The 109,455-nt window shown below is 46.3% G+C and overlaps 2 protein-coding genes across 2 annotated transcripts; one reads left to right on the top strand and one right to left on the bottom strand.

The window, feature by feature from the left end:
- Positions 1–1,626: 1,626 nt before the first annotated feature.
- On the top strand, positions 1,627–42,126 carry LOC135921323 (phospholipid-transporting ATPase ABCA3-like). The gene is made up of 10 exons (XM_065455659.1): positions 1,627–1,781; positions 4,262–4,506; positions 8,091–8,554; positions 23,466–24,013; positions 25,033–27,330; positions 31,501–31,629; positions 34,025–34,367; positions 37,693–38,301; positions 40,533–40,830; positions 41,613–42,126. The coding sequence occupies exons 2-10, from the start codon at positions 4,267–4,269 to the stop codon at positions 41,901–41,903; spliced, it is 5,220 nt and encodes a 1,739-aa protein (XP_065311731.1). The 5' UTR covers positions 1,627–1,781; positions 4,262–4,266; the 3' UTR covers positions 41,904–42,126.
- A 7,278-nt stretch (positions 42,127–49,404) lies between these two features.
- LOC135921290 (cathepsin B-like) lies at positions 49,405–57,526 on the bottom strand. Its single transcript, XM_065455611.2, has 8 exons — positions 57,398–57,526; positions 55,413–55,546; positions 54,272–54,481; positions 53,673–53,788; positions 52,417–52,646; positions 51,066–51,182; positions 50,136–50,264; positions 49,405–49,541 (listed from the first exon to the last, which is right to left on the bottom strand). The coding sequence occupies exons 2-8, from the start codon at positions 55,539–55,541 to the stop codon at positions 49,456–49,458; spliced, it is 1,017 nt and encodes a 338-aa protein (XP_065311683.1). The 5' UTR covers positions 55,542–55,546; positions 57,398–57,526; the 3' UTR covers positions 49,405–49,455.
- Positions 57,527–109,455: the final 51,929 nt, after the last annotated feature.

Here is a 109,455-nt window from a genome sequence, read left to right on the forward strand (position 1 = left end):
ATACGTGAGACGTAGAATACTACGTGTGACAGAAGCTATAGCGTCGCCGACCTTCTTGAAGCGCTCACACCACGGGTGATTGAATCGGGGGGCAAACAGAACAAGATAAGGTATTCCCGGAGAAGCAGCGGCAAAACTGTGGATTATGCTCGGCAAAGGTGACGCGTTATAACGTGATATAGCGGTCGGCGGGTTCCCACTGCCAACGTCCCTGACACTGATTTTAACTTTGCTCTCAAGAAAACCAGGGACCACACGCCTATACAACAGCGGTCAGTCCCTGGACTGGGCCTACATCACCAGCGAAGGCCACCTAAACGGCAAAGAACGCTCACGAACTAAAAGCTTTACGAACTTGTGCCTAGTTTCTTATGTCCGATGAGTCGTTTTCGTGAGGTGCGGTAAGACAAACGTTTAGAGGGAACACCTAAATTCATGCTTGTAAAGATCATGTAAATGAGCACCTTAACAAAGTTGTCGAAAAAAAAAGGTGTTTTATAACGTATCAGGCACATATCTGTCGCTTACAGGCCTGGTGAGCAGGGTTCTACGTCGTATCTTTATTGCATATATAGTCATGCGCAAAGTGCTGAGCGACTGTTTTCGACCATTTACTCTACTCACAGTTCCAGATTTTCGCACAAGGCATTCAATGTGATGTGTTTATTTTTATCTAAGAAACTGCCAAAATAACTTCTGCTGCCTCGTCTTCAAAGCAATGCCTTTGGAGTAACTATGATGATGAGCATGACCCCCCTAAATACGGTGGCCCCTAGCGACGTTAAGAGATTAGCCCAAAGTGGGGCGCTTTCATCTCAAGAGGGAATAACTTAAATATTAGTAACGTATCACATATGTAAACAAACTAAACCTACCCGAGTGGAGATGTTCTTCGCATTACCAGTCAGCTTGAATAAACAAATATAGTAAATATTCTCTAAAGAAAGAAAATGAGCCAATATAGGATTACCAATCAGATTAACTATGAAGTCGGTAAGATTAGCAAGTGGATTTGTTCAGATTATTCGTGCTTCCACACCATCATTAGAATAATGTGCTGCAAGCAAAAATATACTACACTTACTGCTAACGAAGAGAAGCCTCTTGGTCGTGCATTCCTAATTACTAAATGCATTACAAAGTAAAAAAAAAATAATTTTCTTGGTCTAGCATTCTTCTGTATTGCACCACTATATACTGCTCTCCCGCTCTTGTAGCTCTACAGCCAGATTCTCGCGCAACTTTAGGCTGTGGGCATGTGCCTGTGCCCGGAATCGTCGTAATCGGCAGCCGAAATGGTGGTGCGGTAACAATAACTGCATGCTGTGCTTCGCTGTCCGAACATTCCTTATGGCATCTAAACGAATGCCCTGCTAAATTCCTTTATTTTTGTTTTTACTCTTAACTTATTTATTACTCATGCAATATGACCTTCCTGATCTTATTTACGAGGTAATTCTGTGCTATTCAATGCTATTTCAATAGCTATTAGAAGATTTATGCTCCATAATAATTTCGAATAATCCACCCATTTCTAGGCCAATCCCCCATCGTGGGTAGGAGCCACACGCATCACAGGCTACAACAACAACAACAACAACAACAACAACAACAACAACAATAGCTGCGTGCTGTGAGATTCTCGCGCTGCCCGGGGAAGCGCGTTGCCCGTGCGAACGTGGTCAGGTTCCACGGACGGGCCTCGGCTCGCGCTGAACGACCCCGGGCAGCGCCGGCTCCACCTTCGCTGCGTTCTGACGTCCGGCCCCCAAACCTAGAAGGTACTCTTGCTGTGTCTTTGTAGTTGAGTTGAAGTTTGCCATCCTGCAGCTCTGTTTCGAAATTTTCCTTCTTCGTGACTTAAGCGGCGTTACGCGATCTCTCTTCTTCAGTGCGTTACTGAAGCCGCCATGGTTGATGTTAGGCTTCAAGCTACGTGCTGCTTTGTTCGCCTGTACGGGTATGCGAGTGACCCTTATCGGTCTCCGCCATTGTGCAGTCGCGATCGATTTGAAGGTGATCGCTCGAGCGGCGACCAAAACTAGGAGCAGCGCCACGTTACGTCATCACCATCGGTCGAGAGGGAAACATCAGATAGCTCCCCTCTCTTTCTTTTGGTGTTCCCTGGAAAGCTGTAACTCCCGTCACCGTTCATGGCATAACCTGCGAATTGATTTCGATTGTGTTATGAGCTTTTGCACAGAGGCGTCATTGTTAGCCAAGATATGCATGAGGAAGCGACGCACACAGATCATTGCCATGAAAGGGGAACAAACACAAAAAATGTGGCGAGTTGGTCTTGGGGGTGATGGTTGCAGCCTGGAAGAGCATAATAGGGGAAGAAGGCAGCGCAATTTTTATCTTCGCAGTTCCGAAATCGGCCGCTATGCTGCTTGGAAGGCCCGCCAGCCGCTGCTCGCGCGATCACCTTCAAATTGATCGCGACTGTGTTTATCCAAGCGAGGGCGTGTGGGAATTTGCGCTTGGTCTGGGCACAGCGTAAATGATATGGAGTTCCCCTATTTATTTATGTTGTAGATATGCAGCGGGGTTAGCCCTACAGCATACTTGCCGGCCATTCCTTGATGCGTGTTTGGCTTCCACGCCTTATCATTTCTACATAAGCGTAATACGGTCACTGACACGACTGTTTCGAGTCTCTCCGATTTTCTCAGTGTGCTTTATAGCCTGCCATGGTGAGCTTTATTACCCAGTCTTACCGATATTTCATTTCGTGTTTCAGTTTTCGGCAGCATAAATGAATGCGAGTTTGCTTATTCGGTACATTTGCAACATCGTATGGGCTAGGGAATGCGAAATCTGGTACTCTACTGGTAATGCTTACACTCGTAACGCTAATGCATGGAGCGACAAAGCACATCCTCACTGGCATTCCCACATTAGCTATTTAATGCATGTTCAGTATTACAGATTAACGTTCATTGACGACCCCCCCCCCCCTCTCACACACACTTGTTCGGCGTTCGCGACAGTTAATTTCCACGAAAGACGTGTGTTCAGTGACAGGACTGTTGTAGCTTCGACGGGGCGGCCGGACGGAAGGGTTACGGCATGAGGCCTAAACGGCCGGGGCGCGCAGCGCCGCAAGAAAGGAGCCGGACTGCTCCAGTTGGGGAGCAGACAAAGAATGGAACCTTTATTTCTGAGGAGGCAACTTACAGGAAGCACTTATAGCGTTTGGCGCTGAGTGGCGCCCTGATGAGAAAACCCAAAACCGAAACCAGAAGTTACGGATACCACAAGGACCAACTTTATTCCTTTGCCAAAGGGGGGTGGGGGGGGGGGGGTGGAGATCAGTAATCTTCGGATTTGTGTTAGTACCAAGAAGGTCGGACATGTCTATTCGTGCTTCATTCCAGCGTAGCATTAACTTAAGCTAATTCGTTTATTCAGTGCACTTAGACATCGAAGAGTTGAATGAAGGCGAAATTTGCATGTTGTAAGTGGTATTGTTTGTGATTATAACAACGCACACAGTGGCAACGTGCGTTTCTTTCATTTGCATTACCTATAGTAAGTGTGGCTGGCAGAATAACGGGAAATCCCCAAGTAACATTGGACTGCATTTCTTTCTCGGAGAACGTTCTCGTGAGCAGCGCTTCATGATGAAAAGTTATCCTTTAATTTATAATCACTCCATCCCACTGCTTAGCGCTCGCGCTCGGCACTCTACCCTTGGTTACCATCTATCGATCTCGCCCCTGACGGCAGTGAACGGTGATACGCAGGGACTGCGAGATCGAGTTTACAAGCGTGTCTATCGTCAATATTCGGAACTGTTCTCTTTCATTTCTTTTGGTGCAGCTCAACCTTTGTCTGTGATCACAGGTAGTACTACAAGCTCCTTTTAGAGGAGCAAGTGCTTTTACAGAGTTGAAAATTCCAATTTTTCGAAAGAACAGTCTGGCGCACGAAGGGGCGAAAGTTCAATCAGATTGAGCATAAGCGGGCAAGACACACTCCAACGCGAAGTACCAGAACTGTCCAATACTAGCACTATCAAGTTAAAAAAGGGGCAAGCATACAGTTATTCCCACCGAAGTAGGCGACCGGCAGTACACTACGAATGACCAGTGCAATGATAACTGCTACAGAAGAAACCAGAATAAACACAAGTAAACAAGAGATCTTGACACCTATTCGTATGCGGTGAATCCCCACGAAAGCAGACGCCGCAGGCACGGAAGGCAAATAAGAAGAGAGAGAGAGTGTCGTAATCGCGTTTCTATATCTCTCGCAGGCACCATGGGCGTGTTAGCCCAGATCTCCGCCATCATCTGGAAGGACGTGTACGTGCAGCTCATCAAGCGGCACTACTTCATCGCGCTGGCAGAGATCTTCCTCGTGGTGCTCTCGTTCACGAGCATCGAGAACGACCGGCCCATCCTGCTGCCGGCCAAGTGCCCCAAGCTGCCCTGCCTCCGCTTGACCGAGCCCACCGTGTACGAGGAACGCAACCTGAGTGGATTCCGCGCGCCGCAGCTGGTGAGCGCGCCATTGGAACGTGAGCGAGGTTATAGCTAAGCAAGGGACGGAAGGCTTGCTTTGAAGCAGGCCTTACGGCTAACTAATAGAGCTTGAGCAGGAATGTAAAAACTGTCGGTGTGTTTCTTTTAAATGCAAAGCTTCCTTTGAATACGGCTTCGACTTTCCCGGCATATACTGACGCTGTCCTGCACGCCGCGTCGGGGAGGTGGTTGAGAGCGCGTAGAATCTATATGCCAGTAGCGCGGGAGAAGGGATTGGGGGCGTCAGAAGGCGGGCCGCGGTTTGGGTCTCTTCAACAAGCTATGGAAAGAAGAATGATGGGTGTAACGTTAAGGGGGGATAAGAAGAGAGCAGGTCGGGTGAGGGAACAAACGCGAGTTAGTGACATCTTAGTTGAAATCAAGAAAAAGAAACGGACATGAGCAGAGCATGTAATGAGGAGGGAAGATAACCGATGGTCATTAAGAGTTACAGACTGGATTCCAAAAGAAGGGAAGCGTAGCAGGGGGAGACAGAAAGTTAGGAGGGTGGAGGAGATTAAGAAGTTTGCAGGCACAACATGGCCACAATTAGCACATGACCGGGGTAGTTGGAGAAGTATGGGAGAGGCCTTTGCCCTGCAGTGGGCGTAGCCAGGATGATGATGATGATGAATAAAAAGAACATAAATAAGAATGAATAATGTGAAAATCAGTTCTGGTTTATCACGCGGGGCCGAAATTTGCCCTTTTGAAAGAAAAAAAGTGGCTTTCGTGCAAAATTTCGAAGCAATGTTTCCAACGAAGTAGCCATACAATCTTCACACCAGGCCGCCGATACCGTCACCAGACTAGTGACTTAGCAGCCTCCAACCCCATTAACACTATTAAAACCTATCAACACACAACAGAATTAACAAGCTGAACGTACTAACGCGTCAAATCAAGCCGTGCCACACAGCGAAAATTTTAATCACTGACATTTAGAGGACTGCCCGCTGTACATACTTTGGCTACTACTGAATATCGCCACAATTGCAGACCCATTGAAAAAAATGTCGCAGTTTCGCCCGAAAGGCGAATCAACCACTTCGATAGAAAATTAGTAGACAGCTATAAGAAGTAATGATAGTAGGTTTATTGGCCCTATAAACTTGTAAACATTCGCTTACTAACTAAACAAACAAGCATGGTGTCACGCGTGCACAAGCAATTGGGACGATGTTTCAAAATTACTAGGCGGTCTTTTCTAACCGGGAAAAGTGTCGCCGCAGATCTCGGAAACAGTAAAAAAAGAAATGAGGTAATGCTCAGAAACGTAGCACTACCTTGTGAATCATTAAAAGAAAGAAAAAAAAGGACAGAATCAAAACAAGAGCATATGCATCCGCTTTCTTTGTAGCACGACTAGTTGTTATTCCCCGTAAAGCGGTAAATTGAATCGCAGCGTTAGTAAACACACATTTGTGGGGAAAAAAACCGCCGCCTGTATGAAGAAGAGTATATCACCTAGTAGGTCTATCACCAGTCCACTCCTCCTGTCGAAGCCATTGGGCCTTCCAGGCCGGATTGCTGCGCTGTTGCCATGGCGACTCTCTGCCTTTCTCCCTCCTTCTATCTCCGTCACTCCCATATCCTTCCCCCCTGCTGGCGCTTAGCCGTGGTCCCGCAAGGGTTGCAGAAGATAGTGCCAGCCTTTCCTCCTTTCCCTACAAGAACCACTTCTCTCTCTTAGTTACCCAGAGAGAACTACTAAGCCTCCCAAACCACGAAACAATTTCTCGTATACCAGCCATTAAAACAACATAAAACATGGTTCAAGATGACGATCTTCAAGGACGTGATGTCGTATAGCACAGTGGCTAAGCACGCTCAGGAAGTATTCAGGTATCAAACAGCACACAGGGTACCCAGGCAGAACAATCGTTGGCATTCTGCAAAATTATGACAAACACGAAGAACATAACACATGAAGAATACATGAAACACCAGAGACGCAGGTTTTCTCATGCGAAAGGTTAACCCAGGAGAAAGAAAAAACTGATAAAAAAATTTTCAGTCTGGTTTAGGGCACCGATCCCGCGAGAAGTCATACTTCGAATGGAAAAGACAATGGAAAGTACTCTCTACGAAAGAGAAGCTCCGTAGAGAGAAGTTCCGTATTTCATCAAACAAAAAATGCCCGAACTGCCCCCCAAAAGAAACAACTAGTCATGCACTGTTAAAGTGCAGTTCAGCCCGTCCAGTATGGAAGATGGCGCAATGAACATTTAAACTCGAAGATTAAATACTTAAGTAAGCTTCGCATACTTAATCACAAAGGAGCAACGTTCTCCGCCACGAAAAAAAATTTTGGGAAAGAGAATATTAGAAATGGACGGCGAAGTGTCCTTTTTAAAGCGCTGGTAGACAGGATTTTTTCAAAGTAAAGGAAGGTAACCTAGAAATGCCGGTGACACCATACTGAGCAAAACAGAAATCACACAGAATAAATAGGAAAAAGAAGAATAGATAAACTTGCTATTTAAACACGGCGATACAGATCTTGAATATACTTGTGTAATGTTGTAGACGAGTGCATGTGATTAAATATATATTGGCAATACAGATACGGCGATACATATATTGAATATAGTTGTATAATGTTGTAGACAAATGCATGTGGTTAAAATATATCGGCAAAAATAACCAATTTGTAATGTGTCGGCAACATAGTTATTATCTAGCAGATTGGGTTATTATGTGTAACGGTCGGAAAGAATTTAAGAAATATCTAGGTTGACGACATGAGACAACGTTCATTAAACTTCCAAATGGAACGCAGTCTGGTTGAACGCAGCCTGCATTGGGAGCCGTCACTAAAACCAGACAGCCATGGCCACGCTTGTATGTAAAGAGCACCAAGTGCTGCTCCTTTCGAGCGGTGCCGTGAGCCAACAGACAGACTTCTAAGGGTGTCGGAACTTGTGTACAACTTCGCTATCTTAGATGTATAAGTTGTCAGATTCGCATACATCTGTGAAGTATTTTTCTTCTTTGTTACCTTGATACACCAGCTTGTATGCATGCGACGCATTACATAGCCGTACAACTTAAACATGTTGATTTCGGTTGGAATGGCATTTCCCTGCGTTTTCTCTCCGCCCCTATGGTCTTGTGCATAACACGCTTAAGTTGCGCATCGGGACAATGCTTCCTTTGGAAGGGAGGCAAATGCGGTTTTTGTCGTGTGGCAAGGACGATGACAATAAAAAAGGAATAAGTTTGTATGTAAAAAAAAAAACATAATGAAGAAGAGGAAGTCAATAGCGCGCGGTATTAAAAGACCGTCCTGGTTATTCTTGTTTATCAGTGTTTTCGATCCCCGAGCTTTCGACGTCGCGACAATGCATTCACATCACGCGTGCAGCTTTTCAACCCTTCAGTCGGTGCGCGGAGCTCAGTTTTATTTAAGGGCTTTTTGTTGTTCTTTCGGCCCCAGTACATAGGTTGGTATACGGGCGAAACAAAGTTGCCAATAAAACGGCCAGATACACTGCCAAGCCCTGGGGTGCTTGCATCATTTCATTTTGCCGAACTCGCGCGCTTGTTGCGCCTTCGCAGATTATCTACCAGCCGAACACATCTCACGCGAGAGAGCTTATGGCGGAGGCGTTTCCCTCCGAGCCTCCTAAGGTCGTCGGCTACCCAGACGACGAGTCCTTGTTACGCGTCTTCAAGCGCGTCACGCCCGTGCCCAAGCGGGGGCCCGAGCAGCGCGTCGTGGCTATCCAGCTGCTGTCGTTCGACGAGAATAAGCGCTTGCTACCCAGCGGCTACCCTCAGGACCTGACGTTCATCCAGAGCATGTACGACAACCAAAACTACCTGTCGCAACGCTTCAAGGGAATCTCTTCGTTCGAGCCGCTGCCGACACCAGTCACGCAGCGAGAGTCTCTGGCCTTCTGCCAAATGTCCCTGGCAAAGGGACACCTTTCTGTGCTACGGAAGCAGCTCAACTCGCCTCAACCGGAGTACACCTTCTCGACAAGCAGACTCCCCGACGGTCCTCTCCCCATGGACGCAAAGTGAGCGTCCCGATACGCTGCTATGCATGGCCGCTGCGCTTTGAAGAAAATAGAGACGTTTAGCTTGTACGCTAATCCGGTAAACGGGAGCGGTTTGGGCGGGTTACCGGATGGTCGGGGCGTAAACGTGAGCGGTGAAGCCGCCTGGTGTTGTAGAGCTCAACCAGACAAACGCATAGCTAAAACTGCAGTAACTCACCATATCCTGCTTCGCCACTCGCGCAAATTTTTGGCAGCGGCGTAATGGTGAACACAATTACGCCACTGTCGAATATTTACCCCAGCAGCTAAGCAGAATACAGTAATTAGCTCTGTGGTTGTGTGGTTGAGCTTTCCGCCACCAGCTGGCGCCACCGATCTGGCCGCTCACCTTTACGCCCCCGCTAAACCGGAAAACCGCCCGCGCTTTCGCGGATACCGGACACGCTAAAAGTCCCCAATATCTATATTTTTAAATATCGTCTACAAGCGTTTAGCGTATGCTAGCCGGCGACTGTCGTGGGAGCTCAGTGATGTGGCCTCTGAGGTCGTCCTTCGTTGCTATCTCGGAGGCTACGCTTATTGCCGATGACTTCCAGCGGCTGAGCATGAGGTGGCGGGCTTTATTTCCGATCGCTATTGGGGGCGAGTTTCAACACTGGAAAAGCTGACGCCACCGTCGGCATGACGTGGCATGAGGGATCACGTGGGCACAGCGGCCGCGTCGGCTGCTTCGGAAGCGCCGAAGCGAGCTGAGAGCGAAAGTTTTTTTAAGTTCCACCTGCGCTGCGGTTCGGATTAAGTGGTGAGGCTTTCCCCCCCTTTGGTGTCTGCTTGACAATATTTGAAAGCACTATAATAGGGAGTGGCTGCCTTTGGAGGCGTGCAGCATGGTAGGCTACTGCTCGGTGCCGCAGGCCCGGACCTATACGCCACGGAGCCCAGTGTCAGCCATATATTCGCACGTAGCCGCATGACAAGAAGCTGCGTGAAGCTTGGTTCGCGAAGCTTAGAACCGGCAAACAGCCATCGGCTACAACTCTGGTATGCAGCAGGCAAAGACGCGAGGAAGTTTCTTCTACGGCACTGGGACTGCGATGTACAGTGATTAGCAGAAAACGCGCCCTGACACGCTCGCCCCCGCCCGCTGCCCGGCTAAAGTCACCATGGTTTGGTCTAGGAACTTGTTGATGATAGGTACTGGCAAGTCCACAGGAATGAAAATGGAGCGGTAAGAAGCACATTAAAAACAGGTACGGCACATGGTCATGTTTGTGTTATGAATTAACGCATTGAATTACGAAAAAAAAAAGCAGCGGGAAATAGCACACTGAAAATACCGATAGACATACAGTGCGAAGCATCTTGAGAAATAATATTGTAATTTAGAAAAGAAATATTGAATCGTCGTGACGGCACATCGCAGTCGCCATAGGAGTCGAAGTCTCTAACGAAATTATTTTTGAACAGCTCTGACAGCGTCCACGCCACAAGGGTTGCTTGTGTACTGTAAAATGCTCATATTTTGCGCCCCAAAGCTCACGGCACGGTGCGAAAACGCACTCGCAGCGAAAGCGAAACATTGTACGCGGACATGCACGCAGACGCGCAGTCGGTCGCTGCGAAACCGTGCGATCGCTGCATTGAGGCTTCATTCTGTTATGCTCCATTTGGTTATACAGACAGCCCACTATAAGAACATATTTTACATAGTTTTCTCTCAGCGTTTGCTTATACCATTCATGCAAGGAGCCGGTTCGGGAGACTACATCGCCGCGACCACGCGCAGTGGTGTTCACTGTACGTATCGGTAAAGATATAGCGCCTGTAAACGATTCTGTGCTTTCAGTTTTTCCAACATTATTTCGACAGTAAAAAAACTTTCCTCGTTTTGAAAGTACGTAGAGAAATGTCCAGGAGGGCTGGGACGTGGTGTTTTTATTGAGCCTCGTAAGCCAAACCTATGAGGAGCGCGCCACGTGATCCTTCACACTACGCATGGGAGGCGCTTCCGACAGATGGCGACTCCTTAAGTCCTCGCCCCACGCTTAGAGTGCGCTAGAAATAGAGTATGGCCAACGCGGCAGGTCCGCGTGCGGCCTTTGCGGCGAGCAGCCGAACCGCTGCGCTGCGGTGGCGTAACCGAGGTGCTGCCCAGCGTTTTGGTGCTGCCTGCGCTCGGGTTATTGCGCGGGAAGCAGCGGCCGTCGGCTACGCGCTGTAATCTTCTTCGCTTTCAGTTGGTACGCGTGCCACTTGCAGGCTATTTATTTTTGGTGGTGCAGCGCCACATGGTGCTTAAACATTCGTTACACGTTGTGTTAGTGCTCTGACAGCGAGATAGTGCAAGAACGATGTGCCAGACGGCAGCATGCGAGGGACCGGTTACGTACGACCTGACCACGCAGAGGAACTTGAAGAGGCTCTGAACCACTTTTTATCGAAGTGGAGAAGTACATTTAAAGTGAAAATAGGCAATTTGAGAACCACTTTACCGCAAAAAGTACTTCAATGCGTTCAGCAGGAGCGGAGTTATCGGCATTCAAACACCGCCTCTGCTGCGCTCCCCTTCCTCCTCCAATGCCTTGCACCGCGAAGGCTACGGCGGAGACGTCACCGTGGCGCGCAGTTCAAATTTCCGATTTGGTGCCTATGCCGCGCTAAACGTAAGCCAAACGCGGCGGTCCTCAGAGAGCCGTAGTGCGCTTAGCCACTGGACTCGTGGCGGCACCTCGCGGCGGCCGCGTTGTAGCCGAGCGCAGCGACCAATAGCAGCCGCGTATTGGAGTGTGCTTTATGACGAAATAAAGCACACAGAAAAGAGCGAGGATCATGAGGTTTTCGAAACGAGAGCGTTTGAGAGAAAGGTGACTTCGCGCTCCGCTTGCGAGCTCCACGGACCGCGTGCGAGAGCAGAACTTGGCTGAGATGTTCACAACAGTGTATGCTACCCGCGGACTATGTTATTTCGACAAGCCCGAGGGGTGGTTCAGGGCTCCTAAAAAAAAAGAAAAAAAACCTCGCAAGAAGAGCAAAAAATAAAAAAAAAGCTATTCGTGCAGTCTTTAGAACAGAACTGGTTACGCGCAGTGATGGCTCTACTCACCGCCTTTACGTTTTACGTCACGGTCTTCTGTGCTGTGTTGCTATATAGAAGCAGAGTACGATTTTATACGAAACCTGTTAGCTCGTGGCCAGCAGCGTTTGAAGCAAAGCAGACAGAAAGCGTCCGCATAATTAAGGGAAACGAGAGAAAGAGATACCGTGGCGCGGTGAGCAAGTAATGTCATTTGACTTTGGGTTGGAGACTGCGTGCGGTAAAGAGTTTCGTCGGGTCCACACGAAGCTCGGAATAAATGCGAACTAAATGTAGAAAGGAAACTTAAATGGCAGACAAACGCACTTACTAACACTACAGGTACACTATAACAAGAACCTTAATTGGTGATACTGAAATGAACATATATTTGGAAATATATATGGCAGCATTCTTGCCTTACATGCTAAACTGCCAAAGGAAAATACGCTAACATAAGCGCTAGCGCCGAACATGCGATTTCAAGCACTCGGAAATAAACTGGCCACGGATAAAGCCCAGACCATCAAAAATATATGTACTATAAATAGAGAAGGCTCTTCGCTGCACCGGGTTCGATAAACTTATAAAACGAGAAAACGCATAAGCGTAATGAACATGTAGAGCCTTTGCAAGAACAAGCGTGTTCGTCCCAAGTCCTGACAGCGGCATGTCGCTCCCACAGATCTCCTGGCTCTGGAATATTTACCGCGGGAGAATATGAATATGTGGTTCTCAGAGGGTTCGAGCTCTGCGGATACTGCAGGAGGCCGACTGGTCATTCCGAAGTCACCTGGGGCTAATCGTGCAACGTCATCCTCGTTTACGCGTATACAAAGGCTGCACGTCAAAGAGACATGTTAATAAGACGTGCATGGGACTGCTTAACTATAATGATTGTAATAGATTGAGCAAGTTTCCACTGCAACAAAAAACATCCGAGTCTCACGTGCAGCGGCTCAACTTCGGATATTTCGCAGATTCGCGGTGCTTCAGCGTGAGCCGGTTCAGGGACTTCGCAAGTAATTGCCTACGTGTAGTCGCGCAAAAATCGAATCATTTTCTCAGCAGTTAGCGAGTGAGCGCCAACAGGGAGGAGGACCCGCTTTTTCTTCACGCTTTTTCTGACGAGCGCAGTAGATCACGCTTTCAGCTCAAGACTGAATAGCTTGTGAAAAAGGTTGGCCCGTGCGATTGAACGGTGCATCACATCACGTACGTAGCACACGCGCACCTTCCCCCCCCCTCCCTCCGCCCCCTCCCCCTAGTTTCCATGAGGCCGAAGACAGGAAACGAAATGAACGGGAGACTAATATACTGAGCCTTACCTCTTTCTGCCCGTACACCTTTCCTCCTCATTACTCCCTCGCAAAAACGTCCATCATCGAAGGTAGGATGTTCATAAAATCATTGTATGGCTTTAGGAACCGCAATTTGCAGTGCACTTATGGCTTCCCCGCAACTTAGATGGCGCATACTTAAAGCCAGTAACTTTGCTAATTGCCGAAGTAAAGTCGTTCATAAACAAATAAACAACAAATGTGACATGACTGAACCTTGTGGGGCACCTGCTGTGACCGGTTGCCTACTACTAATACCTTCCTTACTGCCCATAACCACCTGCGACCTGCCATACAAATAATAAGCGGACCATCATAAAAAGGCCCTCTGAAGACCAAAACACAACATTTTCCAGCAAAATTTCGTGTTTTACAGTTCCAAAAGATTTTGTGATACCGAGAAAGAAAACACAACAGGTTATTTTCAAACGATGAGGACATTTCAACGCAATACTCTCCTAAGAATGAAACGGCACTTCTATTAAGGCCGATCCACACGACGGACCAAGTTTGCGGGCCGCTCGGTCACGTGATGCGACGTCACGGCCCGCCGCGGTCCGGTCCGGCGCAGAGCACATCCACACGGCGGACCGCCACAGCAGACGGCAGAGCAGACCAACCAGCTGCACTCTCGGCCAGAGTGTTATCATTGTTATCATTCCGGCTCGAGTCCCACAAAGCCGGGAACTGCTCAACGAGGTATACAAAATGAAAAAACCTCCTTGTCACTCCAAGAGGGCACGAGGTTTAATAAATATATTTGTTGCACGCACGTGTAGGCGGAACGGCGAACATCTAACGACTGGCTTGACTGGCTTTTGCTGAGCCAAAAACTGGATTGGATTTGGCTGAAGACACTCTGTTGCCGGACAACATTCGTTGGCTATGCCAAAATCGCTGCGGTTTGCATGCGGTCCGCCGCCAAAACGGAAGCGGGAAAAGCCTCGGCGATTTGTTGGACCGCGAGGGCCGCAGTCTTGCGCGGGCCAACGGCGGTACGCACGAACTGGTGACGTCCTATCACGTGATGCGTGGACCGCGGTCCAAAAGAGCAATTTGGTCCGTCGTGTGGATCGGCCTTTAGCAACAGATCCAAATTACTTCACTGTGAGAACTGAAAGGTTTCCGTAAAAAGGATGCCATGCATTAAAGTAGAAGCCTTTCTCAAATTTGGGACAGCATGAGCACAATAGAAATGGGCCTGTAATTTTCGACATTATCACTTTGACCTCCTCTATGTAGCGGCTTCACAGTTGCGGTCTTTGATGTTGCCGGAATGAATGCGGTAGTTAGAAAAAACATGCAACATAAAGGGCAATATGTCAGCTAGTCCATCAAAATTTATTCGCAGCGTACGAGACGGATGATCCGCCTCTTGCCGACTGCTTACTAAGTGAAAAACTATAAGTTATCCACCTCAGGTCTACTTTTGATAGCGTAGGCAAAAAAGCAGAAGCCGCTACAGATTGCTCGAACAATATCAGCAGCGCTACTGACATCGTGGGCGAAAAAACATGAGGATTTAATGTCCTTTAACCAAGTCGTCTCTATTCACGATAATTTACCAACTGTTCTGTTTACTTCGTACGATCCAGCGAGCATACGTAAATAAATTGAGCATCATTTACTTCCAGTTAAGCCTGTTTAACATGCAAGCGGCAACCGTCGCGGGAGCCAATCCCCTCTCCCATAACCCGTTTTTCGAGGGGCGATGAGGCGAGCGAAATGTTTGCAAAACTTCGCGAGCAGTGACAGCGGCGAGCAGTAACGCGAGGAGCACGTGGCAGGCGTGGTGTCGTCGCGCAGAGGATCTTGCGCGCTCGAACTAGCAACACTTTTGTAGGTGACGACAACCAGTGAATTGAATTTTTTTTTTTTGACGTGCCAAAACCACGATTTGACACGCTGTAGCGGGGGGACTCGAGATTAATTTTGACCATCTAGGGGATCTCCTACGTGCCCCCATTGCGCGGGACCGCGGGCGTTTTTGCCTTTCGCCGCCATCGAAATGAAGCCGCCGCGGCCGGGATTTCATCCCGCGACCTCGTGCGTAGCAGCGCGACGCCATTGATTTAGCAGCGCGCTAAATAAGGTGTGCGCGTTATCTTTACCTTATTTTTTTATGTGTGTGCGTGTCGCCCCAAGAGGGCAGAGATACAGAGGACGAAACGGCTCTCCATGTTTGTCGTCCGCGGTGCACTGAGCTGTTTTTCGTCTGTTTCATTGTATGTATAGGGGTGAGTGCTCAAGCTTTGGTTTTGCGCTTCTGCGACTAAAACCTAGCCCAGGTGTACTAGAAGAACCGAGAAGCTCCTGCCCTTCTGCTCGAACATCTTGAGGAGAAAAGGGGACGAGTGTTTCGATAGAAGCCAACAAAGCCTAGTTCGCATGTTTGTGGCACGGGCGGCACCCGGAATGCCTGGCGGCCTTCGGGAACGAGAGCCGCAGACAGACCCATTTTGTATCGTTTCACTTCAAGTTTTGATGCTATCCTATTCGGCCGCATAGTTTTAAAGGCCTGTAATTGATCGAGGCTTTTAGAAAAGGAACTGGAACAGAAGTTACCATGGGTAATAATGACAGCATTTTTACACAAACAAGTGACGAACTGAAGCGGCTCTTGGAGAACAACTAAATCTGCATCTCACACGCGTTGCATGAAACATGAATGAGTGAACCGTACAGTCGCTTGCGCGTGAAACAGGCTTTAGGAAGGCAATATGAAAGCGCAGAAGGCGATCTTGTGAAGCTCAACAAAAGCCTCAATGAAAAAAAAAACACGTCAGCATGATCTCTATAGATGATTGCTTTACGCATATCTGCTACGTTTCGTTGGTCGTCCGCGTCGTCTCGCTGTTTTCTATCATACGGTGTGTCATGTTTCACATTTGTCATGCCACAGCTTACTCGTTATAGGGCTTCACTCGCAAAGAATACGCGCGCAATGAATGACTGCAATAGACGCATGAGTGCGGACTACTTCAAGGGCAAATATTCAGTCGTGGAAAGAACGGCTAAAATTCCAGGCATTGACAACACACAAAGGCGTACTTTTTGCGGCGAGTCACTGAAGCGTTATTTGCTGTGACGTGAAAGCTAAGAGCAGCGGCATTGTCGCATTAAGGGTTAATAGCGACAAAAGAAAATAATAATCGAGCTCTTACCAAACGCCCGCCGCTTCCAGAGCGGAGACGGCCCTCGGGTCTCGCACAGCAATGCGTCTGGTGGCCGCTCACCGAAAGAAGCCACAGGCTGCCTCATGTATCGGTGCGCCGTTTTGTCCACTCGCCCAGCACCATCTAGAAAACTCTACCCACTGTTAAGCTTGAGCGTGCGTGTGCATAAACGCTCCCTACCGATCACAGTGGCGCATTCTCGCTATAGGTTTACCTGAGTCCGTTCCAGTGCGGTCGAGTCGTCATGTCGGAGCGACACCCGCCGTGGTTGCTCAGTGGCTATGGTGTTAGGCTGCTGAGCACGAGGTCGCGGGATCGAATCCCGGCCATGGCGGCCGCATTTCGATGGAGGTGAAAACACCCGTGTACTTAGATTTAGGTGCACGTTAAAGATCCCCAGGTGGTCGAAATTTCCGGAGTCCTCCACTACGGCGTGCCTCATAATCAGAAAGTGGTTTTGGCACGTTAAACCCCATGATTTTTTTATGTCGGAGCGAAAACTGTTCATGTAAACGTTCATGTAAATGTTGATGAAAACGGGTTCATGTTGGGGTTCATGTAAACGTTAGTCGGTGAAGCTAAGCGACCGACGAGGCAAGTTCTGTCTACCTGTCTACAAGGGGTATAGCTTGACTCGCCGAACCTGCTTAGCAAGATGCATGTAAACATGGCTGGGTTGGCATGGGTCGTGTCGACGTTAGACTCGACCAACTTGCGTTAATCACGTAAACGAAGCTTCCAATGGGGGTGGAATGCAATAACCCTAGTGTACCATACATTGGACGACAAGTTAAGGAGCCCCAGGTGGTCGAAATTTGGCTAGGCGGCCCGCTTTGGCGCCTCTGACAGACGTTGCTTGCTTTGGGGTATGAGACACTGCCACTCAGTACCTTACTTCGTTGGCAACGACTATAGAGCACTCAAGCACTGTCCTCGCTGCTCGTGCTCAGTCTGCACTCCATTGTACGCGGGGCCGCTAAATTGGGACCAGCATTGAAATTTTTTGGGAATCCGTGTGGCGAAGTCACAATTTCGCCTTGCGCAGGTGCAAGCTGCTTGCAAAAAAAAAAAAAACACACACACACCAACAAAAGAAGCTGAAACTTTTGTTTCCGTTTCCTATGCGGCGCTTTCCATCTGCTCTCACAAGTGCGATTTTGCTATATTTTGCACGGTGCTACGTGGAACACAAGATGGATATTAGGTCGCGATCATGGCACATTCTGGAGAAAGGTATACAAATGTCAGGGCACTAAGAGCATTACTTCATGTTTGAAAGTTTCAGGCATGGTGCGCGGTCGCAGGCGCTGCACAAAAGAAACAAACAGTACGTGGCGCTGACCCATAGCAGTAGCTTGTTTGCGATAGAGGAGGCAGTGGGGAGGCCCGCACTAATTTTGAATAGATAAGGCTCTGCCTGTCACACTTTGTGTTTTTCCAGTGCTCATCAGTCCCTGCTGAGCTTTTTTTTCGCGTATACGTTCAGTGAGCTTTCATGCCACATGACTGTTGTTTTTTTCACCCGTATTTCGGCACTTGGTAACAATTCACACGGACGGGCGGACCTGCCACACTTGCAATGGCCATGGCTGGCCTTCAAAATATACTTCGTCCCGGTAATATGTTGTTTTTCGCGTGTTGGTTCAACGGAACATGTAGAAACTGGATATTCCTTTTCGCCTTCTGATTCAGAATTTAGAAGCCCTTCATAACTACCTTCGTCTGTCGAAACGCAGAGGGACCTGCCACACTGGTTTGCCATAGCAGCCCTGCCAAGAAAGCAGGTCGCTCTAACAGAAGCTCAGACGCTTGCAACGTTTGCTTTACCTGTAGCCAGAAAATTACCTTTCATGTTTTGTTGTGTGTTTACATGGTTGGATGGCACAACAGGTGCGCAGTTTTTTTTTTTTTGGTACGAGTGATTTTTAGAGAGTCGCAGCGAAAAGGTTAACGTACACTCACATCTACGTGTACGAGAGGGTAACTGAAAACAAGACCTGCTTATTGCAGCTGCAACGTGATATGGAGAGACCAACATTCCCATCATCAACCATTACACGCCAAAAGCTTGATATTCGTCGGTGCTCGCACTTACCTTCTCCCTTTTGAATGTAACGGCTGCAATTCTTGAGTTCCGTGGGGGCATGCTACAGACGGATCCATTATTTTGTAAGTAAAACAAAACTACGCAGAATAAATGCAATTTGGTATTTCATACCGATGACATGTGCCACGACATACCCAAGGGACAAAAAGTAATAAAATAAAAATAAAACAATAAAACGGGTGACTATCGAGGGGCACGTTTCAGCTGACATTAGCCTGTGTGACCATTCGCTTTTTTGTTTGCACAGCACACCACAATGCACACCACACTGCACAAGGGGGAAAAACGAATTAAGATGAATTTCGGGGCTTTGGGTGCAAACAACCAAGATCCGATATAAAGTACACTGCGGTCGGAGGCTTGGGATTAATTTTGGCCGCGTGCGGTTATTTACCGGGCAACTAAATCTAACCCACTAGAATGTAGCCACCGTGGTCACGAATGAACCTGCGGTATCGGGCTCAGCAGCGCAACCCCGAAGTCATTGAGCTACGGCGACGGGTAGTAGCAGTTCATCAGTTACGCGCAGAAAAACGGTTGCTTTTAAAGCAGGTTGTTGGAAAGCTTTCTGAGTAGTAACCACAAACAACGGCTTCTGGCAGAGGTTGTCAGTGGTGACAAAGTAATTTCGGGTAGATGTTAGTGTAAAGTCGTGCCATTTGTTAGCACTGAAAGACTTGGCTTTGCTTGACGGCTAACACGAAGGAGCTAGCAACAAATCAAAATCCAGATTTGGACGAGTTCGTGTATTCATAAGGTCTTCCAAGACCAGTTACCATCCGTCCGCCCGCACCCGTCCCGCCTTTTTGCGTTCGTTGCCCCGACCGTTTCGCGCTGCGTCCAGAAAGCCTGCTAGCAGAAAGTCGTACGCTCACTCATTCACGCCTTATTGATAAACTCTGGTAGTAATCGGCGTCACGGAAATGGTTAGAGCACAGCACTGTTGTTCTTGAGCGCTTGAAATTCTTTCGATTCCCAGCAGCCTCCCACTTAGCTTGAAACTTCTTGTCTTGCGGGGAGTAATGGAATATCGTCGCGGCCGCTGGTGTTCGTGCAACCGTAAACTGCACAGAACGCCGGCATGATCGGCCCACCACTTCAATTGATGCTGTGCACGTCAACTACCACTCTACATACACACAAACAAAGGAAGGCATGCTCGAGCGAGGCAAATTATGACGGCACACACACAGAAACAAGCGCGGTCAGGCACGGTCGCGGAGACTTCGAAGGAGCGGAACACCAGTGCTGACGTCACTAAGGCGTGGTTTCCGGTCTCCGCTCGCATCGTCAGCGTCAGCAGCAGCGCGCGGCGCTCGACGGGGGGCGGAGCGACAGCGCAATTTTGGCCGGTGATTACGTCGTTCCTAAGTAAAAAATATGGCCCAAAATTTTACGTGCATGGCTTATAAGGTTCCCGCATCCGTACATGAGCATCTTATTGATTTCGGCACACTCTTCAGCTTCCCTTTACCAAGATGTACATTCCACTTGAATGCGCTCGTAGCGGGTCAATAGTAGAGCATTGCAGTACGTACACGCATCTTTGCGTTCCAAGTATCATCATCATCATCATCATCATCATCATCATCATCATCATCATCATCATCATCATCAGCCTAGTTACGCCCACTGCAGGGCAAAGGCCTCTCCCATACTTCTCCAACTACCCCGGTCATGTACTAATTGTGGCCATGTTGTCCCTGCAAACGTCTTAATGTCATACGCCCACCTAACTTTCTGCCGCCCCCTGCTACGCTTCCCTTCTCTTGGAATCCAGTCCGTAACCCTTAGTGACCATCGGTTATCTTCCCTCCTCATTACATGTCCGGCCCATGCCCATTTCTTTTTCTTGATTTCAACTAAGATGTCGTTTACCCGCGTTTGTTGCCTCACCCAATCTGCTCTTTTCTTATCTCTTAACGTTACATCCATTATTCTTCTTTCCATAGCTCGTTGCGTCGTCCTCAATTTCAGCAGAACCCTTTTCGTAAGCCTCCAGGTTTCTGCCCCATATTTGATTACTGGTAACACACAGCTGTTATACACTTTCCTTTTGAGGGATAGTGGCAACCTGCTGTTCATGATTTGAGAATGCCTGCCAAACGCACCCCAGCCCATTCTTACTCTTCTGATTATTTCAGTCTCATGATCCGGATCCGTGGTCACTACCTGCCCTAAGTAGATGTGTCCCCTTACCACTTCCATGCTTCGCTACCTATCGTAAACTGCTGTTCTCTTCAGAGACTGTTAAACAATACTTTAGTTTTCTGCAGATTAATTTTCAGACCCACCCTTCTGCTTTGCCTCTCCAGGTCAGTGAGCATGCATTGCAATTGATCTCCTGAGTAACTAAGCAAGGCAATATCATCAGCGAATCGCAAGTTGCTAAGGTATTCTCCATCAACTTTTATGCCCAACTCTTCCCACTCCAGGCCTCTGAACACCGCCTGTAAACATGCTGTGAATAGCATTGGAGATATCGTATCTCCCTGTCTGACGCCTTTCTTTATAGGGATTTTGTTGCTTTCTTTGTGGAGGACTATGGTGGCTGTGGAGCCGCTATAGATATCTTCCAGTATTTTTACATATGGCTCATCTACACCCTGATTCCGTAATGCCTCCATGACTGCTGAGGTTTCGACAGAATCAAACGCTTTCTCGTAATCAATGAAAGCTATATATAAGGGTTGGTTATATTCTGCACATTTCTGTATCACTTGATTGATAGTGTGAATATTGTCTATTGTTGAGTAGCCTTTACGGAATCCTGCCTGGTCCTTTGGTTGACAAAAGTCTAAGGTGTTCCTGATTCTATTTGCGATTACCTTAGTAAATACTTTGTAGGCAACGGACAGTAAGCTGATCGGTCTATAATTTTTCAAGTCATTGTCGTCCCCTTTCTTATGGATTAGGATAATGTTAGCGTTCTTCCAAGATTCCGGTACGCTCGAGGTTATGAGGCATTGCGTATACAGGGTGGCCAGTTTCTCTAGAACAATCTGACCACCATCCTTCAACAAATCTGCTGTTACCTGATCCTCCCCAGCTGCCTTCCCCCTTTGCATAGCTCCTAAGGCTTTCTTTACTTCTTCTGGCGTTACCTGTGGGATTTCGAATTCTTCTAGGCTATTCTCTCTTCCACTATCGTCGTGGGTGCCACTGGTACTGTATAAATCTCTATAGAACTCCTCAGCCACTTGAACTATCTCATCCATATTAGTAACGATATTGCCGGCTTTGTCTCTTAACGAACACATCTGATTCTTGCCTATTCCTAGTTTCTTCTTCACTGTTTTTAGGCTTCCTCCGTTCCTGAGAGCCTGTTCAATTCTATCCATACTATAGTTCCTGATGTCCGCTGTCTTACGCTTGTTGATTAACTTAGAAAGTTCTGCCAGTTCTATTCTAGCTGTAGGGTTAGAGGCTTTCATACATTGGCGTTTCTTGATCAGATCTTTCGTCTCCAGCGATAGCTTACTGGTTTCCTGTCTAACGGCGTTACCACCGACTTCCATTGCGCACTCCTTAATGATGCTCATGAGATTGTCGTTCATTGCTTCAACACTAAGGTCCTCTTCCTGAGTTAAAGCCGAATACCTGTTCTGTAGCTTGATCCGGAATTCGTCTAGTTTCCCTCTTGCCGCTAACTCATTGATTGGCTTCTTGTGTACCAGTTTCTTCCATTCCCTCCTCAAGTCTAGGCTAATTCGAGTTCTTACCATCCTATGGTCACTGCAGCGTACCTTGCCGAGCACGTCTACATCTTGTATGATGCCAGGGTTCGCGCAGAGTATGAAGTCGATTTCATTGCTAGTCTCACCATTCGGGCTCCTCCACGTCCACTTTCGGCTAACCCGCTTGCGGAAAAAGGTATTCATTATCCGCATATTATTCTGTTCTGCAAACTCTACTAATAATTCTGCTCTGCTATTCCTAGAGCCTATGCCATATTCCCCCACTGACTTGTCTCCAGCCTGCTTCTTGCCTACCCTGACATTGAAGTCGCCCATCAGTATAGTGTATTTAGTTTTCACTCTACCCATCGCCGATTCCACGTCTTCATAAAAGCTTTCGACTTCCTGGTCATCATGACTGCATGTAGGGGCACAGACTTGTACCAGCTTCAATTTGTACCTCTCATTAAGTTTCACAACAAGACCTGCCACCCTCTCGTTAATGCTAGAGAATTCCTGTATGTTACCAGCTATTTCCTTATTAATCAGGAATCGGACTCCTAGTTCTCGTCTCTCCGCTAAGCCCCGGTAACACAGTACATGCCCGCTTTTTAGAACTGTATATGCTTCTTTTGTCCTCCTAACCTCACTGAGCCCTATTATATCCCATTTACTACCCTCTAATTCCTCCAATAACACTGCTATACTCGCCTCACTAGATAGCGTTCTAACGTTAAACGTTGCCAGGTTCACATTCCAATGGCGGCCTGTCCGGAGCCAGGTATTCTTAGCACCCTCTGCAGCGTCACAGATCTGACCGCCGCCGTGGTCAGTTGCTTCGCGGCTGCTGGGGACTGAGGGCAGGGGTTTGATTGTTATATTCATATAGGAGGTTGCGGCCAAGTACTGCACCAGGGTGGCCAATCCTGCTCTGGTGAGAGAGTGCGTTACCGGTTCTGGTCACCGGGATCAGGCCGCACTCCAGGCCTGTTTGTGCAATTTTCTGAACACACGGTTTTCTTTTTTGTATTTTCCGGTGGAGAATTACGCGGCACAGGATTTGAATCACGGTCCTCTTGCACTGGGGACGGATACTCTACCGTCCCCGCAGTAGTTAAATCGTTAGAACGTTAGAACGTTAAAACGTATAGAGCTATTTAAAAGTGAAAACGCTTCAGGGCCGCTATCACATGGCTCAGAATTAGTCCAAGAACGACCCTTCATTACGTGCATTTGGTTCGGCGATTGAACATTATAGTTTTTCACTTAAGTGTTTTATTTATATTTTATTCTATCATGGGGGCAATTGCTTAGGATGCTTAATATCTGTTAAAGATACTTCTGTCAGACTTTCATGTTTTGTTGGAAAGTCAGTGCACCTGTCTTACACGACTGGGCAACTCTTCGTCATTGATAAAACTTAAAAGACACGATATAAGAAATTCCAACCAATCTATGACGCCGGACCCCAACCGGGGTGCTGTGCGCTCCCGTAACGTTTAAAGGTTTCCTACGGAACTGAATCGTGTCATATGCCGTTTCACTGCGCATTGCAGGAGTGGCTACAGCTTAACCGCACTCCGCGCCGGTCTCGGCTACATGGTCCCCTTCTGCACGCTAGTGGCCCGGCTCGTCGAGGAGAACCAGAGCGGTATGCGCGAGAAACTGCGCCTCGTTGGACTGAACAACGCAGTCTATTGGCTCGGACATTTCCTGGCCTCGTTGTTCATAGGCATGGTCGCTGTCCTTTGTAACATGATCCACATGTTGTTTGCTCCGAACTGGCACAGCGACTTTCACATCACGTACCTCATGGGAATCGACAAGCTGGTGGTCTTCATCACCTTCTTCATATTCACGCTGCTGTACATGCTGAATGCGATGTTTATATCCCTATTCTTCACCAATGCGACGGCGGCTGTGGTGTTCGCGATGGCTTACTGGCTAGGAATATATCTTGTGCCCTGGTTCGCGTTGGAGAAGCTGGAGGGCTATGCCGCCGACTACATTAGCCTGGGACGCATGTCAAAGCTGCTGACGTCGGTGTCGCCCTGTATGGGTCTTCACTGGTGCTTCAGAATTCTCGGATGCGCCGTGATTACCGGTGAGTGACTTCTGTACAAGCCTAATAAAATGTAACTTCACCGCCTCGGACAACTTGCTCTATTATCACGTGGTAGCCGCCCGTGCTGGAGGCGTGTCATCAGCCCCGATCTCCACTCGTAAATTTCAGGTTTCTTTTTGAAATATTTGCTCACTGTAAAGGTCGTTATCGACCTTGTGTTCGTTTGACATTGTCATGTTTGGAATTTTTCCTTGTATCCACTACACATAAGGAAGGCGAAAGGCGGCTACCACAATTTTAGTAATAGCAGCGACTTTCTTTTTATGGTGTAGTCAAGGTTTATTTTTTCCATTGTTGGACCACGCGCAATTTGATATTCGTGTCAATAGCCAAATAGTCTCAAATATTGAAAGTGGTTGCGCGTTGGCGATCTTGATAAGGTTCTTAATGCCCCCTGCATTTGATCCCCTGACCAATTCATTCATTCATTTATTTGTTTAATCATGGATATGGCATGTCTTGGTGCACGGATCGCATTAACTAGTTTCATTGCTTGACGTGCAGCGAATGTTCGGCGCACGGCCAATTTTGGAGTTCGCCTCCTATAGAATGCGGCTCGCGGTGTTTCTGACATTGAACCATCTGATCACATGAACAGGAACGGAACGACATAGCCATGGGACAAAATATTTGGCGTTAAAATTGCTCCGAGACCACGCCAAGGCGTAGCGGTGGCTCGTGCCGTACCATGCATGACTATCAGTTCACGCGTGCGGTTTATAAGCACGCTCTAGACCCCGAAATTTCTACTTCCTATAGGTTTAGACTCTTCAGGTAATACTACGGCTATCGAGAAATAAAGGTCAAGGGAAAACAGATTACACTCCCCGTGCGAGCATGTTTCTAGGTCACAACAGTCGATGCACTCGTGGAGTAATTCAACCCGGCTTTAAAAATTCCTTATTAAAGAGCCGGTACCTCAGTTTTGTGCTGCCTAAAACTGGCAAATGCAGCGTGCTCAAAAATGTTTCATCGGCTTTCATTTCGTCTGTTTTCAGGCGAAGATTACACCTTTCAAATGGTGAACAAAGAAGTTCTGGGCCTCGACAACGTCAAGATGATCGAAATTTGGATCGTGATGTTGGCGCTCACTGTTTCCGTAGCCATCATGATTTGGTACTTCAGTCGCGTGCTTACATGGGCTCTAGGCGTACCGCTGGAGCCATGGTTTCCCTTCACAATCAAGTATTGGCTACCGGGCGCCCAGGGGAGCGTGGAGGTGTTCGAACCAAAAGAACCGGATGGTTTCCGCTTCCAGAAATACCCGCCGAATGATGCATCTGTGACAGTGAGCCAGCTTGAGTACGAGCGCAAGGACAAGCATATTCTGCGCGACACAAATTTCAAAGCTTACCACGGTGAGATATTGGGCATCGTTGCCCCAAATGGAGCGGGTAAAACGAGTCTCTGCAATCTGCTGACCGGCTACTCGCTTCCGAGTGCGGGCCAAGTGATGGTCCTCGGTTACGACATGATGCTGCAGACGAATCTAGCAAGGCGGCACATTGCTTACGTCCAGCAGCGCGACGTGCTCTTTGCGGAACTCACTGTTTTCGAGCACCTTCTGTTTTTCGGCTCCATGAAAGACGAGTCATGGGCCGTGCTAGACAAGCAGATCGCTCAAGTGCAAGAAATGCTCCAGCTAGAACCAATCATAAACGTCCAGTGCAATAGGCTGGACAGGTCTCAAAAGAAAATCCTGAGTCTTGCCGTCGCACTTGTCACCTGTCCAAAGGTTTTGATTATGGACGAAGTCATGGTCAAAATGTACCCCGCGACGAGAAAGGTAGCCTGGAACGCACTGATTGCCCTGAAGAGCACCATGTGCATCATTGCTGCCACGGCAAACGTGTACGAAGTCGACACGCGAGCCGACAGGCTCACTGTGTTTGGCTACGCAGCCCACAAGTGCTACGGCACCACATCCTTCATACAGAGGCGTTACGGCTGGGGATACACCGTGAAAATAGTCAAAAGCCCACAGTTTCGCGCACGTGACGTCCTGGCTGCCGTTCGTCAGATAATACCGGAGGCTCACGTGCTCCAAGACCAAAGAGCTTTTGCCGCAATTGGCCTGGGACAACACATGGACTACACGCCTGTGGCATCAGTGCTCAATAGAATCGAGGCTGAGCACAGGTCGTTCGGCATAACCTCTTTCACAATTAGCGTCGTCACGATGGAAGACATCTTTTTCCGCATCGTACTCGAAATGGACTCTGGTGACTATCAGTACAAGGCGAACATGGAAAAGGCGATGGGCATAGAGGTGAAGAAGACTGCTGCCACCGATGACCACGGGGAATATACCATGGCCAATCTTACCGTTGATACAGAAGACCTGGGCGGCATTGTCGAAGGTGGCGAGAAGTATGAGTCGTCCATCGAAATTCAGCAGCATGTCAAGGCAGTTTATGACCTTAAGCCTTCAAAGCCCACTTGGGTTCAGCTGTTTATGGCCATGATAATCAAGCGTCGTCAATACACCTGGCAAACACTGGCGCTGCCCATGTTTTGCTTCATTGTGCCCACGGTTATTCTCATACTACGCGGTGAGCTCGAGACCATCGCCGGTCCGCGTGTGGCGGTCGAGTTCTCTGCCGACAACTTCATCTACGACCTCCGCAGCTTCGAAAAATCTGACCAAGTTTTTGTGGCCTACGACAATGACTCTAAGGCAGTGGCAGAAAGCAGCTTCGAAAAGTACGTCCGGTCTCACAAGTTTCCCGTAAAGAAGGTGCCGAACATCGAAAAGTTCTTGGAGGGCGAGAAGACAGCCCGCATCGACAAAGTAAAGTACGTCTTTGGAGCCGAATTCGCCTCCCACAAGACCGAGCCGACTACGCGCAAGGCCGTGGCCTGGTTTAGTGGCGACGCGTACCACTCACAGTCGTTGTCGCTCAACGTCATTTCCACGGTGCTGCTGCGCACAGTGACCAACGACAGCAAAAGCGAAGTACTTGCCGTGCTGCGACCGGTGAAAAAGGGCAAGAAATTAATCGCTTCTCGGCGCCTGAAAAACGCAAAGCATGCGGAGACCCTCGGGGACATCATATCTTCGAGGCTGACCAATTTTCTTTTGCTCCCGGCTGGCATTTCAGTGGCCACGGCCAGCTTCATTTTCTTCCCAATAGACGACCGCGTGAGCAACTCTAAGCGCATGCAGTATGTGTCCGGTGTGTCGCCACTGGTTTACTGGCTGGCTAACTATGTTTGGGACATGTTCATGGCAATGGTGGGGCTGATGTGTATGCTGTTCCCTGGCTTCCTCTTCTACCAGCACTTCGGCAATTACGGTAAGTCATCTGGGTGGCATTGTTTCTTCTTTGCTGCTCCCAGAAAGGTACCGCGCGTAGAATTAAGACCGCGTTCATTGTAAGCAGCGCGCAAGCGGATGATCAACGAAGAACGAGTGGGACAGCGCTCATCAGCCGTGTTCTTTCTTAGCCGTCGTCTTCGATTTGCGCACTGCTTACGATGTGTCACTTGCAATTTGCCCGCTTCACTGCGCTGCTGAAGATTATCTCGTCAAAGGTTACTTTGTTGTTTTGAACGACAGTAATTCATTGATTGGTTTGCTAGCAATGGCCGAGCTGCAGGCGCCTTCGACTATATCAGCTCTGAAACATAGGACATTTTCTTAGCACCGTATGCTCGCATTTGCACAATAGTTTCCTTTGGTAGAGAGGCCTTTCTTTTACGTCTGGTGTTTATACGGCAGCGAGACGTTAACAACAAATTACTGGGAACCTAGCAGTATACCTGATGTTTTATTTATACTTTCAGTGCTACGATGTTGTTCTTATGAAGTGTACGTTTCGATTGCGCATTCAGATACGAATTGGCAATGAATGCGGAATCATCATGTCTGCATGATGATGATGTTGATGATGATGTAGACATCATGTAGACATTCCGCGCCACGGTTCCCGAAGGGCAGAGACTGCCGTGCAAATATTATTACAGGGAAGTTTCCCCTGTAGTATTTCAGCAACCATGCGATTCATGGACATAGGACATATATCTTCCAATTGTTTCGCAGGCTGTCATTAAAAATGCAGATTGGAACTTTTTATTCTGCGCGCCTTAATGCTTGTTTGTTCTTGCTTGTTCTGCTCAAATGCTTTGTTTTGCTTTGTTCTTGCTCAAATGTCGCATCAATATTACATTTTGTGATACCGATGTCACGCAGGGCACTTTCGATCGCAATCGCACCCGATCGGAATAAAAAGTTTAACGACGAGTTACAAGAGAGTAAACGAAGCCGGTTATTAGAATATCTTACAAAGAAATTAAAGTAAGAAATTGAACATAGTAAGATTATTCAAATTGGAGCACAAAAAGCAAAATATGCGTGTCGGCTAAACTCGCTGTTCTGGAAGCGCACGCAAGCAACCGTGCCACGTTTTAATCAAGTTAGTCAAACATGGTTATAACAAACATTTCAAATTTCGTAAATTTCTTCCTGCAGCCCAAATTGGGTATGAACACCAGAGGCGCTATAAGATCTAGCTCTTCTATTCTGACTTCATTCCAGTCTCCTGACGTCAAAATTACTTAACCGCCGGCGCAAGCACGGGCAGTGACTCGTAAGACTGTTTCAATACAGCAATGACACGCTATTCTCGTTTATGTAGGTGATGACTTTTGTTTTGTTTCAACGTGAATGAAACTACCTACAGCGATATGTTTCCTTCATATAATTGGCTGCGGAGAGACAAGGAGCTCAGAGATGGCGGCTTTGGTGTGGCCGAGCTCACGCAGTGAAAGTAGATAACCGAACGAGGAGAGTGGTACCGGTGTCTCCGATTGGACAAAAATTTATTATCCGCTAAAATTTTATATTGGGCAAAGAGATCAATTCTCTCCGACATCTGCGAGTAGCCAGAGTCGGAGCGATCAGTGAACAGTGTTGGGACCACGTTGTCGGCTTTGTGGTTCGGACTAAGTGGGTTGCTTGCCTTTACGCCTCCGATGCGCCTAAACCGTGGTAGCTGGCCTGCGCTATAGCGGGGCGTCGCACAAAGCCGAGTATAAGCGGACTTCACAACGCAATAGGTATCTATATCGCCGAAAGATGGTTGTTGCTGAGATGATGATGTCGGGAGGTGAAAGGAAACGCATTGGTTTTTTCCATATTTACTACTTGCAACTGGCCCCATGGAAATAAGAGCACACTCCGGAGCACTTTACATGTCTGATAGGCTGTACACGTCTGAGGACACACTACACTGCTCCTAAGGTGTCGGCGTTTAAACAGCAGTTTTCCCTAGGTAACTGAAGGAGGGAAATTGATGAACTCTCGGCCAATCGTAATGATCGAACTGTCGCAATATCCCACCGATGACGTCATACCATTCCGCCGGACTCCGCCTGTGCCGTCCGACCTTCGAACCAGCCTACGATGCAATGACGAGATAATCGGGCGACAAGGCTCACGGAAGTCGTCGGCATTGGCTCCTTGCCGTAATTAGTGCGCTCCTCGCGACGATCGGCTTGCAGCAATTTGAGGCGCCTGGCCTTGACGGTCGTTACCATTTCCACAGAATGTGGCGGGTTGCTGGCACCTCGAAGGGAGCTTCTTTGTTTGCTCGCCAATAGTCAGCGCCGGGACCCGTCGTTGTCTAGGCGGGCGCTGGTTAAGTGCCACTTCGTGGGAAGCACGCAAAGAATGACGATTGTTTCGAGACGCAGCAGCAGTCATCTTCTATTCCTTTCGGAACGGAGAGGTATCTGACAATTAAAAAAAAAAGAAAAGGTTTACTTACGTTCAACTAATAATGCAATTTTAGTGCGTATACGTCATCCCTTTGACGTGGCGAGTTTCCGGTTCAATGACGTCGCGTGACAGACAAGGGAACTATAGGCATGGCCCGATCCAATCGCGGAATGCTAGTAGTGACAAACTCGTAGAATCGAAATGTGTTTTTTCTTCCTTTGTTCGGAATAATCATGCATAATCAGCGTGTACACGTCATATTAGGATGTGGCGTTCTCGCGGTTTTTGTGACGAAGCAAATGGAACAGAAACCCCATGGAATAGATTTACGTTATACATTAAAGAAACTATCCTGACATAGCATGATTTAATCAACAAGCCCGGGATGGAACTAGCTTGGCGAATGTTCCTGGGCGCTCTGGAATCCATTTATGCGCGGAAAGGCTGCTTACGACGCTGTATGTGCAAATAGCCAAACAAAAGGGCAGGCGGTTCAATGCTGGTCAAGCGGCTTACGACTGCGACGCGAATCGACAAATTACGGCCGGACGTGAAAGGCACTGACGGAAGCTATAAACGCATCAGCACGCATGCATGCAAATGTAGATCCATTAAAAGCGCTAAATTAAGCCTGGAGGAAAAAATCTGACGCTGGATCCTTTGAGCACTTGTAGAAATTATGTGCGGAACAAAATGTTCTCATACGGAAGCAGATCGAGCCCCCTCTTGTTTCCGCGACTCAAATGTGTTAAATCGCAGATCAAAATGTGCTAAATCGCAGATCAAGAAGGACGTATCAATTTGATCCCGTGAGGTTAATGTTGATAGTTACTACCGCGTATTTTAGCCTGTGTGTCCATGGACATCTTTGATATTTCAGTCCCTGCGCAATTGGGTTTTCTTTCCGCTTTTGTAGGCTCGTTACGTGACGAGTCCAGGCAAGTAGCAAGCCATTCAAAGTCATGCACACCTCGCCGATATAAATGGCGCTAAGCAACGGTTGCGTTGCACTTTATTATGGTCATATGTAGTATATGTCGCAAAAGAAGAAAAATCAGTGCCCTTCCACTCTGTGAAGGATGACCAGCGAAGCTGCGTATGTGGGCCCCTTAATGACGAACGCCACCTCCGCCGTGGGTCAGCTGGGCATTTAACAATCTTCGGGATCGGTACACGGACGGGGAGTGCTTAACTATCATTATTCAAAAACCTAGCGCAAAATAGCAGGGACACAGACAGAGAAGACGACAGGACGAGCGCTAGTCTTTTGAATAATGATGACACACCAACTAGCCTAGCTTTCTGCCTTGAGTGCTTAACGCCTGCTTCACTTCTGCTGCCGCTCGCCCCGGCATTGCACAATCTCCGGGATTTTTTCTGCACGCGTACACGATAGTGGGGAAAGTAGCCCTGAACAGCTTCGTTCTAAAAATAATAAACCACGAAGAATGCACTCCTAAATAGGACTTTTGTCTCCCGCAAAATATTCCACGCGAGTGCATAGCGTTTCTGCAACGCACATTTCGAAGAGAACATTTGGGAGTCAGAGCGCGCCGAGAGATGTGTGCAACGTTGTGCACGGCCACACCAAAGCTAAGCCTAAGTAGAGCAGTGACGCCGAATGTTCTCAGCATGCACATTTCTGTCGCGGTGGCATTTTTTTTATTTCTTGCAGCGAACGCAAGTAACCTATTCTTGTGTGGTCGCGACCCAATTTTACCGATTGCCTTTCTTTTCCTTCCTACAGTCGTCATCGCCCTCGTCACCTACGTTCTGTACATGCACAGCATGTTGCCATTTGTTTATTTCTACTCTTTTGCTACTGACTCCATGGTCTCCGGTTTCATGGTGGTTCACGCATTGACATTCTTTTCTGGTAAGTTCGCAGCGACTGTCACCTTTGTGAGGGTATAAAGCGTGCCACCTGGCGCTCTATACTGTATCCGACTCGCGCGTCAATCTCATCGAGTTGAAGGTTGCGTTCGCCTTGAATGTCATTATTTTTTTATCGAAGCTACCGGAAACAAGACATAAGTGAGCCACACGTAGCTGGTCCTGTGCACCACATCGGTTGAGTGAGGGTTGCAGGTAGCCGCGGGGGAATTGAGGAAGGTGAAAGTAAAGCGGGATTTCATTTTAACTAAATCAAATTTTAGTACTCGATCTCGTAAAGCAGTAACATCGTGAATCAAAGAGGAAGAACATCATTAATTGGTGGTGGAATGGACGAGATTCACGTAAATAATGAAATAATAGACAGTTTTAGTTTAGCGTCCGCAACTATAGCGTACGCTATACGCTATAATATAGCGTACGCTAAGCAGCGCACGTTTTCTGCAGTTTTAGTTGACCGGCGATATCTTCGGATCTCAGAGGCCATATGCCATCGTTACGGCTATTTTGCGCTTTTAGCGACAGGTGGCGCTGACATCTCAAACGTTTGTTTTGTTAGGCTTCGACTCGTTCAAAACGAGAAGCGATCTCGAAAACACCACGAGGTTATCCATAATACTCTGTCGTCGAAGCGGCCTGAGACTAAGCGAAAGCCGTTTACACAGTCATTTGCTACGAACGAAGTGCATTTTACAAAAGCAACGCCAAATTCAATTCGAAGCGGGCAGCCGGGACCGCCGCCATGTTTCCCGCAAGCTCCGCAAACCCCGCAAAAACGCTCACGCTAACTCCTTTGCGTTGCGTACGCCCGCTATACCCGCTATTTCGTTTAGCGTTTTGCGCATGCGCAGTGACGACCCGCTATTTTTTAGCGTCCGCAATGGAATAGCGTACGCTATACTAAAACTGTCTAATTAGGAAGTAATAATTGGGAAATCTGCGAAATGTAGTCGATTCCAAGCGGCCTTCGCAGATTCCGGGAATGCGTTCAATTCTGTTTAGTTATCCAAGTCGGAGGCATCGATTAGTCAATCATCAGAGGAAGGATACGTGCCCAGCGTGAAAATATCTGCATCGATTACGAAACTGCCATTATCCATCTGTAGGTATAAGCTTGCTTTTGTTATTCAGTGCATGTTTACAAAAACTAGAATGCTAAAGTGCGAATGATTATAGGTTAAGGAGTGAATGTCTTGCCAACGTGCGGTCCAAATGACTTGCTACATATTATTTGGAGCTGGAAATGGTAAAACCTAAGGGCAGGTTCAGCGATTCGTATGCAAAGGACTACAGTAATGTTAACTGGTCTGGCAAAGAAACAAGATTGTGAGTGATCTTCAGATTAATAAAACTGCGCAGCACCATGTATATCGATGCAGAGTAGGTTCCGGGTTGCTCGGAAGAAAATATGCATAAATAAGTTATTCGGAGCGCATATGACAGACATTTTGAAGTTGCTATAATCGATACCTTTGAAGGAAAGTACAGTATTAGTGCATTCTACCGTTATTAACGTATGCGGCTGAAAATGTGCTGAGGACAACTTGATAAGCCAAGGGCCGCGAAATAAATAATAGTAAGAGAAATGTTGGGCTTGAATTTCGATGTTGCACTTTACCATTGTTATAGTTTTGTATTCTACTGCTGCTTGGGCTTCACGACCTGCAGCATGTAATAAATAACTAAATAAATAAATAAATAAATTTAGGAGACCGGAGTGTGGCACGATGGATTACAACCTACGCGAGTTTCTCATATACGAGTTAATGTTACGACGGAACGGATTTGGGGAGGCCACGTAATGAGCAGAGAAGTTAAACTGCGGTAACGTTTCCATGCTGTTGTTAAACATAAATGGGTCTAGTTGAAGGGACATGTTTTCGAGGCAAGGCCAATTATTAGGTGGGGTGATGATATTAGGATGTTGGACGATATTGGACGATCTGGATGTTGGACGAATATTGGACGACCATTTTGATGCTGACGTAAACGGGACTCGAAACTCGAGAACCCTGTGCGGGGCTTTGAACACGAAGTCTGTCTGGAGAGATGAACACCTTGCCGGTAATCTCGAGAATGGAAACGTTCTCCATGCACAACCTTTACTTCTGCTCGCGTAGCCAATCAACGCACTCTTAAAACTACCGTGCTCGAAAGTGACTGGTAGATATTGCGTTCCGACGTGTCGCACCAGCAAGTCAATCCTTCTCGGCGACCAACACTTGACATTTCTCGCCAGTTTATCTGCTTCTTATCGTGAACGCGTCACGTTTTACGAGTGTTCTATAGCTATGAACACCTGCACAACCTGTCTCGGCTCTGTCACCCTGTGACACTCACGACTTTCTTCCAAGAGACAGTGTTTCTCGGATTTGCAGGCGTCGTAACCACCATGGGATACCAACTGTACATGATCGCACATGAGCGTGGGCAGGAGCTGATCAGCGAAGAGCACTCGCGAGATTTCCTACTGTGGCTGCTCTACCTGTGCCCTACGTTCAGTGCCTCGTGGGCGCTCGTGAAGGTGGGCCAGCTGGGCATCGAAAACACTTACTGCACGTACACGTCCGACCTGTCGATCATCCACGACGTGTGCGCGTTCGTGAGAAACAGCGCCGAGGATGCCGCCATCATGATGACCGGCCTTCGCTACTGCTGCGCCTCCTTCTTCAAAAGCAACGAGACGTCGGTGCATCCGCTGTCGTGGACGTCGTACCACAGGCACGTATGCATTCTGATGCGGCTGGCAGCGCTTATGCAGCGCCGTAAAGGGCGTTGCAAGGATTCCCGCGTACCACTTCGCCATCCGCTGCGTTTCTTTCGCCTATTCGTGGCTCAGTGATATCTAGACGCGTAGGACACTGTTCCCGAAAACCATTGCATGTGTGCTAGCGTGTAATATATGCAAGCTTTACGAGCGGCAACGTGTATTCAGTCGCCTTCAGTAAAACCTTTATTAAAGCTATTACCAGAGACTGTGGAAAATGTTTCTGTAGGTGCCAAATGTCTGCCATGATGGCCCCACTTACTCAATTGCTGCGCTCATGTAACTGCCAAATTAAAACTCTTCCATTTGGGCTTCCATATGGAACAAAACGACCATGGTCAACTCTTCATTTTATGTTCCGTTGCATTTTGTCGAAAAGCGCTCGACATGTTAACTTGAATACATAAGCGTGCTGTGTCACGTATGCGAGTAAACGGCAGGTCACAATCTTTCGTGACCTAACAAAGCCATGGCCACCAGAATATTCTGTTGCCCTGATAATTTGTAATGTTTCCTACATAACCATTAGCACTCGCGTTGCTGCCAACAGCTTCGGAAGCGGATTATGCTGTAGCGAAGCGATGCAGGCGTTTGTCTGTAGCTATAGTCGCATTGGCTCACCAGGGAGACGATGGCAAAGGGCAAGCACCTTCATCCGGGGCAAGCACCGATGGCAGGCATGACGATGAAGTGTAGCATTAGGCTAGCGTTCGCTTATTTAGCTTTAGATTTAAAACTACGCAGTTCCTATGCAAAAATTGGCTGCGGCTCAGCTAACCCTGGACATGCAAAGCGAAAGCTTGGTTTAGCCTTTAAGTCTTTGGCTTCACTTGCCTAACCTTTGATTTGGCTGTATTTATTATACTTAGGTATTCAATAATCGTTAAGCCAGGCATGACGGCTGTGCCTAGGTCGGTGGCTAGACATGACTGGGATTAGGCTCTGGTAGACACGCATCGTTAGACGCTGCCTGTCGGGCCACAGAAAAAGCGCAAGTGCTAGACATGCAAAGAGACGCCGCGAACATCCACAGCGCCGAAGCACAAACGGACAGCGCGCAAACGCGGTTGCTGCATTGATATCGACGGTGCGACGACTGCTGCTTTCCGGAGCCTCTCCAGTGAAGCAGCTCCACGGGCGATCTCCGCGGTCACGACGCCGCTTGGCGACGAAGGCTCGTAGCCTCCCGCTCCCGCGCAACGCTCAGAGAAGGCGGTCCGGCATCGCTGTCATGATTCCGCCGGAGAGGGCAAAATTTCCCGCGGATATTCCTTCTTCCGTTGTCATTGCCTCGGCGCGGTACATTGCGTACAGCTTCGCATGCGCGTTCATTTCACGAGCTTTAGTTCCTTCTGTCCCACCTGGCCACAGCAACATCCGGGAGAGCACGGTCCAGATAATAGAGCGCAACATAACGCGGAGACTAACCTGCCCACACGGCGCCTTTGCCACCGTGCGAAACCTACGGAGCAACACGTGCGAGCGTGCAGAACCATAACAAAAGACGCAATTGTGACCCGAAAGCATGACCGCTGCAGCAAACGATATATAAAAAACAGCAAAAAAGCGAACCTACTACCTCATTTTCTCCGCATTTTTCTCCTAGCGCACGGAGGGGGTAGGGCCTCTCCTCAGTCTTCTCTCCTCCAAGCCAAGGCTACGGCACAGCCACGGTCAAATGAAGGTCAAATTGCTGGCGACGGCCAAACTCGTCTCGGCGCGGTTTGTAAAGCTTTCGCTTTAACAGGAGCGTACAAACTAACGTTATATCGGTCGGCGGTGGTATGCCTGACCGGCCGGAGGAGGAGGCAGTATTTTCTGAGATTGAACCTAGTGAACCGTCCATGTGAGCCGCCGCTAATTGACCCACATGGACATGATTGGGGCTGTGCTACCGACAGGTGCCCCCTGTCTATATACATTTCGCTCCATCCACCATTACGTGCATGATTGATCAAATGGTGCGGTGTAATGGCCTGAAACAACACGCGAACTGCGAGAGACGCCGTAGTTGGTGCTCCTGATTAATTTTGATCTCTTCTAAGTTTAGGTGAACACGCATCTTTGCACTCTGCTCCCGTAGATGTAAAGTTTGGTGATTGAGAGTTAATTACCATGCATTTCAGGTGGTCAATTGATCAAGGTGTACTCTACAGATTCAGCGGTGTCATAGAAAAAAGAAAGTTAAGAATAATTCGACGTGGAAGCAGCCGGTAATACTAGCGCTTGGTTCGAAGCTAATTCGTGCAGCTTGAACTCTCTGATTGTCACGCTGATTGTACGATTTCTACTCCAGCCATTCGACGAGAATTTATGACCTGCTGATTGTTAAATTGTACATAGTTGTAGGTACTGGACAGGCGAGAGAAAGAAACTGATTGCGCCGTCATCTCGGGCCCACTATCGGATGTGCATATGTCCGTTTCATGTGGTCTAAGCTGAAACAACGATGGAATTGATACTCCGGCAAAGTAAACCTGCTCAACCAAGGCTGGCAATGCAGGCGGTCCAATGACGCGCACCTTACATGTAGCCTTAACTCCTACCAGGAAAGGTCTGGTGAACGTGGACCGATCCGGAAGGTGATGAAATCTAACAGCGCCTAAAAGCGCTAGCTGACACAAGAGACAAATGCGAGAAACTGGCTTGCAACGCACGTGTAAATGAAGCAGTGGGAACGAGAGAAATATGGCACGCTATCATGGTTCAATGGTTCGTGCACCAGGCTCTGTGCTGGGAGTCGGGGCTTGGTACCAACGTGTCGGCCGGGCATTTCTTTGCGATGCCAAAAATTATTTGCCTCATTCTAGGCACCTGATAATGGTAGGCAGGTTGCTGTCTCGCCTATTTTTGAGTTGCCTTCAGTAACCAGCAGTTGTGTGGTCAATGGTGGATCGAACATGTTCACTTTACACAGACTTTTATCCACGTAGTAACTCTTCGTTGAACCCCAAACTATGCTAGATAGCAAAGTGTCACCTTAAAGATGCTTCGCATAACATCGATTCCCACTTTGCGCGGAATCTGCATAACTTGCTATTTAAAGAGGTCCGGAGCAAGGCGGGGCAAAAACCTATAGATACGTAGCTATTCACCGCAAAAGGGTTCGAAATAGGCAAACAATGGTTCATGTTAGTATTCCTACGGCCGATGGCTCTTATTGGAAGAACCGTGTTGCTTATGTCGGCTCATTTTGCGAGGGCACTTGATTTGTTAGCCCCAACATATCTCGTCACTCCTACTGGCAGTTCCGTTAACCTTTCTCTGCGCCCATCACAGGGACGGCGCCATGACCGAGATGACGGTGATGCTGGTCGAAGGCTTGGTGTGTTTCTTGCTGCTCGTGATCGCCGAGCAAGCCATGATGCGCCACTGGTTTGCACCGGCGGATATGGCGGAGGCGCCACCAGCGGCGAGGACGCCACCGGACGTCCTTGCGGAATTCAACTACGTCAACAAGCTGCTTGAACGGCAGGAGCTTCACAAGCCTTCGCTTCTCGCGCTGGACCTGAAGAAGGTGTATGGCCGGACAGCCGCCCTCCGTGGAGTGACCTTCCACGTGGACCCCGGCGAGACGTTTGCCGTGATGGGTATGCTGGGCTGCGGCAAGTCCACCCTCCTGGACGTGCTGTCCGGCTTCAAGCCTCCGAGCGGAGGCAACGCCTACATCGGCACCGTGTCACTGAAGGAAGGGGCCCGCTGGGAGAAGTTAATCGGACTGTGTCCCGATTACGACGCGTTCTTGGGTCGGCTCACGGTGCACCAAACGATGGTGCTTCATGCCACCATCCGCGGAGTCCAGTACAAGAACCGGGACACGCTTATCGATCACCTCTTCGCACTGCTCAATCTGCAGGCTGTTGCGGACGATACCATCGACAACTGCAGGTAGACGTTTTAGCATGGGGCGTTTGTGAAAGCAAAGAGACGGCAGTTCCGGGGTTTAAAGCGAGTCATTGATGTAGATCACGTGTAAGCGAATTCCTATCTAAGAAAGTGTGAAGGGACAAACTCAGCTAAAGACTACAACACGAGCGTGGCCAAACAGTCGTATTTGTCCCTTCGCGCTTTCCTCGCCAGGAATCCGCACCACCAGGCTCAGTTCACCATTTTATCGAAGATAAGAAAGAAGAGGCACTATACAGCGTGTTGTCGCAGTTACAAGCGTTTCCAGAACTATCTGGCGGCGCAACCATTCAGTCATGGCTCAGTGCACCATTGGAAGAAATTTGCGTCGGCAGAAGTTTGTGGTAAGCTTGGCGCCGCGAGATTCGAGCAGGAAATTGAGTGTGCGCCCAACTCCCTAGCTATCTCCCCCGTGTCTTTTTAGGCTTATATATTGTTTAGCCTTGAGACACTGTGTGCAAAGCATTTATCACCAAGCGTCTAAGCAGTTAGTTGTTGTGGTTCAGTATCCCTAGAGCGCACTTTGCTCTGCATTAACTCTTGCAGTTTCCATTCCTTTAAAGGGACACCGCGCAAATAAAAAAAGGCTACCTTCTGCACAGGAAAGGTACTTCCGACTTTTGTGCCAGGATCGACTGCGACATTTTTGGTAAAGCTGCACTTGAAACGACGGCTATAAGCTGACAGGGGCGGTGAATAGAATTACATCAAAGTATTGGCATTTAGACTATCGAACGCCCACTGAAAATACCTTCACTGAAATTAATTCACTGGCACAATTTCTTTTCATGAATAGCTATTTTCCTGTACGGACGCTCACAAATAAATGACGATTGCTTAGGCCGGTCGATGGCGCCTCGATTACTTAAATAATTACTTAACGCTAATTAGGAGGGGATTGCTTGAGCATGCGGGCATAGTTCTTTCTGGGTCCAGTGATGGCAGGACAGGTGGCGTCGGGCTCATCGAATAGATCAGTGATTGACCCTTTCCCGGTTTCACGTTCCGTATCATACCTTGGCAAACAACTGGTGTCTTTTCCATTAAATCGTTTTTTACATGACAATAACGATGTCGTCTCTAATTAAAAGTAGTTACAGGTGAATTTCGAAGCTAAATAAAAAAAACATTCATGCAGAAACTCATCTGCGAGTTGTTCAAGTATGCGTAAGCATTGTGCCACTCGCTCATCTCCCCGCTGCCCGGTGTCACTATCAATGTCATGAAACTTGATGCGGCCAGTATAAACGACGGCGCTGCGGCGACACGAACTGCTGCCGACGGCAGCGCAAGGTGAAATCATGACGCAAGCAAACTACTGCAGATGGTGGCTCCAGGTGCGCCAATGATGTTTCGATCATTATAAGCCGTTATCGCTCTTTAGTGTCTTAACAATCCGCGTCAAACCATTATCAGCCGTGATGAACCGTACTCCGGCGGCAGCTGCATATGGCGCGGCCCCGCAGGCCCTATCTTGAAAGCGCTCTGAGATGGGCACAGAGCGCGCTGAGTGCTGATAGCTTCACGTGGGCTGTGTTCCGGCAGCTTAGTTCGCGTTGCAGCCAGACACACGGGCCCCATCTTGAAAGCGATCGGCGAAGGGGACGCAGCGCTCCGAGTGGTGATAGCTTCATGCGTTATGTGTTCTTGTAGCTTAGTTCGCGTTGAAGCGACAGCCAGCACGAAGGCAATTCGCTGGCTTCTGCGGGCCCTATCTCAAAAACGATCGTCTTAAGCGACGGACGGATGGGTTTCCTCGGTCGTTAGGCGTAGAAAAGCTTACGCATATCAAATTACATGAAACTGCCAGCAATGCCCAAGCTCGCCACAGGAAGTGCAAATCACCTCAGCAGTGCAGTAGGTTTCACGGGAGCTAGCCGCGGACTACCGAGGTCAAATTAGTTTTGAAGGAAATTGTGAAGTGGAAAACAATCTTGATGCAGGAGACGCTGAAGAGATGCGACACCTATTAATTAAAGCCAACGATGCATATTGGACTGATGCGTGGGGACGAAACAGACTAAATAAACCCGATATCTCAACCATTGGTGTGGCCTGAGCAATGAATTTCTCGGTAGAAAGTACAGGAGTGCGCGGGCACAGTTTGTACAAGTTTGCTTGCCGGAGTATGGCTGTCTTGCGTTAAAAAAAGCACAAGTGTTACACGCGCTCAACACTCGTACTTACTGAAGCGTCTCGCATCGAATGCGCAGCGCGAGCAACAGGCGGAAGCTGGCCGTGGCCGTTGCCATCGTCGGCTTGCCTCCCGTGCTGCTGATGGACGACCCGGCGACGGGCCTGGACCCATTCGCGAAGCGCACCATCTACAAGTCGGTGCAGATGCTGCGCCAGCTGAGCAAGTCGGCCGTGCTCGTGGTGACGACCAGCCTGTGCGACGCCGTCATCATGTGCGACCGCATGGCCATTATGGTGGACGGCTTGTTCCGCTGCATCGGAAACCTAAGCCAGCTGCGCTCCAGGCTGTGCCGCGGATTCGTGCTCCGGGTCAAGGTTAGTGAGGCAGCCGCATTCTTCTAGGTCGATTACTTTGGGGACACTTTTGCTTGGGTGCGATGAAATAACCTACGGGACTCTTCACTAGAGCCTTGGGTGTTCTGTCTGTGTACTCTTGGTACTACGAGGCGTAATGACACTGCCCCACCCCCAGCGAAAAAAAAAAGACAACTTAAGGAACGCACACTAGACGCGATACCCGAAAAGTGATCAATTGAAGGTGTGGTGCCCTGGTACCGTAAGGTACAGGAGCCTGGGTTCGCATGCTCAAAATAGGACTAATAGTGTGACTTGTTCTTGCTACGTCCACTACCACTGGTTTAGCTTAAGGTTCCTATAGATAACCATTTTGCAAGAACATTAGTAGGAACCTGTACTAAGAACCACATGTAAGAGCGTTAAGAGCTCTACGTCCACTGCTGTATTAAGCCACCACTCTTAAACTGCCAACCAGCTTTTTTTTTTTGCGATAGGTATGAAGGAATATAGACAGCGCCACTCATACCTTGACCTCTTCCTTTCTTTGCTTTCTTTTGCGGTTTCTGACATTAGCGATTTCGTAGCTGAAGTGAGGTGCTGTGCGTCCACTAGGAACGAACGAGCTGCCCGAGCTGCTCTTGTCACTGCCGCTACTTAGCAAAAAACGATGTTTCCAATAAAATTTAGCTCAGCCAGTCAACGAACACTCGTAACGACACCCCCAAAAGCTATCTATCGAGAATATCGCTTGATAACCCCAAAGGTTGCACGAAAAGAGCGTTTGCGCACCGCTCTCCCAGCTGAAGCCCGAGGCGTACGGGAACCCGGAGGCCTGGAAAGCCATCGACAGCATGGTGAGGGCGGCGTTCCCAGCGGTCGTCTTCTCCGGCCAGATGACGGCCTTCGTCGAGTACGAGGTGGAGAAGATGCCGCCGTGGAAGGACCTGGCGCAGACGCTGGCCAACTTGAAGCACCACCTGGCCCAGTACACGTACGACATACTCTTGAGCGAGGTGACGCTCGAGCATGTCATACTGAAGGTCGCCAAGTACCAGGTGGTGCCGCTCAAGGGACCCGTCGTGCCGTCGTGACGGCTCCGCTGCGCTGACCGCCGGGCAGTCGCAGCCAACGGAGCTGCCCACGAGCGCATCTGTAACGCGCTTTCTTTGTTTATTTGAACAAGAAAGCGGCTCATTACCGATCATGTACGCGATCTGCTGTGCCTTGTGCAATGTTTTCTTTGACGTGGCGCGCAGAAGCAGCCTTCGATGCAGAATAAAATGCGGGCTGCTGTAAATACTCGGCCGCTACTTATACCGTGTCGCGCATTTTCCAGGAGCTCCAGAAAACGTGCGGAAGGCGTTGTGCGCGCTCGAAGCTTTTGCTAGCAGGTATGCCTTGATGTAAGAGCGTATTCTTTTCTTTACCGTCTCTCACCCCATTTCATTAATTACAACGTGGCGTTCTTCTGGCTTAGCTATGCGCGAACCCCGCCAGATTTCCAAGGCTTGCGAACCCGTGTCTGTCCCCGCCCCATCCTCGATCCTACGGTCAAATTTTCCTGGTCGCACAATTGGGTGATCACGCCAGTGATATTATTAAAGCTGATTATCACATGATGCTCTAAAAAAATTGTCCCACCTGTAACGCAAAGCTGTGACGCGATAGTTCTTGAAATATAATGCGCAGTAAGCTCTGCACTGTTTCACGAACGAAACCCTTTTTAGGGAACATTTCTGGGGCGCGATCGCTCGATCGCATTTCGAGAAGTAAAAGGAAAAGAGCCGTATTTGTTGGTGGAAGTTGCGCATTCCGGTTCTGAAGTAGAAAAAAAAACATTTATTGCACCCATTACTTGTCGGACTTCGCCACTGTCTTCATTAAACCGACCCTTTGCGTGTTATACTGCTAAATTCGTTCAATTGTTCTCAAATTTGGGCTACCCCATTATTAGTCTTCAGGGCATGTCTTTAAAGGACACAAAACGGCGTCGGTGCCATCCTGTAAACAAGAGAAGCCGAGCGTTAGAAGCAGACTAATGAAGGCGTATCGAACTCGGTAAATCATTGCCATTAAATAAACTGTAGGGTCGCCACTGCAACTGGGAATGTCACGTGCTAGAACAGACTCGGCCGGCAGCTCTATCAAGAACACGCATGTACAGCGCGCGTTAGCCAATCACAGCAGCGGCCGGCACAATCGCGCTATTCCAGGATTAGTATTCTCTGCTGCTTTAACATCGACAGAGTGGCTGAGAGGCAGAATCTTGGGCTAATTAGGTTTGTAGGACGATCGCATCACTGGCATCTAGTTCTAAGGGTTGTAGTCGGGCATGAACTATGTGGTAGCTGGCCCTTGCCGTCGTCCAACTCACCCACGCTTGGGAAGTTGTTGCAGGGAGGAACTTGCTCTCATTGAGAACTAGGAGTAGAGGATTTAATTACAATATTTACATTAAAACAGGAGATACATTTCAACAGCCTAGCATGACTGCAAAAAGGAGCATGAAGCTCCCACCACGAAGCACACAGCACAACGAGCACAAAGCTCCAAGCACACCGCTTGTCGAGCACATAGCTGATTAAAAACACTCTGTCCTCCCTAGAACCCTAGGTGAGGGAAAATAGCTGTCCAACCTTCGTCCAATTGGACCATCCACAGTCATTGGAGGTGTAGTCGATCCGCCTTTGGGGGAGAGGGCTCACACACTCACGTACGCACTTTGAGCTCCCAGAACCCACCGAGTTGAGCGGGTACTCGTATCTAGGTTGTCACGCTTGACCCCAGCCGGCGCCTCTTAACTGTAGAGCTGACTTCTCCGGTAGCCGCCACGAGTGTCTGCAGATTGTGACGAATCCTGGGGCCCGAGGAAAAACGCACCGCAAAACATTTTTCCGAGCAGCTCTCTTGCTGCAAACAGACCATGATGGCAATACTCGGCCCACCGAACGGCTACCCTGGACGACGCCGCTGGGCTGTACGAGGTGGCGCGTGGTTAATTAACTTTTCAGTGGTCTCCAGTTCTCCGAAGAAAGTGCATGGTCGGTTAGCGTTGCCAGGGTCACCGGTTCTCTGAAGGACGCTACCTCCGCGGGTCGATCGAAACAATTGCAGCGGGCTGAGATAGGTTTGCATAGCAGTACCCCTGCAGGCCGATCGTAACAGGCTGCCAGTCATTTCGTCTTCGGATCTTTGCGGCACAATGAGAATATTCCCTTCTTTGCAATTTCTTTCGTAAATCATTAGGGTATTCCCGTGATGGGCACCGGCGGACACCGGAGGACATCAAAACGATCATAGGAGTGAACACGTAACGGCCAACAGCGGCGAAAAATTATAGTGGCACCTCCTCACGAGCGACGTCGCCGCGAGGACTCGAATCGCTAAGGCTCGCTCGGCTGCTGCGCGCGCTCCTTTACTTCGTGCGTGCAATCTGTACTTCGTGGAGGACGTTTCGGCTGCTTGCTTGCTATTAACCGTGCATAGGTGCGCCGTGGCTTTCCATATGCAAGATGTTCCAGCTAACTTTAGCCAAAGTTTAAAAATACGCGAATTCCACGCAGCTGGACAGTGCCAACGTAATGTCGTTTGCCGTCGCTTGGTAGATACAAATTCCTTTTTCATTCAACCTAATTCGATAATTATTCTTAATTAATCAACTTCTCACATGTTACAATTAAATGAGAAGTGTCAATGACAACATTGTAGAGCGACATGAAAAACTCTCCATGCAGCTTTCATATTTCGGAAATTAACAGCGCAAAACAGAGAAGGACGAAGGAAAAAAACACGACACGGGCGCATCTTCTATCCTGGCCCCAGTGTCGTGTTCCTCTTTTCCTTCGTCCTTGTCTGTTTTGCGGTGTTAATTTCCGAAACGTGAATCACCACCAACTCGCCCAAGTTTCTCTTCTGATGCAGCTTTCCGTTGCTTAGTACGTGTTACATAAAAGTGTTTGTCCGAGCGTGAAAGAAGCCCGCGAATACACGCAAAGTGCCTCGAGCGGCATCGCGCAAAAATTTTGGGTGCAATTGCGTGCTTTTTTCACGCTCGAATGAACACTTTTATGTAGCAAGTATTCAGCAAGAGAAAGCAGTATCGGGAGTTTTTCATGTCGCTTCACAATTTTCTCGTTTACACTTTTCATTTAATTATATTATTACCAAGACATAGGCGACCGTTTCATGACCAACATGACACACATATCGTGCTATTCGTGTCGTGATCGATAATTTATGTTCGTCATACACTGCTGTCATACTATGCTAATTTCGGTACATATACTAAGTTAACGAAACGACCATCAGACCACCAAGACGTAAGCGTCTAGATAGATGCTCTCAAAGCGACAAATGTTCAAGAAATGTTTAGCATTTGAAAATGGAGTAAAGGTTTGTTCAGTGCACGCAGTAAACATTCCGCTCTTTACTAATGGGAAAACAAACTTACCCGATGCTTTCTGTAATGCACGGGCGTAGTTGTTGCTGGGTTACCCTTTTCATGTGGGTGCTCTTACAACACGCAAACCGGGCAATGTGGCAATGATCGATTGTAGGAAGGTACTCACGTGAGGCCTTCACTGCGACTTTCTTGGCAGAACATTATAAAAAATGGCGTTTTCAACCGTATTTAAACACTGCCCGTGCTTAGGGTGCTACAGAGAGCAATGTGACTGGGAGATAAGCGAAGCTTTTTACATGCACGCCAACGTGGTGATTCTCGTGTTATCGGGCCTTCTGCGTCTCTACATTTGACCGAAAGATGCTACTTATTCAACGTGTGACAGCCTGCCGACAGCACTTGTCTGTCATGAACTGGCGCTTGTGGTTTCTGCGTAGACTATCTTACCCGCATTACGCAACTGATATTCAATAAAGGCTGATTATTTGTGTTTCATTCGTCTGTCGTCTACACTTCGCATCTTTTGAGCTGTTTGATTTCATTTTATCACGTGAATCTCGCTCTACTGGCACCGCCACATTGTATTAGCTATGTTGTAAACTGAGTTGTCCAATTGATGCACGCGTTAACCTGCGCAATGCCTATGAGCCACAGTGCAATTGTAAATAAAAAAGCTAAGCCCTTGGCATAGCTAAAAGCAGAAGTAAACAGACACGACACGACAGAACAACCGCAGTAGTTGTCACGAGCGAGACAGGCTTTAAATTATGTGGTTTTACCTGCCAAAACCATTTTCTGATTATGAGGCACGCCGTAGTAGAGGATGATGATGAAAAACTTTATTGAAAATGCCCGGCGATTTGGGTGGGGTGGGGCCATAAGCATCCCAGCCTAGGTGACGGCCTCGAGTCCTTGGACCCGGGCGGCTTCCTCGGCGTGCCGGACGGCCCACAGTTGATCGGCGAGGTCGTGGCTGAGCAGGGCCGCCTCCCAACGGGCCCCTCGGTCCGAGACTGCCATTTCTATCCCGTTCGTCGGAGACTCCTGCTGCTGGCTACCGGCGCATGCCCACAGCATGTGCTGCAGCGTCGCTCTGGCTCCGCACGCTTTACAGGCGTCGGTCGGATATATGTCGGGGTAGCAGAGGTGAAGGATCACCGGGTTAGGATATGTGTGTGTCTGCAATTGCCTCCAGGCAACCGCCTGTTTCTTGTTTAGGTTGGCGTGCGGTGGTGGGTATTTACATCTGTTCAATCTGTAGTGTTGCGTGATGTCTCTGAAAGTGGTCATGCGATCCCCCCACGTCCACTCCTGCATCGCTCTCGCGGTGGGCGAGACGTCGGGATTGCCGGCGGGCGCCGCGGCTCGGCATGTAAGTCCTCGAGCCGTGGCGTGGGCCGTCTCGTTTCCCGAGAGCGGAGGGTCCGTGTGGGCGGGGGTCCATACGAGGAAACGGTCGTTTTTGCGGCAAATATTGCCCTGTTGAATTTGGAGAATGTGGGCCGCTTCCCGGGAGATCCGGCCGCTAGCATAGTTGCGTATCGCTGCCTGCGAGTCGCTGATTATCACCTCGGCATCCGTGGTGGCCACCGCGAGGGCTATCGCTGCTTCCTCGGCCGCCTCCGTCTCTTCCGTGCGTATCGTCGCGCTCGCGACGCAAGTTCCGCTATGGTCCGTGACTGCAACCGCGAAACCACGCTGCCGCTCGTAACGGGCCGCATCTACGTAGACAGTTTCTTTGTTGCTGCCGTATTTCTTTTGTAAATCTCGCGCGCGCCTGTTGCGCCGGCCGGCGTGATGCGTCGGGTGCATGTTCTTGGGCAACGGCGAAACGGCGATGCGCTCGCGAATCGGTATGGGTATCGCAACCTTTTCGCCCTGCTGTGTGTAGTAGCTGATGCCCAGCGTCTCGAGAATGTGTCGTCCGGTTCTGCTTTTTGACAAACGCTCGTACTGCGCGATGTTGTGCGCTTCTATTATCTCGTCTAGGGTATTGTGTAAACCCAGTTCGAGAAATTTATCCGTGCTGGTATTGATCGGCAATCCTATGGCACGTTTGTACGCCTTGCGGATGAGGCGGTCTAGTTTAGTTCGTTCGGCCACCTGCCACTTGAGGTAGGAGGCGACGTACTTTATGTGACTGGTTACGAACGCTTGTACCAGGCGGATCGTATTGCTTTCTTTCATTCCGCTATGTCTGTTCGTGATGCGTATCAGTAACCGGATAGTTTCATTGACCGCACGCTCTAGTCTGCGTACGGTTTCGCCGTTGTGGCCGTTGGCCGACAGGTGCAAGCCCAGTACCCTAATTTTGTGAACATGCGGGATGATGGACTCCGGAAATTTCTACCATCTGGGTTTCTTTAACGTGCACCTAAATCTAAGTACACGAGTGTTTTCGCATTTCGCCCCCATCGAGATGCGGCCGCCGTGGCCGGGAGAGCGAGACAGGCTTCTGGTAGGCCACTGACATGAACAGCCAGGTTGAAGTGATCTAACTTGGTTTCACCTCGATGTCTCGGTAGCCCGACAATCACGTAACATGGGAACCAATTGCTGTGAGAGTCGATTACTGGGGCAGTGCTTGCACAGGGGGTAATTTTTCTTGGTGTTGTCTTTGCCTTGTCCTGGTAATATTATGCCGCAAATAAGGCGACTAACATTCACCAGCACTGTTCCTGCCTTGCATTTGACGAAGCGAGCGAGAACTGGTTTGTACGTGTGAGCACCCGTCCACACCATGCGCCCAGGGCTGACTAGTTACCAGCGAGATCAGGCTCGACAGACGGCCCACGTGCACAGAGCTTGCATCAATGCTCTCTGACCGCGGTGACAGCGCGCACTGTCACATCGCGAATGCGACAAGACGAATCATTTTCACTTATCGCGCATTAGCGCAGCAATGACTTCCAACAGAATGCCAAGATTTGTGGATTTAGGCGAATTTTCTCGGTCGGTTGGTTTCGTCGTTGGGCACGAGCCCCAGGCTTTTCTTTCTGCAAGTGCTCTACGAACCCAATGCATTAGACGCCAGACTGAAATAAAGGAAGGAAGAATTGGGGTCTCTCTCATAAGCTAAGTGTCGAAAAAGAAGATGAAAAAAAAAACAACAAACTTTGCCACTTTGTACACCTGTGGTATAAGTAAAAAGAAGGACATCGACCATACATCCAGGTCCAAGGTTCCATGAGCGAGCAACAAGCGGAAGCCGGCCCTCCCTGAAGCACTGCGTTCTGCAACTGCCGGCAGGCGGCGACGCAAGTTACGTATTCTGTACAATCCGGCCTGTGAAATGTTTCTATTGACCGGGTAGTTTTTATAAGGATGGTGAATTGCATGTTAAGGTCTGATGCATATAATCTGGAGCTTTCCGCACCATTAGTGAATGGAAGTTTCTCTGGACATTCGGCTACAGAGCTTGCTAAAAGATAGCACGCGTTATTAGCCGCTAGAGGTACAGTAGCGATAGTCTTCAATCTTGGTGAGCTGAGCACGCCATGTCATCTGTAGTGACGGTCCCTGTAATTTCGCAGCGACTCAGAATCAACTGGAATACGATATCGCGGAGAGCCAACGCTGCGTTAGACTGCACCCGCCTTCGGTACTGGCTCACGTTCCCCATTAATTTATTGGCTGCAGCTAACGCTACCTAGAAGGTGTGAGACTTTCTATCATGCATTGTCGCCGAGGTCGAACAAGTTTTCACGTTTCTTCGCCGCACTTCAGATGCGATTGTCGTTTTAGCATGCACCACGTCACCTATACATATGTACTTACGATAGTGTAACGCTCAGTTGCAGATTAAATTATTATCCATGTTTCTGTCGATTTTGCCCGCCCAGCGGCTATGTGGAACTTAACAATTGGCACGTTGTAAACTCGTGTCGAACGGCCGCCTCAGAAACCATGTCTTCGTCTCGACACCGTCGTCGCAGACACGCTGCCGTCACACGTGCACACACAACTGCTCTACTTATGCAAACGCGCTGCTCGACCTGGTAGCGCTTCGCAGAACCCCGAGCCATGCTTGACAGCTAGCTACCTGCAAAATGCTTCGCAATACCTCGATTCCCACAGGGTGTCGCATCTACGTTAGATATGTATATATAGATATTTTTGCTTGGAGTCTCATTCCACATAATTACACGAATACTTTGTCCTCGAAGAAGTGCAAACGAATTAGACACCTATTCATAACGTAACGTTTTATTATTATTTACAATCCACGTTGATTCCGTTGACTATGCCTTGGGCTCTTTGGGAATGCCGGCATTGATGTCATCCTCAATACCGCATTCGTCATTTCCCCGGCGGATCTTGAAGTAACCTGAAAGAATAAATGCGAGTATTAAGTTTCTTAGCCGTTCTGCGCGTGGCCCTGAAATATCCATGCGTCATGCAGGAATCGCATTTTAGTGAAGCCTGTAATTCGAAACCGCGCGCTGTGTAGAGGAATTTTAATCGTAGCCTTCCTGCAGCCTTTATGACGCATAAGGTGGAACAGCCGTTCTAGAGCAGTCGTCCCGAAGCTTTTATTGGTGAACAATTATTGACGTAATGACACAATACGCAAAGCCCATATTGGTGACAGCGTGATTCGGGTGACTTGGATCATATCGCAGATATATTGAAGCTGCGCGATGGGAAGAGGGCAAGCAAGCAACCATGACAGGTTTCGTTGGCAGTTGGCGCTAGTCTTGTTGCGGGCGTTTGCCTGTCCTCAGCCCGTCTCGCTGTTCGAATAAACCTACGAGCGTATATTGCGTTGAAGCGGATGACACTGAAGATTATGTGGTCAGGAAACAGTGAGATATCAGAGGAAGAATTCGTAATCGCAGCAAAGTGAGTCCATTCGTCGGCCCGCAGCTCTTTGACAAAAAAGGAACTGCCTTCTGTGGTTACTTTCATCTAGAACGCTCACCTTTGTCTCCCCAGTCCTGGTTCCAGGAGTTTGCCACCAGCCAGTATGGCACGCCGTCCTCAGTGCCCCAGCCTAGGATTCGGATTGCGTGGCCTCCCAAAAGATCGTCGCTGTGCTTCTGGTAAACGCCTGCGCCAGGTCACAGTTCAGCAACATGCTTCAATGTAAACCCTTTAAAAAAAATACGCATTTATAATATTGCTTGAGATAAGAGTAATTGAAAGATAATATATCTGAAAACAGCTCCCGCTTCTGCTAAGGTCAGATTGCGATGCTAAATTTAAGGATTGACATCGGCCTCTGTTAAAATTTGGCGGTATAGGCAGCTCACTAGTGCGTCAGACATGAAAGTGAAAAACAAAAGCCTATTATTCTGGAACACTGAAACGCTAAAATACTACCGACAATTGTATTCTATAGCCCGGGTAAAATGAAAATTCATTAGCGGTTTTTAGCTAACTGATTCATACAATTTGTCGCGCAAGATATGACCTCACGTTCACATAGCGGCGTTGTGAAGACGGAGTCGTGCATACAAATGCACCTTCTAAAAGTTTGGTAATTTTGCATTTACTTTTATTCATCCAACTAGTCATAAATCTTCTCCCAGGCTGTAGGGCTCGTAGTTAAGTCAACACGGTATTGAATTACTCTGTTTCTGCGTAGAACACAACGGACAATGTAGTTACACAAAATTCACCAAAGCACTTATCAATCGCTAAAAAAAAACATTATGAGAAATATTTAACAAAAAAGTGACAATACCAAAAAAGAAAAGCAAGAATTCAAACTCGTTAAGGAGATTCCACTGGATTGATTCGGGGGTTAAGAAAAAAAAACATTCTGCTCAATTTCGGGACGGGATGATGAGCAAGAATCAGAGTACTCAAGAAACTCCAGGATGACTCTGTACCATTAGGTTGCCCTTACCGCTCTTGTACGACAGGAAGTCGGCGTAGACAGTGAAGTCTGCTTCTACAGGACCGTTCTTGTATATTTCAGTCTTGATCTGGGTCTCGTCATCAGAGATTGAGTAAACTTTTTTACCTGAAAAAAAAAAGTACAGTGAACATTTTCAGATTAACGTACAGCAAAGCGCAACAAGAGAAAGACATTTTGGTTTCTTATAACAATGTGCACAGTAATATTGTTATATTAAGGGGGATCGTGATCTAAATACGGGAGTCGCCGCTGGCTGCTGATTTCTGGCTTTTGCGCTGTCCTCCAGCACGGAGGTGGGGATAAGAAAACAGCACAGTCAATCCCAATTGGACGCCAAATCATTCTGTTTGCCGCTAGAAAGCTATACGTTGCGCATGCAGTAGATAGAGCTGAGGGTAGAATAAGTGGCACGTGATTGTTTGAAAAATCGATTACCTGATTTAAGTGAAATGTCGCGAATCTGCTTTCCCGCCTCCTCAAAGGCCTCCGAAATCCGACACCAATATAAAAGAAAAAGGCGCTGATCGAAAGTTCGATTGTGTTGTTAAACTTTCTAATTGGCTCCTATTGTGGTCCTTCTTTACTTGTTCTAATGTGCTGTTTTTTTAGAATGCTCCAGCAGTTTGGTTCGCACCAACGAAGTATATGAGAAAGTGCATTTGTGCAATTTACAAGTTGTATCCTTTTCTTACCATTCTTTCCCTTCGACTTTTCGCTAAAGTCTGCAAACCATTGCCTGCTTTTGACCAATCAGCAGGGTGTGGTGTGAAGTTTATGGTTCACGGACAATTTTAAATATACACAGCTGCAGTTATCTGGCCCAGTAACATGCAGCCATGGTCCAGTTGCATTCCGAACTGTCCGTTCTATTCCGAAAGCTCATAAGCGTGGAAATTTTGAGACTGGCTGCAGGCAGGATACACTAATCTCCGGCCCGTATATCTGCAAAGGTCTCTTACGCTACAATCGCTCGCAAAATAAACTTGGGCCAATTCTGATGCTAGAAATATTTTCAGCGAAGACGATGGTCTAATGGCCGAGAACACTTACGAATAGAAATCTTTCTGAATTCGACCTGTAGCGGAAGGGTAGATCACACAAGTGCATGCATACATGCGCGCACACGCATGCGCGCATGAAAAAAACCATTATGAGCACACTCACACGTTTATCCATCGTGTTCTACAATTCGGTTCACTCGAAAAGGCCAAGAGGACTTTGGTCGCGCACACCGCACAACAGGCACTATCATATGAGCCAGAACGACCTGTAGTTCGAGGTCACAGCTCTCAGAATTCCCCCAATCTTGAGAGACGTTACGAGAGAGAAATACGCTTACCAAAGTGTTTGTCCTGAGTATAGCTCTTCTCGTAGCCTTTGCGGCATGTCTGGACGCACTCTGGCGTTGGTTTGGTTGCTGTGCAGTTAGGCAGCGGTCCAACCGTGTGGTGTTCGCAGGGCGGGAAGTAGTAAGGCTGGCAGCCATCCTCGGTACCGTACAGGCCCCCGCTAACGATGCCTTCGTCCTTGTAAAACTGCCATGCCGCAGCGGGAAACCCGCCGTTGCATCTATCGCGAAGGAATAGAGCAATAGATGAGAAAGAAGACAGAAAGTGAACAACAGATAGTTAGGATCGCCAAGAAAGTCATATATATATATATATATATGTATATATATATATATATATATATATATATATATATATATATATATATATATATATATATATATATATATATATATATATATATATATATATATATATATATATATATGCAATGAGAAAAAGCGGCGATAGCAAGACGTTAAATGAAGCAACGCAGCATTCGAAGGCACACTGTTTTATCGTGAAAACGTCCACTGCAGTACCTAGGTGCACAGCCAATAATAATAATAATAATAATAATAATAATAATAATAATAGGTAAGTAAGTGCATTCTTTCCTGTTAAGGAGGTCAGAACAAAGCTATTTAAAAGGAACAATTGTCGTGTACCAAATTGAAAAGTATCACGATCTATCTTTTTGTAGCGATGTCATTGCGGACATAGTAAATCTCGTTGTGTGAAGTGTGCACTTCACCTCCAAATTATTAACTCGTGAAAACAGTCGCGGTGTGTCACGAGCCGGTCCGAGTAGAGAACTTGAGCTGTTTTCGAAATGCCTGCGCAAGCCGAGGTGATAAGTTTTTCGTAGCTAATATATACAACCCCAAAAGATTTCTAGAGGCCAAGTGATCAGCCAGCGCCTTTGATGTAGCCAAAAAAGTACACATCATTTGGGTTACAGTGCGGACATCAAAGTGGCCTAGATGTGTGTTACCCGCCGTGGTTGGTCAGTGGCTATGGTGTTGGGCTGCTGAGCACAAGGTCGCGGGATCGAAACCCGGCCACGGCGGCCGCATTTCGACGGGGGCGAAATGCGAAAACACCCGTGTACCTATAGATTGAGGTGCACGTTAAAGAACCCCAGGTGGACAAAATTTCCGGAGTCCTCCACTACGGCGTGCCTCGTAATCAGGAAGTGGTTTTGGCACGTAAAACCCCATAATTTAATTTAATCTTTAGATGTGCGTTAATATAGCATGCGACTTACCCGTCACCGCAGCTGTCGCAGCACGTGAGCAAGTCCTCAGCCGAGATGTTCACCTGCACCTTGCCTTTTGTGTGGATGCAGATTCGGTCGGACATGGCTTCCACGGCTCCGAACGCCTGCGATGGAACCGATAAGCTTACGCTCCCGTGTTGTAACTCATGTCATCCAGCAATGCCTAATTCAATAGAACGCCTTTGATGCCTTAAGCTCGGGGAAGACTGACAGCCACGGAAATTTCCTGTTCACTATTACGTAGTACACACCGACTGAGTTGCCTTGTGACAAACTTACTTTCACGGCACAAACTGACGCTGAACGTATAATGTAAAGACATCCGTACTTGTCGCCTATAGGAACGGGCGCTTGCCCTGACAGAGAACTGATTGGGATGAAAGAAAAAAATCGAAATTTTATACGATGCAACCGACTGCGTTGGCTGATGTGAAATGCGCTACGTCGTACTCTGCATATGTCGGCTGCGAACACCCATAACGGATAAGTCGTAAGCAATTGCTGCGTTGTTAAGCTGTTTTTTCCCCCCTGTTAAGTTGGTACCGAAGAAGGAGCACGAATCGAGAGAGCGCCTTCCCTCCACTCACCCAACAAGACCCGCACGTGGACTGGTCACGGATAAGGTGGATGCTGTCGCAGTGCGACCACTTCTCCCGGGCGTCGAACGATTCCGGCAGATCATCGGGGATCTCGTCGTGATAGTGGAGCGGCAGCCTGTAGTTCTTGCTGTCGGGGTGTACGCCCATCAGCCCCTTGATGTAGCTGAGGGGAACGTTCTCGTCGAAGTTCCGGCCAGCCTGGGCGAAGGCGTTGAACCGATAATCTTTAAAAAAAGCAGTTATAAGACAGACTCTCCGATAGTGGCAGAAAGGGCACACGTCGCTTGGACGGCATTGTTTAGGGTGAAAGCGAAAGACTGCAAAGTAACGACGACATTGAGATTTCAGACCACCCGCTGCACGCTTAGTGAAATGAAATGTGACTATACTACTCCTAGCAATACAAAAATGGGCACTCGAAACTTTCTCTATTAGGCAAAGGATGACCTAAAGCAAGAACTAAAGCAAGGACCACGTTGATTCGAGCATGTCGAAGTGGTTTACGGGTGCCCCAGGGATATCAGAGATCTCCACAGCATGCTACTGCACGGTGCGGAGATTCTGTGACACAAAAACCCGCAGAAAACGCAGCGCCAGCACATTTTTGGTGTAGCGTCGGCACGTATTTTTTGTGCTGCGCGATAGCCGTTCCCTTACGTTATTGCTGAAACATCCTCTACTTAAATAATAAAAAGCCAAACACGCCACATCGGGAACATTAACGGCTTTTTTTGGGGCAACGAATAATTAGCGACGGCTTAATTACGTTAGTAAATGCACGATAATTGTTGAGTAACTAATTATAGGAAGCTTGACTCACTAACCATTAATCAATTATTTCGTGGCACGTGCTGCCTATGCGGAGTCGAAGCCGGTCAGTGCGCAAAGCATGCATGCAAATCACAGCAGTCAGTATCTATAGATATTCTTCCCAAATATTTACCAGTAAATACGTTATTTCCACTTAATTTTGTGCCACGCACATTCCCTGAGTAGGTTGTTTGGGAAATATTAGCGGGAAAAACCAAAAGATAAACTTCTTCACGACATTGGAAGCAGCGTCAGTTTCATTTCGAAGAGAAATGTGCTGTCTCCGTACAAAGAGATGAGAGGAGACCAGCAGGCTCACCTTCCACGTCGTCTTGATGTTGTTGATGAAGTTTATCATTTCGTCGGACAACGGCTGCACAGACGACGGGGCCATCAGGCGACCGCGCGCCGCAGCCACGAACAGTGTGCACACTATGAGAACCTTCATGCTGCCTGTGGAAAGGTGTCGAAAGAAATAGCATGAGAGATAATCGCCACGGCTTTAATGAAGCGTTCAACTGCAGTCAGTCTGCGAGTAAGGTTCTGTCTGGCATGTTTCCTCTCGTCTTTATCTTAGTTGCACTATTAATTTTCTTTCAAGGCCTAACTTGGGATAGTTTTGATGCGCCACAGTGTTTTTCGCACAAGCGTGGGGGTAAAACCAGAAAATACGTTGCAATACAAGCTGCAACTGTCGTATAGGTTTGGACCCGACGTTAAAACGAGTAAAATAGTTGTCACTGCCACACTTCACTCTTCTGTCGCTTAGTAAAAAAAGAAAAAAAAAGAATATGTTTGAGCGAGTGCAAGTCGGCGACCTTTGGCAACGGAAAGTAACGAAATATATTTTGCAGGAAGGCAAGCAAATATAAAAAACGCCAAAAGTAAATCTGCTACCACTGTGGAAAAATAATGTCTCTAATCAAAGGCGAACTATGCACTGAATACAAATAATAACGTTAAAATTTTGTGGATATGGAGCGTCGTTAACGAACACATTCTAAGGCTGAGTGGTTAAATTTACTGGCATACTTAAGCAGATGCCTTTAGAGTATACGGCGTGCTTTCCTCTTTAGCAATTATGCGGAGACTAGCCTGCTTACCTGCTCTTATAATACTAAGCGTCGAAGCACGCCTTACGACAAGCTCTCTGACAAACGCATAAATTAACTGCCTCTCGTGGGTGAGCATATTTGTATCGAGAATAACATAAATTTCCAACCTGCTTAAACTGCTCAGCGTTCTTCCCTCATACGCTTTGAATGTGGCTGGTAGGTCACGTAAGAAGCTCCACCCACATTTCCATCCGTGTACTATAAGCGTAAGATAGTCTAGGATTCGACGTCTCGTCAGCGCCAAAAAATTATGAAATGCCTTTCTGCGTCTCAAGAAAAAATTGCAGAAAGTACGTACATTGTCAAGAAGCTCGACAGGCTTAATAAGAGATGACAAAATGATTATGGCAAGACAGCAAGATCGTAAAAACGGCAGCATGGGCTGGTTCATTGCACCCTCACTATAGAGCTCCACGGATGGCGTCATAGATAGCTAAGGCCTCAAGATGATGGTTCTGATAGATCGTGATTGGCAGGCTATAACTCTCATAAAAGCAGTCTAGGAAGTTGCGTCATTGCGCTTCTACTAAAAGCACCTTAGCCCAGCGCTCAATAGGGATCGTCTCAAACGACGTTGTGAAAGTTAGGCGCCATGTACTCTAAAGATTGCTTACGTGGTGGATGCTGCGTAGCTCGTACTGCTTCCATGCATTTTTTTTTTCAAAGTGCATTCGAGAGTTAGTCGCTCGATTTTGGTCCCAGCTTAGATGTCATTATGCAGCATATTCGTAGATTATTTATCAGAGTGCCCCAGTTGCACAATCGCCTCTCTTTAAAGCACGACTTAGAACTTGTATTGGCGGTAATTAGGATAATACATTTATATTGACCTGTCGATGTGTAGCAACGTCAGCCTCAGCATCTGCTTGATAAGGTGACTCCCACCGGCTGTTTTATTAACAAGATACCTAGAATACGACCAACTACAAGCTGCAGCAATAACTACGGCTACAACAAAACCGCCTTAGCTTGCGGAACTTTTATTGCGGCTTTAATTTTTCAGCGAATAAGGTAAAAGCGTAAATGGCAGCACTCAAATGTCGATTTACGAGGCTTAAACACTTTGGCAACTGAGTTCTTTGAACCAGTTGCATGTAATGCGAGAAATTACTATAAATATTAATAAAAAGCTCGTCTATTGCGGACTTTTGCCTCTGAGTATGCATAGATTCGCAAGCATGCCTCTTACCTCCGTTTCGGCCAGAGACGCCCCCTGGTCAATCAGCGAAAGTCGGCCTTCTTTTATAGCTGACAGCGATGAAGCAAGCTCCGTTCGTCTTATCGTGGAGGTTGCCATGGCATGTAGCCGCTTGGGGACCTACAACAATGAAGCTATCTTATCGTAGAGCAGCCGACCGGAAAGCCGTCGATCGGGGCGTCGGTCAAGCAATAGGAGTGTCATGTGACAACCCGACAATTTCTATGGGTGCACGTCCGAGGCACATTTATAAGAGATAGGCCGTTTCCCAACAATGAGAAATCCGACCACGTGTTTGAATGAAACAAACTCCATTCTGAGAGATATCAGCAAGAAATCACTCGAACGCTTTTGCTGCAATTTTAATTGTTCTCAGCACGCGGCGTTGGAACGATTAGAGGTGCACATATCTTCCAATATTTGCAGGCCTGTATAGCGGGTGGCAGATAAATGACTCAGATGAAAGGCGTCACCCTCGAATACGATGAAAACGAAGGGAAAAACAAGAGGTGAAAGGCAGAGATCAATCAGATTAAGTGTCCGGTTGGCTATTTATTAGAATCCTAATGCATCTTGTAACTGGCAGGCTCTCTGGAATGAACAGAAGTGTACAGAAGCCTAGCAGCCTACTAGCTAACATTAATTTCCTTAAAAAAAGAAAAGACCATGTACAAACAGCGCAGAAGACAGGACAAAGCTACGGGGAGGACACAAGTGTTTTATCAATCAAAGAAACTGAAATATACAGCAAGCACTAGAACCTTAATTGAGTCACGGGCAGAAACCCTATGATTGTTTGCACTTAATATTCCGTTGGGAACAATCACATGGGTTGATGGATTTGAAAAAAAAAAAAAGGAGGAAAAGGATCTGAGCAGTGCCTTTCGTTATGAATTATTTAGCTTTCGTGCTTGCGTGCGCGCATTATGCTCCCTTCAGTCGTATTTCTCTGGAAATATTTTTCTTTCCCCAGTTTGGTTGACTTACCTGCTATTCTCTCGTAGCTTCATTTTTTCACCAGATTTTTTTCTCTCTCTCACCCTCTATAAAGTCTTGCCGTTAGTTTAACGACTTTGTAGTGCGCAGCGCTTCATCTTTTCTTCTACTTCACCCAGTTTTGTCAGGCGTCTTTCTCTCTCTCTTTCTCAGGATTAACGAGCGAAACGTTCGACTCGGGAAAGTATCTGGAGGCTGTTCCACGTGCTTCCTTCCAGACGCTCCTTTTAATTTTGGTGGTTTCTCCGTATAGCGCTCTCACCACGGTAATATGAGGCATATTGCCATCATTGGAAGGTGCCCAAGCTTGAACTGCAAAAGCACAGCTACCTGGCACCTGCTGTGCTGGCGTAGTGGCGTTGCACTGCAAAGCTCGAAGGCATGGGTTCGAGTCCCGGCCATGGTGGTAGAATTTCGATGGAGGCCAAATGCAAACGCGCCCGTGTACCGCGCATTGTGTGCCTCTTGAAAAGCTTCAGATGGCTGATATGTATCCGGAGTCCTCCACTGCGGCGTGCCTCTTAATCATATTGTGGTTTCGCCGGGTAAAACGCCAAAATGCAATTTTTTACAGCTACGTGGCCCTACTGGGTTGCTTCATGACAGTGTTGAAACGACACGCGGATGTGAAGCGAGGTGTGTCTGTTCTCCATATACGGGAGGTATGCAACGTATTAGGGCATGTGAAGTATGCGAAGTATGTTCAAAGTACGTGAAGTGCGATGGAAAGAAGGGGGGAGGGGCGTACTTAAATATGTAAAGCATATGTAGGTGTGCTGCTTCCTGTGTATACCCATCCGTACATTACTTAACTTCAGCTTTGGGAGGTGAACTGTTTCGCGGCGCCTTCTTCAATGATTATACATATGATCTTGCTACTGAACAGCCTGTCTGACTGAACGGTAGCTAATCGCAATGAGTTGCAGATGTCCCATGTCCTTGCGACACGCCGTAAAAGGGGCTTTAAGCATGAAATGCGTTTAGCTCCCGTTATCGGCGACCTTCAAATGAGCTTGAGCAAAAAGCCAGAGCCGTTGTCCGGGCACGTTGCGAGAACAAAACGAGGTCATTCTGGCCATCAGTCAAAACTTCAGCACCAAGACGGCGAGTGACGCCAGTTGGCTAGGATTCATTGTAAGGTTCGTAACAGCGCAACAAAAAATGAACTCCTTGAACTTCTTTCCTTTTACTTGAGATCGACGCTTGTTTCACGGAGAGGGGGCCTGTATATACGAAAATCGGTGGTACGCATTGGCTCGTGTGTAGCTCCTATGATTAGTGACACTTTTCTGGATTATATTGATAGGCAGCTAGAGGGCCTCCTTGCTAAGCTTTCCAGTAAAGTTTTCTGCTATGTTGATAATTTCGTTATATTTTTTAATAGTGACTTTCACCCCGAGGATGGTGATGAATTTTTGACGGTATTTAGGCAGCACGGCATAGGCCTTGATTTTACTTTCGAAGTTCCTAAAGATCATCAACTGCAGTTTCTAGAAGTGAGGTTACCCTTTGGTAAAGATCATGTGTGCTGGAAATGTTTATTTTGAAATATGTATGTTTTGATTCTAAGGGAGTGAAGCGGGCTATAGCGAAGACTATCCTAAATGCTGCATTAAAGAATTCATGTTTTCATATGTCCAAGGCGGTTTTTTCTGGTCAGGTAAATCGTTTACTGGACGCTGGTTACCCAGAAGTGATTATTTCGTCTGTGTGAAAAAATATGGTTCGTGGCGTCAAGAGTATAGAGATGGCCAATGTGGTGAAACTAAATTAGAGGAAAAATGAGTGAACGCAGTGCTACCGTATGCACACAAATTGGCGCATGGGCTTAAGAACGCCAGTTCAAGGTACAGCACCGATGTTCGTTTTTTGTGCGAAACATAATATAGATCGTATATACCCGTTATGTGATAATATGCTGAAGGATAAGCAACGGGAAGTGCACTGTCAACCATGTGAACGGGTACATCACTTGTGTTAAGCAGGTTCTATATGCTATTCCATTATCTTGTGGTAGAGAGTACGTGGGGCGAACGAAACACTGTGTGAATGTTCGACTTAAGGAGCATGAGCTATTTCTTCAAGAGGTGGGGCCACTTCACCTCCCGGAGCATTACAAATCGTGCGGCTGTCGCTCCTGTTCTGAAAAAAAAAAGAAACTAATGCCATCTATAAACACGCGAGCCCATTAACAAGAGATATCGCTGAGGCTCACAATATAAACATTAGGGACAAGGCATGTGTTTGCAAACCGTCTATCGCACTTCATGACAAGGAACTGCCTTACGTTTGTCACTTTTGAGTATGCGTCAGTTGGTCACAGTTGCCTTGACGTATCTCTGTGTCTCGTGCATGTCATAGTTTATGAACTGGCACCTATACATATGTTAAAGATATCATTAATAAAATATCAGTTGAGAGTCAGCGCCATGTCGTCGTTTTTACCTCCCTTTTGTTCGTGTCTTAAGAAAACAAAACTTAAGAAAATGCGGTCTTTGGCCCCCAATCCTTTGTACAGGACCGCATCGCCTACCGTAGTTATTGCCCAAAGAAGCTATAAAAAGTATTGCCTCCGAATTTTTCCACATGTTTGTTCACAATATCACTCAAGCTGTAACTTCTAATACGCTGAAGTTATTTGTCATTTCCAATAGAGACGTTCAAAAGGCAGATACAGGGAACTAGACACTTTATTGTCATCTTTTGCCGCTTAGACAAGGTTGCCTGTGTTGAACGCCAGTGGTCCGTGAATTCCATGATGTGGGTTTTGCGTCGCCTCGAGAGATGGCACCACGCGGCGTGACGCCTACCTCAGGCGATTTTCTTCTTCTAGCTTTGCAGTGCGCTCCGTACCCCTGGCGTCTTTGGCTGCCTGTTGTGCCGCCTTCAGCCGGTTTTCTTCTTGCTGGGCAGCATCCATATGAACCAGTGCACAGTGGGGCGTGCTGCGGTGCGGTGTAGTGGGGTGTGCCACTGCGAACATGCACTACATACATTATAAGATTGTGGCTAGTATCATCTTCAACCAGTCTGCTTTGCCAGTTGCCATTTCATGCCTGCATCTACTTACGATTACGGGATAACCAGCAATTTTTTTTTATCCGTAGAACTAGCCTGCACAGGTTGGACGTGCATTGATCGCGCTGCAGTTGAAGTTCGACTGTTCGCATCCGTATTACTAACTACGTTTTCGTTGGGTTTAACTCCGATTTATGTTGTCAAATAAAAGCTTAGCGTGTAAGTATTGTCATCAGGCAACAGCGCAGACAGACTGAATTGTAGTTGTATCTTGGGCACCCACATTTATTGATCACGAAATTGTAAAGTTGCACAACTAGCAAGTTCACAACTACGCGAACCTGCAACGAAACCAGTCATCACAGCTATGAAAAGCTAGGCACCGTACGTATGCTTTGAAGCAACCAGATACCATTCCAGTTTGCTTTTTCGCTGCAGCCGCTTGACTTTGGAGTGAGTGAGTGAGTGAAGAAACATTTATTGTAGGTCCGGCGAGGACGCGAACTCGTCGCGCACCCGGCTAGTCCCACGTCGGGACCGGCAGGTCTAGCCCACCGGCCCGGTCGCGGGCACGCTGGACAGCCAGGATTTGCTGTTCCAGAGCGGGGCTACGCAGAAGCGAGTCCCACTCCTCTTGACTTTGGACTTTGGAGTCTTGGCTTGACTTTGGAGACATTCGCGTCCCTGTGCTGCCTGGCCATCTTGATGCTCCTGACCTACTTCCGTGAACCTTGTCCATGTCTTCAGCGTTGCACGAACGACGACCTTAAGTAGACAAATGTCTGCACTGGGGCATGACCATTACCGTCCATGACCATCTGGAGTCCTACACTACGGCGTACGCGCCACAAAATCACATCGTACTTTTCGCGCCTAAAAACCGGAAATTTAATTTTGAGTTAATTTCGCTGCCTCTTTCAGCTGATATAGAAAGGATAGGTTTATTCGGCTCTTTCGCCCATTTTCGCACTCGAATAGGCACGTTTGTCAGCGTTCGTCAAATAGCTATTTGAAGCGTACATGCTGTCGCGCGTGACCGTTGTGACGTCTGAAGGTTGTGGTAATGTGTCGCGTTTCACCAGCGATAAAGATTTTCTTGCTTTCTTGTTCATGCTCTCGAAATGTACTGTTCTTCTATGGGTAATACACATTTGAATGTCATATGCCTGCAACACTATTTGTGACTATTTGTTGCTATGGCACACAGCGCGCGCGCAGCTTCGGCGGTAGCCTAGTTTGCTTCAGGGACGAAAGAGTCACAAATATTGCTTCCCTGTTTCAATTTTGACGATAGACACCTTGTTCTTCATATGGACTTTAAAGAAGTTCTGAAACACATTCCTATCTAATCATAGAATGTCCTTAACTATGAAAGGGCGACTCCTCACGTATCTTCGTCGCAAAAGTTTTTGAAATCGTTCAAGTATAAGCAGAATTAGATGTGGCTTTATCTGCCCTTTCGTCTGCACTAGCCTGCTGAAGCTACAGCGAGGGAATAGCACGGGGACAAGGCCCCGCCCAAAAACTGGTCATTTTCCTTAAGACGTGGTCTACGTAGCTGAGTTCATATGGGCTTGGCGTAGCTGGGATCTCAGTATCTTGTAACCATCCTTAGAAAAAGATGCTTGGTTTGGTGACCTGTGGATGTCGCATGGACGGAAGAATATTATCAAATGATACGTCTCCATGCCAATAGCAATAGTTAGCAAGTAAGGATATAATCAAATGCGAGTTTAATTAGTAGCAATGGGGATGGGATTTGAGTGATTGTGACACTGTCACCCTCTGCCATGCCACCATCTGTAGTGTCATCTAACTTAACTGCCGCGCCCTCCGTCAGACGGCACGAAGTGCCCGAGTTCGTGCTGGAAGAGCCACGCCAGCAGGGTTGCCAGATTGGGCTATTAATAGCCACATTGGGCTACTTTTTATGCGGGTTTGCGTCGAAAATTCCGAGTTGGCTACATGGCTATATTTGGGCTATTTTCGTCTTTAGAACTTCCGAGTCCCGAGGACGACATCAACACTGACAAAATTCGGGTTTATGAAAACCCAAATGTCATTCATGCTACAAAGAATTGTAGGCAATCTCGAAAGGAGCGTTTTAGGCAATGTTGGCACTGGGAGGACGGTGTTAAGTCATGGCTACTATGTTTATAAGTCATTCCATCGCTAAGCTCTCTTGTTTTTGGCGTGTTTTGCAGCTGTGATGAGAAAAACAAATGCGTTCGGTATACATAATAGGTGCTCGTGGCATTCTCACGTCCATATTTTATTATTTTTGCACGCATCGTAGAGGTGGTTGGGGAAGAATTCTTGCCAGTTTATAAAGGTAAATATAGTGCTCTACTAACTTCCTATTCTGATGTATAGTACTTGAATTTGTTGTACAAAGGGTTTACTTTGTATTTCATGACCACCCGTGCATGACCCATAAACACAATTTTGCGTGTTCGCTAGTGGAATTACATTTTTTTTCCAGTTGCACTGCAAGTAAGGTACCCAGCCCTCATCAAAAATTGTGCAACACATACATTCATACCTGCATTTCACCGAAACTTCCACACATTTTCACATTGCACGAATCCTGCCAGCGATTGCCTGTTTAAATATTGCGCCGTTCAACTCTTTTCAATACTAATACCACCTGGATTATTGCCAGCACTATAATCCAGGTGGAAATTAAAACTATAACCATTAATTCACCTCTTCTGTTATGGATCTTCAGGTCGTTCTTTGTCCCCACTCGAAGTCGAATTGCGGTCAAAACTGCCGCTTCTTCGCAAGAGGGAAAGGCGAGAAGGTTTTAAGTTTTCTCAAGAGTCCAGTTTGTATGTCTCCAAGCGTCTCTTACGTTGCAGGGCAGCCAAGGAGACCCAATGGGGGTTGACGTATTTGCGCGGGAAATACGACAAGTTTAAAACAAGTTAATAATTAACATGACACGCAAAGAGACAGAATGGTGATATCAGATACCTTTAACCATGGAATCACTTGGACCACCATGCACGTCGACCTTGCTTTCATTAGCACCGACACTTGTATGACTCTTTCGTTTTCGTTACGGCGTTTCTTCCGATGCCAGCGTGCGCTGGAGAGTATTCATAGCGCGAGCTTGCGAGAGCGTTCTGCCAGTGAGAGGGCTTACCGCGGCACCCTGTGGCGGTCGCGATTGTATACGCTACGCAGTAGACGCAGTACACTTAAGTGTCGAGGGTATGCTATGTGCACGGCACATAGCACAACGTACTGCGTAATAAGCAACTAAATAAACATTAATATTACTCTCCAATGGGAGGATTCGAACACAGGACCTCTAGCACAGAATCCAGACGTTTAGAGCATTACGCCACGGACGCATGTATCGACAAGCGACATCAAACGCCCTTATGAATTTATCGTGGGCCAGCCAACGCCTTGAGATGCTTGGCGCGTTTTGGGTTTGGCCGCCTCAACAAGCTGAATCGTCGCAATTAGAAGCGATTGTGCGTGTGCGTAGAGTATTCTGCACTTAGAAAATTATAGATCGTTTGGAAATTTAGGACAGTCAAGAGAGATAAAGCATAATAAACAGAGCCACAAGAACACCTGAACCGACAAGCACGAAGATCAGAGAAATCGATGTACTTCGCACACGGAGGAAGGAAAAATTAGTTCAATCCTTAATTAATTCAGTCACAAGGCGATTGAAGCCAAACCTAATGGGCCAGTGGTGGCGAAGCACGTGATCACACGTCAAAGCGCGCGGTTGGTTTTAGTGTTCCCGCTCTGCAGGCAGAGCCATGGCAGTGCAGCATGAACAAGTGCGTATCGAATAAAGAACCATACTCGGAACCAAACGTCTCAGCAAGTCTCGATTCTTGATTCGTGGTCTCGACGCAAGAGGTCACGTGTTGGGCCACCACTGTGGCTGCACGGAGCATTTGCCCGTCAAAGCTGTCTGCGTGACGTAATGTTCCCTCCTATATTTTTTCTGACGTCATGACTTCCCATCATTCCCATGGTGGTTGAACGATCGCAGCGCCAGTTTTCTCTAGTAATTATTGTAGGAAACTATATGGTCTTGGGATCCCAGCCTACGTGACTTCCTATCAAGACCGGAACTAGCTGGTTTCCAGGACTCCGAAAATGAAAGAGTCCAATTATAGCAAAGAGTGTCGTAAAACGCTACCGCTACCTAGCGGCCACTCAGATAGACCTCAAACTGCAGCCGGAAAAGGACTTCGTGTTTCAGTTTCCGCGTAACAGAATTATGTTTTCTCGGGTATTGGGAATTATAATTCGAAGCTATCATATCTGCAGCTTTTAAGTCATATTTTACGCATTTCTTATGAAACAATTCAGCTTTAAACACTCATTATGTTCAATAAGGCAGTGGCGCTTAACGGAGGGCCTAGACGAATGAGGTCCCATGCTGCACATGCGTACACGTACCTGCGCACGTGACGTACGTCGCTTGGAATTGTGGTGCTTGTCTGAAGGCGGCAATAGATTCGCTGTACCCGCTGTACATCCACTTGCACAGGGTGGAATGAAGGCGGATTTTCATTTTTGCATCTCGAGCGTTCGTATAATTACTGTAGCAATAAAAATATTGTGCAACTAAATTGAATTACGGGATTTTACGTGCCAAAACCACGATCAGATTATGAGGCGCGCCGTAGTGGAGGACTCCGGAATAATTAGGACCATCCAGGGTTCTTTAGCGTGCACCTAAATTTGAGAACACGGGTGCTTTCGCGTTTCGCCCTCATGGAAATGCGGCCGCCGTGGCCGGGATTCGGGGCGGCGACCTGGTGCTTCCATAGCCACTAAGCAACCATGGCGGATAAAAGTTGTGCCACTAGCTTCACCTCATGGTGGTATTTGTTGATGGTACCGCATAGGCCTTTCCCCTGACGCTTCATCTGCATACGTACCAAAGTGCTTGTCCTCATTGTACTCTTTGGCGTACCCTATGCGACAAACCCGCATGCGTTGGGGGTTCAGTTTGTTGTTCTTGCACTACGGTCTCGGATGCTTGGCATGGTATTCGCACGGGGGAAAGAAAAATTTGACTGGCGACCATCATTGGTGCCATACAAACCGGCGGTAACAGTGCATTCCTTTAATTAAGGCTCCGAAGCCGCTGCTAGGTAACCACCATGGCACTTGTTTGGAATCAGTATCAGAAACTTTCCGGTCTTTTTGAACGATTTCAATGAAACAACCGAACAGCATAAATATTCGCACTTTCTGTCATCCCTGTATGGCTTAGCCGGTGTCCGCGTTGCCTGCCCTTTGACGTAGCCATTCTTCCCTGTGTACAGAGAGGGAGAGAGAGAGAGAGAAGAAAGGAAAAGTAGGGAGGTTAACTAAACTTTTTTCTAGTTTGTTACCCTATACGGGGGTGCGGGACGTGGTAGTAAAAGAAGGAGAAGAAGAGACGCGAGTCTCGATCCCACTTTCACATGCACTAAGCCAGGTGCAACTTATCTATGTCTGTCGCCTTCATGTACTGCAGAAGAGCGCGAGTGGCTTTCTGTGTTAAGGAGCTAGTGAGGACAGGCTCCTAAGAGTTTTGCATCTGTATATAAGGCGGATCGCCCCGTATATCCAAGACACACTGGATCGACATTGTCTATCGGAGAGGGAACAGTGGCACAGGAGATGACCGATTGTCTCTTCACATCTGCACTTATCATACATGGGTGAGACAGCCATTCTAATGAGATAGTTGTACGTCATGAGTTCGTGAAGGCTACAGCTACCCACGACCGACAATGCAGTGTTGCATCCCGCGCGTGCAGGGTGGTCCTATAGAATTTCACAAGTATTTTCTAGCACTGAATGTAGCATGGTATTATGTGCGAAGTCTATATGCCACTATGTGGGCCTGTGTGACAGACGTTCGTGATTTGCTTTCCAAGACCGTTTACTGGCATACCGTTTGATATTAATGCGAAAGCATTATGTGGCCCATGAATATGAAAATCCGGCGTCCTTTGTTTTAACATCTGATGGTACCAAAATCCACGTGATCAAGCGATGACGTCAGGTTCCCGGCGCTTGACCTGCTGAGGCTCGCACTTCGAAATCCCACGCTGAACTGCCGCGGCCTCGGATGGACGTCGTGGCCTATATCCAACCGAGTTTACTTTGCCCAATTAAAAAATTGATTTGACCTGCTTTTAAAACCGACGTGGCGCACTCACAAAATTGACTTGTACCATGCCAAAAATTTGGGTGGCCTGCCCTCAATATTGAATTTGCCCAATTCCGAAATTGAGTTGACCGACGTTCAAAATTGACCTGGACCACTCCTAAATTGACTTGGCCCACTCACAAGATTCACACCCAAGAAATTGACTTTGCTCAATTTGAAAACTGAGTTGACTCACACTCAAAACCGACCTGTCCCACTCCCAAAATTGACTTGTGCCACCCCCGAAATTTGGGTGACCCACCCTCAAAATTCCCTTTGCCAAATTGGAGCACATCACCAAGTAAAAGTATCTCGTGGAAGAGTGAGAATGCTTTGTCATTCGATGCACATAAGGATACTTAAGTGCTTCTGTAACTTTCTTCTAGTCGCCCACAAACGCACAGTATTGTACAAACAACTTGCACAACAAGAGCTGCAAAGTGTCGTTCGATGGTGTCGTTTGTCACGGCTATCATCTCATTGATAATGTTTTACTGGTATTTAGAATATTGTTTGTTCCCACCCAGAGTTCAGTCATGGATTCAAAAGGTGTGCATGCAACTTTATTTTATCGCTGTGCCGTCGCAGGCGCCGCCATCAGGCCCGCCAATGCTGTCTTGTGACACTTAGGGCACGAATGTTTAATGCCCAACTGCAATGTAATTTCAGTTTGACTAAATTTGTTATAAATGCGTAGTATACCGCTGACGCAATCCCGACAAAACTGCTGGACTAGTGATTGTATAGTTTTCTTGAAGGTTTAGGGCAATGCTTATGAAGCCGTAGTAGCAGTAGTAGTACGAAACGTCTATAACAAATGAAGAAAAAAGGAGAACCTATAAAACGCATGCCGCTGCGTGGGATGCATGGAAGGGCTGTATGCAGCAATGTGTTACAGCATTTGGTGTTGGTTATTCAATAGGTATACTTCTCTGGAAGTTTCCGCTTAAGCTCGAGCTCCCTGAGCATCCTGTGCCTAATATCCTGAGTACCAAGGCAGAACCACAGAAGTTGATGAATGTCGGCCGAAAAAGTAGGAACCAGACACTTGGAACAGGTTCAATCAATCAATCAATCAATCAATCAATCAATCAATCAATCAATCAATCAATCAATCAATCAATCAATCAATCAATCAATCAATCAATCAAAAGTTAGCTTTATGTAAACAAGTCAAGGAATGTGTAAGAAAACAGTTGGACCAACAGCCTATGTGGCTAGTAGCTGGTCCAATACACAAAAGTAAATATACAGGTCAGCCAAATACATATCTGCTCAATGAGTAAGAACATTGTTTACATGAAGAAGTACTTTATTTTTTTTTTGAGGAAGACCTATTACGTTTGGCTAGACAAGAAGAAGCGTTTACATACAAGATCAAAATTTCTGGTTACTTTTATTTCCACAGGCACAGTGTTCCAAGTTATAGCGCCAAAGAACTCTAATAATCGTTCACCGTATACGTTGCTGCAATAACGAAGGTTTAAGTTAAAGTTAGTTGCTTGCCTGGTGTTTGCGCGTGGGGAAGTTAAATATGGTGTTGGGTAAGGAAAAGTTGGTGTTGAGTATTTTGTGAACTAAACAAGTGATGTTATAATTTCTTAACGCCGTGAAAGAAAGAATACGAAGGTCAGTAAACAGAACGCTGCTTGGGTGATGAACAGAGGAAAATGTTATTATTATATATGTCTGCCGCTGTCGGCTGCTGACGCCCAGACTCAAATGACAGGAGGTGTCAGGGACATTCCAGTCTTCATCCCTCCATACCATAGAAATATTTCACATGGGAAAGTTGGCAAACACAGTTAGCAGTAAAAATGCGTTGTTTTTTATGTTGGTATACTTCTTTCGCAACAGGTTTTAGGATAATCGGCGAATTCTTGTCATACCACAAAAAAAAAGAAAGAAAAACAAAATTATTGGCGTTTCTTGAAGCCATGTGTCAGTACGACACTTTAAAGGCATTGAATCTGTAAGGTTTTGACTTTGGCTAGAAACCGTCAGGATTAGTCGACGAAGTTAATAGCTGTCAATAGCTGCAAAACCGTTTCGCACTTTCGTTCGCCGTGCTATCACCCGTGCGACCCAACACGCTGGGCAAGAACATACTGACGCAATCGTGCAAGATGCCATCGGATAACTCACCCGAACACGCAACCAGCGCAGCACAAGAGCAAGTCCTCAGCCGGGATGTTTAGTTGAATTTTTCCGTTTGCGTGGAGGCAGGATCGGTCGGCAATAGCTCCCACGGCTCAAAACGTCGGCGGTGCAAGAAGGCAAGCCAATCTTTCTTGCCCAACAGTTTACATACTTCGTCAGGCTGTGATAACTCCAAGAATGTGCGTCATATCAATTTTACCCTTTGGTGTCGAGTTCTGAACTTGTGTAGCAACACATAAAGTGCTTTTCTGCCCTATAGATGTTCCGAAATATTTAGTACCATTATATGCTGAATGCACAATCCTTGCCGAAGGAAGAATGCTGATGAAAGGTGCGCGCACAAAAACGTACAACACATGTGGGCACATTTAAAGCGCCCATACACCTCGTGTCATAGGGACACATCCTCATTCTTGTGCGTCGGCCAAGAATAGGTTTGCACGCAGTGGCACATACCAAGTTATATATGTTCAGTGGCACAAGTTGTCCAATTGGGAACACACCCAGTGACGCAAGTTTTCTATTCGGGCACACACTCCGTGGCACGTACCCAGTGGTTCAAGCTATCTACTGGTCTAGACAGCAAGCAACAAGTGGCCCTATTTGGGAACATGCACAGTGGTACACACCCAGTAGGCCAAGTTGTCTACTGGCGAGACAGTACCCGCAAAGTGCTGAGGAAGGGACAAATAAAGCTTCGTTTGAATAGTAAAGCATCATGAAAACGCTCATTCGAACTCCGAGGAACGCTCAAATTGCGGCAAAAAAGGGCGCGTATAGCGGTAAATAAAAACTAAAGTAATGTTTAACAGTCTCGGGAAGAGAGAACAGCAGTTTACGATAGGTAGCGAGGCACTGGAAGTAGTAAGGGAATACATCTACTTAGGGCAGGTAGTAACCGCGGATCTGGATCATGAGACTGAAGTAATCAGAAGAATAAGAATGGGCTGGGGTGCGTTTGGCAGGCATTCTCAGATCATGAACAGTAGGTTGCCATTATCCCTCAAGAGAAAAGTGTATAACAGCTGTGTCTTACCAGTACTCACGTACGGGGCAGAAACCTGGAGGCTTACGAAAAGGGTTCTACTTAAATTGAGGACGACGCAACGAGCTATGGAAAGAAGAATGATGGGTGTAACGTTAAGGGATAAGAAAATGACAGATTGGGTGAGGGAACAAATGCGAGTTAATTACATCTTAGCTGAAATCAAGAAAAAGAAATGGTCATAGGCAGGACATGTAATGAGGAGGGAAGATAACCGATGGTCATTAAGGGTCACGGACTAGATTCCAAGGGAATTGAAGCGTAGCAGGGGGCGGCAGAAGGTTAGGTGGGCGGATGAGATTAAGAAGTCTGCAAGGACGACATGGCCACAATTAGTACATGACCGAGGTAGTTGGAGAAGTATGGGAGAGGCCTTTGCCCTGCAGTGGGCGTAACCAGGCTCATGATGATGATGATGAACATCTCGTGACAATGCACGCGCGGAAAGCGCAGCTGATAAAGCGAAAGGGCTCATGGAATGTAGCCGCTTGCGATGAGCGCCGAATGCAGGTATGCGCCACGATCAGATCGACGCAGATGTGTCCCCGTGACTGCTCTCGACGCTATGTGCTTACAGATATCGAAGCGAGCGGCCAACGCTTGTCGCATCGCAAGCGCACTGTGGAGTCAGTGGATCAGCCACTGTGAACAAGTGCGGCCGTATCTGTGTGTTTGTCTGCGTTGCGCGACTATGCTTGCAGAGTGTAGCCCGTGTTTTGCAGCGTAAAAAACACTCTGTTTTTTCCAGTCTATTTTTATGTCACAGCCCCTTAACAACTAGGGGAAGTGAAGGTATGCTCCCAGATAGACAAACTACACAATGGGGTCAAACAAAGCTAAAATGTTTCACATTTAACATTGTCTTGTTTGTCTTGCCTTGCTTAGTAACTCAGGAGACCAACTGCACTGCATGCTCACTGACCTGGAGAGGCAAAGCAGAAGAGTGGGTCTAAAAATTAATCTACAGAAAACTAAAGTAATGTTTAACAGTCTCGGAAGAGAACAGCAATTTACAATAGGCAGCGAGGCACTGGAAGTCGTAAGGGAATACATCTACTTAGGGCATGTAGTCGCTGTGGATCCGGATCATGAGACGGAAGTAATCAGAAGAATAAGAATGGGCTGGGGTGCGTTTGGCCGGCATTCTCAGATAATGAACAGCAGGTTGCCATTATCCCTCAAGAGAAAAGTGTACAATAGCTGTGTCTTACCAGTACTCACCTACGGGGCAGAAACCTGGAGGCTTACGAAAAGGGTTCTACTCAAATTGAGGACGACGCAACGAGCTATTGAAAGAAGAATGATAGGTGTAACGTTAAGGGATAAGAAATGAACAGATTGGGTCAGGGAACAAACGCGAGTCAAGAAATCAAGAAAAAGAAATGGGCACGGGCAGGACATGTAATGAGGAGGAAAGATAACCGATGGTCATTAAGGGTCACGGACTGGATTCCAAGGGAAGGGAAGCGTAGCAGGGGACGGCAGAAAGTTAGGTGGGCGGATGAGATTAAGAAGTTTGCAGGGACGGCATGGCCACAATTAGTACATGACCGGGGTTGTTGAAGAAATATGGGAGAGGCCTTTGCTCTGCAGTGGGCGTAACCAGGCTGATGATGATGATGATGATGATGATGATGATGATGATTGTCTTGTCTTGCTTGCTTTCATTTGACTCGCTCTCATAGATTTTGCAGAACTCTTGCTTTTTGTATGTGCTCTCTGTTGCAACTATAATTTCGGCGCAATTACTCACATTACATGACCGGTGATAGCTGCTCCTGCGCAACACATTGCAACAAAGGATAGCTTCATTGAGATTTTTTCGCTGGTTGTTGCATATGTACAAAAAGGTAAACAAGGTTCTTGAATGACAGAGAGAGAGAAATGCAAATAAGAGGAATGCACGGAGGTTAACAAAGGTTCTTTAAAATATTTGTCCTCAACTTGCTCATTTCATGGCCATTAGATCTTTCATATCAGTGGCATGCACTGCTTTGCTGGTTTCAAACTGATATAGTTCGAAAGTTCGTGTGATTCTTTCTGTACTTATTAAATAGACAGAAAACATGGAACCATTGATATCAGTTATATCGAGCAGAATTTTTGAGTCATGCTAGTATATTCTTTTATGAAAAAAATACATATTTTACTTGTCTTGACAGTGCGTAGCGTTCAAGAATTTGTTTGCAGCATCTTTGACAATGGCAATGCAGTTATTATTAGTGTATTTAATCCGTCGGCAATATCTATAAGGGGGAGGCCAAGCTGCAACGTGAACCCTCCCCCTCCCCCCTCCCCCAAATGAGATATCTGGCTACGCCACTGGTGAGACAAGCTGTTAAGAACGCAGACATGATCATGCACTTCCCACAGAGATCCTGCTCGTGAATTATGCAGTTCAATAAAATTTTAATTGCCAGAATCCGCCAACATGTGCAGCTTTTATGATTTTCCCTACGAGTTCTTTCGCAATTTCGGACGCCTTCCTCCCCCCCTCCCCCCCCGACCTCCCCTCATTTGTGACAGATTTAGGTTGGCTTCGGGGAAGCCCCCCGCTAACAAAGTTTCGCTAATTCATTCAAGATTTAAAATGACGTTTATATACAAGGAGGTAGCGACAATAGCGCATGGTCTCGCGAAGGCTCTAGATTTTGAAATATAAGGTTACCTTATAGAGAAAGGCAGCAAGGAACAATACAAAAATTGCTTACTTTCCATGTGGGGCTTATTTTGTTGAAGTGGTCGATCCTTTCATCAGACAGCGGCTTCGGTTCCGGTGACAGCATGCGACGGGTTGGTGTCGTCGCGGCGAACATTGCACGCACGTTGAAAGAGCCCAGCAATGTCTGTTAAAATGCAAAGCACGATATTAGGTTGCACCAACTGCAAGCTCTTCGTATTATTAAGCGTGCTCCTGACCTAACTAGAGAGAGAGAGAGAGAAATAAGAGATAAAGACAAGGAAGGGTGGTTAAACAGGCTTAACAGGGTTGTCTACTATGCCCTGAGCAAGGCGGAAAGGAAACTGAAACAGAAATCGAAAGAGAGAAAACAAATATTCGTTGCACAATGAAGCATGCATATCAAAAAGTTAATTGTTTATTTCATCACATGCTGGTCACTCAGAATGGTGCATCTCAACAAAGTATAAGAAGCGCTTTTGTGCTTGTGGCGTTGTTGATGTTTTTTATAATCTTAGAAATCTGAACCTGCCCCCACAAAAAAGAAAGATGTTACTCAAGAACTGATCAGCCAATTGTGAGCCAGTCACCGAGCAGGTTCCAGTTAATTATCAGCCCGTCACACTGCTATACCGAAGCCAGCAGGACAATTGCACACGACGCTTACGAATGAAAAGCTTTGCAAATTCTGTTACAGAGTTTTTGTTCAAGTGAAAATAAATCTACGATTCTGGCACAGTTGCGTTACTTTCTTTCTTGCTTTCTTTTCTTTGTCAGGTGTCCCTCACTGTAAAAAATTTCCGTAATTTTACGGGGGATTTCTGTCATTATACGGAGAACTGCAGATAAAAATACGGAAAGTATGTCATATTTCAAAAATACGGCAAAATCTGCCGTTAATATACGGAGAGTGCTCTCCGTATTCAGCTTTACCGACATTTTCACTGTAATCATATAACGGCTATACACTGTTTTGGACGAAACAGAGAGAATTCCGTATTTTTGTTATGTGAACATCCGTATATTGTGAGAAAATTTAAGCTGTCTGAATGAGCGCTCGTACTCATAAAGTTTCAGCTAACAATACTTTACTGAACACGCAAACTGTACGCATTATGAAGATGCGTACAAAATGTGAGAGCTAGCCTTCTACCAAAAGCTGCAATAACAGATCGTATAAATATATATGCGCATCTTCTATTCCGGTCGCAGTTTGCCGCGCATATGGGCTTAGTAACGCTGATCATATTCGCAAATATATGCGTGTTCTCGCAATGTTCTCAAATTAAGCGCTTCGTAGTTAATAACACAGCATATATGTTTAAGTGAATGAAGAGCCGGGGACATACGTGCATACATAAACAAGCTTGCGGCATTCAGGTGCTGGTGCACTGGGAATGACATTGGTGCTCTATACGCCAAAAATTGTGCGCACTCTAAATCAGTACAGAAACGCAGGGAGTGGTATAATGACCCTAACTGCGTTTACATTTTGCAACAAATGGTCTCGAAGGGGACTGGCGGCCAATAGAGCCAAGTACAGCGGTCGGAGGAAATTTTCGAATGCGGCAAGCAATTAACCCAAGTGTCAAAGGGCACTGCTGAACTGCAATGTAGTTGGTTGAACTCATTCCCATGATATTTACAAAATATCTCGTCTCTGACAATAGCTGCCCATTCATTGAGACAAATTGATTACGCATAATCTTCACTGTTCATGTGTTAATTCTTGCGATAAGATGTAAGCGCAAACATTTGGCGCTTCATCTTGAAACAAGACCGGTAAGCGCGCTCGTTCTTGTACGGTAGAATAAAGAACGCGAACATGCACCGACATGTGTGTAAACTACTGGAAGGTGACTGAAGATGAAGGACCTATTACCGTGCTAGTACTGTGTATACTGTCAAAAAGAAGAAAAAAATAATACGGAGAGAAAGAATGCCCAGTGCCGACATGTAACGATTCAAGCTTTATTTCTTTTTGACCTAGGATGCAACACTATTAGTTCCATGTGCTTTATGCATGGGTAATGTTATGACACAACTCATTATTTATCCGTTCATTACATACACCAACCAGCCCAAATTATCCCTGTACTAGAGCTTATGGACGCATCGCAGTGCACTGCTTTGCATTTCATTGTAGCACAGGGGTTTGCTATCGCCAGTAACGAATGCTTTGGTTGACCCCTCTGCCTTTCTGCTTTTTGAATTCTCTCTCCCTTTGTATGAAACGCACTAACTTGTGGGAGAGAAAGCGTTCTCCTCTTTTAGAATTCAATTAATTGTCAAGCAATTATATTGCAGTTCCAGTAACTAGAGCACAAATGCGAAAACGAAACCGATTCTGTTCGGTTCTCCGCGCTCAGAGTGCGGCACCAGGGGGCAGCGCGCGCTGCGCGTCGGTAAAGCCCCTCAATCTCCCAAAGTAGCGCCATTCACTTCCCTCCTCCTCCGCTCGGCGCGGCCTCGACGGTGGCGCCGCTGGTGGTGGGCCTGCCGTAGCAGACGACGGCTAACACGCTACGGGAGGAAATCCGCGGAAACGTTCGTTCGAGTCCTGCGGAGCAGTTTTTTCAATCTAGATCTTGCTTTGTCAGTCGGTAACTGGCCTTAAGAATGTCGTGTCGGATTTGCGGAAGAAATAGAGAAAAGCACCATTATTCAAGGCGTATTTAAGGCGTATTTAAAGCGTAAAGCGCGCGCACGTTGAAAGTTCGTGTTGCTGAAACACGACACAAGCACGCGGTGTGCTCAGACACGCGAGTAATTACCAGAGTTTCAGGTTTTGACAGCGCGAAAGTATGTGCACGTGGTTTCGTAGGTTAATTTACGTGCCTGCAGGATGCTTTTGTTCGGCCGGCGCGTGAGAGATTCCGACTGTCTGCGGTCAGCAATGCCTGGCAGCAGGGCCGTTTCTGTTCCGCGCCTTTTACAGATGTACGTAGCTCATGCACAGGTTGTGGTGGCCATGAGCAACGTTTTCACACATAGGCGGTATAGATAATTTTAACAACGTACCAGCATATGAAATCGTTATTTATTTATTACAGTGCAAATGGTTAGAATTTGATAGAAAAGAAAGAAGGAACTTGATGGAACAACTGGAAAGAGGTTCAGAAAATAATTATCCCCCTCCCTCATTGGCACCAGCAACACTTTTGTTGAAGTGCTAATTTTATCTCTGTATACTACGTGCGTCTGTATTCTTTTGCGTTGTAAGTTTTCACAAGGAAGCAGTGTTGCGTTAACTGGAACAGTCAAGGCACACAAGACAGAAGAAAAGTTGATTCTTGGGTTTTACATCCCAACACCACGATCTCATAAGGCACGCCATAATGGGGGCTCTGGATTAATTTTTTTTTTTGCAGCTGGGGTTCTTTAACGCACCCCCAATGCACTGGACACGGGCCCGTTTAGACACGGGCGTCAAAAGAAGAGGTTGGAGGAGCCGTGTCACTTCACAAAGCCGCGCGTTCTTTGCCACTTGCTCGAAGTCAGCCCGCCCGATCTTGTGAATCCACACTTTTCTTCGTTTTGCGTTGCGCCCGGCGGATGGTAAAACAAAAAGCTTTTTGCCGTCACTGGGTCTGTTGTGGCAACCGTAGGCGCAGCAGCACGGCATCGCAATTAAGCACTCGGCCCTAACACATTGTATAAAACTACCGCGCTCCTTCAAACCGCCTGCAGTACCTCGTCGCGCAGGCCCAAGAATGGGGGTCGCAGGCCCAAGATTGGGGGTCGCAGCGCGCTGGAAAGAAAAGATATACAAAAGCGCGGCGCCTGCTCTGCGCCGGAAAGAAAAAAATATACAAAAGCGCGGGGCCCGCTTTCACGTGACACAGATTGGCCAATGGGGGAGCGGAGGAGGCTGGGACGACAGGAGGAGTGGAGGAGGAAGCGCCTGGGTGAGCGGGGTGGCGGAAAGATCTAAGAATGGCGCTACTTTTGGAAAATTGAGGGGCTTTACGCGTCGGTTAGGAGTGGCGGACGGAGAGCTGCACATGTGTAGTCAGCGGGCATTTTCCGAGTTGTGTTGTAAATGTTGTTAATTCGCCGTACATATCTCTTGATTTGTGCTCAAGAGTGGAGCAAGACCCCAAGGAAGAGAGATTGACGCATCGGGAGCGAAGAACAGAAACGATGGATGGTTACGCTGCTTGGGTCTCGGCACGTTCGAATTGGCAAAGTTCCGAATTTGTCGCTGTGTTGTGTACGCTTGTGCGCTCGTCATTTGCCGTCATCGCGCGGAGATATTTGCGCTGGATGTCTTTCACTTCGTGTACAAAACTCTGCACGCTGCGGCATCGAAGAAGTTGTCCTGTGTTTGGGTGCACGTATGCGCTTGGACACGGATAGCCTGCTTGCTCTCAACGGGTGTTCAACAGTCTACGCGCGCTCGTAACTTGCTCATGAGGTAAGCCCATTTTAATCTTATTTGGTTTGCATAACGTAGGTGTTAAAATGATGTGTGGTAAGCCGGTGTCGCGAACAGAAATATTGTTTCAAAAGACCACTATGCAACGTCTTAGGGCAAAAATGACGCATGAATGGGGAAAGGGATCACCCTATCTTTTCAGATCGACTCCAGTCGTAGCGCGATTGGCTCGATCGCAATTTCCGTGAGGTACTTCTAACCTTTTGTTCACTCGCGTTAAAAGCGTAGAATAAAACTGCGTTCAGTTGAGCTCTTGTATTGACGCTTGTATTGGCTTGAGAGCATACTGTATCCGATACACGAACTTCTGTTAAAATACGGAAATAAACCTTCGAGGCAATAGCAGTCGCTCACTACCTGTGATCGTTACTTTCTTGCTTGGGTGCACGTTTTAATTGTGACCAGAAAAAAAAGTTCTTTGCTCTGGCTGCCCTGCTGTGTTTCCTCGGTGCAACGTCTTGCGGTGTAGCAAGACGTGTTGCTTCGAATGATGTCTGGGCAGTCAAGGCATTCGTGTCAGTAAGCCAGCAGTAAACGGGGTATCAGTGCGAAAAAATTTGGACATACAAGAGAAGCGAATGGTATCATCATAGACTCTTTTATTTGACGAATAATTCAGTTGTATTATTAAAGCGGAGAGTGGATATGCATGAAAGCCAGATTGTATTGATACTCAGCAAAAACAAGGTAACTTATCATTACTAATCAATCCTTTTCTTTTACTGAAAGGCAAGTTGCTGTTGTGCTGGAGCTGAGAAGAGGTCTGCCGCCTGCAATGGGTCCATCTCTCTCAAGTTATTGCAGTATTGTAGCTCACAAGGTGAGTGGATTTTTTTTTCTCTTAGCTGTTTGCCACCTGAATCATGACCATTTACTTAGCTGTGTAGGTGATCACTGTTAGTGACATTGGAGTGCTAGTGGACCAGCACTCCTTTATGATTGCAACGCATATGACAGAGTGTAGCTGTGGCAGTATGCAAAGGTGTTAATCTATAAGCCAAATTAGGTTCTTTGAGGTAATATGTTAATATATTGATGACATTGGATTATGGTCTAGCAGGCAAAAATGCTAAACAAGAAGAAATTTTAATTTGCACTTGGTAAGATGTGCAAGCAATTCAGGCTGTTATGCATGAAATGGGACATTTGTAGATGTCTTCTACAGTGCTGCAGACCTGAATTGCTTCAGAGTTGAGTGATACCACTATAATTTCTCTGTAGAGCATGCAGCACAGTTTAGCATTGGGGGAGGCTGGCATCAACAGGCGTCTACTTACTGTGAAGTTCAAGTGAGGTGTTACTGTTAGGGTGACTATATATAATTTATGTTTTAATTCTAATCTTGTGTCAGGCAGACATAGTTTACCCACTTGGTTAAACAATAGAGATGTAATATCTATGTATACAAGTATTACCCATTCATTTATGCCATTTAGACAATGGCAGAAATGCGTGGGTAATACTTGTGTACATAGACAATACATCACTATTGTTTAACCAAGCGGTGCCCCTGCATGCTAAATTTTACAGGGCTATTATTAAGTAATGTCAGCTTTTGTTGTAACATTAAGGCACCTTTTATATTATTACAGATTACCACCATTGTGCACCATCATAGTGTGATATTTACACTAAATGTATTTGACTTTGCTATAAAACCCTCTACAGCGGTGCATCATGAAATTTTTTTTTAGTTTCTGGCCTCAGAATGCACTTCACGTTATATTCTTGTTTGCAACAAGACTATAATGCAGGTTTCTCTCCTTATGTTTTGTGGCACTTCAAACTGCGGCGAGCTAAACCACTGGGCAGCAATACTGGAATCGCTACTGCGTGTGGAGCTGTCTTCAAACACACACAAGGAATACATCATTGCTTTTTTAGCACAAAACAACGGACACAAGAAAGACGACAGAACAGGGCGCTGCTCTCAACTGACATCACTTTGTTGCGTCCCTCCTTTGTAGACGGCGGAGTCTGGAATTGCATGCGCTGTGAACACCACGTGCAGGAACCACCAACATCTGATCAAAAAGCACACTCACGCGACAGAATAAAAAAAAAACACATATTGAGCACTGTACAGGGTTGGGGAGGGCGCACTGGTGCACTGTGGCCCCAATGACTGTATGAAGGGGGCTTCCGATGACTCTCTGGCGGTGGTATCACGGCTCTTTTTCAAAATCGTAGTATCACGAAACATTGCGAACCTAAGCGATCCATACCAACAGGCACAGGTTCCCATTTGGCTCAACATTGTAAAATATGGAAGTGCAAAGCCATGTTTTGTGATACTACGATTTTGAAAAAGTGCTCTGATACAGCCGCCCGAGAGTTATCGGAAGCTTTCTTCATACGGTCATTGGGGTCACAGTGCATTGGTGTGCCTTCTTTGATCTTGTGCAGTGCTCAATATGGTTTTTTGGGTCCCGTCGCATGAGTGCGCTCTTGTGATTGGTTGTTGGTGGTCTCTGCACGTGGTGCTCGCTGCGCATGTTCTTCTGGATTCTGCTGTTTATAAGGGAGCGACGCGATGGGGTGATGTCAGTTGAGTGTAGCACCTTGTGCCGGTCGTCTTTCTTGTGTCCATTGTTTTGCGCTTAACAAAGTATTTATGGATTCACACCAACTAGCCCGCCAACACATTGTGTTGCGGGCACTTCTGAAGTACTGTCTGTCCAATAACCTTGGTGGCATGGAAGCGCCGTCCACTTCTATGCGTTGCTTTCTGTTTCATTGTGGCATCACATCACATTATAATCATAATGTGTGTGTACTTTTTCCAAGAGACCCATATTCCTATCCTTTTGTTATATTTGCTGTCGCATTATTTATGTGCAAATGACCAGTGCTCCAAGCTCCATTTTATCGCAAAGTAAACTACTGGTACCTAAACAGTTCTGTATATCAGAAAACCAAAGCTGAACTGCCGCACAGTACCAAGCGGTAGCCTTAGTGCAGTGTCAAGTAGTCAGATTTTATTGGTCATGCAGAGGTGCACAGGATAGCTCTTTATTACTTGCTGAATAATTAGGCTGTGTGAAAACTGAGTATTTATGTAGCTTCAACCACATGCTATGGGCCATTGCTCCTGCCCTCATCAAATGTGGAAGATTATCACGGCCTTTCCTATTCTCTTTTTCCTTATTACAGTGGGATTACTGCATGCGTAAGTAGGAAACGGATCACATAGGCAATCAAAAGCCAAGAATGTGTAAACTTGGAACATTGTACAGTTTGATGACCCAGAATAAGAAATACACCATAAATGATTGAAAATTAACTTTTACTTGACACAGGGCTAGAGCATACAGTAAGCATACTGTATGCTCATACGGTGTCACATCAATTTAAATTTTAGGGTAGCTTTACAGTGTACGCTTCTATTGTTGCATTCTGTCAGAGGAATGGTAATGTTTCGCATGTATAGCAACTAGACTGTGTATATACAGTAGTAAAAATGTGTTAACTGTATTTTTTAATCATTTGATAGAATGTGTAGAACAATAAAGCCATACAATCAACGCACAGTGATGTGACTTTCTCTGCACATGTTGCAGGTTCTTAAAAAGGTATGGTGGAAGCTGTTGCCAAGGTTCCGGCCAGAAAAGACAGCCAGTATAAAAGGGTCCACGCCACTGATCTCTACTACAGGGGATGAACAGCGCATCGAGCGCCCTCAACTAAAGCCGGCCTTGTCCCAGAAGTTGGTGCTTCACAACTTTGCGGCACCACTTTGTTGCATGGGTGTGTGGCATTTCTTCCCCTAACATGCCTGCCTGATGTGCCATAAACTACCCAAGCAGTGTTTCGAGGTGTCCAGAATTTTTCCATTGTAGTGTCTACAGTGTCGCTAACATAAGTGGCGTGCAATGGAAACACTGGTAAATCAGAAAAAACTTGATGTAAGAGAACACTATCGTATACGGGTTCAGATTGTCATAAAAGCGCTTGCCAGACATGTAGAGACCTCCTAAAATGTGAAAAACCATGAAGAAAAGTTTTTCGGCAGCAATATTATCTGATCATAGCACTAGTTAGTCCACCATATGCCCTGCTTCCAGGACAAGCGACTGCATGACATAGCATTTCCACTGGCTACACCTGCATCCGGTGCGGTGTGCTGCATCCAGCGAAACATGTTAGAAATCAGTGGTGCACAGTGTTTTCTGTCCCCTTTCTCGACGCCTACTGAACACATGTAAAACTGTTTCCAAAGCAGAAAAAGAGAGGGAAAGGGCTCTGAACACATTGCATTTTAAAGTGGCTGGTACTGGGTAACGCAAGTACTGTGGCATAATAGATTTGCACCAAGCAACCTGGGCGCCCAAAAAGGCTGCTGTTTACTTGCAAATGGCCAACGTATTGCGAGCATGTTGAAGTTCCTTTTTTATTCTCATCGCTTATTTAGCTAGTGGAGACAGCTTTCACAACTGAAGAGAAATTATGGCCGAGAGCCAGCTTTTGAGAATACAGATTGAGCTTGACAGATTAAACGCCAGAACAAGTCGTTGAGGATTTCAGATCAAGAATCTTCAAAGGCCAGTTCATTTAGTGGTGTTAATATTCTGCTCGAAGTTGTTGATTGTTACGTTCATATGGTGCCCAAGCATTGCGGTAACAACTTCACTTGGAGTACATAGCAAGGGTGTATTCAATGTAAGCTGCTGGCTTTTTTCTGTGTTTTCAAAAACTGGTTTCTTGCTCAATTTAAATTTTCAAATTTTGCATTGTTTATTAGGTGTTGTGTCCTGTTTCCTTTTCCTGCAGCTTCTTAGTTTCTTAGCTTCTTAATTTCACTTCAAAACTGCTTGTACCATACTGAAAGAATAACTTGAAGCAGCCATGGCCACCAATAACACGCAAGAGATGATTATGAAAATTTTAATATTGTTTTTTGATCTACAGGGTGGCTTAACATGCGCCAAGATTTAGAAATATGTAAATGCGATGTAACTAGACAAAATGAAGGTAATGTTTGCCATCGGTTGAAGATACTCTGATTATTTTGTGCATTCTGCCTAATTACATAATTCTTAATTAGTTATTAAATATCTCAAATAATTAAATGAAATGTGTCAATCAAAAGTTGTAGAGCAATATGAAAGCCTCCTGATACACTTTTTTGTTACTGTTACTCATTGTGTGCTACATAAAAGTGTTTTTCCAAGGAATAAGCCTGCGAATACACATAAAGTGTCTTGAGTGGCCAGTCATGTGTCAGTTTTGTGGTGCAAAGCCATGAATACAACTTAAATGGGTTCTTTTAAGAAAAAGACTTAGCTCAGCAAATTATCTTTCTTTGTGCAGCCTGTGGAGACAAAGGTTCTTAGACATGGCCATGGCCCTCAAGGAAGATGCCGAGGCCACAGGCAGTTCCTCCCGTGACCGTGAAAAGGTCCCCTGGGGCACAAGTCTGGTTTGGCACCCCCACCTTTCTCCTGCAGCTTTTCTGTCTACTTAGCTAACCAGGTGGGTCAATGATGGCAAAGGGAAAAAAGAACCAACAGCATCAAACACAGAACTTGCTCAAGCTCAATGCATTTTTGGTGTGAAGTTTTTCCCTTATCATTTATCAAAAAATGGGTAATGGTCATCATACGGACACCTCTTTCCCACAGAGAATTAGCAGTAAAAAAAGCAGCTTATGAAGGCTTGAATATTAGCTAGGATGATGTGGCATAGATAGGATAATGATTATGAATGTTTCTAATGAAGGTAGTGGTAGTAGAGTGAATAATTAGTTTATATATACATTAAAAGACATTTCGTTCCAATGCCAGAATTTTAAATCATCCCAAATAATTCTTGTGTTTGATAGTCTATGCACATTGAGTGACAGTGCTTCTTGATGCTTGCTTCTTGCTGACATCATTCTTATGCTGCATAATTCACCTGTTATAAGTTCCCTATTTATCCCGTTCAAGCAACTTTACATTCATCATAAGAAACCTCGTAGATGAGTTCCAGAAACTTGCTGATGAGATTAGGGGGCGGCGTGTACTCCAGGCTTAGATATGCATTCAAGAGCCTCATATCTTGCAAATGTTAGAAATACTCCTGCTAAGCAAGTTCTTGGTGTCATACAAGGTTATTTGAAAATACGAATTTGCCTAAATTTAGAAAACAGTCAATCTAAAACATGTCAAGCGATATCGCTGACGATACACACACATTCCAACTGAACTAAATACAAATAAATATAGCACCAAATGCAGAATCACTGGCATGATGCCATTCTTTCAGTGGAATAAAATCTGTCCTGCATTGTAAATCTGGAATCCTTTATAATCCAGACTACTAAATACTTATGAGGGTTGTGACGTAAAATATGCATGTATTTATTCCTCGTTTTTTTACTTTAAGACCCGATAATGCTTAAACAGCAGTGAAAGAACTGAGATCACAGTACCTAATGAAGCGGTATGAGCCTTGGAATAGAAGATGAAGAAGCGCAGGAGTCTGGGTTCAGGAGAAGAGAAGAAGGAAGTGAGAATAAAATGTAGACAAGATGGACGCCAGTTCCACAGCAATGTTTTACGTTTACTGTGTCCTTTAAGTAGGAACGCTACATTATTTTGGCGCAGCCGACAGCGAACTCCAACATGTGGGTGAGATTTTTCCTTGAGGAGACCTCCGCGGACAAGATCATCTTTTCGAGATACCAAGCTGAAGATGAACCAGCGGTGGAACTACCTCGCGAACTCAACTCGGCAGAACTCATGAACCTGGTTTTAGAGAAGGCTTCCATGGACCCTGATGAACTACGTCGGAAGGGTGCTGTGAACGTGAACTTGCCTCTGGTGATCTTCGACGAATTAGTTCTTCAACCGATGCGTCGGAAGGACTCTGGATCACAGTCGTCGACGGAAGAGGTGAGCCTCGTTTTGAAAGCACTTCGGCTACAACAAGAACAGATTTCGCAACAAAACCAGCTGGTGACATCGCTTATAAGCTCTTTAAACGCTGAGAAGCCAGTGACTAAATTTGTAGAACCTGATGCATTCGACGGCATGTCATCAAGTCCAGAAGGTTGGCTTGAATTCTATGAATATGCCGCTGGAAAGAACAACTGGCACTCTAATGAGGACAAGATTACTAACATGCGTAGTTACTTAAGCGGTGTTGCACGGAAGTGGTATGATTTGCACATTATTGAAGAGGCTGGAAACTCTTGGAATCAGTGGAAAGAAAAATTCTTGACGACATTCCGAAGCAACCCAGTGCAAAGGTGGGACGCCGCGCTTAATTTCAAATTCAAGCAAGGCTCCCTCGTAGAGTATTTCTTTGACAAATGCCGCCTTTTAAAGCTGGCCGAGCCTATGCTTCCTCCGTCTGCCGTAGTAGCACTAATAATGCACGGACTGCACGCGCAAGTCCTGAAGCAAGTGCAACTACGGTCACCTCAAACTATGGACGGGCTCCTGGAGTGCCTTCACGACATATCATTTACTTCAGAAGAAAATATAAACGCTAGCTCAAGCGGTCACTTCACACGGTCCGGCACGGATTGGTCAAGCCGTAATCAGCGAGAACCGCGCCGCCTTGCAGGCGGCACAGAGAGCTTGGGTTGGCGCGCTCCCAGAGGTCGGGTGCATAACATCGACAGCGACCCTGTTCCCCTACTTTCGGACGCTGAAGAGGCTCCGACGACAAAAAAACTGATAAACAAGGGTGATCAGTCCGACCCGATGACCACAACTGAGACTGTTTATTTAACTTGCTCTAGCCTACTTCACATCCCTGTGAAAGTGGGAAACAGACACATGATGGCTTTGGTTGACAGCGGTGCTTCTTTGTCTATAATAAATGCCAAGCTGGTAGATGCAAGTCACCTGCATAGTGGAAGAGTACTACGGGTGCAAGGCTACGATGGAAAAGTGACAATGCATAATCAGTGGGCCTCAGTAAACATCGAGTTCCAAGGTCATGAAATAGCGAGTGAAGTACTGGTGATTGAGGGGGTGACGTATGACTTTCTGCTATCCAGACCAGATATAAAGAAACTAAAAATCAACGTATACTGGGACGATGCGGTTTTAGTGGAAGGACTATCAAGGCAAGAGACACAGCCGGATAGAAAGGATAACCTGCGAGTTGTCAATTGCGCGGAGGATATTGCAACGACCTATCCTGAACTAGTATGCATAGGAAGCTATCCACCGGCGATGACGTCACACAAGGTGCCTTTCGAACTCACCGACAAGACCGTCATCCGAAAATCACCTTACAACATGTCAAGAGAGCGCAAGATATGGTTGAAGAAGGAATTGCAGGAGATGCTAGACGCCAATATAATCCGGCCTTCGGTGTCACCCTTCGCCTCTCCCATAACTATTGCGCCGAAAGAAGATGGAACTTTCAGACTGTGCACAGATTACAGGGTTCTCAACCGACAGACAGAACTTATACCATTTCCCATGCCGAAGATAGACACGATTATAGATGAGACAGGTGGTTGCCGATGTTTTTCACGTATTGACTTGTGCAAAGGTTTCTGGCAGATCCCGCTAACCGAAGAAACAAAAATGTACACTGCTTTTATCACGCCCTTCGACCTGTACGAGTATAACCGGCTTCCTTTCGGCTGGAAAAACTCACCAGCATGGTTCCAGAAGATTATGAACGAAGTCCTGAAGCCTTTCCTAGGTGTCTTTTGTAACGTGTACATAGACGATATTATCGTCTTCTCCAAAACAGAGACGGAGCATCAGGCACACCTGTCCCAGGTATTAAATGCCTTGAGCTTGGCACACCTCAAGGTTAATTTTAAGAAAAGTGCGTTCTTTCAAAGAAAAGTGGTGTTTCTTGGAAGAGTCTTTGATGGGACTACCAAAAGCACGAAACAAGAGTCCGTCGAGAGGATATCCCAACTGGTAAAACCATATGACGTACACTCATTGCGTGTATTTTTGGGATTAGCAGGACATTTCAGGCCCTTCATAAAAGACTTTGCCATCAAAACAAGATGCCTCACGCGCCTAACACAGAAAGAAGTTCCATTTGAGTGGAATGAGGAATGTGAGAGAGTCTACCGTGATCTGGTGCACAGAATATCTGCTGACCCTATTCTACGCATACCAGATTTCACTTTACCCTTTGAACTGAATACCGACGCCTCACACTATGGGACAGGTGCAGTCTTGTACCAGAAATGTCCAGAAGCATCCGGCCGAGAAAAGCGACACGTAGTAGGTTACTACAGCTACACCCTCAAGCCACCTGAAGTCAACTACACCACTACTGAAAAGGAAGCTCTTGCAGTCCTCAAAGCAATTCAGTACTTCCGTACGTACCTAGAAGGTGCGAAGTTTACTTTGTTCACGGATCACCAAGCCCTCACTCATCTCTTGAATATGACCCAACCTAAGGGACGTATCGCCAGATGGGTGAACTATTTGCAGCAGTTCGATTTCACCATCTCCCACAGACCTGGACCCCTTTTGACTGATGCAGATGCATTGTCTAGACTGATGATACAGGCCAACAACGAACAATCGGCAGAAATCAATGAAATTAAATTGTGGGAAGGCACTGAACAATTGATTTTTAGGGAAGGTCGCTATCAAGTCCCGCCAACGCTGGTTTCCAGGGTGCTTTATTTGTACCACGATAGCCCAGAATCTGGAGGACACGACGGATTTTGGCGCACCTACAACAAGCTAGTCAAGAGATTTACGTGGCCTCACATGAAAGACGACGTCAATCGATACGTTCGTTCATGCCACATTTGTCAAATCAACAAAGTGAAATATAAGCAGCCTACGGACGCCATGATAATACCTTGCCACTCAAACGTGCCTTTTGAAGTTATACACCTGGATTTCGCCGAGCTAAATAAGAAACGAGAAGGAGTCCGAAAAACGCAAGCTTTTCTTCTGGCCATAGATGAATGCACCAGGATGGTCGCGGCACGGGCAGGAAAAGAAGATGCGAATAGTGTCATCGCCCTTCTCGAACGGGATATGTTTAGGACAACCAAGACAATTGTATGTGACAACGGTCCAGCGTTCAAGAGCGAAAAGCTAGCAAGATGGGCTCGAGACCATAATATATCAATCCAGTTCTGTGCGCCATACCATCCCGCAGCGAATGGGCTTGCAGAGCGTGCTATACGAGATGTTAAACAATACATCAGGATGTACGATAGTTTCCCTGGTGGTTGGAAATGCTCTTTAGAAGCAGCTGTAAGACATCACATCACAATCGCTCCTACACCAGCGGCTTGGGATGCAGCCCGCAATTCGCTTCTTCAGGAGAAACCCCTATTCTTCAGGCGGACCGTGAACTTGGGCTGTTAGAAAATCTCCAGATCGCCGAGGAAAGGAAACAGAAATCGCAGGAGGAGAGGTACCGTAAACGAATGAAAAAAAATTTTGACAAGAGACATTGCTCAGATATTCCAGACATTCAAGTCACTGACCTCATTCTAGTTAGGAAAGGAGTAAGAGGATCCAATGCCAAATTTTATGGTCCTTACTCTGTGACAAAGACGGCCACTCAGAAAGGAATACTGAAGACTGTGTGGTACATTGGCGAACGTGGCTCAGTTGAATGTGCTTCGATTGGAAACGTTTTCAAGTATTACCCCAGGAGGGGTTAGCAAAAGAAACCTGGAAGGGTGAAGCGGTATGAGCCTTGGAATAGAAGATGAAGAAGCGCAGGAGTCTGGGTTCAGGAGAAGAGAAGAAGGAAGTGAGAATAAAATGTAGACAAGATGGACGCCAGTTCCACAGCAATGTTTTACGTTTACTGTGTCCTTTAAGTAGGAACGCTACACCTAATACTTTATATTGCTCCAGAAATCCATTTCTCTGCCGATCGCAGCATTCGACACTAACAAGAAGGCACATAACACTTAGGTTGGTGCTATTCACTTTGATTGTTTGGGAACGAAACCCATAATGTACATGTTATGGCCCTACGTCTCATTACGTTTGAACAACAAAAAGTTTGGGGGTTTGCATTTTGCAAAACTGCATGGAGGTTTTTACTGTGTGCAATTAAAATTAGGAACCTTCCCAGCTCATACTAAATGCATTCTCCAAAGCTTTAGGTTATACAGGTGCACTACTGTACACAGAACACACTCTTTTCCCTCGTCACGGCCCACACTCTTAGGCAGAGTTACACCCTTTGAAGTGCCCCTTCTTCCGCACAACGATAATTGTCATCTGCCTTTATGCATTTCCTTTCTTTAACGCTGCGAGCCCTGTGCTTTCCAGTAACGAACGGCATGCGCATTATCAGCATGATAGCATTCCCGACAGCAAAGTAGCGGGCGTGGCGTTTTCAAGAAAGGAAACACATCAAGGCAGATAACGATTATTGTTGTGTGGCAGAAGGGACACTCCAAAGGGTGTAACTTTGCTTAAGAGTGCAGGTGGTGATTCAGATTCTTCAAAGATGTTTCATTGTATGGGATGGCACATCGTGCTTCACTTATTTGCAGAATATTGCATTCCAATTGTGTCATATGAGATAAATCCATTAGAGAGCTTTAGCTTGCCCTAAATTTATTACAGCTGTGTACTGGTAAACTGGCCGCAGCTTGCAGTGCTTGTGGAAAAACAATTGTAACTGCCATATTATATGTAACTGCTAGTGCACAGGCATCGGCAGCAGCAATGGTTAGGGTACACTTGTTTCTTCTATTCTAGGGTATGCATCCTCCACCAGAAAGTAGTTTTTTTAGTCTTCCTCTTCTACCATATTGGAATGTGAAATGGGGTGCAATTTGTAGGGTATACTCTTGCACAAACTTCATGAGCATTGATTCTTGTCTGTGCCACAGATCATTGTTGCTACCACTGTAAAAGCAGGGTGCCTGTTTACAGCACCCGTAGGGAACAATCTGTGAATCTTTAACGAACAGTAAGGATAATGAATAATCGAATAATTTTTAGTAATTTTCAACAAATTTAGCACTCTTTGCTTTCCACTACGGTGTTTTTCAACCTCTAATGTTGGCACAAGGTTTGACTGCAGGATGTCATTTTGTGTGAAAGAGTGCACTTGTGCGCATAACACCTCATCGTAAAGATTCTGCTGCACAGAATCTCATTAGCTTTTGTATGCATTGGTCACTATCTCACAAACCGGTTGCTTCTTTGTTAGTTGGAATGTAGCATTTATGTAAAGCACATTTGATGTTCTAACAAAAAGCATTGTGCCCTCTTATCCCCTAATTCTCCTCACTTGATGCCTAGTCTTGTAATAGCATGGTTGACACCATGAGAGTCAGTGTGGTGAATAATTGTGTCTGGTGGGGTAGGGGGTGTACGTTAACTTAAGCAACTTTTCCAGACGACTTGAATCAATATTGTGGAATGCTGGTTTTTTTTCAATCACTGTTACCAAGTTTCACTTTGGTTGTGGCAACAAGTATAATGTAGTTCGCTAGCATTCCTGCCAACACATATAATGTTCAGGCATCTGTGTTGAAAAAAAGACCAGCTAATGGTTTGCCAAGAGCTAAGGTCCATTTAGACCATTAAATTTTGAACTTACACCGGTGGAAATAACTGGTGAATGAAAGCACACCCAGAACTGGCCATAATATTTTCTTCTATATAACACTGCTGAAACTTTGAACTGCATTTGAACTGACTTGTTTAAAAAATGACCCGTTTCCTTGTTCAAGTAAGACAAAGGTTCCACAGGAAGACAGAAACTTTAAGCAGTCAACAGCAGCATGAATATAAACAGCGCTCGACGTTTTGCAATCTTGCACCTGGTTATATTATCCATCCCATTTTTTTTTCCACAGGCTGTTCTTTACTGTTTTATGGTCATACCCAGTTTAATTTTAATGTCCCTATTTTTTAATAGTTGGTTAATATATCTTTTCTTCATCGGCTTTCAACCAAATATATATTGATCTGGTTAAGATCACTTGCAGTGATCTTAACCAGATGCATCTTGATACAAAATTTATTTTCCTTAATTCTTCGTTTTCCTATTTCCAAAAGTGCAAACTTTATCTTGATACCTATTTTGTCTTCTGGGAAGATTAGGTCTACTGGATTAATGACTGCTTACATGGGTACATCGTTTTCTGTTTTGGTCACCCCTACTCTTGGCAAGTACTGACAGCATCGCTCATACCCGCTCCATCACAATCACCACTGCTAAGCACACCCTTCCTTCCTTTATTTTAACACTTTGGCTTCTCTTAACCTATTATATGCACCAGTTACTTCTCCCCCAATGAGGCTAGGGGCCAGTGAGATATGCAAAATCCAAAACAACACAGCCAAGGAAAACATTTGCTACCCTAATGACAAGCACCTATGTCGAAATGTTGGCTACAGCAACATCCCTTGTTCCAACAATGTTGATCTACTTACATGTTTTTCTAACACCGAAGTTACTGCTTTGTCGTGTTCTGTGATTATACTTTTCTGCCGCTTTCTTTAGGATGGATATTCACGAATACTATTTGTTTCTCCTAACAGCAGCAAGTTTATCCTTGCAAGCGTTTGGAGTCAAGAACAACTTTCACCAGGAAGAAGTGCGAGACGAGTGATTGAAGAAAATAAAGTTGCTTCTGTGATCTAAGAACTTGAGGACTGAAATGTTGCACCTTTTTGTATATATGCTATGCAGTGCATTCATATCACAAAGTGCAAAGTGTTTTATCTCTGCAGCTATGTCAGTGTGTTGGCAAGACAATTTTCTCAATGGTGATCTGCTGCTTTGACTATGAGCTGCCTTCATGACATTTGCATTAAAGGAGATGTACTATCGTGGACAAAAGTACCCTGGAAGTGCGAGTGATGACCAAATTGCATTTCTGCTCAAGACCGCTGAAAACAGTGGGTCACGAATGCACATTCTGAACGCAGATGGTGGCACGGCTGATCCCAGCAAATAGCACTCCAATAAAATTCGGTCGACTCTCGCACGTCCTGGGCAATTTTGTCCCCGATGGCACATTCTTCGAATAATGGATATGCTCTGCAAGATGAAATACGGGAAGCACCTGTACTTTAACGGATATAGTACAGATTTAGCATACGGAGTCTTTCGTTTTCTGAATACGGCAAGCACCTGTATTTTAACGGTTATAGTACAGATTCAGCATACAGTGTGTTCCGTTTTCTGAATACGAGAAGCACCGTACTTTAACGGTCATAGTACAGATTCAGAATACAGAGTCCTCCGTTTTCTAGATACAGAAGCACTCGTATCTTGTATTACGGTCTCTCTTTTACAGTTGTCCGTTCTACGGAAATGACCGTTCTTAATTTACGTTCCGTTTCTGAATACGAGAAGCACCGTACTTTAACGGTCATAGTACAGATTCAGAATACAGAGTCTTCCGTTTTCTAGATACAGAAGCACTTGTATCTTGTATTACGGTCTCTCTTTTACAGTTGTCCGTTCTACGGAAATGACCGTTCTTAATTTACGGAAGAGTGTTCGGTCACAAATTACCAGCAAATTTTCTGTAAAGTAAGGAAAATTTTTTTTACAGTGCTGCTTACCTTAGGGAATTATCCCGTACAATCCTCGACGCCAATGTTATCCTCGCATGAATTTAGAAAGTACTTTTCAATTGTCATTTGTTGGGCGTGTCGGGTTCTTGCGAAGCACAAAGATAAAGACATGCGAGAGATCATTGAAGCTCAGGCTGTCTGGCGGAATAGAGACACGTTTGTTAGTGCCCCTTCAATCAACCTGTTAGATAAGGAAACGGCTTTTTTGGATGGGTAAGATTTGGATAAGGTGGCGCCACTGTGCATGGGTTATATAGGTGTATTTCCTGAAAATCAAGTTGTTGAAGTTAGCGCATTGTGTTGTCGTCTCCCTTCCGTCCTTGTTTGCTGGCACTAAATAAATGTACTTTTCAAATACCTCTCTCATTACCCTAAGACGTTACGAGTGGAGAAAGAAAAAAATAGCCGTTTAGTAAGTGCATTGCATTTCAACAGCTCAGAGAAGCAAACTTATCTTAGATGTCAACAATTTTTCACGAAACAGGAGCGCTGTGTTTCCCGCCTAATTATTTGTACGAGGAAAAGGTCAAGGGCCACATCCAGAGCACGCAGAGGAGGAATTCAATGGCTAGCGCTTCGAACTCTTCCAGAAAAGAAATTAAAATATATATATCTATAACGACCGCCATAATCAGGGAAGTCTGAGCCTCCGGCAAATACTTCCGATCCAGGTGGCGGAGGCTAAACGAGGTTGTGTTGCTGCGTCGAAGCACCGTTGGTTGAGCCAGTTTCGCCCCGACAAGGCGCTGACGTGGTAAAGACGCGAAAGAAGACGCGAACAGGCTGACGCGAAAAGTCAATAGATGAGAGGGATCGGAGCATTTCCTCCTCTTATAACGCGTGCATGCGCACGCTTCGTATAAAGTGCGCAGGTACGAGCACGAGGCTTATTAAAAGCAAGCGTAGCCATAGTTTGTTTGTTCGCATGCGCTGGGTCGAGCACACTCGAAGACCTCCGACTGCCGCGGGTCGTGCTTCTACTCCGTCTCAGCTTCGAAAGTTTCTATTTTGCAGCATGGCATGGCGTTTGTTGGATACACATTTTTTTTTGTAATGCAGTGAAAGAAGCAGTATCAACGTACCGCCAACGGTCTCCACGCGGAAAGCCAATTCTATGGGGACTCTGTACCATAACCGTTTTTGTCTTCTTATTTATTATCATTCTCGCTTCTATACGTCGAAGGAAATCGTATAACCGCTGTCATCACGTGACGAGCGCGTTCTATAGGTGGTAACTCAATTCTACTTGAAGAAGGAAAAGAAAGAGAAACTGGCTGGCGGTATTCGGAAAATATATATATATATATATATATATATATATATATATATATATATATATATATAAACGTCTCGAACTGGATCACGAGTTGGTTCAGCGGAAATGTATAACGAGCACGTCAAGAGGATGAACACGTGTAGCGTCACTGCGGTCTTGTGTGCCTTCCATGAAGCTTGCGAGGACGCGTTAACGATTTCTTGTTTGCATTCTGCGCACATGTGTCGCGCGCACCACGCTGGCGCCCTAGTCGCAATTGGTCAATGGCTATGGTTGATTCAGTGGGTTATTCAAACGTGGAGTTTAAATATACCGGCAATTTTTGCGTCGCCGACTTCGGCCGGAACGATACTTTCTTGAATGAATAACGAATAATAACTTTGTGCTAAGTGAATTCCTTAGAACAACTCTTAAAACATGCAGTATATGCAGTCAACTGCATAGACAAGAAAAAAAAAAGAATCCACTGATTTGTCACGGTATTGCAACGCGCTATTAACGCGCACTGAAGCACGGATCTTGCCGAGCATGGAAGAATGCGCCAGAAAGACGGCGAAGACGACGATCAGAGTAGCGCTCGTGTTGTTCTGCCACCTAGCCTGCAACCGTTTCTCTCTGTATATATTTTGTAAATACAATTTCCTATTCCTTTTGGCTACTCTCATACCCGCTGCAGTATGTCCTCCGTGAGAGGTGTGGAATAGGTTTTTGGGGATTCCATTAGCGCTAGACGACTGTTTCCGATGGTTCTGTTTTTGCTTTTATATTTTTTATTATTTATGGTTCTCTGATGGAAATTTCAGTGTTTATCTTTGCGCCTTAATTGTTTTTATGCGAGCGGCTGCTGCGCGTGTGGCTCTGAAGTTTATCATTTCTGTCGAGCCTAACTTTACTTCCCGTCACTTCTCCCTTCATACGGCAGTTCGCTGTTGTGGGAGACCAGTGAAATATTGGTTGCGGGCGCCTGCGTTGTGATATTAAATATTTAAGCAAGAGGGTAAAAGGTAGCCTGGAACCTTAATCTAGTACATCTATTCGTCCAGCTGTCTAAACCTTCGTGTGATATTTCACAAGCCGAAAGAATGTTGAGCATGGTTTGCTCATTCTGTGATCATGTTCACTGAAATTTCTGGACCCAAAAATATTCTTTGAGTTATCTAACCGCATCGAAAGCTGTTGTGAAAGCGGCGATAGCATTCAGGATTTCTCGTTTTCCATTCAAAAACTCTTGTTCTTTGTTAATTGCGGGTGCACCTTGCGTAATGGAAAACGCCAGACAACATAGGAATGCCAGCCAGCTGTTCGAAGCTTTCAGAGCTAGCCTCGTTTCATTATTAGATTTACCGCGCCTCTCTTACAAAATTTGCATGAATGAGGTGAATTGTAGCGAAGTTTCATTTCTTATTTGAATGATGACCGTTATAATAACTTTTACGGGCACTGAAACAGCCTAAACTTGCGCCTAGAATGGCTCCCCCCCTAAATACGCAGTTTTTACTCAGTAGCGTAGCTTTAATGAGGAGGAGAGGAAGCACTCAATCTCGAAAATTGTTATTCATTGTGAACTCGGCTCATTACAATCGATCCAATATTTCGCGTATTTATTGTCTTCTGAGTTACGTAACACGCAGCCCACTTTGATAGAAAAAAGAAAAGCTGCCAGTCGGAGATCTAAAACTGAAGACGGGGGTCACACTGCTTGCTTCTATGGCGCTTGTAACATTCTCGCAAGGTACAGGCCGCCTCAGTGAACTGTGCATAACTGACGGCTATTGTACATTTAAAATGTGGCGAGATAGCCAGCGCATCTTCCTCTGCGCGTCGCCCTGCTATCAGGCACACTTTGCTATTATAGAACAAAGAAAAACTGCGCAAAAAAGAACAAGACAGAGAAAGAACCACACGACACAGGCGACACAGGTGGTTCTTTCTCTGCCTTGTTCTTTGTTGCGCAGTTTTTCTTTGTTCTCATAATGTCATACCAACTATCCCCTCACCGTACGCTTCTAGACTTCACACTTTGCTATTCAATTTCACGCTCCAGCTGAGTATAACGGGATAGTTTGAGGGAGATGAATGTGAGGTAGGGACAGGTGCGTGTGGCCAGTTGACGTGTCCGTGCTATCATTTAAACGAGCGCTCAATTTAATGAATATCTCGTTTGATTCCTTCGCTTATTCGACGTTTCGATGTACAATCGTACATGCTAATAGAAATAAGTGCAGTCGAATTTAGGACGAATTGTGTATATATTATAAGACCATTTTGGTTCGTCCGATGCAGTGAAATCAATTGTTATGCGTCCACAAAGTTTGTTAAAGGAAGCGTCGTAAAAAATAAAAGAATTGTCTTTCGGTGTTCCCTGCCGCGGCGGCCCCCATAGCGGTTTAGGGTCGAAATTCCAGAAGCGCTCGAGCACCTAATTTGGGCGCACGTCAAAGAGCCCCAGGTGGTCAGAATTATTCCGGGACCGTCACTACGGCATGCTTCATCATATCGTGGTTGTCGGCACCTAAATTCCAGGAATTTAATAGAATGATCGTAGACGTCTACTTGCTTTTTGGCAGCAGCATCTCGTTATAACGTAACAGTTAGCTTCTTGTTTCGTTGCTTACATTGCAGAAACGCGCGCACCATTACTTTTCTACACGCACGCCTGACAAAACACAATCTGTAAGCACATCATTTCGTAATCCACGCCCCTCCCCCATCAGGCTACAAAAGAGGTCGGCGCACTGCATCTAGTGCGTTTCGGAGGCGGAGGGGGGGGGGGGGGGGGAGTTGCAGTGGGAAGGAGCTGGTTTTCAGGTGTCGACTGAGTGCCCAGATACGCTTAAGCCGTTAAACTGAATGAAAGGTCGTTCTTGTTTTAGAGCCATGGCCGTCAATGTAAGCAGTAAGGCATGCTCATTACGACATTTGCGTATAGCTGATTAACAAAATGATTTCTCCACCATCCTACAACCCCTATTACGGTTTTCTGCCCGTTAACACAATGCCGCCGACCCGTGGAGCTGGAGCTTGTAAGATTGCGCGGAAATCTCAGCTACCGTCGATAAGCACTTTAAAGGTTTGAGCGTCCGGAGGCCAGAAGACGCGTCCACTAAAGCTGCTTAAACATTCCGTCGAGCCTCGAGACTACGATCCGCGATCCGCGTTCCGCGGCTCGTCTCTAAGAAAATCCCCGTGCATGTAGAATGTAAATGCGAAGGGTTGAAGCATAACTGCGAGTCGGCCTAGTTGGAACAGATTCATCTTAAAACTTTTTGTGAGCAAACAAACAGGGACGAAAAATAGGGGCAACACAAGGACGAGCGCTTGTGTCGCCCCTATTCTTCGTCCCTGTTTGTTTGCGCACAAAAAGCTTTAAGATGCGAAGGGTTATGTGCATTTTAAACAACTGGATGCTCGCACCTTCTTGAAGCGAAGGTGAGATGAAACAAAGACACGTCGCACAGTTTGCGCCTGAAATACACGAACTCCATGGTCTCTTCGATTTGGCTGCACTCTCTGCGCTAGTTCCGGCAGTGCAGCACTTTTGTCCTCGGTTTTAACACTGCAGCGCACGGCACCTGCACCTAGTTCTTCGAGCTGACTTAGCGCAAGTTCTGCACGAGCCGCTGTTCTCCCGCACTGACCACTTTAGGTGTGCAGGCGTCGTGTAAGCTCTCGGTAGCAGACGGCATGGCGCAGCGTTACTTGAATAATCGTGCGAGGGCGTAAATATATCCCGCTTTGGTTACAACAGTTCCCATAGCTGGCATAAGAACGTGAGGTAATAGTTTAACAGCGTTCCCGTCGACCCGCCAAGGGGTGTAAGACAATGAGCTACGGCGCAGCGACTACGCGCCCCGCATTGGACGCGGTGAGCGTCGAGCAACGCAGCGTTCGGCGCGGCAACGAAATGTGCGCCTGAGCAAGCGACGCACGCCTGAGCCTTAGAAACAGCTCGTTTCTAAGGCAACACTGCATTCACTAGAGGCGCTTTTGTACCGCTTTGAAGCATCGTACTCGTGGCTCAGTGGTAGCGTCTCCGTCTCACACTCCGGAGACCCTGGTTCGATTCCCACCCAGCCCATCTTGCAAGCGTTGAGCCAAAGCCACTTCTCCTCTGTCTTGACGTCGCGGTGTCACGTGGTATTGAAGGCGACACCGCCGCGCCTGAGGAGCTGGGTTGAGCTCTCGTAATATGCTTCGCATAATAAACGTGCCGCGTTAGTGCAGGCAATGCACTTGAACTTTTTGAGCTGGCGCTGCACTCTCCTGCACTACTAGCACGGTACCGCAGCGGAACTACAACCAAATCGAAGAGTCGTCGTCGCATGGTTTGAAATGACAGAGGATTATTATTGCGATAGCAATTATATGGACACCCCAAGCGCATTTCTGCCATCGGTGTCGGTGTCGCCGTCGCCGTGATGTTCCGTATGAGTGAAAGCGTGTGAGGGTGAGCCGGCGAAAGCGGTTCAATGTCGCATGCGCGAGCGAGAGAGAGAGAGAGATAGAGAGATAAACATTTATTTCATTCCGGCCCCCTGTCCGGGGTTAGTGGAGGAACGCGGCCCGGATGCGTGCCTTCTACTGTGGCACGCGAGAAGGAGGGACGTTCTTCTCCGGCGGCAGCTACGGTGCCTCGGTGTCCTCCTCAACCACCGCTCTGTACAAAGTGCAAGCAACCGCGGCGCCTACTACGACGTTGGACACGCGAGTCGCAGATTCCGTAGTTGGCGGACGCCGTAGGGACGCGTTGCCGGCTCTCGTGTGTCTTGAAAGCAACCTGCGACGTGACTAAAGTGCGCGCCCTAGTGGGCCTCATCTTCAAAGCGAGCTGCGATGTTTGCAGAGTATGCGTAGTTACGGTAGCTTCGTATGCGCTGTGCTTTCCACGTTTCGTTCGCGCTGAAGCGAGACATGCATGGAAGGTCAATTCGCTTGCTGCTGCCGTGATTCCTCATTCCAGAATTTTCACCGCTGGTTTCCGCGCTCATTGAGCGAAATGTGTTCATTTTTACCTGTGCACACGCCTCACCATACTGCCTAATTTAGCTAAAACACGGTGACTGGCTAGTTGGTTTGAATCCATGATAGAATGTGCAAGCGCGACTGAACAAGGGCGTAGAAAGAAGCGGACACACAAATACAGCGCTGTCTTTGCGTGTCGGTTTCTTTCTACTTTCTCGTTGAGTCACGCTTACAGGTCCCATCATCCCTAATCTAGTTAGTAAGCGAATGTTTACAAGTTCACACGGCCAATAAAACAACTACCCTTACTTCGTACAGCTATCTACTAATTTGCTCTCGCAATCGGTGCTTCGCCTTTCGGGGGGAACCGCGAATTTTATGGGCTCCGCTTGATTGCACTGGCGTATCGACCGCGCCGAATGCTCGTCTGCTTTCTGGTCGATGTATCGTCTGCTTCGGACGCAGAACGCCCATAAAGCAAGTGATTTCGGAGACACGCTGCTCAATACTATAGCAGTGTTTGGGCGTTTAAAGAAATATACTGTATGAGTCAATAGAATCTCTGTGTATGTATGCATAAACTCATTAATGATATGGGCGAATACCAGTTTTTGCGAAGAGCTCCAAAAACGCTAACAGTTAATGGAGGAGAAAGAAAGAAAAGGAAAAGCAGGTGTGCGGCATTCTTCATTTAGTCAATTGGATTTTTCTTCTTATAAAACCTAATTCTTATAAACCCAAACCACAGTGCGTAGTTTCCTATACAAGAGGTACTAGAGGAAACCATTGCGTTGCGATGGCTCAGCCATTATGAGAGCTATCAGTAGCGTACTAATTTGCCATAATCTTCCGGAGTTGTGGCTTCAGACCTTCTCATGGTGCTGTTTTCTCACATTTTATCTTTACTAATTATTCAAAGAGCCTATCGTAAACTCATGTTTATCTTGGTTTCTTTCTCACCGAGATGTCCCCATTAGTATCTGATCTTGTGCTTTACGAGTGCAAATTTTCTTGTCTCCTCAATCCACCCAATCTTTCGCGCCTTTAACACCGTTCTCATTACCTTGGCACTCCTCCTGTTACGCTAATAGGCCAGACGTTACCTGCTCCACACGCTTGGCCGGCCGAAATCGACTTCGTTCTTTTAGCTAAGTGAGCTATCAGCTGCCAATTTTTGGGGAGTATCCGTAAGTGATACACTTATCGAGCACGTCTCGGTGGGATGGCAATCCGCGAATGGTGAAATAGCGCGCATACGTCCAGGTAAGACCTCAGATTTTTTGCGTAATTGATGTTTAGGCAGTGGCGAACGGAGGCCGCGTAGCGACTGTCTCGAAATGTTGGAGACATCTTAAAAAGAGACAACCGCGGGCGTCCTGCTTGGATTGCTGTCGTGCCTTGTAATCACCGTTGCGATAGGTCACCCTGTGCCGCACATCAAATCGATTGCACAAGTGTCACGCCTTTCAAAGAGAAAGGTTACCGCCGTCCTCTTGGTGCACGGCGCATGTCCAGGTCAGATCAGCTTCGTCAGGAACGTTTCATCCTCATTTCAGGCTCATTCCTTTCATTTCGCGGCGAGTTTAGAACCGCCCTCCTTCTGGCATCTGGTCGTGAAAAGGACTATTTAGAGTAATGGCGTATCTGCTTGAAGCACGTTCGACGCAGTGGGCAAAGGGCGGGAAAAGGAAGAGATCGCTGGGTCGAGGGGCAAGACGAGGAAACACTGGGGTCGTTCGAGCATTGCGTCGGCCACGTTTCTTGAGAGGCACGTCATCGGCTCTACTCCACCGCCCGTTTTCTTGATTCTCGTGACGCTCTAAAGCTGTAGGGACGGCGAAAAAAAAAAAGGTTTGCGTCCTTCGCATTTTGCCGGCGCGCTTCCGAAGATCTACGACAGCTCGTATCATATACAGCGGCCCTCGAGCGTTGGCGCATCAAGTGCCACCCACGTAAGCTCGGCGCTGGCTTTTCTTTTCTGTGCGAAGACATTTGAGGAAGGCCTTCCGCGCAAACTAGAGGTAGGAATGCGACGGCGTTCTGAATGCATTCGCAGGTCTGTGTGTCTCAGCGTGGAGTTGCTGACGTATCCGCACCGCGGAAGAGCAGACCCAGGTCACGCACAGCATTCCTTCCCTTCGTAATTCCGAATTGCCTGTCGTTACGAGTGGAGCGCATGCCGCATGTTTTTTTTTCGTCTCGCGGTCGTAGTCATTCGAGTCTCCAAATAATGATTTAAAAGGCGTTATGACTGCCTGCAACGACGGCGCCAGGTCGTGGTGAACGCGTGAGAATACACACTCAACAGAATCACAATATGTAAAGAAAAAAGAAAATAGCATGAGAAGGTTGCTATGAAGCCTGCATAGGCAACCGTAACCCTACGAGGTGTTGGAAAACCTCCATTCTAAGCATGCTTAGGGCAGAGTCAAGTAGTCATGCAATAGTAGGTTTGATACTACGTTCAGCTTGCCCTGTATTTTACTAACGCACGAAGAGAAGGTGGATTTTATAACTCTTTTTCCTAATCTCGAGAACAATAGTTTACTGCATTAGGCGGTGCTCTTCCACATAATGTTACAGTAAGTGAGAGTATTTGCGGCCCTCGAGCGTTGGCTGGACTGCTTAGGCAGGATTTTTCCACTAGCGGCATAATAGGAGAGCGGGCAAAGGCCGGGGACCGAGTCGAGCGGATCTACTTCCGGTCATTACTTCAGGGCATTACTTCCGGACACCATGTCACAACACCACGCGGACAGGCAACACTGCATCAACACGTCTGCTTTTATTTATTTATTTATTTATTTATTTATTTATTTATTTATTTATTTATTTATTTATCAAACTCGCTCTTTCCAGGTAAAAGACCACGATGTTACGCGTGTTACAACTTGAACACAACGGCTTACACTAAGGTTGGTGAGAGGTTTCATGATGCTAAGCTCCATGTCGGGAAGCCTCACATCCTTAGTGCAAGCATAGTCGTTTATTTAAGGACTCTGTTACAAGCTCGGAACTTGAGCGCGTAGGGCGAAAGCACGAGCGCCTGAGAATGGCCTGCTCCCTGAAAAGCTTTAGAAAAACTGAGCGCTAAGGCGTACTTAGCGGAACGTGGCCGCGTGCAGCTGGCGTCGCAATAAAGATCCCTTTTCGCCCCACGAGTAGTTTGCACTCACAGCAAATGGAAGCCGCAACGGGCTTTCGTCTTGTGCCACCTCAGCCACTAAGATATAGCGCTGTAAAAGCTGTGTTCGAGTGCGTTCCCATGTTCAAAAGACCATATAACCCCGCCCCTCGCCCCCCCCCCCTCCACACACACGCACACACATACACACACACGCAAACACACGCGCTCGCTCGCTCGCACGCACGCACGCAAGCGCGTTTGTATGAATACAACACGTAAAAACAAACGGGAGTTTGAACTTTCTGCACATTTGTCTCAAGGAAGCCACTGGCAAGATATGATTGCATAGCAATTTGCGCCGCATCTCTTGCCCGCTTCATTTGCTTCAGTTGCAGGGGGGGGGGGGTGAATCTTATAGCTAAAAAATTAGAGCAATCAAAGTTACTCAATCAATTGTTCACCAGCATTGAGCTCTGCAGGCAGAGACGACTTGGTGTGGCATGTCTCGAACACAAGTCACAACAGTGACAGGTAAGTGCTAACACCAGCTGCTTTGCAATGCATGCAACGGCTTCAGTGCACTTAATTAATAGCACCGTGCGCAGCACTTCAGAGCTGACGCAAGCGCTAAGTATAGAGATTTGCTCGAATAACAGCGCTTTAATATAGTCTAGTCTTCTTTGATTATTGGTCGCGTTTTGGTTGTCGCCTTCGAGCCCCTTCTATGAAAGATGCGCACCGCATACCAACGTGTGTGTGCCACCATTTGCCAAGAACCACGAGGAAGATACGGAAGGCGATATAGGCGATACAACCGATCATTGCGGCAAAGCGAACGACGTGTCTAAAGATTGTTGGGCAGTCTGTGCAGCTCCTGTAGCGTCAAAACTCGAAGTCCTTCCCCTTACCCCAGTGCGGCCTAGCCAAACTACAATTTTATCCGGCTAGTCTCCCTGCTTTTCCAATCCCGTTTATATACATATACATATATATATATATATATATATATATATATATATATATATATATATATATATATATATATATATATATATATATATATATATATATATATATATATATATATATATATATATATATATATATATATATATATATATATATAATTTTTTTTTTCGATTAACATCGAGCGCGACGTCGTACCTTTGTCTTTGAGACTTGTCTAGTTATCTACTCTGGGTTTGTGCACACACACTGTCAATCTATATTAACGCTTAATTTTGCTCACGTTTATTGTTTTTTTTACCAGGTACTTCTTTTGGGAGAATAAACGGCGTTTCTTATTTATGTTTAATCTTGCTTTTTCTTTCTTTCTTTTTTTCGGGCTTCCCATGCACGAGTTTGCAACGGCTGTGCCTGAGAACACGCATAGCTAGACCGTGATCTCCGAGCGAGAGCGTGAGGTCTCTTGCGAAACTATGCGGAAAAGATGAATGCAGTGAATGCTGAGAAAATAAATAAAAATATTGCTTGAAAGCAAGACAACAAGCAAGAGAAAACAGAGAGGCAGGTAAATACCTCGTTCCGCTTCGAGTTTCAGAGAACCCGGCCAAGTATGCTCAGTGAAGCAGCACTGCTACACGAACCGAGAGCAAACTTATACATCCATCACTGCTTTGTTCAGGCAGCTACTTCTCTTAGTTCTCTTACTTCCAATGCTCAGCTGCTGCATCTCGGCGTAATAAGGAAAAAAAAAAGCACTTTTAGCAAACGTCCTTTAGATTTATTGTTCTTCTTCTTTCTTCTTTAGACTTAGATTTCTTATTATTCAGTTTATTTCTTTGCCTTTGAATGTCGTGATGTCTGGCTACAAGTGAAGTTCGGCCAGGAACTAATCTTGCACGAAGCTCAGAAGTTATTCAGGAACAAAGGTTTTCCCTTCAGCAGTGGCCGTGACTTGCAAACAATTGCGCGTTTTTTAAAAAAATATGTTAATGGCGAGCGCAGGCCCCTTCTAAAAACGCTTGCGATTTTAACGCGATAACGTGCCTTTAGAAAAAGTTCATGTCACTAATCACGCCACAATTCCACCAGGACGGTAACATATACAAAGTGGAAAGCATTGTATTCACGGTACGTTTTCAAAGTAGTGTACGAGTCGTCATTGACTAACATGTAACCACATAGACCCACGGAAACACACAATTGCACATAAAGTGATTTTCAAATATATAAAATGATGTTCTATATATACAGTGTACTCAATGGTTATGTACTACAATGATGATGTGACAGAGACACTTTACATAATTTTTTTAGTGTGTTTAGAAAAAATGGCTGTGGCTTAGCTAAGGTTAAGCCCAGGATGCGAAGCATACTAGCATTTATTTTAGTTGTTGAACCACTGTTTAGCCTGGTGAACTGCTGTTGCTTGGCTATATTTGGTTCGGCTAGACGAAGAAACAACTCATGCAGGCGAGCGCACGAGCTGAGACCCGGAGCTACGCGGCCGCAAGCGAGCGCACGAGTTGAGCCTCCGCTTTCGCAGCTGTTATGACGTCATATGGTAGCTACGCGGCCGCGCGCGGCGCAGCAAGGAAGAGCGTGGTTGTGCGGCTAGTAAGCTTCGCATAAAAGTTTATTCCGACAAGAGACGATACGAACACTGGGTCATAATCACGGCAGAATTCCACCGGGACGATAACATCATAGAGAAAGGAATGTTCAATATTCCTTTCTCTATGATAACATGTAGGAAACGAAACACAGCACGTTTTCAAAGTAAGTAGTTATCGGCCTCGCGTCATAGAAAATCCGGTGTCGCCGTCCGCGATCGGCGTCATCGTACCTCAGACAGAATTCCGAACCACAATCACGCAGGCCCTTCGCGTGGCGCAGAAGCGTTACTGAAATAATTGGATTTCTCTAAGTGAAATTCTTTATAAAATTCGTGAAGTCCGATTTACACTCTACCTACAGACATTACAGCGTCGGATTGTAATTTGAATATACGAGGAAAATATTTTGAATATACGAGCTAACATAATTATGTTAAGCGGAAACTCAAACACGAACCCCTTTTTCCTTGCTCGCGGGGGTGTGAGCCATTGCTCTGCCCTGCATTCCGCCGGGATCGGCCCGCCATTGTTTTCTCTCGGGCCCAGCACAATCTCCGGTGTCGGTGTCGGCGTCAACTGGGCCCGATAGCGCTATCGCGTTCTGCTCTTAAAGGCGAAGGCTAGGCGCCCTCCCAGTTTTCTTAAGGCAATACAGCTAACTGCGACGGTCCCCAGATTCAAGCTCTCCCGTCTGCTCATAATGACGGTTATGGTAACACTCTTCATTTAAACGATTTTTCAGGTTTTGTAGAGCCATAGCTCTGCTAGTCCAGGTACAAACCCAGACAACGCCTGGTTCCGTGAATCTGACCTTCAAGCGCAGCCAAGGTCAAAGTGGAACGCATAGAGCGCCGACGACGCCGAGCAGCGTCTGTGCGTTTTCCGTGATTAATCCCCCCTCGTGCGCCATCGAGGGACGACACCTGCAACGCTGTTGGCACGGTCGTCACGCCACGTCAGCCTCCTCCGACCATTTAGCGTAAGCTACACAAAGTTTGCCTATCTAAAACCACAGGATCCTCCTGCTTAGGTTTTAATAAATTCACATCTTTGGGTAACAAGCTCACACTCAATATTCCAAGCACTTTGCGAATATTACTCACTTTCAATTGCATCGGTGGGTTTCTAGAGGTCTACGAGCACACATGTAGATCATTTTCGGGCTTTCCGGAATTTTTAAAGATCGCCTGAGGCAGATAGCATAATTGCTGTCCATATGTTCGTTTAACCGACTGCTACTGGCTCGTTCGACTACATCTGACTACTTAACTTACATTGACTAATTAAATTTTTAATTCATTACCTTATGGCACATTTGCAATTCACGAATTGTATCCGGTGACCTTGCGAGATGTAAACACCTGAAAAGAATCTTCAGGATGACACTAGTTTCAAGATATTGTTTCTCAAAGTGTGGGATGAAATACATGGGCGTTCCAGTTACTGTCGTACTTCAATTTATAATATAGCGTTTTGTAAGAAAAGTAAATGGAACAACAGTGCGTTTTTTTTTTACTGCGAATTTGATGGAGTACATCTCCAAACTGGTCTCATTCGGGAAATTCATTCTTAGTGGATACGCATTACAAGCTCACCGGCTACAATGAGTAAATTGCAATATGTGCAGCAATTACTTACAAAGGCAATTACTAAACTTTATGGTTAGTGGAATATGTGCTTCGAATATGTGTTTCGAATATTTGTTTCGGTCTCTCAAATTCAATTCAATTCAATTCTATTAAAATTCTCGTGGGAGTAACGTCCGCCTCTCGGGTATCAACTAAAGTACAAGGAAACTCACGTGCTTGCCATCTCATTAGAATGATGCGTTCATAGCCGCAAGGAAACTCCTCGCAATCTAACCAGGACGCGTGTACAACGGTCTCGCTTCGTGCTCACACGTCTGCATGTTCTCTCTCTCACTCTTTCTACTCTGGAGCCCTATTGTGTTGCATGCTCCCCACGGCAGACCTGTGGCAGAGTGCTTCTTCTTGCACGATGACGGTCCCTCAAGACTGGGAAAAGCCTTAGGGGCGGCTCATCAAAGCCACCTTCATGTTTTAGTATTTCCCTTACCGCGATATAGCAAAGACGTTGTTCCCCCTTTGTCTATAAAAGGGGGGGAAACGTGTATATTAGGTGTTTATTTTTAATTTCTTACGTTTTTTTTTCGCTAGTACTTTGTTCGGAGTCGCATGTCGTTTCCACATGTCTTTTTCGCTTTCGGACACCTTGTTCATATATATATGTATATATATGGTGGCAGCTGTGTTTTTGAGGGAGAGTTTTACCTTGGGGCCAACTTCGATTTCCTTATAGGAAACTTGTAGAACTTACAAAACTTGTTGGTTTCGCCAATAATTTCGATGGGGGAATCGCAAGACACCTAGCACAGCCATTTACAAGGCACGGTTTTCAGTAGAATTTCTGTTTGACGGATTATAAAGAAGATAATGTGGACATGAAGATTTTCGCAGACGGCTCCAAAATAAAAGAAGACATTGGAGTAGCATTTACAGTATTTGATTGGACAGGTCAAATTATAACTGCGAAGCAATTTAAAATATTACCATATTAATCGGACTTCGAAGGAGAGGCTACGGCACATACTTAAAGCAATTGCATATATCGAAACAAATAACACAGCATCCACATTTCAAATTCCTACCGTTAGAATTCCTTGTTTAGAAGCCCTAAAAATAGCAACGCATTCACTGTCACGGTTAAAGAGTGATTAACCGATCCTTCAGAAAACTTCACAACATTTTCGTTTAGGAAAGGCCATAATAATAATAAAGGAAATGGTGCGGCAGATCTATTAGCAAAAAAGGCAAATGACCAAGTGGAACCAGTGCACCTACTAACCACTGAAATGTTTATAAAAACAACTCAACAACTCACTAAAAGACAAATGGAACAAGCTATGGCAAGAAGAGGGGAAGAACAGTTATGCATTCGAATGGGCTTATATTTGAAAATTTATGCCGGCAGATTTTATCGCGGAGTTCTACACTTTGTAAGTAATTACAGGACACGGAAGGTTCCTGTTCTATTTTGAACGTTTTAATATCAAAGCTATGTTGAATTGTGAATCTCAAAAGGTATGCTATAATTTTGATCATTACATTGATCATTGTTCAATAGTACGAAGAGAAAGAATTGGACTAGAACACATTATAGGCAAATCATTATCGAAAAGAAAACTAGAAATAATAAAGAAAGGCCAAACAAAAGGATTATTGCATCAGTTGTATAAAAATGTTAATTAAAATATTTTAGCGGTATAAAAGAAAGTACTTATTTAAAATGTGTAGTGTGCACAACCCACACTAGAAATGCATCACACAAAGACTTTCATATGTGTGCTTGCGGCCGAGGGCACAATGTCCATTGTGGAGGAAGTATTCCCTACAAATCAACCGCAGCAAACACTTTTTCATATACAGCAAAACGCACGGATAACTAGTTCAAACATGTGCAAGACTAAGAGGAGCAATCAGAAAACAATGAGGAAAGCTATTCCACTCTCCTGTTGCGTCTAATTGTAACTCAAGTCAGAGTTACTCACTCACTTACCTTTAATAAACTGTAGTCTATTGTATAAATCGACAATTATTTTCAACTTCAATTCCTTCCTACAGATTGAGCAGGAAAATGACAAAGACAAGGAATTCATAAACAGAACACAAATAATTGACCAAGATAAGTCAACTGAAGAGACCCTAACCCACATACCGAGCTCAGTTAAATCAAGTCAAGGCAATAGAAGACAAGACAAGCAGAGAAGAAATTGATATTGTTAGAGATGAGGAATTTCAAGATTTAATCTTTGTACTTTGTTAAAATATGAAACTTAAGGTATCGATAAAAGCCCGCCGCCACCAGGCAGTTCCTTTGGCCATAGTCGCTGATGGTGATACAAGCTCTACCTCCCCTTTCACCTCTGGCTATACCTCTCTCAAATCTCTCACCCCTGCCACTTCTCTATCATTATGTTTTCCTTTCCTTTGTAATTCTGAACCTCCTCTATTCTTTCTTTTTTTTCAAAAACATTTATATGATACTCTGCATTTCCTTCTATGTTTAATTTGACTTTCATTTTACACCTGCGATACATAAGTGTTGCAGGTCGAGGCATCTCCCCTTTAAGCCTGTTTCACTTTCCGTAACGCTAGGGCGCAAAAAAGTGCACCATCTGTTCTGCTACCTAGGAGGCGTTGCTGGACTGCACAGTAGCTTGACATCACCTACTGCGAAATGGAAGCGGCTAGAAGTCTCACAGGCACATTGTATTACTTTTTGCGTATAACTCGAGCTTCCTAAATGCAACATAGTGAGTCAAAATATAAGCTACTTTGCTGAGTCACTGGCCATATCATGTAGAGGAAACCACTTCTTGTTCCTGGGCCAATAAAGATGCATTATACAACCAGAATGAACGACAAAGCTTCAGCTTCTTTAAAGCAGTACTAACATGATATTTTGGAATTGCCATTTTTTTACGTTAAATGAACCTTTGTTGCGTCTAAACCTTAGAAAAACAAGTTCTGGCAACCATCAGAGCGCCCAAGTAATTTACTTTCCTTCTTCCTACTACGATCTGCATGGTTTTGGTTTCGGTATACTGGATGTGAGTGTGTCGTGATGACATCATATAATGCCTCCCTCTGTTCTTGCGATTAACGCCGTTGTAACACGTGTGTGCAGCAAGGAAAAAAAATTGTAGCACCCAAGCTCGTTGCTTTCGCGATTAACGTTACTAAGAACGGTTAATAACGTTATTAACGTTATTAACCTTATTGCTGAATGTCAGCAGACATTTTAATGCGCTATCACGACACGATAACGTCAATCACACCAGGTTCAGAGACTAACTTTAGCATCGAATCAAAATATCCTATGGCTCTTCCCAAACCTTTACACTTGCTAAGCGTCATCCTTGCACGTGACACATGCGCGTGGTAGAGACTGCGCAACTTCGAAAATATGAAAACTTCGAAAATATAGAAGCTTCTACGGCGATGCCCTTAACGCACTGTTACAAAGACCAAGCAGGCGAACCGAGTGGCATTGTCATCTATTG

Source organism: Dermacentor albipictus, chromosome 1, assembly GCF_038994185.2.
Source record: "Dermacentor albipictus isolate Rhodes 1998 colony chromosome 1, USDA_Dalb.pri_finalv2, whole genome shotgun sequence".
In the NCBI taxonomy this organism is placed as follows: Eukaryota; Metazoa; Arthropoda; class Arachnida; order Ixodida; family Ixodidae; genus Dermacentor; species Dermacentor albipictus.

Excerpts from the sequence above, each read along its gene's own strand:
- LOC135921323 (XM_065455659.1), top strand. The coding sequence starts at position 4,267 with ATGGGCGTGTTAGCCCAGATCTCCGCCATCATCTGGAAGGACGTGTAC. Across the intron at positions 31,630-34,024 it reads CGCATTGACATTCTTTTCTG|GCGTCGTAACCACCATGGGA; the intron begins GTAAGTTCGCAG and ends TCGGATTTGCAG. Across the intron at positions 38,302-40,532 it reads GATACCATCGACAACTGCAG|CGCGAGCAACAGGCGGAAGC; the intron begins GTAGACGTTTTA and ends TCGAATGCGCAG.
- LOC135921290 (XM_065455611.2), bottom strand. The coding sequence starts at position 55,541 with ATGAAGGTTCTCATAGTGTGCACACTGTTCGTGGCTGCGGCGCGCGGT. Across the intron at positions 53,789-54,271 it reads CCACGTGCGGGTCTTGTTGG|GCGTTCGGAGCCGTGGAAGC; the intron begins GTGAGTGGAGGG and ends GTTCCATCGCAG. Across the intron at positions 51,183-52,416 it reads TACTCAGGACAAACACTTTG|GTAAAAAAGTTTACTCAATC; the intron begins GTAAGCGTATTT and ends TTTTTTTTTCAG.